At 35.8% G+C, this 144,179-nt stretch overlaps 1 protein-coding gene and 1 pseudogene across 6 annotated transcripts; both read left to right on the forward strand.

Moving 5' to 3' along the window:
• The first annotated feature begins 41,563 nt into the window (after positions 1–41,563).
• Positions 41,564–111,375, forward strand: EFEMP1 (EGF containing fibulin extracellular matrix protein 1). Of its 6 annotated transcripts, none has more exons than XM_007476803.2 (12): positions 41,564–41,945; positions 43,422–43,509; positions 44,295–44,321; positions 46,719–46,767; positions 46,941–47,213; positions 92,976–93,098; positions 96,688–96,807; positions 97,782–97,901; positions 100,238–100,357; positions 106,492–106,615; positions 106,739–106,934; positions 109,951–111,375. In XM_007476803.2, the coding sequence occupies exons 2-12, from the start codon at positions 43,429–43,431 to the stop codon at positions 110,110–110,112; spliced, it is 1,395 nt and encodes a 464-aa protein (XP_007476865.1). In that variant the 5' UTR covers positions 41,564–41,945; positions 43,422–43,428; the 3' UTR covers positions 110,113–111,375. The 6 variants fall into 6 exon arrangements, with proteins under 6 accessions (XP_007476865.1, XP_007476868.1, XP_056669971.1 ...); XM_007476805.2 differs by having other exon boundaries at positions 41,637–41,945; positions 43,428–43,509; XM_007476804.3 differs by lacking the exon at positions 41,564–41,945 and adding an exon at positions 42,473–42,691.
• Positions 111,376–131,534: 20,159 nt separating this feature from the next.
• LOC100619064 (F-box only protein 38-like) lies at positions 131,535–132,996 on the forward strand (annotated as a pseudogene).
• The last annotated feature ends 11,183 nt before the right edge of the window (positions 132,997–144,179 follow it).

Raw genomic sequence — 144,179 nt, forward strand, 5'->3', positions numbered from 1 at the left:
CAAAATAGGCAAGGAGGAGACCAAGTTATCACTCTTTGCGGATGACATGATGGTCTACTTAAAGAATCCTAGAGATTCAACCAAAAAGCTAATTGAAATAATCAACAACTTTAGCAAAGTTGCAGGATACAAAATAAACCCGCATAAGTCATTAGCATTTCTATACATCTCTAACATAGTTCAGCAGCAAAAACTAGAAAGAGAAATCCCATTCAAAATCACCTTAGACAAAATAAAATACCTAGGAATCTATCTCCAGGGACAAACACAGGAACTATATGAACACAACTACAAAACACTCTCCACACAACTAAAACTAGACTTGAGCAATTGGAAAAAACATTAACTGCTCATGGATAGGAAGAGCCAATATAGTAAAAATGACCATCCTACCCAAACTTATCTATCTATTTAGTGCCATACCCATAGAACTTCCAAAACATTTCTTTACTGATTTAGAAAAAACCATAACAAAGTTCATTTGGAATAACAAAGCATCAAGGATATCCAGGGAAATAATGAAAAAAAATACAAAGGAAGGGGGCCTTGCAGTCCCAGATCTCAAACTATATTACAAAGCAGCAGTCATCAAAACAATTTGGTACTGGCTAAGAGACAGAAAGGAGGATCAGTGGAATAGACTTGGGGCAAGTGACCTCAGCAAGACAATATATGATAAACTCAAAGATCCCAACTTTTGGGTCAAAAATCCACTATTCAATAAAAACTGCTAGGAAAACTGGAAGACAGTGTGGGAGAGATTAGGATTAGATCAACACCTCACACAAGATAAATTCAAAATGGGTGACTGACATGAACATAAAGAAGGAAACTATAAGTAAATTAGGTAAACACAGAATAGTATACATGTCAGACCTTTGGGAAGGGAAAGACTTTAAAACCAAGCAAGACATAGAAAAGGTCACAAAATGAAAAATAAATAATTTCGACTACATCAAATTAAAAGGCTTTTCTACAAACAAAACCAATATAACTAAAATCTGAAGGAAAGCAACAAATTGGGAAGCAATCTTCATAAAAACCTCTGACAAAGGTTCAATTACTCAAATTTACAAAGAGCTAAATCAATTGCACAAAAAATCAAGCCATTCTCCAATTGATAAATGGGCAAGGAACATGAACAGGCAGTTTTCAGATAAAGAAATCAAAACTATTAATAAGCATATGAAAAAGTGCTCTACATCTCTTATAATCAGAGAGATGCAAATCAAAACAACTCTGAGGTATCACCTCACATGTAGCAGATTGGCTAACATGACAGCTATGGAAAGTAATGAATGCTGGAGGGGATGCAGCAAAGTAGGGACATTAATTCATTGCTGGTGGAGTTGTGAACTGATCCAACCATTCTGGAGGGCAATTTGGAACTATGCCCAAAGGGCGATAAAAGACTGTCTGCCCTTTGATCCAACCATAGCACTGCTGGGTTTGTACCCCAAAGAGATAATAAGGAAAAAGACTTGTACAAGAATATTCATAGCTGCGCTCTTTGTGGTGGCCAAAAATTGGAAAATGAGGGGATGTCCTTCAATTGGGGAATGGCTGAACAAATTGTGGTATATGTTGGTGATGGAATACTATTGTGCTAAAAGGAATAATAAAGTGGAGGAATTCCATGGAGACTGGAACAACCTCCAGGAAGTGATGCAGAGTGAAAGGAGCAGAACCAGGAAAACATTGTACACAGAGATTGATACATTGTGGTACAATCGAAGGTGATGGACTTCTCCATTAGTATCAATGCAATGTCCCTGAACAATCTGCACGGATCTAAAAAATACTACCCACAAGCAGAGGATAAACTGTGGGAGTACAAACACCGGTGAAAAGCAACTGCTTGACTACAGGGGCTGAGAGGAAATGACTGAGGAGAGACTCTAAATGAACACTCTAGTGCAAATACCAACAACATGGAAATGGGTTCGAACCAAGAACACATGTGAAACCCAGTGGAATTGTGCGCCGGCTATGGGAGAAGTGGTGGGAGGGGGGTGGGGGGAGAAAAAGATAATGATCATTGTTTCCAATGAATAATGTTTGTAAATAACCAAATAAAATAATGTTTAAAAAGTCAAAAAATAAAAAATAAATAAAAATTTTAAAAAAGAAAGTTATAAAATTGAGTAATGGGTAAGTGATAGAAACCCTTTGCCATGCCCATACCTCTACTATAGGGTAGTGTTCATTCTGGGTTCCACATTTTAAGAAGAAAGTTGACAAATTGGAAAGCATCCATGAAAAACCATTTATTGTGTATGTTGTAGAGTGGATGATTTTTCATGTTTGGATCAGTTTAAATAGTCTCTGGAATTTCTTCTAACTCACAGGTTCTGTGATAGCATTGCAGTCCACCATCATAACCTTTATCATAACTAATTTATAGTACTTGACATATTGCCTCCATGTTTAATCAATATTATTAAACGTAATAGCAAATTTCTTACATTTTTTGAACATTGCATTTTTCATAATGATAAGCCAGATCACTTTATGAAGAGGAAAACTGAGGCCCAAGACATCAGATTTTTTTTCCAAGGCTTGAACAGCAAATTTAACCATACAAGGTACTGAAAATTTTAAAGAGAAGGAATAGCAAGGATTATCTAAACCTTTGATGTTGGACTGAAAGTCTTGGCTAAAGTAACTTGAGGAAAAAAGAAAAATAAATATCCTGCGTTTTAGAGTATATTCACTATTTAGGCAAGGAGTAAGAATAAAAGGAAAATGAAGAGTTTGTGAAATCCAGAGAAAATAAGAAAATATGCTTATGTCTAATGACTTGGGAAGTTGAAATAAAAGTAAATGGAACAATGTTCATTCTATAGACAAGAATATCTAAACTGTGAATTCTTTATATTGTATGTTTTTCAGTGTTAAATTTTAGTTTTGTACAGAGCAAGCCAAGAGAGAGTTAATATATCCACTCTAGTAATGTAACGAAAAGAAAAACAAGCAGGAGAGTAGAAAAAATTAGAAGCTTTCCCTTCTAGATCTTTGTTTGGAATTTAGCCTAAATCAGCAGTGACTGAGTCATACTACCTCCTATGTCCCAAGTTGTTTCATGGACCCCCATTCCATGGGGAAAGGATTCTTATAAAAAACTGCAGACTAAAGTTGGCACATTTTATTAGCTTCTACGCTGGGAATAAAAGAGACTAGTTGATGCTAATCTTTACCTATTCTGTGGGGGGAATAAAAGATTTTAATTCTAGAGTTCATTATTAAAGATCTAACCTTTTACTAGAGAAATTAGTCCCCTTTTTTCTACAGTGAAAATGTTCCATATATATGTCAAATCTAGAAAAATATCTCTACTGATAAAAAAAGTTTGTTCTAAAACATGCTAAAATTTAGTAGTCGTACTTTCATCGTCAGAAATTTGTTCTATCAGACCATATATATTAACATTTGCTTTCCCACCACTATGATTCTATATTCTAAATTTATAATATTCACTTGAAAATTCCAATAAATAGTAAAAAAACACATATTGGACATTTTTACATCAAATACTTTCCCAACAAATTTCAAATTTTCTTATCAGATGATGAATCACTAGCTATGCTCCAACTTGCTGATGAAATGTTGATTCAAGATAACTTTCAATGAAGCCCCTTCTGGCTCCTTTGGCCTTCTTTCAGATGTTGGATTTATAGAGTGAGACCTGTTCTCTCTGAGAGATATAACTTTGAATGATGATTGTATAATGTTAAATTTAGATGGTTGAGATCTCCAAATCTGACAACTGATTTCTATCAGTTTTAGAAATCTAAATTCCAGTGGAGTGCATCTCAAAGGTCCCAAGGGGTGTCATAAAATCTGTTCACAAATAATATCTATTCATGTTTAAATAAAGCAAACTTATTAGTCAATAGTAGGGGAGAAAATAGGCTATTTAAGAAGAAATCTATTGAGTCTTTAGTGATACAAAGAAAAATCAAACATTAAAAAGCAGTTGTGGAACTCCAGCATTGAAAGAATTATAGAAAGATGTCAGAATAGAGCAGGATATTACTTTGCTCTCCAAATTTCACCACAAATAATTAAAAATAACATCTCAGAGTGAACTCATAAGAGGCAGAAATAGTTGAGTTGGTTTGAAATAATGTTCCTACCTAAGACAACTTGGATAGACCCTAGGAAAGCTCTGATCTCATAGGGTGATGCTCTGACCTGACTGAAGTACAGATACCTCCATAAAAATGCCATCAAATCAACAAAACAAAAAAGAATCCCTGGAGACTGCTTTTTCAATGGCGTATTCAGCTCCATAGTTTTATAATCACCTACTATGTGGGGGTTACTGACCAGAGGAAATTGCCTGTGGGAAAAGAAGATTAAGGAATGAGCACCTCTGGGTGAGTGTAAGAAGCAAAAGCCCTGCTGGATGTCCTCACTCCTAGTAGAGCTGCTTTCATGTTTATAGTTCCAGGGCATAGAAGTGAGCTGAAGCTTATGGCAACCTGGGGCCACAGGAAATAAGAGAATATGCACTGATAATACTGTTGGGTGCCCTAGTCAGGACTCAGAGGTGAAAAGGGGCCCCTAAGATTACTCATAGACAACAGTGTGAACTAGGGGATCAGGGACCACACTTGACCCTAGACTGTGGAATTAAAAGAACCAAGAGATCAAAGGCCTCCAGAAAAGTTAGGAATTGATAGCATAAAAAACCTGAAGCCCAAGATATTATCCCACACACACTTGGAGCAGAGCCCCAACCTAGCACAAAGTTAATCATTAAGAAACAGGCTAGTAAAAAAAAATCTAATGAACAAACAAGAGAAAAAGAATCCAATGATAGTTGCTATAGTGATAGAGAAGCTCAGGGTTCAAATTCAGAAGAAAATGAAGTCAAAACACCCACTTCCAAAAACTTCAAAGAAAAAAGTAAAATTAAAACAGACCCCAACATTGAATTCCTGGAAGATCATAAAAAGAACTTTAAAAAACAAATGAGAGAGGTCAAAGAAAAATTAGGAGAAAAATAAGAGTATTGCAAGAATATTAAGAAAGTTATGGGAAAATGAACAAATTGAAAAAAGATTCAGAACTCACAAAAGAAAATAAATCTTTAAATATTAGAAATGGGCAAGAAGCTAATGATTTCTTAAAACAATAAGAAATAAAATAAAATAAAAAATATTAAAAAATAGAAAAGAATATGAAATAGACTCATTACCAAAACAACTGAACTATAAAATAAATCAAGAAGAGACAATGTAAGAATTGTTGGACCAACTAAAAGTTATGATCAAAAAAGTCTAGACACTAAACTTCAAAAAATTAAGGAAAATTATCCAGAACCTTTAGAACTCAAAGGTAAAATAGATATTGAAAGAATCCACTCATTACCATCTGAAAGAAAACACAAGATTTAAAACTTATAGGAATATTTTAGCTGTTTCATAATTCTCAGGTTAAGAGGAGGGGGGAAACTATAAGCAACTAGAAAGAAACAATTTAAATATTGTTGGGCTACAGTCAGGAAAGTATAAAGCTTAGAAGCTTCTACATTAAAAGATGGACATGAAATACAATATTTTGAAGAGCAAAGTAGCTGGATTTATAACCAAGAATAACCTACCTAGCAAAACTGGATATAATTATATGAAGAAAAAATGGATATTTAATAAATTAAAGTACTTTAAGATAATCCTAAAGAAAAGGCCATAACTGAATAGAAAGATTGATCTACAAAAATCAGAAGAAACACAAGAAGGTAAATACCAAAGACCAATTATAAGGGCTGCAATAAGGATGGCTTAATTGAGCATATTCTCAGAGTAACCTCAGTGTAATAATTTAACACCATTTCCCAATATTTTTTGCCTAGAAGTTAGATAAAAATAAAAAATACTATTTCTTAAGTACTAATAAAATATTTGGAATATTGTAAAGTCTTGAACTTTACCTAGCTCTTCCATGAATTCTACATATATGAATAACTATTGACAAAATTAATTTTTGTCTGTTTGCTGGTGATAAGTAATCCAGACTAATGTATTAGCCTATTAATGGAGAGTGTTCTTTTTACATGTTTTGATTATTTATTCTAGCATGACTATACTTTATTTAAATAATCTTTTTTTAATTTTCTGATGCTAAAAATCCAGAGTTTTATCTGCTGTCTTAAAATATTTCCCATAATCTTTCAAGAATAGCTTTCTCAAGCATTTTATAAAGATTTGTATCTATAGATTACTAAGGAATTTTAGTGGTGTGATGCTTTCAGGAGGAGAAAAAAAGGGCACTGAAATCAAAGAGGACAAAGGCTGGCTAAATAAAAGGGTCTGAGATGCTTTCCTAAGGAAAAAAATAATATGACCTTTAAAATCCTTCATAGTCCTAAAATTCTGTGGTTCATTATACATACATATTCTGATTAAGAACAGTAGTTGATGCCACAAAAAAAACATTAAGAGAAATAATATTACATGAGAAAATACCAAGGGAACAACATTAGAAATGAGCACTTCAATAAAACTAATTCAAGCCAATAAATCCAGCTCATAGGCTCACAGAGTCATAGCATTTAGAACTGCAAGAAACATTAGATACCATATAATCCAACCTCCTTTACAAATAAAGAAACTGAAGATCATTATGATTTGTTTAAAATCACACGGATAGCAATTGTTGTCCCTTTGGTTCCAAATCCTATGCTTTTTCCATGACACCAAACAATTGTTAAAGCTCTTACTGAAACAATGAGTTTGGGACTTGGAATCAAGAATAACTGAGTTTAAATTTTGCCTCAGACTCTTACTAGATGTCTGGCTCTTAACTTTTCTCTGCCTCGATGTCTTCGTCTATAAAATGAGAAGAGTAATAGGATCTACCTCATGGGAAAATCAAATGAGATAATGGATAGCTTTTTTAAAAATCTTTCAAGACCTAAAAGTTCTACATAGATGGTAGCTATTGTCATTATTATTGTTGTGTGTTGATCATTGTCCTAGAGGAGATAAAAAAATTGAAATAAAATATGATTCTTTTTTGTCTTCATAAATTTCAAGTGTACATAATTCAAAATTAGTAGACAATAATCAAATATATTTGAATGTGTATTCTAGTATTCTAGATTTTAAGAATTTCAAATGATGTAAAGAAAAAAGAGGTAGGATCCAGTGGACTAAAATACTATAGAGAAAGTCAAATAGAGCTTCATCTTTTATGGCTTCAAGAAGGATTCAGCATGCAGCTTGGATCTTAAAAACTTGTATAAGGGAAAACAATAATAAGGAAAAGAGAAAGATTAAAAAGAAAAGGCCATTCCTAAAGGAATATTGTTAGTTACCCTAAAGAAAAAATGGCCCAAGACAGACTCAAAGTGAATTTCTAAGCAATTACATAAAATAATGTGGACTTTTTAATAGATATGTTTGGGCAAAAGAAAGACCAGAGAAGGTCAAGGCTTATTGTTCATCATATATGAAATAATGACAACAGAAGATAATTCTCAAACCCAACTTTATTCAGTTTTCTCTTCCAAGGGGTGTCAAGAAATCACCCTTCGTGTATTATAAGCATTTGTATTTATTTTGTACTACAAAATAAAACTCATAGTATTAGTATTATTTATATTACATTGTATGATATGATAACAGTGTTACATTGGCAAAGTGGACTCACATGTGACAATGAATAAGACAAGGATCCAGGAATGCACTCATTAAAGGTTCCCAGAGAAAGAATAATTCATTCTCTCTCTCTCTCTCACTCTTTCTCTCTCTGTCTCTCTCTCTCTCCCAGATCCCTCCACACCTGCCTATGAATTCTGGATTGTCTCTGTAGCCAAAAGAAAGAATATGGTCACTTCAGGCTATTAATTGATTTCTTCTTACTGAAGTTAGCTAAGAAAGCAATGGGCAGGCTACACCATTGAAATTGGGAGTTTCTAGGAGAGTCCTTCATTTATCCCTATTAAATTTCATCATTTTAGAGTCAGCCTAAAATTCTGGTTCTGATGAATATTTTTTCAATATCATGCAGGCACAGACAACGTGTATTTAAATAAGTTCAAGGCTCCCAAGTTTCTATCTACTAAAAATACTTATGTTTTATTAGCATATAAGTTGATTGGGTATTTGGTATGTGATAGGGTAAAACTCCAGGACATAGTGAAATTATCCAGGCATTTTGTTATCAGTAATACAAAGTAGTGCTTTCACTACCAAATTTTTTATTGGATTTTCAAATTTGACTAGGTCTTTAGAGATTTTATACATATTTTAGCAGATTTTATTCTAATTAAGAAATATAGCATTACATAATTTCATGTTTATTTCTGTAGATTATTCTTCCAAGCATCATTTTTTTTTCATTCAATGCTATTCAGAGTTGGTTCCCTGGCACTAAAAGACATTACAGTGTTCATTATTTTAATTTGGAAATAACTCTTGTTAGAATGTTTCATGAACAGTGTGTGTGAGTTTATATTATGAGATTTAAAATGATTGAGTTCTTAAACTGTAGTGGTTAAAATAGTGAAGATATAAATTGTGATAGATATAAGAGAGGGTGAGTAAGTTTGACCGCAGAAATATGTTTCACTACAGTGTCTTGGGTTTAAAATCAAATATAAGGTGGTCGCCAGGGAAATATTCCCAATTATTTAAATACCCAAGTCAACTGGGTTTTATAGAGATTTTAATTAACAATACAATGAGTAATCAAAGAAAGAGAGAGAGAGTAAGAAAAGAATCAGTTTTTTAACACTCACCACAAGATCTGTCTAAGTAAGGGTTTCTAATGACATCAGGCCAGCAGCATCTCAGCTGCTTTCACCAGCTCCCTCCTCCATCTGAATGTTTCAGAATGACCTCCCAGCTCTTCCCTGAGCTCTTATTTTTAAGGGCAAAATCTTCTCTGTCACCTCCCCTAAGTCCTTACATCTACCAATCACTGTAGATGTTTCTAAAGGACCGCCCATTCTTGGTCCACACCTAAGAAGGTGTGGATTTTTTAGTAATTCACACCAGGAAAGCTCTGAGTAAGTTTTCCAGTTCTTTGTTCCTTGTAAATTCACAAGTTGCTTGACCTTTATAGATACTTAGCTTAAGAAAAGTATGGGTTTAAGTACTTTTCATTGTTCAGAAAAGAGTTTACAACTTTATCTTCCCCTAGGGCAGACCCAAATAGGTAAAGTAGAATTCTCACCTTCCTGCTTTAAGTAGGGTTCACTGCCCAAATGGGGAATGGTCTTAATCCAATCTTATAAAGTAGGGTCTGGGAAATTTTAAGGTTTACAATATACATGCATGTATATGGGGTTTTTTTATTTGCTTGTATCCCAGGTACTTACACCACTCCTGGTACTCTGAGCTAACACAAATTGCCTCTAACCTAATAATATGACCCTAAAAGGATCAGTTTCTCTCCTACCATTGATCCAATCTAGAATGGCTCCAAGAAAATATTCTAGTATATTCTTGGTACAGATCACTTTTAATTGACTCCCTTATAAACATTTGAAATAAAATAAAGGTGTTGGTTATGGGACAACCTTTATTTCATTCCAAAGAAAATACACCAAAAATGCAATGAACACCAGAGTCCATGAATAGATACAGAAACAAGTGGAATACTTGATAGAGACTATTAATAGTCAACTACCTTGAAAAGAACTAAACTAACAAATCAATACAAGTTTCCATTGAAATTTCTCTTTATCACAGGGTCATACACAGATCCTTCCAGAATCAGTACTACCCTCTGGTTTAGACTCCCCAGAAGGTAAACATTTTTGAAAGACTGCTGAACAAACAACTTCCTTTCCATTAAACCTACATAGTCCAACTTGATGGCTTTGCTCTCCAAGTAGAATACTAAAAAGAAATGTCAGGCTATCTTCTTCTTTCCCAAGGAGCACACTATCTCAAGTAATCTTCCTCTAAATGTCCCAGGGGCCTGAATGTCAAACACAGGACCTCTTGACTTTTAGATCCTCATGAAGCAATTGCCCTTTCAGGTCAAGTAGGCATACAAATGTCTGCTATTGCCATGTGCTATTGCAGAAAATTTCTCAGAAGCCCAGTTGCTACTGTATGTGGAACTGGCAAAGTCTATTCTCAGGATGTCTACTAACGGGGGTGGGAGAAAGCAGAAAGAGAAATCCCATCCCTCCTCCTTGCTGTACTTTGCAAGAAGGCACACAAAAAAAAGTGAAAAAGTACTGAAGAGACCGAGAGACTAACCACCTAGATTTTATGGACCAGAGGGGGATCTCCTATCTGAAATAGTTAGTACAGTTCCAGTTGACATGTTAATTTCCCATGAAGAGGCTGCTCTTCATTCCCATTAAACACTAGTCCATGGCGAGAATTCCTAACATTGATTGATGACTATGATAATTGTTTTCCATAAATGTGTATATATGCATGCATTTTTTAATCTTTTCCTCCACTTTATTTCACCACAATAATGACTTATTTTTTATTTAAAACTAACACCATTAAGGGTTCTGGAAATATGTATATTGGGAAGGAGAAGAACAGCCTGAGGTACTGGGGGAAGGGGAGGTGTCATGTCAGTGGATGGTCTTGACAGGGCTCTCAAAGTCTTGTAATGGGAAGGGTTTATAGTGGTCAGGGGAAGTGTTGTTAGCAAAAACAGCTTCTGTCCTGCACCTTGGATAAGCCCAAGAAATTTCATCCCAAAGTCCTGGCACATTTGTGGCAATTACTCTTCCATTTCTATGTGACTTTTTACATTTTTCCTTTCTCCACCTAAATGGGAGCTTCTCCCATTCTTGCCAGGTATGAATTCACCTTCAAGGCTCCCTCCTCAACTGGATCGATTTTTAAAGGTTACCCTACCAGTGATTGTTCAGTCATTTTAATCATATCAAACTCTTTGTGAACTCATTTGGGATTTTCTTAGCAAAAGTACTGAGGCAGATTGTCATTTCTTCCTTTACCTCTTTTTATAGATGAGGAAACTTAAGCAAACAGTTAAGTAAGGGGCTCGCCCAGGGTCACATAGTTAGTAAGTGTCTGAAGTCAGACTTGAACCCAAGAACATGAATCTTCCTGACTTCAGGCCCAGCATTATATCCCCTATGTCACCCAACTGCCCTAAAGTTTACCAAGAAGCATGATGTATCATTCTTTATCTAGTGACTTCCTTTTTTATTCACTCAATGGAGATTAACTTGTACCTGGCATCATCAATCTCATTGCACAGTTATTTTAACCCCTTGTTATCTAGACATTTTCCTGTAATTAAGTCTCTGAAAGACCAACTCCCTAGCATGTAAAATAAGAAAGATAGCACTAAATGTTCCCTAAGGTCACTTTCTAGTTCTACCATTCTGTCAGTCATGATGTATTCTGGCTGAAGTCAACACCAGCTTTCTTTATTATTATAACTGACTTTCCATTCAACATGTATTGCTTCATACTTACATTTTATCTTATTTAAGCAAATTGTGTTTTAAAGTTTAAACTTACTTTAGCAGTTAGTTTATTGCTTTTGCTCTTTCTTCTTTAATCCAAAATTCTACATTTGTATTTGTAAGCTTTTTCTCCTTTCCCTAATTCCCTATTTACCCCCATCCATATATGCTTGAGAATAATTTATAAATCTTCATTCAGATCTTTTTTCTCCATGGAAAAAAATAGTACCACTTCCTGAAAATTTTTCTAGTCAGTCATTCTTCTCTGCTCACAGTATCCTCTCACTATGGTAATCATTCAGTCTTAACTGCTAGCTGATCTTGGTTGGCGGTTGGAATAAAGCTAGAATTCAATGTGGATAGAAGAACTTCAAAAGGCCTGTCATTCACTAGATGAAACTAACCATCTGGCATAGATTCCCCAGAAGAGTCCAGTTTAGGAGTTCATTAAATCTTCCTTCCAAGGAGACCAGGCACAGATGTTAACTTTCCAGGGAAGCCAGTTAAGTCCCATAGCACCACTTGGATTCTACCTCCAAAAAGATGTTTAGTCCATTTTGATTCATTTTCCAGATTTGTCCAACTCTCTTTTATCTCATGAAGAAAGGCCTTTTATGTGATTTGCATAGTTTCCCCTTTCCTAGTAGCAAGTTACCCCAGAATCCTATGAGACTCTATAACACAAAAAAAGGAATTAGCAGTCCACAAAGCATTTGCCGTGTACTAGCTATATATGAAACAGAATACTGAAGCAAATAAGAGATACTAAAGAAATAAAAGACAATTGTCATCATTGAGAAATTTGCAATTTCATGTCGAGGCAAACATATATATAAACAACTTATAAAGTCACTAAATGAACAATCCTCTAGAATTTCAAGTCCTTGAGAGAGAAGGGTGGAAAGACAGGATTTTCAGAAAATCCTTAGGGCACCAGCTATTAGAACTAACCACATATACAAACACTCCTCTAAGACAAGAAGGGAAAACATAACCTCTTAAAATGTTGTCTGCCTTGTATCAGTTTTTAAAACACAGTATATAGAAGTAAAAATTATCATGTACAGTTCAATTCAAGTACATTTATACTTATTAAGTGCTTCCTATATACAAGGTACTGAGCTACAAGATAGAATCTTTCAAGAAAAATTTAATAGAAATTTTGCCCCCAAGAAATTTACATTCTTATGAGAGAAATAATGCAAACAAAATAAGTACAATACTTGGTAGAATATGAGGAACATAAAGGGAAAATCTAAATTCAGTATTTAACAAATTTGAGAGAGGAGATGATCTTCTTCAGCTAGAACTTAATCTAGAATCCATAGATGCCCAAAATGTCCATAGACAGATTTCAGAGGGTCTGAGAATCTGGATGAAAAAAATAACACCTTTATTTTAATATGATTGCATTCCTTTAACATCTTAGATATTTTATTTTATGCATTTAAAAACCTCATTCACAGAAAAGAACTATATGCTTTTACCAGATTGCAAAAGCAGTCCATCACACACACACACACACACACACACACACACACACACACACACACACACACACAGAGTAAAAAACTCCTAAACTTAGAGAATGGGGAAAAGATTCATCAATTTGCTGGCACCCAACCTGGGATCTAAGGTTTTGTCAATGATCAGAAGGGAGTGAATTCTAAGTATAATATGATGGAATGGGCAGAGAACAATTTGTTCCAAGAGCTATGATGGTGGCTGAAGTAGGCACTGTGGAGAGTGTAGAACTTGGTCAGATACTGAAGATACTAAAATTCTCCACTGAACCTCAATGACTCGGAAAAGTGAAACCAACAATTGTGAGAAACTCTGCCTCATCTAAATCCAACTCACATGCAAATCAAAATATCATTCCTGAGGTGTCATTGGTCTTCTTAAAAACATAGGATGAATAACAACAATAACATTTGCCATTATATTGACAATCCTGTTCTTGCTTTATCTGTCTAGTTTGCAAGATTTCATTTTACTTAAAGCAACAGGGAACAGATACAAAAATCAGGACAGTACAGGACTTTACCACTCAGCCCTTATCTCTATTAAGTTTTTAATAGTTAGGTTGTGTGTTCTTTGAGGAATAAGCCAGATCTAGATGGAAATGATGAATGCAGTGGGGGCAACTGAGGAGTAAGAAAAGCTTCATATAGGGAATGTTCTAGTTGAATCTTAAAGAAAGCCAGGGATTTTGTGGGGGAAAGGAGAAGAAATTTAAAATTCTAAGCATGGAGAACAGCTAATGTAAAAGCACAAAGAAGAAGAAAAGGAGTTATGTATAAGCAGAAAAATATAGCTGGAGTAATGTGCTTAAAAAATGAAATGAATGGCTGGAGATAGGAGGTTCTGGGTTCAAGTCTCATTTCAGACATTCCTTAGTTATGTGTCCCTGGGCAAGTCACTTAACCCCAATAGCCTAGTAATTACCATTCTTCTGCCTTGGAACTGATATTTAGTATTGATTCTAAGACAGAAGGTATAGGTTCATTTGTTGTTGTTTTTTAAGGTGAATAAAGGCGTAACTAGGTGGCTTAAAGCATCTGGTCTGGAATTGGGAGGGCTTTGGTTCAAATGCGACCTCATAAATTTCTTAGGTGTATGACCCTGGGAAAATCACTCAATCTTTTTTACTTAGCTCTTGCCATTCTGCTCCAGAATTGTTATTAAGACCAAAAAAAAAAGTTAAAAAATACAGGGAATAGAGAGCCTCTGGAGTTTTTACCTCTTAGAAAGATTACTTTAGCAGTTGAGTGAAGAATGAATTGCAAAGGAAAAGACTTGAGATAGGAAGTTCTATTGGATGGCCAATTCAATAATCTAGACAAAAGATAAGAGTCAGGGATACCAGCTCATCTGAATGGAAAGGGATATGTACAGAGGTGTTGTAGAGAGAAAAATATATATATTTGGCAAATGATTGTATATATTGAGTAAGCACAAGAGTATTATTGGGAATGACATAAAAATTGCAAATATGCATGACTAGGAAAATGGTGCAATAACAGATAAGCGTTGAAGGGTGGTAGGCTTAAGAGAAAAAATAATGAGGGACTTATTGGGGGAGGTGGAGGGCATGTAGAGCTTAAGATGCCTAAAGAATATCCAGTTTAAGATATCCAGAAGGCACTTGGGCACATAGAATAGGACCTCAAGAAATGACTGAGGTTACATAAATAGAGCTGAGACTTATCTGCATAAAGATAATTATTGAACCAATGACAACTCATTAGCTCATATAATGAAATATACAGAGAGAAAAGAGAAGAAAGCCCATGACAAGGTCTTGGAGGATATCACTAGTTAGTGGGCATGATGTGTGTGGATAAAGGTCCATCAAAAAAGACAGAAGTTCACAAAAAAACAAAGATAAGAAAGAATCTAGGAAATGGTAGTCAACAATGTTGAGTACTACAAAGAAGTAAAAAAGAATGAAGATTCAGAAGAGCAAAAACTATTAAATCTGTTAGTTCAGAGATCATTTTTAAGTTTGGACATGGCAGTTTCAGATGAATAAGATTAAAAGCTAGATTGTGCTGGATTTAGAAGAAAGTCAAAACAGGAAATGGAAACAACTAATGTGAGTGGCTTTCTCAAAGAATTTAGCTGAGGAGAGAAGAGAAATGGGGCAATAGTTGATGGGCATGGTAGAAGCTTTCCTCCATTCATGATATTCCTTTGAAATGGCATACTCCTAAAATAAAATTAGATATCCTGAGATTCTCTTAATTATCATATGCAGTTTTGGGATATTTTCACTGAAAACTGAATTTGTTAAATCACTCCATAGTGTATCTTTATTTTTTTGCTCAATTCAGTTATTATTGCCTAAACCCCTACACTTAGCCAAATTCAGCAAATCTATGTCATTGGTCACAAGGATAACCATAGAAAAGAGGATGGATAAGAACAAATTTTTCACTAAAACTGGGAAAAATTTTTCATATTTAGCATCTAACTGACATTAAGATCATTGCAACACTGCAGAAGCTTCATATAAAAGAAGCACTAAATTATCAATCATTTACAAAATGTCTACTCTCACTATTCAGCAACACTCTCTCTGGGAACAGTTCATACAAAACTATTTTTCAGAAAGATTATCTACTTGTTTGCCAGTGTTAAAAGTTATTTAGTGTTGGTAATGAATGACTATTGTGCTATAAGAAATGATATGCAAGATGGTTTAGAAAAAGCTGGAAAGATCTGCAGAAACTGATGCAGAGTAAAATAAGCAGAACTGGGAAAACATCATACACAGTAACAGCAATATCAGATGATGATTATATTTGTGAAAACTTGGCTACTTTCAGCAGTGCAATGATCTAGGACAATCCTGGAAGATGTGATGGGGAATGCTATCCACCTTCAGGGAAAAGAACTGTTGGAGTCATCTTTCACATCAGTGTATTTATCATTTTATTTTGGGGTTTTGGTATGTATGAGTGTGCTCATACAATAATGACTAATATGAGCGTGTGTTTTGCATGACAATAAAACATGAAAAATAAATTAAATGCTTTAGTCTGGTTCACCTTTAATGTGGCCATGAAATGAAATCAATCCAAGTAAAGGAAAAGGAAAAATAATGCTAGACTGGAATTCAGAGTTGTACTGAAGTCAGCTTGAACCAACTCAGGAAAGTTGACTGTTAAATTTTCATTCTAAGCATTTATTCTCAGAAATCAGAAAGTGCTACAAATTATTACTTTGTTTAGACTTGAGAAAAGTATGGACAAAATGTGTTATAATATATACTTTTTCCCCTTAAAGCTATTTGTTAAACATTTACCAATGTATTCTTAAAGTTAGGAGACATATATTCTAATGTTGGCTCTGACACTAACTAGCTATGTGTGACCTTGGACAAATCCCTGAGCTTCTCCCTCTTGGTTTTCTCATCTGTAAAATGAAGGGGTTAATTTACAAGATCTCTAAAGTTCCTTCCAGCTGTAAAATTAATAGTAACTTTAATGTGACAGGATTTCAGATTACCAGTTTTCTTTCTTTCTTTCTTTCTTTGTTTTTTCTCTCTTTATTCTTTCCTTCCTTCTTTAGTTCCTTCCTTTCTTTTTTCCTAATGGTTCAAAATCATTACCTGAAATGTGGAAAAGAAAAAGGAATGTGAAATAATTTCTAATCTAGCTCAGGGAAGACAGGAACCTAGTCCATTTTATGAGGCCCATTAAAGGCATTATTTCCTTCCAATTAACTCTGTCCTTTATTGTCAGATTCAGGGTAGTATGCTGATCAATTGCCAATTTCAGAAAATGGAGTAGAAGTGGGAAAGAGGGCAAAGTATATCTTAATTTCACACAGGCTCTGCTTTTATGCCACATAAAAGTACTGATATTAGTTTCACAAATTAATGCCATTTTTAGTAGAAATAAATGATTTCATTAGCAACTAGTAGAAAATAAGTGAGAAAGCAAATAGACTCAATTGGATAAGCATGAAAGGAGTAAAGGTAACTGAGAAGTTAATTAGGGGACAAAACCCTATCAAATACTTCAAATATAAAACTTCTTAAAGAAAAACCAAAAAGCCTTCTAACATGCTTTAAATATTCCTAAATTTGTGAGGAAAGCACAGTTCTTATCATCTTCCTTATGAGTACTGACAGCTAGCTTCAAACATTTAAACAATAATGCAACCCTCTCATTTTACATATAAGGAAACTGAGAGCCAAAGAGGTTAAGTGTCAAGGTCATGTAGGTAGTAAATAAGAAACCTAAGATTTTAACCCAGGTCCCCTGAATCCAAAACCAGTACCCTTTCCACTGAAGTGTTCTACTTGGCCCCAGAGTGCAAAAATAAGACCAAATGGGTAGAAATTATTGGAAGTTAGATGGGGGGGAGGAATTGACATCATGCAAAATTAGAAGAAGCTTCCTAATTACAGAATATTTCAAAAGGAGGCAGAAAATCTTTTTGTTAGGAATGCAATAGGTAGTATTGGAAACTTTGGCAGAAATTAGAGTTGAGTTCATTTTTAGCATTTTTTATTCATAATCCATAGATTACTATTCAATGGTCCTTTAAATGATTCCTGGTATATAAGTCATCACTGATATTGGTCTTTAGGTCTATTATGATGTGTCTCTTCATTATCATCCTCACTCTCTCAGTTATCTTCAATCTCTCCCTGTCTATTGACTTTTCCCCTACTGTCACAAATAAGCCTGTCTCCCCCATCCACAAAAATTTTCACTTGATCCCATTATTATCCCATATTTCTCCTGTCATTTGTAGCTAAACGCTTAAGGAAGGCCATATACAAGAGATGCCTCCACTTCCTCTCCTCTCACTCTCTTTTGAACTCCACAGTCTGGCTTCCTAATTCATCCATCAACTGAAACTGCCCTCTCCAAAGTTACCAGTGAGCTCTTAACTTCCAAATCCAATGGTCTTTTTTCAATCTTCATGATACTTGACCTCTCTGTGGCTACTGACAATGTCAATCACCTTCTTATCCTAACTACTCACTTCTCTCTAGGCTTTGGGGACACAACTCTCTCCAGGAGGGCTTTCCTCTTACCCACTGGATTTCCATCCAAGTCAGCCCACTAACTATGGATGTTCCATAGGGCTCTGTTCTGGTCCCCTCTTCTCTTTCCCCTCTAAACTATTTGATTTAGTGATTTCATCAACTCCCATGGATCCAATTATCATCTCTATACTGCTGATTCCCAAATCTACTTATTGGGACTTAATCTGTCTGCCTTGGAAGTAAGGTGGCTCAGTTGATAGAGCTCTGGGTCTAGAGTTAGGAAGATCTACAATACTGAGTTCAAATGTGACCTCAGACACTAGGTTTGTGACCCTGGTCAAGACACTTAACCCTACTGTTAAAGACACTGTAGAAGGAAATGGCAAACCACTCCAGTATTTCTGCCAAGAAATTCCCAAATGGGATCACAAAGAATCTGACGTATCTGAAAATGATTCAACAACAAAATCTATCTGCTGACCTCCAGTCTTGCTTCTCCAACTATCTATTAGACATTTGAAAATAGATACTCAATTAATTTCATGCAACCCAAAACTGAAGTCATGTCTTTCCTCAAAAAACCCACCTCCTATCTTCCCTATCACTGTCAAAGGTGCTTCCCCCTCTCCTAGCCAGGCTCATAGCCTAGTTGTCATCCTTGACTCCTAACTCTGTCACACACACACACACACACACACACACAAACACACACACACACACATCCAATATGTTGCCAGCACCTGTTCATTCCATCTTTGCCATATTTTTCTAATTTATTCAATAGTACCCTCTGATCCTGCCATCATCTTGGAACAGGTCTTCATCACCTCATGCCTGGACTTTTATAATAGCCTGCTGATGTGTCAGTCTGCCTCAAGTCTTCCATCACTCTAATCCATTCTCCATTCAGTCAACAAAGTGACTTTCTTAAAGTACAGTTCCACTATGTTACCTCCTTCCCACCCAATTTGATAAACTTCAGTCACTTCCAATTGTGTCCAGGATCAAATATAAAATGCTCTGAAATTCATCACCAATGAGGAAATAGTCCCATACAAATAGCCTTTGGGAGTGGAGTTACAACAGGAAACCTTTCTCAACCCTGTGTGTCTTCCCTTCACTGATTTTTCTATTTATCATCTGTCTAGCTTTTTTGTATGTAGTTATTTGCATACTATCTCCCCAATTAAATTGATAGTTTTCAAGAACAAGGATTCTTTTACCTGTTTTTGTATCCTCAGCATTTAACATAGTGCCTGACATAGTGGGCCCATAATAAATGTGACTGACTTCTGAGCCACCCTCAGTTTTAATTTCTTGGAAAATGTATTGTTCCATGATATGCTATCATGGGGAGAATGTTGGTGCTTTTTTATGTAGTTTTATATCAGGGAATAGCTAGTAATCTACAGAAGTTCTACACAATTTCCCAAGTGTAATCTAATTAAACTTCTTCCTGTTCAATTATGGGCTCAGATCATTGTTTTTATTGTCTAGGCACATCCAACTCTTCATGTTCCCATTTGGAATTTTCTCAGCTAAGATACTGAAGCAGTTTGCCATTTCTTGCACCAGCTTATTTAAAAGACGAGGAAACTGTGGCAAATAAGGTTAACTGACTTGTCACACAAGTAGTGAATGTCTAAGGTCAAATTTGAACTCTGGAAGATGAGTCTTCTTGATCCTAGACCTTGTACTCTGTTCATTGCAAAACAGTTGCCCATTGTCTATCTATAATTTCTACATTAGATAAATATGCTGATGGATTAACTCAACAGGTTCCTTAGCCATTTCTATGTATTGTCTAAATGATAGTCATACTTTTTGTTTTTCCTTTCCTATGTGGGATATTGTAAAGATTTTTTAGATTAGATATCTCATTGAAGAGATCCTTTAATAATTTTTTATATTGTTTATCACTTACATGTAATAACAAATTTCCACATAAGTTTTCTGAAGTTAGATGATCCAACTTATCTCCCTCCCTCACTTCTCTTCCCCCTCCCAGAGCTTGCAAGAGATTCAGTCTGAGTTATACATGTATTATCATGAAAAATATTTTTTCTTATTGTTCATTTTTTAAGTGGATAGTATAAAGTCAACCACCAAAACATACACCCAAATAAACAAGAGAAAAATGGCATGCTTTGTTCTGCGTTCTGACTTCAACAGTTCTTTCTCTAGATTCTTTGCCTTAAGTTCCTCAGACTTGTCCTGGGTCACTATATTACTGATAGTAGCTAAGTCTATCACAGTCTATCATTCTATAATATTACTGTTACTGTGTACAATATTTTCCTGGTTCTGCCTATTTCACTCTGCATCAATTCACGTAGGTCTTTCCAACTTTTTCCAAAATCATCCTGTTCATCATTTCTTATAACACAATAGTATTCCATCACCATCATACATCACAGTTTTGTTCAATCATTCCCCAATTGATGGACATCCCTTCAATTTCTAATTCTTACTACCACAAAAAAAAAGCAGCTATAAATATTTTTGTACAAGTAGGTCCTTTCCCTTTTTTATCAGAGACCCTTTAATAGCAGGATCAGCCTTAATGACTGTGACAAGCACATATCTAACTTTATTTTATTCCTCATTCAATATTGATAACCATGGAATCATTGAATAAAGAAACCTTTGTAGTAGCATTTATCAAGGAAACTTGCAACAATATTGCTATTGTACATTAATTAAATTAAAATGTAAGTAATATGCAATTAAATAATATATAAATAACATTGAATATTAATATATATGCTATCAAAGACAGCAGAAATCACTTCTGCCATCAGTGGATCCTTCCATCAAATTTCTGATTTGCCCACAAGTTCCAAGTTATGTGTCACCTGAACTTGATGATTGTGTCAGCCAGGGAGCATGGCCTCTGTTTGACTGTAGGCATCTGTAGTATGTCCAATGGATACTAGAAGAGATTTTACAAGGATAGATGAGAGGAAATAGAGTTTGATTTAGAAAAGCTAGTACTGGAGGAGGAATGGACGTAAAGAGAAGTAGGGTCTAGAATATAGGATTTGGATCAAGGAAGACTTCGCTTCAAAGCCTACCTCTGTTACTTATCAGCTATAGAATTCTGAGCAGGTCTGATGCGTGTGTATGTATGTAGGAAAGTGAGTGTGCTTTCCTTAGGGGGAAAGGTTTTTGTACCAACTATTCTAAGGTTGAACTAACTTTCCCCCAAGAATCCCCCAAGATATATTATAAGACAAAGCAGATGAGAGTTCATGAGTGATCATGTCAGAAACAATGGTCTACTTAGAACTATCTCCAAAAACCTGGGGAAGGGAATAGTGAACCACCTTCTGGTAATCCAATCTAACTGCCCAAGGTAGGGCTGAAAGAATGAGCTCAGAGTGAGCACTACACTATGATACCCTATGTTAAATTTTGGTCTTGATTGAGGAAGGTTCAGTGGAAATGAATATTTGTGGACATGAACTTGAGTAGAAAGTAGTCACAAAACAGGTTACAGGAAACTGAATTAGCTCAAGGAAGATACATGCTAACATAAACCTTATTGGAGGAATGTGTTAAGGCTAAAAGTAAAAAAAAAATTATAAGATAAATGATAGGATTTTATATCCTCTATACATTTCAATCAAGTCGATTAACTGTAGAAATTAATTCTATCTTAGAAAATTATTCATGAAAGTCTATTGTCCCAATTCATATTTATCTATGTTCAGATTGTTCTCTAGAAATTATATAATGATGAAAAAGTTGACATACAAGTCAATAGTTATTGATGTCCACTTTATTGCCTTTTTGGAAGTAATAACGCCATTTGTGATTTTATTCAATATCTGGGTGCCTCACCCTCTTTTAACTATCTTGAAAATCAATCTTACAATACTTTCAAAACTGTTTCACCTCCAGCATACAATTTTTCTGCTTATGTATACTCAAGAGGTAGATCAGGGCAATGGAAAAAGTACCAAATTTGGAGTTACAGGACCTATGTTTGAATCCCAGCATTGCTTTCTACTATTTCTAGGGCTGTATACATGTCACCTAATCTCTCCAGCCCTCTGTTTCCTCATCTGGAAGGATAAGATTGGATGAACCAGAAAATATCCTTCCATTTCTAGAATGATGATCTTACTTGATTTCTTCCAGTTGTTCTTCCCATTTTCTTCTTCCTTATGGCTACTTTCACTTCCCCATATAATACTGGAAGATTTGCTCTATTTTTTAACTGTTTATTATCTTTCTTATAATATATATTTTATCCTGGAGGGTTTTCAAGCAGAGAAGTGACATGGTCAGTCTCATGACTTAGGAACATCAACAGATATATGATTATAAAAAGACATATGCCAGTCATGTAACAAGGATGTAACAGTCATGTAACAAAGACTATATAGAAAATTGGAGTGTTACACTGGTACTGTAGGATGTTAAAAGACCTATAGAGATACCCATTCAAATGGGCTAGACCCTCTATATAAGATTTGAGACAAAGTAAATAGAAATTATAAAGGATGAGGAAGTATGTGTGAGCTGCAAACTACATTGTTGTAGAGAGAGACATTACAGATAGACTGAAGTTTACAAAATTATAGAGAAATCAACAAGGTAGTTCTAAAAGTTTAATGTGATTTTTTAATGTAATAGCCTAATGTAAAGAATGAACTAGGACATTATGGGCTTGCTTCACCATAAACTATGATCTTGGACCAATCTCTTAATATCTGTGTATCTCAAAAAATTACAATAATCTAGGTGAATAATGATGAGAATCCTGTATTTGGGGATTGGCAGTGCAAATAAAAAAGAAAGAATTTAAGAGATACAGGGAAAAGAAGCAACAAAATGTTAAGAGAACACTCAAGGAATTTAGGTTTTAACATACTACTAAAAACTTCCTTCCATTCTTGAATTTCTGTTCTTTTGAGGTGCTTCTCCAGAAAAATAAACAAACAAATGAATAATAAAGTATATTTAATATCTAAATAATCATTGAGTATATTTAGTATCTAATAGATGATTCAATCATTCAGGATTTTATTTTTAAATTTATTTAATTGACAAAATCTAGAATTGAAATTTTAAATAAAAATGAAGCCATATTGTATGATATATAATGCCTACATAGCTATAAAAAATATTTCCCAAAAAGTTGAGGAATTCATTCTTTGGAAGGAAATAGAAAGTAAAACCTTAAAATAATAAAACTCTTGTTCAGGCTAAGATTATGCCATACAGAATAAACTGAAGAACTGTCAGTTATCCAAAGGGTAACAGTTCATAATTTAAAATAAATTTTATTTATTCTTCTAATTTAAGCTGCTTGAGGCAATCTGCTATATGTTTTTCTTCCATTTGAACATAGATAACTTATAAACAGAGATTATATATCTTCTCTTTCCCTTATAATTCCTCCAAATATCTCACTTAATAAAGTACAGTATTCTATAAATTAGGGTTTTGCTAAATAAAGGAGGATGGAATGTAAATAAGTTAAGGACAAGAGAAAATTATAGAAATAGGTGTGTATAGAAAGTTACAGAATGGTAAAGTGGAATATGCCCTAGATTGAGAATTAGGAAACTTTCATTATCTTCAAAGGGATCTTCTACTAACTCTTTGCTTAGTGTTGACCAATCCCTTTTTCCTCTACCCCCAAGTTTCATCAGGGAGAGGTCATATGTGCTGATTCCTCTCCCCATTCCATACTAGATACTAATTAAGGAACAAAGACCTTCCTATATTCTCCCTCCATATCTACAAAAAAATCAGAGTAAGTCCTAATGCAGAGACAAATTCACCTAACTGGATGTGAGTACTCCAAACATGCTTCACCATTCTGCATCACAAATGGCCTTAGGATTCCACCAACCTCAAGCTCCCCCATCAGGCAAGACCAAGGACTGAACATGTGCTCTGCCACCAGCTTTATTTAACTGACACTCCATCTTCCAGTGCTTTCATTGGGACTGATGGTCAAATTAGCATTACTTTTGGTACTGTGAAGGATGTAAAAAGCTATTCACCTATGGATCTAGTTAGTATCCTTATGCTTCTAAGTTGTTAGATATTTCCTAAGCCAAAATTTGCTGTTCCCTCATACCCATCCTTGTCATCCCCAGCTCTCCACTATCCCTACCCCGCACTTCTCTACCACTCCATTGTGCCCTCTGGAATTCTTGGTCTATTATTAACAAATTTCCCTTGATATTAGGCCTGTGCCATATCTTCAGAAATCAGTTTGTATATATATATATATATATATATATATATATATATATACATATATATGTATGAGAGAGAGAGAGAGAGAGAGAGAGAGAGAGAGAGAGAGAGAAAGAAAGAGAAAGAGAGAGAGAGAGGAGTTTCATTCAAATATAGTGATCAGGGGCCATTTTGTTTTACATTTGGATTCCTTGTACCCTGTGGAGGTTAAACAGAAAGCCTGGCACAGTGAGTAGCATATAATATGTGTTTAATAAACGTTTGTTAAATTGAATTCGTTCAATAAGCATATTTAAGTCCTATGTGACAGATCATATGCTAGACCCTGGAGACAAAAAGGCAACTATGAAGCACTTTCTTCCTTCAAGGAACTTCAATAGTTCTGGGAGAATGGGTACTGGGGTAGGGAGGAAAAGAAGTAATGAATATCTCCTGAATATAGAGAAGCCAATATAATAGCTATCTAGAGTTAAAACTTTATGGAAAGCAGTAACAAATGGAGGTTCCAGAAGAGGTCTTGGGTAGAACATGAGGTACTTGAGCTGAGCCTTGAGGAGAGAGTGAAAGGAAGAGGGAACATGGTATGAATGACAATATGTGCAAAGGCACAGAAGTAGGAGATGGTATGCTGTGTATGGAGAAATAGCAAGTAGAACAACTTAGTCGGAACTGATCAAGGGCATGAAAGGGAGTGAAATGTCTGGAAGCCAGACTGGAGCCAGATCATGAAAGAATTTAAATGCAAAACAGGAGTTTGTGTTTTATCCTAGAAGAAATAGCAAGTTACTGAATATAAGGATTTTCAAACAGGGGAATGACATGGTCAGTGCATACTTTAGGAAAATTAATTTGGTGGCCATGTACAAGATAGTTTGGATATAGGAGAGACAAGACAAGGAGACCAAAAGGAGGCTATTGTAATAGTTCAAGGACTAGGTCATAAGAGCAGTGGTGGCCAGGTAAGTGGAGAGAAAGAGATAAATTCAAAAAATAAAATGGAGATAGAAAATAGAAGACAAGCCTCTGTGTCTAATTAGATATAATTTGATATAAAGAATAGGGACAGTGAAGAGTTGAGAGTGATTCAGTAGAATACAAACTCCTAAAGAGCAAAGATCACCTTTTTTTAAAATAATTTACATCTTCAGAACCTGAACCATGTCTGGCACATAATACATAACAAAAAATACTTGGTGACTGATTAAATGCTTGTTTGTGTCTTTAAGATTGTGAACCTGAATTAATGGAAGAAGTGAGGAATTTTGGCTAATTAATCTTCATGGTTCCTTCTAGTTCTATCATTCTATAAATTTCTCTTCTCTACTCTTTAATTTTCCTATGAAGTAAATTCAAATGTTGTCAACAATTTTTAAATAAAAAAGAAAAATGTCTTCCTGTCCCTAAAATCCTCCCAGCTGAATTCAACTATCTTAGTAATCATTGTCTCTTTAAAAATATGTAATTACAGCTGAAATATCTTAAAAACTGTTTATAAAATAGCATAAATGTAATCAATATTTATCCACAAGTGAAGGATTATAAGGAAAAACTTTCAACTTCTTACCTTAAATAGAATTTTCATATTTGTCCTGTTTAATTAATAACAAAAGTCAAAGATGCCATTTCCTATAATTACTCTTTACCAACATATTATAAATTCCAAGTCAAAGGACTTTTTTTTCAGCTTTTCTATGTTCTACAATGAAAATGAAATGAGTCAAAGCTACTTTATCAAAATAATTTATGCTTTAAAATTCCTCTAAGTGCAGAGAGAAAATAACTTCCATTCCATTTTAGGGCTTAATTTCAGCAATTCCTCTGCTATAAGAGGGAGGAATCATGTTACCATTACTAATATCATATCACCATGTTTAAAAGGTACATTGAAATATACATAAGGAACCACAGAGTTTTGTTTCTCTGCAGACACCTAATGCCTTTAAGTAAATGCAGAACAGATCTTTAGTCTTTTTATGATGGGGGTGGGGTTTCCATAACCCAGATTTCATTGGTATAGGGAAGCAATGAGAACACTATTGGTGGGGTTTGGGAAACTGTCCTCCAGCTTATAGACTTAATGATCTGAAAGGTTAAGTCACTAGTTCAGTCATTCAACCAGTTTGTGCCCCAGGCAGAACTTGTGTGCTCCTGGCTTTGTCTGATTCTTTAGCTGCTACACTACCTCCTTATAATTACTATCAAAATGGAGGTCCAAATATTCACAGAGCATGAATGGTAAACATTTTTGTTATGAATGACTCTTTATAAAATGAAGGAAGAAAAGAATTAGGACAAGATTCAAGAAATGTTCAGAACCATACCAAAAAAAAGTATAACCCTTTTGAGGAAAATAAAAATAAAACTGGTAAACCAGTTTAATGCTATACCTCAAAACTGTAAGGGGGGACACCTGGGTGGCTCAGTGGATTGAGAATCAGGTCTAGAGACAGGAGGTTCCTAGGTTCAACTCTGGTTCCTAGTTTGTGACCCTAGGAAAGTCATTGCCTGCCCCTTACCACTTGTCTGCCTTGGAGCCAATCACAGTATTGATTCTGAGACAGAAGGTCTGGGTTTTCAAAAGAACACAAGGATATGTGAGAAATAGATTTAGAGTAAGGAAAACCTGAGTTTGGATACCATGCTTGACATTTATTTAATGTGTTTCTTGCTCAAATCATTTAATTTCTCTGTGCCTTAGTTTCCTGATCTGTAAAGTGGGGGTGATAATAATACCTTCTTTACAGGTATTATATTAAGAGAATATTTGTAATATGTTAACATTGTTAAGTCATTTTTTGTTGTGTCCAACTTTCTGTGACCCCATTTGGAGTTTTATTGACAAAGATGCTGGAGTGTGGTTTGCCATTTCCTTCTCATGCTCATTTTATAGATGAGGAACTGAGGCAAACAGTGTAACTTGCCCAGGATCACAGAGCTAGTAAGTGTATTATTTATATATATAAATAATAGCCATCCTGGTCATGAGTCTCTCTGAACTGAATTTCCTTACGCTGCTTCTGGAACAACAGGCAGCCTACCCACAGCAGGGCAGTATTTGAGACTTTTCTAACTGACAGGCTTTGTGAGTTAACTATCTTAATCTTTAGTCGTCTTGTCACCATAAAATGGTAAAGTAATGGAGTAGGGATTTTGCTTTTAATGATATACTTAAATTACTTTAAATGTTGGAAGTTCCATGTTTAACCCCATAAGAAGTCCAGGATCTCAACCATTTAAAATTCAGATACAATGTCTAGAGTAGGGCAGGTGAAAAGAACTACAGAAGAAAGCAAAACATAGTGCATACAATCACAGCTATGTCCACAGTAGAAACTCGGAGATTTGGCATCATGTTGGAGGTCAGTGGTTTTTGTGTGTGTGTTTTTGTTTGTTTTTTGTAATGTGGCAAATTTGATAAACAACTTCCATCTCTCTAGTGATTCTAGTCATTCCTGATTAATTTCTTTTTTGATCATTCAAGATAGCCTCTGTCCTATGATGAAATCAAGCCTCCACTGGAATTCCAGGCATTTCAGAGTATATTTTTATGCTCCAAATGAAAGATTGCAAGTTTTCTCATGCCCATTTTGCAGACAAGAAAGAAGCACCAAGCATATTTTAAAACATGGGCTTGGTGTTCACAGAAAGGAAAGGCTTCAGGCAAATGAATTTTATGTAAATACTACTCTGCTAGAATTCCATAAGCCTGATCTGCAGCCTCTCCTGCACCCTCCCCATCTGAGACATTTCCAAAGCATAGTCCATTAATGGTTAATGTTCAGAATTCCCAGAGAAATCAAATAACCATCCTCAGGACACACAAATAATCATGAGATTATTTTCTGTAAATTCAGTTGAAATGTACAAAGTAATTTTTCCTCTTTAATCCAGGCTTCCATCTAGGTCTCCTCTAAAGTCTAGTCTCTTCTAAAGACTAAATACATAGCATCCAACAGTCTTGGAGCTGGAAAGGAGCTTTATAAACTTGCTTCCTTTTTACTTCTTCTCTGCTGAGCATTAATCTGCAGCATTGTTTCCACTTTACAGCATTGCAGACTGTTGTGGAGACTCTCTTGACGACATCAGATTTTAAGGAGTTAAAACCCTGGGACTTCTATAATGATGTTAAAGTTGAGCAGGAATCTTTTAAAACTTTATTCCTTGGAATTTATGCCCAGTGAGTTAAAAGAAAAGAACATGCTAAGAAAAATTAAGAATGTAAAATAGTAAACTGGAACAGCTAACAGGGGAACCTGTTTAGAAACTGTTCACTGGCTCCTTCCTTAAACCACATGAAAGGCAGCCAAAGCCAGATTCCTGAAGGAGTCATGCTTGTCATCATCAAGTGATTGTGAAAGCAAGAATTAATGCCTTAGAACTTTGAAGATGTGGATGTGCAAGGTCACAAAAAAAGCTCCATTAGGAGGCTGCTCCAAGCAGAAAATAGCTTCAGCCCTCAACTTGCCTCAGAATGGAAAAGCCCTTCAAACTGTCACAGCAACCACCCCCCAGTAAAAGTTCAAGGCATCCCCAATATCTCATACTCTGAGAACAGAATATGAAAAACTGGCCACGAGGCCAGGCTCCCAGATGTATATACTTACATATGTGCACATACACACATCACCTCTCCGCTTTCATAATTCATAACATTGAAGGCGTCACTATCCACACAGCTGCCTTCTAATGACAAATCCCTCAAGTTCCATAATGAAGAAAGCTTCCAGAGTTTTCTTTAGGGGATCAGAGTGGAGCACATGCTCTATTAGGCAGCTAGGTGATGCAGTAGATAAAAGGTTGGGCTTGGAGTTAGAAAGTCCTGAATTCGATTTATGGCCTCAGACACTAATTCTATGACCCTGGAGAAAAATCGCTTAATTGTTCTGTGTCTCAGCTTTTCTCATCTGAAGAGAATGGGCAACATAATAGCATCTATCTCCAAGGGTTGTTATGAGGGCAAAATAATATGTATAAAGCACTTTGCAAACCTTAAAATGCTATATAAATGTTAGTTATTTTTATTGTTGTTGTTGTTGTTATTATCCCAATTTTTACTTATGAATCAGGTCCCCAGAACTACATCAACTCAGGGTCGAAAGGAGTTCTTAAACATTGATGGATATCTTTATTAATTGCAAACCCCTACCAGTATGCCTCTTGCCATAATTGTCAATTGATTATAAATTAGTCGGGAGATTAGTTTTTAGAAAATAATATTAACTAAGGTGGTAGAGTAAGAACCAATGGCACAAAGGAATCATGCCTTATAAAAATAGCTATGATAAACTCTTCTACAAATACAGGCTCCAAGGGGAAGTGAGCTGATGCTTGGAGAATATAAATGGCAAAAGTGGAACTCAAAGCTCCTGAAATCCCTCTAGCTATAGCCTACAATTGTGTTGTTTCTTTCCTGGTGTGGAAGAGAGAAATTGGGAAGCATGCAAAAGGCAGAAGTGGAGGCTGATGACTGTCAACTGAATGAAGGTTCCATTTGGAAGGTTACCGGGAGAAGCAGTTGAAGGAAGGAACTGACCAACTGAAGGATTATGTCTTTTAACCTTGAAAGACAGAAAGGAGAGGTGGTTCTCTTGATCTTGGAGATTGAAGAAGGAAGGACAATAGTCCAGAGACATCTCTTTGACTTGCTGTGTTTATGCTTGGAGACCTGTCAATCGATGTTCTGTATGATCTTGGCTCTCAGTGCAGCTGGCCTGGGGACACTGCTAGGCAACCATAGGAAGATGGGAAGTCCTCTGGACTTTTGAAGGACACAAGGTCCTTTTCCAGTCAAGGAGGAAGAGGATTCTGCTCTTTTCCCCAGTTGATTCTCTCCCAGTAACTTAGCTGGAGTATTTTCTACTCTTCTAGATTCTCCTTGTTTCTAAACTAACTACCACATTTGATACTGATCCCATAAGACATTATCTAGTTCTTCACCTAATCTAAGTGTTCTACATGTGTAACTGACTCTATTTGACCAAGCAATTTTCCCCTACTTACTCTAAAAACTAGAACTGATTAGTTAATTGATTGAGAGCTATTCTCACCCAATTAAAGTATTATGGTATATCATTTTATGTATTACTTTAAGTGAGGCGGAATGATTTTAATGACTTATTCAATCAACCTCCAACCTTCTAATTGATCCATAGACCTAGATGTGGAAGGGACCTGAGAAGTCTCTGATTCCAACACCTTCATTTTTCATAGAAGAAAATGGGTCCAGAAAAGCTAAATAGCTTACCCAAGACTGCAAAAGGTAATAAGCAGAAAAATGGAAATTCACACTCAGGTCTTATGACTCAAAGTTTACCTTTTCTACCATACCACATGAAAAATGTGTCTCTTTTCTGTAATTGCCCATGGTTTCCTAGTTGAAGGCATTTCTTTAAATTTATACAATGCTTTTATACTTTTCAAAGCACCAAGTTAATCACAGTGGGAATTCTCCTCATGTTTCATGTATGAAAACTATAGCTCAGAGAGATAAAGGCTTTTTCCAATGTCACAACAGTGACTGTAGATAGATACAGAACTGGAATTCAAGCTGCTCAATAGCCCATTGTTTTTTCTGCAATATTCTACTTCTACCACAATCTCTTAAAGTTTTTTTGTAATTATTACTACAAAGTTAACATATCAAAGACTGAAATCATTTCTAAAATAGGATATAAATCTCTGAGACTTAGAGTTAACTGAGACTTAGAAAGATAAAGGGATTTACTAAAGTTTGCAAGCTAACTGTCAAAAGGAAATTTGGCTGACTCCAAGTCCAGTATTATTTCAGTGCTTCTATAAAATTAATAAACATTAATAAAAATAAGTACACAAAACAAGGAAAAATCATACAAAAGCAATAATTATACTATGTATGCATTTAAACAATGCAGAATGTAATAAATTAACAAACATAAAAAGGCATCTTCTGTGACCCATTTCCTACTCCACCTGTAGTCCTCCATTCAGCCAATGAGTCATCTTCCTGCTTATAAATTTGGTTTATAAAATTTATAAAATTACTACTTAAATATCCTAACTGTGTATCTCATATGCTATTATGGTAGAGATATTAAGCTTCCAGTGTCTATTTCTAAAGAAAAAGGATTCCGAAGAAAGTGAAATAGGCTATTGATAGAGCTGTGAACTGATACAACCATTCTGGAGGGCAATTTGGAACCATGTCCAAAGGGCCAGCAAACTGATCATACTCTTTGACCCAGTAATATTACTACTAGTCTATATCCTAGAGAAATGAAAGATTGAGGGTATTGGTGTATGTATACAGAAATATTTATAGCAACTCTTTTTGTGGTGGCAAAGTATTAGAAACTGAAAAGATGACTCATTCAGAAACGGCTGAACGAGTTGTGATATATGATTATAACAGAATACTATTATGCCATAAGAAACGACAACCCGGATGATCACAAACAAAACCTGGAAAGGCTATATGAAGTGGTGCAAAGTGAAGTGAACAGAACCAGAGTAGTGGTGTACACAGTGACTGCAATAATGTATGATGTGAACCACAATTATTATCAGCAGAGCAAGGATCCTCAACAGCTCCAAGGGAATCATGCAAAAAAATTATCTACCATCATAAAAAGAACTGATGGAAGCTAAAAACAGATTGAAGCATACCATTCTTCATTTTATTTCCTTCATGAATTTTTCTCTGTTATAAGTGATATGCATCTTCTTTCAGAATACAACAAATATAGAAATATGTATTGCATAACAACACAATAAGAGGAGTAGTAGTCTTTTGGGGTGTATGGGGTGCTCAGGGAGGAGTATTATCTCTGGTATGGAGGGCTTATCGTGCCCTCCTAGGGCAGCTCTCCAGCCTCTGACCCTCACCTGATACGCAGCTCTCACTTGTGGCTCCCAGTAGCTGCTAGCATGCAGCAGCGGTCACACCCCGGGCAATGGCTTCGACAGGCCAGCCAAACCTTGTGAGGGTAGCCATCGGGTCGTCGACCCCTGGTGAACCAGGGCTTTGCTCACCCAGCATGTGAAGACTGCTTCGGCAGAACAGACAGAAGAAACCAACAAGAAGGTTCAACGGCTGAGAGGGCGATGCAGCAAAGCACTGTGGAGTGCTTAGGGCTTGTTGGAGCACAAAAGACAACAGAGCAATCCAATGCAGCTGAGGAAGACTCCAGGCGTAACAATTTTTCGTGCCACTGGACCCAGGCTTCCAACGCCAAGAGAATGGGACTGTCTCTGTGCATCGACTTTTCCACTTAAATCTCCTTCACACACAGGTGTTTTTGTGCACACTCATCTACATCACAGATGAAAGAGCACAAAGACAATCGTCATCCATGTACCACCTATATCATGTTACCTACCATTTCAGGGAGAGGAGTGAAAGGAGGAAGAGAACATGGATTACAAAATGTCAGGAAAGGATTATTAAAAATTGTATCTGTGTATAATCTAGAAAAAACAAAAGAAAATGAAATATATTATTGATTCCATCTTGAGCAATTACCAGGGAGATAATGGCTAAGAAGAAACAAAAAAAAATTTTTTTAAGTTATTACTTGCTGGATTTAAGAATGGACTTTTTAAAAGTTCAAACCAAATTCAGGACTATTAAAGTGTCTAGGTAAGTTGAAAAATTCATTATTTAATTCAGTTCAACAAACATTTGCCTATCTACTTTATGTATCTTCAGGTATTGTGCTAGGTGATGGAGATACAAACATAGAAACAAAACATACCCTGCTTTTAGGGAACTTATGTTCTATTGTGGAATACAAACTGTATATAGAGAATACAAAATATGTAATAAGTAGATATGAATAATTATTTGCAGGTTGAAGCACTAACAATTGTGTGAGTGTCATGATATTCATATGCATGGGAATTAGGTTTCTAAGAGGCAATGGTAAGGAGGAAATGCTTTCCAGGAATAGGAGACAGATGCACAAGCAAAGGGACACAAAATATTATTATTATTACCTAAAATAAGCATCTGAGAAGATATTAATAATTACTAAAATGCCTACTTTCTGATCTATGCAAAGCTTTTTGAGAGTAGACTAAATATTTATACATCAACTGCATCCTTCATGAATGAGGAAGAAACACTCAGGCAAAATACACATAATTGGCTGAAAGGTATAGAGTATCTGAAATGCCACCATGGGTGATACTTTATTAACTACTTTTAAAAGGTAAACTAATGGGTTAATTTTGGAAAAATCATGGAAAAACCTACATGAAATTATGAAGAGTAAAATGAGCAGAACCAAGAGGACATTATATATAGCAACAAAAATATTATTTGAAGGATCACGTGCATATGTCTACCTCCAGAGAAAGAACAAATATATAGAAATAAGACAAAGTTTTTTTATATACATCTATCTTCTTGTTAAATAATGCCTTCTCTAATGAGGAAGAGGAGGTGGGGATGGAGTTAAATGGATATTTAAACATAGCAAACAAAATAATTAATTAAATTTTTTAAAGCATCTGAATCTGGGGGCAGCTGGGTAAATCAGTGGATTGAGAGCCAGGCCTACAGACGGGAGGTCCTAGGTTCAAATCTGGCCTCAGACACTTCCTAGCTCTGTGACCCTGGGCAAGTCACTTAGCCCCCATTGCCTAGCCCTTACCACTCTTCTGCCTTGGAACCAATACACAGTATTAATTCCAAGACAGAAAGTAAGGGTTTTAAAAAATAAAAAAATAAAATAAAATAAAAGCATCTGATTCTGTACAGCTAAATGTCATTTGTAGGATACACTCCAAAGCATGTAATCATGCATAAATATGTCAAAATCACATAACTTTATTCAATGTCCCTCTTATTGTTAATATCAAGAAAATCTAATAATACTGTATGTAGAATAGGAGAGGCAAAATTCGTCAAACTGATCCAGCTCTTTCATGTCGACATGACAGGGGAAGTCCTATCTGGTGGAGAGACTTCCGATCGCTTCAACATCTCCAATGGCGTGAAAAAAGGCTGTGTCCTCACTCTGGTACTCTTCAACCTATTCTTCACCCAAGTATTACGACATGCTGTGATGGATCTAGACCTGGGTGTCTACATCAAATACCGACTGGATGGCTCACTATTCGACCTTTGCTGCCTGACTGCAAAAACAAAGACAACAGAGAGACTCATCCTGGAATCTCTCTTTGCAGATGACTGTGCTCTCATGGCCCACCAAGAAAATCATCTCCAAACCACTGTGGACAGGTTCTCCACCGCAACAAAACTGTTTGGCCTGACTATCAGCCTCAGCAAAACAGGTGCTGTTACAACCCGCACCGGGGAGGCCAACGAACCAGCCGTGCATTACAATCGACGGCCCGCAGCTTTCTAATATCAACACTTTCAATACCTGGGCAGCACCATCGCCAACGACGGGTCCCTAGACCACGAGATTAATGCCAGGATCCAAAAGGCCAGCCAGGCACTCGGGCGGCTGCGCTGCAAAGTCCTCCAACACAGAGGTGTAAGCACTGTGACGAAGCTCAAAGTGTACAACGCAGTGGTCCTCAGCTCGCTCCTGTATGGTTGTGAGACATGGACACTGTACCAGAAGCACATGAAGCAGTTGGAGCAATTCCACCAATGCTCCCTCCAGTCAATCATGAGGATCCAATGGCAGGACTGAATCACCCACCAGGAAGTCCTCGACAGAGCCAACTCCACCAGCATCGAAGTCATGGTCCTCAAAACCCAGCTACGATGGTCTGGACACGTCATCCGCATGGACCCACAGTGAATACCAAGACAGGAATTCTATGGCAAACTGTCAGCTGGACTCAGGAAACAAGGCCGACCAAAGAAAAGATTCAAGGATCAGCTAAAGTCAAACTTGAAGTGGGCTGGCATGACACCAAAGCAACTAGAACTCGCTGCCTCTGTCAGAAGCAGCTGGAGAGCCCACAATAACCATGCTGCCACCACCTTTGAAGATGAGCGATGTGACGTCTTGCCGCTGCACGTGAACGCCGACACCAGGCCGTAACGGCACCTCCTGTAACAACTGGCGTCCCATGCCCCATGTGCCACAAACTCTGCACCTCAGCCTTTGGACTTCAAAGCCACATGAGGGTACATCAATAGATGATAATGCACAAAGACAATCGTCATTCTCGGTCACCGAGAGACTACCACTAGAATAGGAGAGGAATTTGTGAGTAAACAAGAGATGAAGAGCATTATGAAATGTGAAATGAATCATTTTGGTTACATTAAATTAAAAAGGATTTGTACAAAGAAAACCAGTGTAGCCAAGATTAGAAGGAAAGCAGAAAAATGGAGGAAAAAATTTCTAGTTTCTCAGATAAAGATCTCATATCTAAAATATAGAGAGAATTTGGTCAAACTAATAAGAATTAGAGCCATCCCCCCAATTGATAAATGGACAAAAGATATGAACACACAGTTTTTGGATAAAGATATCAAAGCCATATATTGATATATAGGAAAAAAATGTTCTAAATCACTACTGATTAGAGAAATGCAAATCAAAAAAATTCTGAGATATCACACATCCATCAGATTGACTAAAATGACAAAAGGGCAAAAAGACAAATGTTGGAAGGGATGTGGACACTAACATATTGTCGGTGAAACCGATACAACCATTTGGGAGAGCAATTTGGAATTACATCCAGAGTTATAAACTATGTATATACATTTCCCAACAGGATCCGGTGAAAATAAAAAGAACCTATTTGTTCTAAAATATTCATATCCACTCTCTATGATAGCAAAGAATGGAAATTGAGATGATGTCCATCAATTGAGGAACAGTTAAACAAATTTGGTGTATGGTTTTGATGGAATACTACTGTGCTATCAGAATAATGAGCAGGTTAATTTTTTTTTAATTTGGAAAGATCTACACAAAAATAATGAGGAGTGAAATAAAGGCAAGAGAATAGTATATGCAACTACTGTAAAAATGGAGATTTGAACCCTGGACTTCAATCCCCAGAAGTCCTTGGCCACTTCCCAGAATGCTTTGTAATCTCACTGAGATCCTCACCTGGGCGAGATCAAAAGTTCTATTTAACTGGCTGTAAAAGCCTACTGAGCTCTCTTCCTACTTCTGCTTCCAAGCAGAACGGCTCTCATGATGTAAGTGAAATTGAATGGGCCTTTTGACCCTCCTAGGCACGTGCTTTCTTACTTGTATTTTCTTAAATTCTTAATCTTTAATAAATCTCATAAAATATAATACTTATAGCAGAGAAACTAAATTTTAACTGCTACACTACAGAATTAATATTTGAAGAATGATTTTCAAATATCCACCTCCAGAAAAAGAACTAATAGAAACACAAAATCATAATTGAGATATATATATATTTCCATATATATACATATATATATATATTTATTTTTGCCAAGTGATGCCTTCTATGGTGTGAGGAGGGGAAGGAGGAGTTTCGATACCTAGGAATAAATTTAATTAAAATGGATAAAAATTTTAAATGCTATATGTAATGTGTATATATATAACATATTTAACATTTACTTATAAAGCATATATAATTAAATTATACACTGTAATACATAAATATTGTTGTTTTGTCATTTTTTTCAGTTGTTTCTGACTATTCATGAACTCATTTGGAAATTTTGTGGAAAAGATGTTGGAATGGTTTGCCACTTCTTTCTCCAGCTCATTTAATACATGAGGAACTGAGGCTAAAATTCTTAAGTGATTTGCCAGAGGTCACATAGCTTATAAGTGTCTGAGGTCAGCTTTGAACTCAGGAAGATGAGTTTTCCTGACTTCAGGCCCAGTACTCTATCCAACATGCCACCTAGATCCCTATATAAACATCTTATAATTTATAATAATTCTAATATTAAGGTTAATTATTAATAAATTTAATATTTCATCATTGTAATCATAATTATTATTGCACATTATAATTATTATTTGAGATATTTGTTATATGTTTTATAATTACATATAATCTAATACTATATTTTATAATACATATAGTATTATATAAGTATTTAACATTATGTAATAGTTAAAATTAAATTATGAGGCTGTTAGTAGCTTTAGTAGCTTCATTACATCAAAGTAGTGATAGTAAAGAGACGGAAATGTAGGATAGAGATAGCGAATTACCTAACTAAATACCCCAATTGCTATTCTGATGGTTTGAAGCTCAACACCAACAAAGGCTCCTTCAGGTCCAATCTCCAGTCAGAAGAGCAGGAGAGTCTATGTCCAGAGCCTCAGTCTCACCTTTATAAGCAGTTTTCTCCACCACTATTTCTCTCACATCATACCTCAGGAACCAATCATAGTTCCTTAATTTGCCTGGTACCACCCAGGAAGGCAGTGCTTGTGTAATCAGCTTCCCATCTCTTTAGTTTCAACTTCCTTTCTCTGAGAGCCTATCCCTGCACATCTCAATGGTAGGGAGGGGAATTCCCTTCTCACAATTAATAACTACATATTATATAATGGTTTTTATATGAAATATGTTTCTTATGTTATATAATCACATAGATCATAGTATATACTCATATGATACATAATGATTACATATTTTAAATATGTTAATAATATATAACTGTAGAATATATACTTGAAAAGTATTATATTGTTGTATATAAAATATAATGTGTAAGTATATTTATTAATACTGTGTATATACCAATAAAAATATGCAAGAAACATGCAGGTTTATGCTCATCAGAGATGTTTGCCCTTGCCACATAGAATGTTCAATACAGAATCTAATTGGAAATGAGATCCCAAATAAATAGTAAAATCTTATTCACAAATTACATTTTGCTGATTGTATCAAACTGTAGAACACTGGAGAATTTCCAAAATGAGATAAATACCTTAATCAATCAATAAACATTTAGTAAATGCCTGTATGTGCCAGGCACTTTGCTAAACACTGAGGATACAAAAAAAAAGCAAAATACATTTCCTGCCCATGATGAGCCTATAATCTAATCTCTTACTCAAAATATTTCACACTATCTACAGAGGAAAAATCAAGTGGATAAAGCATATTTATCATCCAGATCATGATATACAATTAGATGGAAAAGCCATAGAGCTAATCTATCCAATCCATTCCACTAGCAAGCATTTGTTAAATGTCTACTATTTTTAAGGCTTTACTAGGTAATGGGGATACAAACCCAAACAGAAATAAGTCCTTGCCCTCAAGAATCTTATACTACATTAAGATACAAAATGCAAATAGAAAAGTGTCTTCCTGATAATTTAAGGAGGGAGACAGCACTTACAATTAGGAAATGTTTCCCTTTGAAAATGACCTTGAGGGAAGCTAGAAATTCTAAGAGGCAAAGGTGAAAACAGAATGCATTCCAAATAAGAAATAGCCAGTGCAACTGTATAGAGCCAAGAAACAGGACGCCCAGTTCAGGGAAGAGAAAATAGGCCAGTTTGGCTGACATGTGGAGTACAGCCAGGAAATAATGCAAAATAATCTTGGAAAGGTGAATTGAAGCCAGATTATTTTTTGGAAATTGTGCAAGAAAACAATTTGGAAAGATAAAACATGGAGAAACACTAATTGCTCATGGGTAGGTCATGCCAATATAATAAAAATAACAATTTTGTTTGCTTATTCAATGTAATACTAAACTACCAATGCATTACTTTTTTAGAGCTAGAAAAAATAATAGTGAAATTCACATCTAGGGAGACAAAAGGTCAAGAAACTCAAGGGAAATCTTTTTTAAACTGAGAAAGAAAGAGAGCTAGCCATGCCATTTCTCAAAATATAGTACAAAGCAATACAAATCAAAACAATTTGATAGTGGTTAAAAAAAAATGTTGATCAATAGAACATATTAGGTAGACAACATGCAAAATACATGAGTAATAATCAGTAAACTCGTAGACCACAAATACCTAAGTAAAGATTCAGTATTCAACATAAACTGCTGGGAAACCTGGAGAACAGTTTGGCAAGAACTAGGTATAAATTAACACCTCACATTATAGTCCAATTTAAACTCCAAATAGATATGTCTTTGATATATAGGATGACATTATAAATTGAAGAAACTATCTTTTGGATCTATATATAAGAGAAGTGTCATGTCAAAGCAGGAGATAGAATCATTGAAAATAAAAAGGATGATTTTGATAGTGTAAAATTCAAATTTTATACAAATAAAACTAAAGCAGTTAAAATGAGAGGGAAAATTGGTAACTGAGTTGAGGGAGGGAATCTTGGCTGCCAGTTTCTCTGATAAAAATCTCATATGCAAGATATATAAGGATCTTATTCAAATTTACAAGAATGAGAATCATTCCTCAGGAAATAAATGGTCAGATGATAAGCACAGGCAGTTTTCAAAGGAAGAAATTTAGGCTAACAATAAATGTGAAAAATACTCCAAATCACTAATAATTAGAGAAGGCACATTGAAATAACTCTAAGGCTCTATCTTATGTTCATCAGATTGGCAAAGAAAAGAATAAAGTAAAATGATAATTTTTGGAGAGGCTTTGGAAAATAGGCACACTTGGTAGTGTCCAGCCATTCTAGAAACTATTTTGGAATATATCTTTTACATAGCAAAGTAGTATCAAGCCTATAGCCTTCACACACACACACACACACACACACACACACACACACACACACACACACACACACACACAATTAAAGAAAGAGTAAAAGGAACTTTATGCATATTTACAACAGCTCTTGTATTAGAAAAGAACTGGAATTTTAAAGCCTCATCTATTAGAGAACGTGATCTGAAAGTCCCAAGTGAAAGAGATTTTAAGCATCATAGAGGCTGAAGAGAAGGTATCTTCATGGGATTAGGAGGGGGAGAGCAAGGGCAAGATTTTCCAATTTTTTTTTACCTCATGCCACATGCCTAAGGGAAAGAAAAGAAGGAGAAAAAAGAATGGAAGGGAAAAAAGAGAGAGAAGAAAAAGGAAAAAGAGAGAAAGAAAGAAAGAAAGAAAGAAAGAAAGAAAGAAAGAAAGAAAGAAAGAAAGAAAGAAAGAAAGAAAGAAAGAAAGAAAGAAAGAAAGAAAGAAAGAAAGAAAGAAAGAAAGAAAGAAAGAAAGAAAGAAAGAAAGAAAGAAAGAAAGAAAGAAAGAAAGAAAGAAAGAAAGAAAGAAAGAAAGAAAGAAAGAAAGAAAGAAAGAAAGAAAGAAGGAGAAGGAAGGAAGGAAGGAAGGAAGGAAGGAAGGAAGGAAGGAAGGAAGGAAGGAAGGAAGGAAGGAAGGAAGGAAGGAAGGAAGGAAGGGAGGGAGGAAGGAAGGGAGGGAGGAAGGGAGGAAGGGAGGGAGGGAGTGAGGGAGGGGAAAGAGGGGAAGGGAGGGGAGGAGAGGGGAAGAGAGGAGAGCATCTTTTCTAATGAAAGAATGGACAAGCAGGGTTTCTTTAAAGTTATAAGTTAAATTATATATTTTAAAAGTAAAGCAAGTTGAACATAATAGAGACCTGAAGTTTCATATATAATCTTTTTATGCATTTCTAAACATATAGAATTGCCCATTTTGTTATTCGGTTCAGAATTAAAATGAGTATTATTAAAAAGAAATTTAGCAGGTCTTTTTGTGACCCTGAAAGTCTTTAAAATCTCTTCTTCTGATGATTGTATATACCTGCAAATCATGGAATACCAGAGTACAAGTAATTAAATTTGAGTTATCCAAAAAGGAAAAGGCTGGGATGGGCAAAAGTAGGCTAATGAAATAATGTCATCATAAAAGGATAGTCTGAAAACGAGGTAAGTTGGGTCCTATGGTGAAAGGGAAGGATCGCAAATGGAAAATATGTTACATTAATAGTCCCAAAAGAACTATAAATCTAGACGAAGACCCCCTGCACCTAGGGTAGACCCTTGTGGAAGATTAATGAGAGGTAAGCCTAAATAAGTAGGAGTTGGATGAAAAGGCATAGTGATTTGTTCTCAGAAGACATACAATCAGCCTGACTTTAACTTGAGGGCTTTGGAAATAAAGGTTACGATTTGATAGGACTGGAAGACTTCTTCACGAACATATTTTAGTTTGGGTGCCTCTCGATAATGCCCAAAATTCTACAGGAACTGAGAGAAGAAGAGAGGAAAGTGGAGAGAAGGGAGAGAACCGAAAGGGGATACGGGGGGAAGAGAGCAGGCTAAAGGCTGGGAGAAATAAATTCTTTTTTTTTTTTTAATTACAAGGAATAAGCCTCATCATTGTTACAGTGCTGTGTCCTGTGCATACCTATACTATATATGCATGTTTTTAACTGAAGGGTTGGAAAAAAATGATGTCTTATTTCAAACTCCGAGAAAACGTAGCCAACTTTGTCCCTGTCCAGCCTACATTTTACAGTTCTCTGCAAGGCAATGCCCAAAGGGAGGGAAGAAGTCGAAGGTGGACTTGTAGAAGAGGCGGGTGGCAGAGGGCGGTGGGAAGGAGTTGAGGCGCCAGGAGCAGGGTGTGGGGAGGTTGGGCGGGTGGGTGGGGAGAAACCCCAGAGGCAGAGGAGGACGCGCACTAGCCAGGGCGAGAGCGCGCGGAGAACTGAGTCGAGGTCTCCCGTAGGGGCTGCCTCACTTGCACCGGCCCTGCGCCTCCCTCAGTTCCCTCCCCCTTTCCCTCCCTTTCTCCTCTTCCTCCTCCTCCTCCTCCTGCTGCTGTTGCTGCTGCTGTAGTTGCTGTTGCTGCTGCTGCTGGTACTGCTGCTGCTCCTGCTGCTACCTGATCTCACTAGCACAAATCTATCAAGCTTCGTTCTGCATCGCACACACCTTTACTTCCCCGGGCAGTAGGGGAAAACGCACCCTAACAGGTAAGAACACCCGGTGGCGATCGTAGGACTTTTAGTACTTTAGTGCTTTTTAATTAGCTCTGGTGTGGTGACAGAGCACAATAGTCGGTGTGCACAAGTTCAGCGGTGGGTCCGCGTGAGAAACCGGGACTTGAATTTGGGGAGTGTGGGAAAGACTCTGGGGGCACACAGGTTTGCGTTCTCTCTCTTCACCAGTTAAGGCTGTAGGCATCAGGTGTGTGTGTGTGTGTGTGTGTGTGTGTGTGTGTGTGTGTGTGTGTGTGTGTCTAGGTGTAGGTGACGTTTCAGAATGAGTGGCCATACACTGGATTCTATCTTCATTCACTTATATGTGTGCAGGTAAATCAGCAAGTTTCCGTGACCGTAAATTTATTTGAGTTTGCATGTTTCCGATTATGTGTGCATGTGCTTGTAGGCATTGTATGCATTATCAGAGTAAGTGTACTCTAAGCCAAATCTCGAATCCTCCAAGTACTGATTTAATTAAAAGTGGGAGTTCAGAGTTCTGCCGCTCTGCCCTCTGGAGTTGGGTAGGCTGGTCCAAAGAGGCTGGAAAACACCTCTATGCCCGCCCAGACCTCAGCCAGCGGTGCCCCTCCACCCCCACCTCCGGTGCTACCCTGCAGCGCCTTTCTCTGTGCAGTCAACCGATACGTTAGAGCGTAGAGATTGCAAATTCCCCGGTCGGATCTGGACGTGGGACCTAAGAAAAAGGAGCCAAGCACTCTGGGCTGCTTATCTGCATGGTGTGGGGCTTGTTTAGCTATGCTGTTTGCAGGGAACCTCTGTGGAAACTCCTGTGGGAGAATTTGTGCGGGGGAGGAGGGAGCTGCCAAGAGAGGATTCTATCGAGATGGGTGGGTAACGAGTAGGAGAGGGAAGAAAATGCTTAGATCTCTACAAAAATTCCAAACTAAGGAAATGTGTGTTTTCTCAGGGACTTCGCTAGGCTTTGCAGCTGGTTATTAGAAAGATAATGAAAAGCCTTTTAAAAAATCTGAGGTTGTTAAAATTAAAAAAAAAAAAAAGCCTTCCTCTTCCCCCCCCCCCCCTCCCCTCGTCATACACACACACATACACCTCTCTCCAAAAGACTAGTGATGAATGGGCTTGGCCTCCTTTGAAATCGATTGTGGTTAATTCTCCCTCTAAATGTAATATCTAATGTGTGTGTGTGTGTGTGTATACATTTGTATGAGTAGATTTCGTATTATAGATCTGTCTGCCAGGTGATGGACTCTGCACAGTACCTCAAAGGGTTTCTACTACCTTTTTTTTTGCTGCCTTTAGTGCCTAGTTTGGCAAAGGAAAAGGGTGGAGTAGGGAGAAATGAAAAAGTAAATTCTCAGTAAGATAGGGCAGAGGCTCAGTCTCTCCTGTTCTCTGTCCTCTTTTAGAAGTTACATTATATCCTGAGTCTTGCCCTTTCAATCAGCGAAGATATTAAAAATTCATTTGTCTTGTGTTTCCTTTGAGATTCAGGATGTTGAAAATATTCTTCCTGACCATTTTGACTCTTGCTCTTGTAAGGGCACAGGAGACTGAGGAGACCATCACATATACGGTAAGGTTTGATGGAATTTGAGATAACTGCGTTTTATAGAGATTCTGTGACCCAAGGGAGAAATTACTTACCTCGGGCAGGATATGTGGGATTACTCCCAATGGTCTTTACCATGATATGTGTAATGAATTAAACAATGCTCCAGCATGTTTCCAGTTTAGTACTCCTAAATCAAGGGCAGACCTTTCAAAGGTTTATTTACATCAGGAACTTCGTGAGCTAAGAATAAAAACTTAATATGTTAGCCAAGGCAAGAAAACAATTAGAATCTAAAATCAAAGATTCATTCGACCAGAAAAAAACTTGAAGGGGTAAGTAGGAAGTCATAGACTAATTAATTAATAAGGCCAAAAACTTGGTCACAAGTTACTCCCAATTAACCACTAAGTATATAGAACATTACAGAAGTACCTTAGGTCATGTGTTCAGCTAACATGTTTCTCATAGGAAGGGACACTAGTTTATTAAATGCCTTAAGGACTATGTCTATTTAATAATACCAACAGCAAAGTCAAATGTTTTGATGCATTTGCAATTAGTGTCCCATTAGTGAGAGACTGACTTGTGTTTGACTAACTTGTTTTAATTAAAACCAAGTGTTGAGTAAAAAGTTATCTTACAATGTACTTTGTGCAAGTAGGTTATGTAAAATTTTTATTACCATATGTAAAATTTCCAATAGTTTTTTTGAGAAATTAATTGTATGGCTAAGACGAATGGTTAATATAATATTGGAAATATCTTCTCACTCCTCCCATTGCCGGGAATTGATGTGGTAAGAACAGAGGAGGGTCGGGACTGCCTCACTTCCGGTAAGTTTTTCCCCCTGCTTCTGTTTTCTGCTTTCTAATAATAAGTGTTATGAGGAGAATAATAACCATTTGCCCTGGCTTGAAATAATCAAAAAAGGTTGATCCCAATTTTCAAATTTAAATAGTTTCTACAAATACTGTGGAAATTTTTAAAATTAAGATTCTCAAAAGTAAGCTAAAGTCTTTATTACTAATAATAAACATATCATCTCAGTTTTTCAATTCCATATAATCTTCAAAATTCTCATTTTATCAGGTAAATATATCTTGGTGTGATTCAGACTAATTATAATGAAATCCAGTTTAATATGAATGGTTTGTTAATTTAATGATAAGATGATAATTTCTTCCTCTCCTGGGACTAAGCCAGGTCAGAGAAATAGTCAATTAGTGCATCTCCTTTTTTTAACCTCTAGACTTTAATGTTCACTTATTAATTCAGCCCACAGCCACTCTTTAAGAAAGCTAAAATTAAATTTGCTTCCAATTATTTAATAAAAAGCTTTCTTGCTTTAACAAAATGGGTGCCATAAACTAAAGAATTAATTAATCTCATTAGTGAATAATTATTCACTTATGTCTCACTTTACTAATCACACAAGTCTTTTTTATCCTTAGTGGTTATATCTGTGGAATTTTTAAAGTACATAATAATTTCAAGTTCTTGAGTTAGAATCCACTATTCATACATAAGCTAAGGCTTCTTAAAGGCAACACTATCCTTGTCAACTAAGCCCATACTTGTTCTGACAAAATTGTTTATGGCTCACATTAATACTAGATTTTGTCTAGAATATGCTTAATAGCAGCTCTACAGAAAAACATATTAGTGTTAAGAACCTAAAACAACTGGGAAAGCATTTTCAATTATCATATCAATTGTATAAATCAGGTTTCTCTCATTAGGAGGATATTTAACAAAAGGATTTTTCATTATCTGACAAACTTTCCTAGGTTCCTCATCCTTGCTATAATCACAATCCATTAAACAGTTACATTAGGCACCACTGGAGGATGGAAGTATAGGAGGGAATATCCTATCCATAGAAGCTTGCAATAAATACAATATCCATAGAAGCTTGCAATAAATACAATAGAATACAGTGAACATATAAATGGAAGCATTAGGGAACCTAAACTAGTACAAATAATGTAACCCAACATGCATGGCTGCTGGAGGAAATTCAAAGCAAGGAAGTAATCAATCTCAAGTTAGAGATTTGGAAGTTAATTTTCATCTGGTTCTTGAATGGAATAAATGAAAGAAATTATAGCATGGAGACATATTCATTTCAAGGAATAGGGTGAACAATAGCAAGAGAATGGGAATATACAAAATGAAGAGATCAGAATAGCTCATGAAGAGAAAAGGAGATTGACTAGGATGGAATGGGTTAGACTAAAAGGGATGGATTAAATTTTGAACTAGAGTTTATGAGTTTATGGGCAGAGGGATAATTTGGTAAACTACTGAGAACTAGCATCCTGGAAAATATATAAAGGATAATAGTTTTAAATTTTGCTATGTGTTTTACATTTTATCTTATTTGAGCCCCATAATCCTGTGAAATAGGAGATAGGGTTACCAGCAAAGTATTGGTCTATTGGCATAATCTAGAGGTCCAGGTAATAAACTCATGAGTGATATAATGATTAAAGAAATGGAATATATGATTAGGAAACAATAATGTAATAGAATTAGCAGAACTTGGTGAGAAATGAGAAATCTGAAGTCAGAGAAAGAGTTAGAATAAGTCTAAAATTCCAGGAAGAAAATCAAGTCACTGACAGTCTGGGGAAAGAAGACAATATAGTTAGTTTTCAAATTCACAAGCTAACAGTATTAGCAGGATATCCATCTGCAGGTTATCTGCTTATAGATGACTACAGATTGAATGATGTAAATGGAAAGATGGTGAAAAGGGTTTGTAGATACAAATTTAGAATTTACTTAATAAAAATTATATTTGAAGGCACAAAACTAGAGGTAAAAAATAAAATAAAACAAAATAGAAGATGAGCTCTAAGGGAATTTCCACAGTGGAACAAAGAGAGAAAGAAGGGTCAAAAAGTTAGGTGATATAAGTTATTAGTGTCATATTAGACAAATGAAAAAAAAAACTCTTAAGAAGGTGGTAAGTAGAGTTGAAACCACAGAGAATTCAAAGATTAGAACTGAGAAGAGATCATTGTTTGACTAATAAAAGGCATGCCCAGTATGTATGCTTACCTGACTTCTTCCCAAACAGTTAGATAGTATTTACAGCATACCCATCTCATCATGACAGAGAACACATAAATTATCACCATATTAGAAGGATGATATTTCATATTGTTTTCAGAGAGAGTATGTAGTAATTAACTGTTTTATGGACACTTTTGATATCTTATACACAGCAATGCACAGATGGATATGAATGGGATCCTGTAAGGCAGCAATGCAAAGGTAAGTGAACTCAGAAGCTTTATATTTTATTTGAACTTTCCATTTTTCATTTTATGAGCAGTTTTTAAAGTTTACAATTGAGAAAGTATGATACACCCATGAAAAGTGCCCTACTTTTAAGAAATACTCTTTCCACTAAAAATATTCCTGACTTGTATTATTACTGACTACAGATATTGATGAATGCGAAATTGTCCCAGATGCCTGCAAAGGAGGGATGAAATGTGTAAACCACTTTGGTGGGTACCTTTGCTTACCTAGAACAGCTCAAATTATTGTCAGTAATGAGCCATCACAACCTGAAAGAGCCCCCGAAACATCTGCAAGTCGAAATAATTTTGTCATTCGAAGGACCCCAGCTGACCCACAGCGTGTTACTTCTCAATCTCCTCATCAGATTCAGTGTGTGGCAGGTTATGAACCAAGTGAGCAGAATGTGTGCCAAGGTAAGAATGTATTCCTTTTTAAATAGTAAAGCGCCTGCTATCATCATTTTATGAAGGGACTATGTCAGTTGGGCACTGGTTTTATTCGTGGGTATCATTTGTATTCATTTGGAATTTGAAATAGTTCCATTCCACTGAGTGACACTCTTGTATTTTAAGGCCTTTAGTTTACCTTCTTTCCTTTCTGGGATTTAGAAACAAGAATCATGTTCTATGCTGCCTTTGAATGGCCTTCTCTTACTCACCCACATTTGTCACTGTCTTTTTAAAACTTTGATTTGACCACATTTCACTGGTATCACTTGAATCACTGACCCTCTTTCTGACTTTTTGTTTGTTTTTAAAAAGAGAACTCATCATTGTGTGGCAGTGGCAACCACAATAGAGTTAAACTTGCAAAGTTGGTGAGAATCTGGTGTTTTCATTGACGAGATGTAGGCTATTTCCCCAAATAGCAGGACTGGAGTGCATCCACTTTTCCCTGTCCCTTTCTAAGTACAACCTTTTAAATCATTGCCACACGCCCTATTGTTGCCTATCTGAGCGGTGCTGCTGAATACTTTTAAGCAAGTTGTTCCAACAGAACTTACCCTTATTGTATAGATGTGAAAGGAGCATGCCTGGAGTCAGGGCAAGCTAGAGAGGGTATAATTATAGGGATCATGTCATCCATCACAGTCTAGGGCTCCTTACACTGATCTGCTTATGACTTGGTGACACTGTACAATTCATTTTCATTTTCTACCAATATGGGTCCAAGAGGTCTACAACCTTCCAGTCAGTCATTATAAGAAGGGAGTGCCACTGCCCTTGTAATTTTGTTTGCATTGCCCTAAATGTGAAAAGGAGAATATAGCCATTGATTTAAGTATTCTCAAACCTATCACTCTGGAGCTACCTATCAGATTCTTTTGGTTAGAATTTGGTCATTGAAACTATTCAATTAATGTGTCTATTCTGCTCAAAAGATACTGTAATTTAGAATGTCCCATTCAGTGAGGGATCAACATCTGTGAAATCTATCATCTTCTGCCTTTTTTTTAATTCTTAAATACTCCCACATCAAGCACTGACTTAGTAACAGGATTGTGTCACTTTTCAGAGGATTCTCCATATTAGCATCTGTTTTTTGTTACTTACATGAGTCAGGATTTAAATATTGATGATGAATTCTTAAACATCTGCATGATGTCCAGGATATTTAATTCAAAGATTATGTCACATGGGATGGAAATTAAACTGATGAGCTGATTATGAACATTATAGTGAAGTCTGACAGTGTCTTGAGTTTGTTAAAAACATATCAACTTTTTATTCTATTATTTAAAGAGATAGATTGGCAAGTTTGGGGTTAGTCAAATTAAAAAAATATATAGGTTTTAGGGGACAGCTGGGTAGCTCAGTGGATTGAGAGCCAGATCTAGAGACTAGTGATCCTAGATTCAAATCTGGCCTTCCTAGCTGTGTGACCCTAGGCAAGTCACTTGACCCCCAGTATTGATTCTAAGGTGGAAGGTAAAAGTGTGTGTGTATGTGTGTATATATATATATATATATATATACATATATATGTTTTATTATCACTTTTTTCAAGACGGAGTACTCACTTTTATAAACACTGGGTTATTTTTCAGTGCCTTGAATTTTAGTTAGATTTGCATCATTATATCAAGTGGAAATTAAAAAGAAAAAAATAATCATTTCTTCATGCTGTATACAATTAATCATTTTAATTGATACAGTTAGTAAATTATCTATCTTGAGGACATAAAGACTAGAACAAGACCTAGAGTCAAAAGGTAAGTAAAGAGGCAGAAAGTAATAATTAAGTATACCTAGTATTAAAAATAATTCAGATGTTCTTTCATTGGTTACATTGTAAGGTTAACATTTGATATTATTGATAAGAATTCAACTAAATTATATTTTGTTTTCACTGAAAATTTGAGAGTACTAAAAACTTATTCTCAACTATTTAATAAGACCAAAAAATAATAATAAATCCAGCCCTCATAGGACTTAGTTTAGGAAAAACTTAATTTGCAATGTAGAATCATTAAATGCTTCAAATATAATATGAATCCAATAAATAACTGTTGATTGAGTGCACACTACTATTTCCTACCAAAAAGACACTCCCTTTCATCCACCTTACAAAAAAATATGATGGGGTTTGTATAACTTTCGACCAAAGTTAAAAGTCTTTTGGATGATTTAAGGCTTAAATTGGATTTCTTCCCACTTCATGGTTTTGCAAAGCTCCTATAAATGTGTATTTACTTAATTGTTGTTAAAAAGGGGCTTAATTTCATATGACAACAACTGTCTAATCAGTCAAGGAAATCTGACTAACCTAAGAAGAGTCACACTTAGGCTTGGCTTATTACTTAGTTAATCAAACGTGCAGTCCAGCTTCTTCTAATTGCCTACAGATGTATGACATTCTCATTCCAGTCCAGCAGCACTAAATAATATTTTATAACCAACGTGAACATGTGGGGACCTCTGTTTAAAACAATAGCGCACTCTGAGGACCTATATTCATGACATCATATTGGAGTTTGAAGAGCCTTCTGCTTTAATAAAGATGCCCACTCCCTTTTAAGTATTGCTTGGTCGTGCCTGGTAATTCAAACATATTTACCATGAACTGCTTGCCTTCAAATAAATGAATGAATGAATGCCTAAAGATGAGTCACACTGGCACTAAAAGTATCTCTCGTTTCCTCATAGATTTTTCAACAGGTGGAGTTCATTGGCACATAATATTTTAAAACTGAAAACATTTAATAATTTATTTGAAATAAGCTCATATTAGCTTTCTACTTAAAACAAATTATCCATTGTATGTTACCAATTTAAAAACAGTTAATTATATAAAATAAGGTGGTTGTATTTACATGCTTTTTGGCAAACTATCTTATAGACACTTTTCATTCAGTCATCAATTTTTTACTGACAGATCAGCTGAATGAATGCAAAACAGTCTTATAAAATCTGAACATCAAGTCAAATAAATACTATACATTTCCACTATATTTAATTTACTTTTCCAAATTTTCTTTAGTTTTCATGGCAAAACAAAAGAATTTTAACCTAGTGTAATATGTGAATAACAATTCTCAGTGACTTCTTGGGCAAACTTTTTTTTTAATTCTTACCTTCCATCTAAGAATCAATCTGCATATTGGTTCCAAGGCAGAAGAACAGTAAGGCCTAGGCAATGGCAGGGTTAAGTGACTTACCCAGGGTCACTCAGCTAGGAAATGTCTGAGGTCAGATCTGAACCCAGGACCTCCAATCTCCAGGCCTGGCTTTCTGTCTGCTTCAACACCTCACTGCCCCACTACTATACATACATTCTTGTGAAAGTTTACCCAAGGGTACAATTAGGTGGCTCAATGGATTGAGAATCAGGCCTGTAGATGGGAGGTCCTGGGTTCAAATCTGACCTCAGACACATCCTAGTTTGACTGACCCTGGGTAAGACACTTAATCCCCATTGCCTAGCCCTCAGTGCTCTTCTGTCTTGGAACCAATACGCCATATTGATTCTGAGATAAAAAGTAAGGGTTTAAAAAACAATTTCTAGGAGTATACAATAGCAACCCACAGATTTTTCAATGAAAGGAGCTTTGCACATATAAATAAAAGAAAATTCCTCATGTTATTACAAATTGAACTTTTAACATATAAATAATGTTATGCCAAATTAATTTTATATCATTATAACACTATCTAGCAAAATATATAGCACTTGAAGGTTTACCAAGCACTTTCTATTCTCATTTTATCCTCACACCCCTAGGAGGTGCTATTATTATTCCTATTTTAAGGATGATGAAACTGAGCCAAGTAGTTTAAGTTGACTTGCCCAGGATCACACAGTTTGTAAGTGTCTGAGTGTCAAGTATTCAATCCCCTGCCCCATCTAGATGTTTTAACAATGTGTTCAATTCTTTGGCAAAGATGCCAAAGAATAAGGAAAACTACCATTTATACTAGTTTTTCCCTATATTGAAGCTCTCATTTAGTTTTCCATATTTTTATAATACAGCATATCATATAATGTCTCTGTCCTCTTTCAATTTGTAAACTGAAAACACCAATTAAGACCAGGAAAGAATTAGCGTTCTCACTCTTTTTTTCAATTACTCATAACTTTCTCAAGATAAAGACTTGATTGTGAAAAATGAACAAAATCATCAAACCACTGGCCAATAAGAGAAAAATAGACTCTGGCCACTGAAGGGGATATAGACATATATGTGTGTATATATGTATCCATATACATTTGTATTTATATTTATATATATACACATATATTTGTATTTAATATACACATATATTTATGTATTTCCTTCATCTAACGATTTAATTAAAAGAAACTTATGCTTATGTAGTAGTTAATTAGGCCAATCCTAAGTTTTGTTCCTTTATAGTTTTTGAACAGAAAGACTGCTGTCCTTAGCTTCAGGAACCTAGACCTGAGCCCTGGCTCTGTCATCTAGGAGGGCAAGCATGGGTGGAGTATCACTGCCAAGGGCCTTGGGCGTGAGGCCACCTGGGGAGTGAAGAATAAATGAACTTTGAAAGGGAAAGAGGGAGAGTGCCAAAGACAAACTTTACCATAGCCACAGTTTTGCCTAAGGTTAGTCTTCCTGAAGCCTTTTCTCAAGGCTTCAAACATAAGTCACCCATCGTCAGCTCTGTGTTGCTTGAGGAGTACCCACTGGTCAGCCTGATAGGTTAGATGCTCCCTGGTTTAACTCCTCCAATTGGAAAGCCATGTGGCTAGGACCTCTTTTTGGCACCAGCCAGTCCTTGATCTGACTAACTGGTACCATTCACTGGGTGTTTTTTTCCACTACTGCCCCTATTTTTCTGGGCTTCCCTAAATCCCAGAGCCCCAGAATTAAGTAGACCACAGTAGTTTCTTCCCAATCCTGAATGCCACCCATATTTTCCCCTACTTCTCCATCAGTTACATGCCAATTTCTTGAATGTCTTGAAGATTTACTAGAAAGCACCATAGTAGTCAATGAGTAAATAAACATTTATTAAGCATTTACTGCATGCGAGGCACTGTACTAAGCACTGTAAATATAAGCAGAAAGAAAGATAAGCCTTTGCCTTCAAGGAACTTATATTTTATTTTTTCCCTTTGTATCTTGTTTTTTATTTAAATTAATTTATTTAGTCAATTTAGAACATTATTCCTTGGTTACAATAATCACATTATTTCCCTCCCTCCCCTCCGCCCACCCTTTCATTGGGTATTGATCAGAACCTATTTCCATGTTGTTGGTGTTTGCATTAGGATGTTCATTTAGAGTCTACATCCCCAGCCATATCCCCTTGACCCATGTATTCTAGCAGTTGTTTTTTTTCTGTGTTTCTACTCCCACAGTGTTTCCTCTGAATGTGGATAGTGTTCTTTCTCATAAATCCCTCCGGGTTGTTCATGATCACTGCATTGCCACTAATGGAGAAGTCCTTTACATTCAATTGTACCACAGTGTATCAGTCTCTGTGTACAATGTTCTCCTGGTTCTGCTCCTCTCACTCTGCATCAAATCCTGGAGGTTGTTAAGAGAACTTATATTTTAGTGGAAAAGACAGTACATAAAAGAGACCTGAAAGCAGAACTGAGGCACAGTAGAAAGCCCAGGGTACAGTAAGTGCTTACCAAATAAGAGGAGGGACTCTTTTCTTAGGAGGAACAATGCTACTTTCTAGGGTGATGAAGTCACCCTAAGACAGATTCTTCTCTCTTAAATTCCTCCTAGTTAGCCTTTCCATCAGATTCCTTATCCAGACAACTGTGGAGGACCCTCATCATCATCCCCCGTGTGCTTCTTACTCTGAGAGTCTCCACACTTGGGACTCCTTTGGAAGCAACTCTCATTTTGACATCCCACCTCCTTTCTCTCTCCTAATTGGTCTCCTGAAGCAAATTCAACAAGTATACTCTTCCTCATAGTCTAGTTCATCCCCTAATGGCTAGCTGTCATACCTTCCACCTATGATACTCAGTGTAAGGCTACATGGCACTGGCCCCACTGGGTCTGGTTCTCTTTGCCCATACCTTCTGACCCTTTCTCATAGGCATCCCTTTCTAGCTAGCTAGGATCTTAGAAGTCATTTAATTCATCTTCATTTTCTATGTAAGGAAAATGAGACATAGGGAGATTAAGTGATTTATAAATTCCCAATCTCATATGGCCTCACCTCTAGCATACATAGTGTTGATTGATCAAAGCTATTATTCTCAGTTAAAATATTTACTTTTTTACTCCAGTAGGATGTCATTGATCATATTTAAGATTCCTACCCCCACACCTCGCATTTTACACTAAATATTTTATAGTCTACATATGAAAATTGCATAAGCATAGAGCCATAACAACTTTTCTTATTCCCAACATCCTTGACCTCTCATAGCTGAGTGGGTCATTTCACCACTCTAGGAGTTTAGATCTGATGATGCTAGAGTTATGTACTAGAGCTCTACCTAGAAATTCCCAAGACCTTTCCATTGACTTCTGTTACTCCTGGGACAGCATGGCATTCATACTTTTATTAACTATGTTACCTTGAAGAAGTCCTTAATCACTTTCTCCCTCAGTTTCCTCAACTGAAAAATGATGAGGCTTCTAATGACCCTTCTTCTTTTAAATCGATGGTCCTATGATCCTGAAAACAGTAGCACCTCTTAGCAATCTAGTCTAAGGAAAGTTCACCCCAAATAAATACATCTGTTGTATGGTCCTACCTAACAAATTGGTCAGGGAGCAAAATGATCCTCTACTCAAAGTTTCAACCTTTGTCAAGGAATTGCTAGTTATGTAAATGCCAGATGGATCTGTTATTCCTATATACTGTTCACATAGGGTTTGAATCAAAAGAAGGAAAGCAACAGAACTCTTAAGCTACATCCTGAGTCATCTACTTTGGTGTATACCAACATGTACTCCATTATAATCCCAAAGAAGTTGCCTTGGAATAGTCTAACATTCAGGTCAATTATTCAGTAAATAAATAGACATTTATTAAGTACCTACTTTATACCGGGCACTCTAATTAATACTAATTATACAAAGACAAAAATGAAAGCCACGTAGAAATAAATGTATGGCTTATCATTCTTTTTAATTTTGTTTTACTTTTAAAATGATAAAAAAAAACAAGCATTTACACACAAGAAAAATGCCATGTTTATCTGGGAACTAAATTATGTAAGTTCTTGAAGAGTAGAGTCAAAGAGGAACATATGGAGTAGGTCAGTGGTGTCAAAATCAAAAAGAAACAGGAGCCACTCAACCATACTCAGAGATTCTTTATTTTGTTTTATTTTTATTTATTTGGTTAAATATTTCCCAATTATGTTTTAATCTAATTCCGGTGAACTCGGGCATTTTATGCCATTTCCTGGAAGAGTAGATGGTCTGGGAACCTTTTGTTTCATCAGAGTGATATGCAGACCAATAAGTTAAAGTACAACTGGGAAGACTCATCTTTGTGAATTCAAATCTGGCTTCAGACACTTACTAGCTAGGTGACCCTGGGCAAGACACTTAACCCTGTTTGCCTCAGTTTCCTCCTCTGTAAAATGAGCTAGAGAAGGAAATAGCAAAACACTCCAGGATGTTTGCCAAGAAAATCTCAAATGGGATCATAAATAAGCAACCATAGCTGAGAATGACTGAACAACAGCAACAACACAAATTATAGTGCACAATAGTAAATAATATCTCTCTATCTTATGTTACCCCGAGGGAAGTAGTTCTTTGGACTTTCCTAGGAAAAATGTAAAGACTGAAAAACTGCCTTTAGGAATTAACAGCATTCTTTCCCTGTTAACACATTCTGTTCATTCTCAAAATTAACACTTCTAATAAGAGTACTTGTTGTAACATCTTCCATGTCTCTGCCAGTGGCACATAGCCATTAATTAACAATAGGGGAAAATAATAAAACAAAGTTGCAGTCATTTCTTTTCATTAGCATCAGTGATATGAAATAGGTTTTGACACAAAATATCTGTCAATTTTTTGTTACTATAGGTCACAAATAAAAATCAATGCAATTTGACATTCACTATGTGCCTAGTATATGCCCTGCAGATAAAAAAAAAAGACAAAAATGAAATATCCCTTTCCCTCAAAATTTCTACTCCTAATTTGAGGAGGAGGAGAGAAGGACAACTAGGTGGATTAAGAAACATTTTACAGAAGGGAAGACATCAATGGGAAACTAACCTTCACATGCAGTGAATAGAGTACTGGACTTGGAATCAGGAAGACTCTTCATGAATCCAAATCCAGTCTCAGACACTTACTAGATGTTTGACCCTGAGCAAGTCACTTAACCCCATTTCCCTCAATTTCTCATGTGTAAAATGAGCTGGAAAAAAAGGAAATGTAAAACCACTCTAGTATCTTTGCTAAGAAGATCCCAAATGTGGTCATGAAGGGTCTGTTACAATTTAAATGACTAAACAACAAAACACTCAGACAACTAAATTCTTAGGGATTTTCCCCCCTAAGTTCATTTTATCTGTTGGTTTAAAAAACTGAAATAGGGTAGTGATAACTGACTATCTATACCTTATCTTATTTGACCTTCATAACCACCCTATGATTTGGTGCTACAAATATCATTATAAGGAATCTGTGGCTTAGAGAGAATAAGTGACTTGTCTAGTCAGTTATTATGGTGTCAAAGAAGAGATCTTAACCCATGTCCTATTGACTGGAAGCCCGGTACTCCATTCACCACACTACATTGCCCCCAGTCATCAAATTATCTATCTAAGTCATATAAAGATTCTTTCAAGTCCTTATTGTAATAAATTGCCAAAAGTCCTTTGTTACCACTATTTACTTTCTCTTGGTTTACTTTTCTTTCCCTGTGATGCCTACAGTCTAGAAAAAACCTTCTTAAATCTAAATCCTTGGATTCTTTTCCCAAACCAGGGAAGGCATGTCAAAATATGGCAGATTTGGCAGGGAGAGGGGGAACTTAATTTGTACTTGTTTTTTGCATCAATCTGAAAACTCATGTTAAATGTCTCCCTAGAGTATGGAACAGGGAAGAATTCCAAGCAAAAGGCACAGGATGGCTATTCTGAACAATTTTCTCTCTCTTCCTAAGTCAGTTCTTCATGTTTGGCTGAAAGTGTTATAAATTCACAGAACATCAGAAGTACTGTTTATAAATCTACATAGAGGAGATTCTGTGGCCAAAATAGAAGTAATTTTTAGCATCTATCATTTCTCATTATATTTGCCACTATTTTCCTTCTCCAGGTCACATAATCAAAAGCTGATTAAGGTTCTTTTTTTTAAAAAATGTAAACAAACTAAATATGAGAGTACAAATATAAAATACTGCCAACTTCTCAAATATAAAAGAAAGCTATGGTTATGAGAAGCTTGCCTGTTAATAAGTGAGTCAATCTGCAAGCTAATATATGATGTCCAGATGCAGGGAAAATGAAATCAGAGCTTTGATTCAAGGCTCAAATTAACAGTTTTTAAATCCTAATTAAATTCATTGAAATGAACAAAAACACTCTTCATTTTTTAAAAGTAAAGCCTGCCAACATAATTATTTAATGCCATTTTTGTTTAAAAGAAGTTAATTGTTAGTTTTTTTAACATCCTGAAATAAATTTGCCTGTACTTAAACATTTCATGCATACATATGCATACATACAGTATATCTAGGCTACTGCCTACATGTAAAACTTCATTTAGTTCTATGATTTCAGATTGTTACATCTTTTTTTTTACATGTATTTGTTTGTTATACATGAAAATTTTGCCACATCTGCCAAATCCATATTTGGATTCATTTTTTAAATACCCAATTAAATGAAATTTTTATTCCCCAAAATTCATACATAGCATTCAGTTAGCTATTCATTGATTGATGGATTTTTATCATCTATGACTAAAGAGCAATTTAAAGGCTCAAAAAGCCTAGCCTCTGGTAAAAAGTCTCTGATGTTAAGCAGATTATCCTCAGTGATTAAATATTTTATGCTCTCTGGGATCATCTATTATCTTTTGATATTTCCTTTGCAAAGACATAAAGAAAGCTAAAACATTATTTTGAAAAGGAAAGGTCTTAGCCAGCGTTCAACTATGAAAAAGAGAGAAACTTGAACTAACATGTATGGTGCTTCTTAGTAGTTGAAAAAGTCCCACTTCAACTTCTTTAATTTGCAAGTTAAGTTACCTAACAATACAGAAAAGATTTTTAAAATTACAATGTAATCAAGTAGGTTAGCATACCTGAGATTATCAATTCCAGATAGTTTTCTACTTTGCCTTGCTGTTGCTCCAAATAATGTTGGCCTAGTCTAGTTATTTTGGTTCATTTTTGTAGAGAAAATATCTAATTTTTGGTATGTGTAATTACATAGTAGAGCAAAGAGCTTTGAAATCAGAAACTACACACTAAGGGGGAACTCTCTCCCATAATTGAGTAAATTATAGTATTAAGAGGGGAAAAAGTATTGGAATATATAATATAATGAGTGTTTAGCCTACCTGAGATATTTTGTTGTTTTTTGGTTGTTAATTAAGACTTTCTGTACTTGACAATTCATTTAAGCCTTATATACTGCAAAATTTAATTTTTATGATTAATGCTATCAAATACATTAAGTTAAAAAAAGTCACAATTGTTAATTCCAAAATTTTGATGCCATGATTGAAAAGTAACTTTTTAGGATTTCTTTTATTTATAATTTCCTTTTACTTTAAAATATTCATGTTATATTTAGTGTGAAATTGATTAAGATATAATTCTGGGGGCAGCTAGGCAGCACAGTGGATAGAGCACCAGGGCTGGAGTTGGAAGCACTTGGGTTCATATCTGGCCTCAGATACTTTACTACCTCTGTAACCCTGGACAAGTCACTTAACCCTAGTTGTCTAGCCTTTGAAGTTCTTCTTTCTTAGAATTGATACCAAGACAGAAGGTAAGTGTTTATTTAAAAAAAAAAAAAAGATATGCATAGTCAGAAGCCAGTTTGGGAATAATGGACAAAAGGTTGGATGGTGGTAATTTGAAGAAAGAGGAGAGATAGTAAAGGCATGAAAAAGACAGCTCTCGTTTTTGCATAATTCTCCAAAGAACATACTATTTTCTTTCTAGCAATGGAAACTTAACTTTAGGAGTGCATACACAGCTCCAGGAAAAGGCGATCAGAGTCAAAACAAAAAACAAAATTAAAAAAAAACCCACGATCAATCAGTTTAGGAAATAGAAGGAAAAAAATATTGCCAACATCTGCTTTCTCTGTTTCTTTGCTCTGAATAGTCAGTTAGCACTGCTATTTGATTCTCTCTGGCAAAGTAGGTAGCATAATGGATGAAGCAAAAAGCCTGGAGCCAGAAAGACTCTTCTTGCTGAATTCAAATCTCGTCTCAGACACTGAATAGCTGGGTGACCTTGAGCAAGTAACTAACTTGACCCTACTTGCCCCAATTTTCTCATCTGTTTAAATGAGCTGGTTACATAGTCCAACATGATAGAGGAAACTGAGACCCACAAAGACTCAGGGATTGGCAGCAGAGCAATGATTTGATCCAGGTTCTCCGACTCCAGATCCAGAATCTTTCTATATACCATGCTGATATCTTCTCAGAAAGGCAAGTAGCCTCCAAGGGGAAGTCAAACTCAACGTTGGCCTCAATGTATTTTTCATCTTGTCAATTCTAGTATATCCAGTTTCAAAGAACAAAAGAGACATCTAGTTTAATTATGATTGACTGTTTACAATTGAGTCATCAAGCATCTGAAGAGTTTTCATTTACTGTATGATCTGTCTGGTTTTTTCAAAAGACTTATTTTCTAATAATGGGAAGAAGATTCCTGTTAAAACTAGTTAACATAATCTTAAGAATGAAGGCTCAACACATAGTACTAGCAATGAGAAATAGATTTTAGTTAAAACTTCAATCCTGAATAATCTTAGGAATGTGCCCCGGTCTTTGCTTATTAAAGGAAAAAGCCTCAATATGTTTTGTTTTCAGAAATCAACAAGTAGCCTAGCCTATAAAGATTACCCTTGCACTTGCTGAATTATTGGCACCGTTTGGTTCTTTAAAACCAAAGAGTAAACTGGATTTTCCCAACTGTATTTAGTTTTGCACTAATGTTAAAATATGTAATTTATTCTATATCTAAAACTCATCCACATGCTTTTCCAGGCAGTAACTATAAATTGCATGCTGAAAAAGAAAGTTGCTCCGAAATGAACAGAAAAACATCATGCAGTAACAAAACATTTCGCCACAATTGTAGTTTTGTCACATAACCAAAATAAATTATTGCAAACATTTAATAAAACTGAGGGTGAGAAAATTATATGAAGCAGAAGCATAGTGCACAGATACTGATCTTAGCATATTGCTATAGATTTTGTATGGCTACAAATTGTACACTGACCAGACTCAGAAGCCTTCAAATAAAAGCACATTGAAAGATGTAGGCTTCTCTTAATAGCTATTGGATATTCATTAATTGGTGATCAAGTATCTTCAAGAATAAAAAAAAATCAACAGGATTGACTGAAATCCTGACAGATTAGTATTTGTTCATTAATGCAGTATTGCAAAGACATGATTCTGTAGGTTCATTGACTGTCTCCACTCATGCAAATTAGAATGCTTCTCTGCCTTTGTATGTGATGTTCATGACACTAAGATCTCATGAATTGAGACTAAGTGGGAGCTAGAAGGAACCCAGAGGCTACCCAGTTCAACCACTTTATTTTGTAGTTCAGAATGCAAAGTATGGGAAGGTTGAATTACTTGCAAAGGTCACTTCAGGTGGTAAGAAGTAGAGGTCTAACTTGAATACAGGTCTATCTCTAAAACCAGTGAAACCAGTGCTTTTTTTTAAAAAATCCTTATCTTCTCTCTTTGAATCAACACCTAATATCAGTTGTAAGGCAGAAGAGGGCAATTGGGATTAAGTGATTTGCCCAGGGTCACGCCTCTAGGAGAAATGTCTGAGGTGAGATTTGAACCCTGTTTCAGGCTTGGCTCTCTAACCACTGGACAACCTAGCTGCTACCAGTGCTCTGTCTATTGCATAATTCTGCCTCACTGGAGTAGAATTTAAGTGGAGGAAATTAATTCAATCAAAGACAAATATTAATTGAACTTCCTCAAAAGACAGGATGCTATGCAAGGGCTTGTAGAAAATACAAAATGTACATAAAGCTCCTACTCTCAGTACAATTTCAGTCTAGTAAGGAAAATGGTATAAATGCATAAAATAATTAAACAATAATACACTAGTTAAGTAATGGTTCATTATAGCAATGCAAGAAATATGCAAGGTGGGGGCAGCTGGGTGGCTCAGTGGATTAAGAGCCAGGCCTAGAGATGGGAGGTCCTAGGTTCAAATTTGACCTCAGACACTTCCCAGCTGTGTGACCCTGGGCAAGTCACTTAACCCCATTGCCTAGCTCTTACCACTCTTCTGCCAAGACTGAAGGTAAGGGTTTAAAAAAAAGAAAGAAAAGAAATATGCAAGGTGTGACATATTTATGCTGTCTATTGGTATCTGAAACAGGCTTGTTCTTGTTAACTAAAGCATAAATTGGACCAAACAAGGAAAGCACACCCTACAAACTTAAGGTAAGACAGGAAACTGCTTTGGGCAGCCAGTTATCCTGGAGCAGGTCTGAGAAGACCACAAGACATCATGTAACAATCTTCTTTCTATTGAGTCCTGGTCTCCTATAACTCTCACCATATTGGCAGCACTAGATAGGAGAGATGGGACTTTTAGTGGAGCATATTGGTAGCAACCAACATGTAGTGCCAAAATACATATTTTGACAGCATATAGTGTGTCATTAATCAATCAACAAGAATTTATTAAATACCATTTTCAGACACTATCCTAAGAGCTTCGCATGCAAAGAAAGGCAAAAATATAGCCCCTACCTTCAAGGAGCTCATGTTCTAATGGAAGAGACAGCAGGCAAACAATTACACCCATGTAAGATGTGTACTGTATAAACATTAGATGAAATCAGAGAGAAGACATTAACATTTGGGATGGAGGGGATGGGGGGGGGGTCAAGAATGGCCTCTATGAGACAGCAAATGATGTGTTTTAAGCAGCATGAAAGCAGCCAATAGACACATAGAGAATGAAGATTAGTGAAAGGATGGGGATGATAAGGGGAAGTCTTCTGCAGAAGTCTGGATGAAATGGGATCAAGGGTACAGGGATAAGGAGTTAACCTTGGTGAAGAGAAAAACCATCTCTTCATGTGACACAGAGATGAAGGAAGAAATAGGATGTCTGATTAATGTAAGATGAGGAGAGAAGAAGGAACTCTTAGCAAATGACCTCAACTTTTTTGGTGATGCAAGAAGCAAGCACCTCAATTGAGAGTGTTGTGGGGAAATTGTGCCATGGGAGATTTTAAGAAGAACTGAAATGTTTAGAATAGCTGCCTGTGAGATGTGGGACCACAAATCTATTATGGAAGGTATAAAAGGACACAATGAAAGCCAAAAGGAAATAATATCACATGAATTTATAGTAGACCCATTCATCATATTTTTAAATCCTATAATAAGTTAAAATAAACTATGGCTATCACTTAGAAATGTCTGTCAGGGGGAAGCTGGGTAGCTCAGTGGACTGAGAGCCAGGCATAGAGACGGGAGGTCCTAGGTTCAAATCTGGCCTCAGACACTTCTCAGCTGTGTGACCCTGGGCAAGTCACTTGACCCCCATTGCCTAGCCCTTACCATTCTTCTGCCTTGGAGCCAATACACAGTATTGACTCCACGACAGAAGGTAAGGATTTAAAAAAAAAAAAAGAAATGTCTGTCAGTCTGACTGATGGGGGTTCAACCCCAAAGACAATGAGACCAGAGTGAGGTAATATAGCAAAGCTTTAATGGAGGAAATAAATGGCAAAGGGGAGTCTAATGCCAGTAGAGGTAGCTATGGAGTCCCTTCTGGGGGTGTGGGGGGGATATAGAGGAAAGAAGTGACAAGAGGGAGCCCAATGCCAAGAGAGGTGGCTGGAGAGTCCCACACAGGTGGGAGTATCAGGAGATAATATAGCATTAGGCAGTTTCAGGGGTAATACAACTTGGGTCACTTCTATTGGTTGTCTCTGGGAAAGGTGACCTACTTGGATTAACTTGGATTAATTGGATGTCCTTGAGAGGAGTGGAATGTTGTTGGCAACCATTTTGTTGGCTTTCTGTTGCCTAGTTGGTGGTTGTTTCTTGTTGCCTAGCTGGGGTCTCCAGGCTTATCAATGTCATTTTATAATTATTAAATGTTTAACTTCTAATATTCTCCATTAGTATTATTTAAAAAATATTTCCTTCCAATTAAAAATAGAATCTACTCTCCCTTTTTTTCTAATTGTAAGGTCATCAACTATAAGAACAATAGAACCTGCTAACATCACCAGCTGCCTAGCAAACAGTGGTGAATGGTGAGGTTGACATAGTGTGACACTGAAAAAGGCAAAATTAGTCAATAACATATTAAGCACCCACATGTACCAAAAGACAGTCCCTGTGTCAAGAGGCTCATATTGGATAGTTTAAAGATTTAAATTCTAATTCTCACTTTACCATTAATGAATGGATTCATGGAATGACAACTAACCTGTGTAGCATTTAGTGAGATGATCTTTGAGGTCTCTTCTAACTCTAATATGCTGTGATTCTACAAAATTTATTTGGATTCTTGAACAAAACTAGTTCTGAGATAACCAATCAACAATCATTTATTATTCATGGGTATTATACTAAGAATTGTGCTAGGTCCTGGTAATATAAATACACAAATGAAGTAGTCCTTGTCCTTGAGAGCTAACATTCTACTGGAGTATACAATGTGTTCACAAGTAGGTATATGATATATATATCCATCAACCAACTATTCAATGGAGTCTCTCATTGAAGATATGATGGCAACAGTGAAAGAGTTTCAACTCTTTTGAATCTGACATTCTAATGCTATAAAAAATGAAGACAAAAATGATAGGTGAGCAGTACAAACTGCGGGAATAAGGAAAGACCTCTTAAAAGAGGTAGCATTTGAGCTGAGTCCTGAAGACTAGGGGGTCAGAGGGGTGAAAATCAGGAAAGAAGTTATTGTAGACATGAGCAGATAGCCTGTACAAAGATATAGAGACAGGACTTGGGATGAGAACAGCAAGATGAAGCATAGACTGTGTGAGGATGAGTAATATGTACCCAACCTGCAAAAGTAGCCTGGAGACAGATGCTGAAAGACTTTAAATGTTAAATATTTTGTTCATCATTTAGCATTTTATCCTAAAAAGTGTATTTTGTTCCAAAACCACTGGGAAACCATGAAAGCTTCTTGAGCAGAGGGATGGCATGGTTGGATCATCCTTCAGAAATATCAGTTTGGCAACTGTGTGGAAAATAAACTCAAGAATGGAGGCCAATGAAGAGGCTATTGTAGTAGTCCAAATAGGAATATGGTTTAGAGCAGTTATGACATAATAGAGGGAAGTGGGCACATGCAAGAAATACCAAGAAGGTAAAAATGATAAGGCTTGGAATTTGATTGAATATGGGACAATGAGTCAGAGTTAAGAGTCAAAGATGCTCATAGTTTGCCAATGTGGGTGATGGAAAAGTGGTAGTGATCTTTACAAATACAGGAACATTAAGAAAAAAAGGTAAGTTTAAGAAGAAAGATAATGAGTTCTATTTGGACATAATGAGTTTGAGATGTCTTTCGGACTTACAGGTGGAAATATCTAGTAGGTTGGAGTTGTAGGAATGATGATTAGGTGAGATATTGGAAATGAATATATAGACTTTAGAGGTACCTGCAAAAAAAAAGAATTGAATTCATGGGTCCTGATGAAATCATTGGGAAAAATGGAAAAGGAAGAGAGAACAGCACAGAGCCCTGGGGTACACACGTGCAAAGAGGATGAGACAAGAATGATAAGAAACCGATAAGGATAAGTCTGACAGGCAGAAAGAGAACCCTATCAGGGAACTGTCACAAAAACTAGGTGAAAAGAGCATGTGCAGAAGAAGTGATAGCCAACAATATCAAATGCCATAAAGTGAAATATAATAGGTAATCTTGCTAGTTAATTCTGTTTGGGAAAATTATCTGGCTTCAACCCAAACAGTTAATTCTCTGAGAAGATTGTTCAGTATTGGGCCTTCAACAAAATTTAACTTGCCAATCTTCAAATATTCTTAATATAACTTTTCTATTCATTGTTTCAGCAAACAGGGGCTTTTCTATAGATTTTGTTGTCTCCCTAAGAATCCACAATGCCACTAAGACTGGATATATTGTGCCTATTTATGAGCAGTTAGTTCAAGACCTGATGTCAAAAGGTTTCTGATCTCAGAATCTATCCCAGAGAAATCATCATAAAACTTTAGAAAACATTTTAGAAGCCCAGTTATTCAATGAGGATTAATTTCTTGCTTCCTTGCCTAGATTTAGTCCATTCACAGCTGTATTTATATGTATCACACACATACACACACACACACACACACACACACACACACACACACACACCACAAACACACACCCTATTTATTTAGACATTTAGAACTAATATTATCTAAATTGTGCTGACTAAAACAATGTGATAAAAGGATTCATGGTAATCTACTTCAGTTTTCTCTGAATTACATTCTCTATTAAATATGAGTTTAAAGCTCCAAAGAGCTTTCTATAAGTCGATCTATCAAAGGGAAAAGGGGCACCTTGGACAGCTACCATATATAGATTTTCTCAGTCAGTTTCTCCTATTAAATGTCTCCTATTAAATGTCAAAACGGTCATTTGATATAAAAATCACCTTAAATGGGTTTATATAGAAGCAAAAATACCAGTGTTAACTCTGAAGACATAAATTTACCTCATCTCAAATAATGAGATATCAGTATCTAATTTCTAACTTCAACCCTCACAAATAAATGTGTATTTTTTCTTGCAAAATACATTTTTAAATGAGCAACTGAGTTTGTGGTAAAACTACATAATAAAATAGAAAATAATTGTCTTGTAGGAACTGATATCTTATAATCAGGGCTCTTCCATAGTTTGATCATGTAAAGGTTTTACCATCAGGAGACATTTTGGAACAGAACTCCATTCATTGAGCAAGGGTTGGAAAATCTAGTCATTCATGATGAATTAATCCTCTTGTTTAGCTGTGCACTGATCTCTTTTTCCTGTTTCAAGGTTCAAGTCAGGGAATAAGCAGTAGAATTATTCATCACAAAGTTCCATGGTGTGAAGCTATCTTTGGACATTTCCAAAGTCTCACCAGGAACTTATTTTCTCTTGCTGTTTTATGGTTTTTAACAATATCTAGATCACAGAATCATTCAAATAACTCACCTAAGCCCCAAAGCAGTTCTTGGTCCTTATTAGTTTCTCTGTCCAGCATAATCTGCTTCCTTAGTCCTGGCCAAGAAAATATATAATGGCTCATAATTTTACTGACAAAATGTCTTCAGTTGAAAACAATTTACAGTAAGCTCATAACACTTAAGTAATAAGGAGTATGTGTGCCTATTTCTTATTTTTGCTTTTTTTAAGGACAGAGGGATAGGAATAGTTTTTAAATCTTATATTAAATGTAGCATGCACGCTAACTGTGTAACCCTCCATGGATTAGCACAATGGATACTCAGAGACCCATAAGAATTTTCTAATATAGAGGTAGTCTACTATTAAGTTACTAGCCATCTTGGATAGCTGTTTCTCTGGCTGTCTAACATTGTCCCTTCTCTTCATTAGAAAAAATCAGTGAGGGGGCAACTGGGTAGTTCAGTGGAGTGAGAGCCAGGTGGGAGGTCCTAGGTTCAAATCTGGCCTCAGACATTCCCTAGCTGTGTGACCCTGGGCAAGTCATTTAACCCCCATGCCTAACCCTTACCACTCTTCTGCCTATGGAACCAATACACAGTATTGATTCCAAGATGGAAGGTAAGGATTTTCAAAAACAAATTGGTGAGATTTTTTTTTTTGCCCACTTGGGGATTAATTAGCTCAGATTTACACTAGTTTCATTGTTTAACGTCTTTTGGAATATAGTAGATTCTAAAGATTTCCTGTTCTATCGTTACTGTCCTAAAATTATTCTACTAAGTTCTTAAATTGCACCAAGACTAAACTTTATGTTGTCTTATAGGTTCCTTTTGGACATTTTCTTTCTTTAATAATTAAATGGTTGTTCAACTACTGCTGTGAGTACCTGGACAACTTTTGATTATACCTGCCCTGAGGGTGTAATATTCAGCTTAGAAGGTGGGGCAGGTTGGGAATTTGTTCAGAGTAGGAGAAGGTGGGAGGTGATATAGTGGGATAAAAGTAGGGTGTGGATGAATATGATTATCTGTTGTGTGGAGGGTGAGATGTGACCTATCTTCCTACCCTTCTATTAGACTGATCATATACCTCGTAGGGTCCTACCATAGACCCCACTTTGGAGACCATCTGATCATTTCTGGGGCAGTTGTCTCAGACAGTAAGTTAAAAAGGAGTTGTTGATCTACATTGCTATAGAGAGTCTCTATAACTTTCTAGTTACTGACATTTGCATTTGCATAAGGAACAAAACTTTAGAAGCTTATTCAATATACAGTTACCAAGACATATCATACATGATCATGAATGATTCAAGGTCAAGAAAGCAGAAAGTTTTAATGACCTGATGCTTTATTTGTAAAATAAAAGGCTGCATGATGTATCAGATAGGGTGATGGACATGGATCAAATCACATCATGAACACCTACTAGTTGTGTGACCAGAGGCAAGTTCCTTTTCTTTTTGCAAAACTGAGAGGATTAGGACTCAGTGCCTTCTGAAGTCCCTCCCAGATCTCCAGAAACCAGTACAATTTGTTTGCTAAAAGTCTGGATCATAACACAAGCTTTTAAAGAGTAGAAAATTTTCAACTTACAATCTTTCAGGACCTGAAAATTTCTTATTTAGTTCAGATCTTTAACAGATTCTTCCGGACCACACAATATTTTATAATACCTCAGAGATTACTGTAAGCTGTTTTGCTTATGATGATATGATGCTAGACTTAAGTCAAGATAGGATCAACAGCCCAGAGTAGTTCTTTCTCCATTTCCCCCAAGGATGGAGCTAATGTGTGGAAATTTCTTAGACTCTGCTTAAAAAGAAAAAAGAAGAGCAATGATCAGAAACTTCAAAGGCAAGGCAATAATATTTTTTAAGCACATACTCTTTTCCAGGCATTGTGCTAAGTGCTGGAGTATAAAAGGAGAAAGGAAGGAAGGAAGGAAGGAAGGAAGGAAGGAAGGAAGGAAGGAAGGAAGGAAGGAAGGAAGGAAGGAAGGAAGGAAGGAAGGAAGGAAGGAAGGAAAGAAGGATATATGGATCTTGGGTGGCTCAATGGATTGAGAGCCAGGTTCAGAGATGGGAGTTTCTGGGTTCAAATATGGCCTCAGATAATTCCTGGCTGTGTGACCTTGGGAAAATAACTTCTTAAACCCCATTACCCATCCCTTATCACTCTTCTGCATTGGAATCAATGCACAATGTTGATTCTAAGATGGAAGGTGTTTTTTAAAAGTGAGCAATGTTGGAGCAGCAAAGTGAATAGAGTGCCAGTTGTGGAACTGGGAGGACCTGAGTTCAAATTTCACTTCAGACACTTTCTGACTATTTGATCCCGCATTAGTTACTTAACCCCAATTGCCTAACCCTTACTGCTTTTCTGCCTTGAAACGGATACTTGGTATCTCCTCTAAAATAGAAGGTAAGGTTTAAAAAAAATAAACAAGGCCCAATGTCTTGCTTGAGATAAAAAAAAAATGATTGTCTTTCTCCATAGAATTACAAATAGAACCATAATTAATTAAGGTACTAATACTTAGTTCATTCTTATCAACATTCATTCCTATTTGTCTTGAACCAGATTTTAATTTTTTTTTCCTAAAAAAAACTAAGTAGGAGTTAAAAGCAAAGCTTATAACCTCAGAAGGGCAGGAGTCTGGATGATTCAGATTCACAGCCTGATGGGTGTGGTCAGAATAGGCAATGTAATAGCCAAAAGAAGATTTGGGCTGCTTCTCATATCTTTCTGGGAGGCTTAATAAATCTAATCTATTCTCCCATAAAAAGTGAAAATTTTTAAATGATATCAACATATTCCTAAACAACTTATTAATCATGGCTCTCTTTTTTGAGTTCCCTGTTTTGATTTTTAAAATAAAAAAATATATACTTTTATTGAATCTATGCAAAGAATACCCATAAAACAAAAAGAAAGTAGAAAAGCATTCATGCTAATTTAGTCTGTGGTATGATCCCTCACTTCCCTGGCATAAAGAAAACTCAATAACCATCATTTCTTTTTCATTTTAATTACGTTTTTGCTCAGTTTGGGAATTTGTGTTTTAAAGGTACTTAGGGCATGACAACAAATCCAGAAGTTTCTAATTTCAACACAAACTTTCCAGTGCCTTGAAGAGCAGGTACTATTAATAATCAACTGGATGGTACAGGGAATAAGAGTTTGTGCAGACCTGAAATCATTAAGACAAATTCAAATCCAGCCTCCAACTCTTAGTAACTATGTAGTCCCCGTGCAAGCCACTTAACTTCTGTCTGCCTTAGTTTCCTCATCTGTAAAATGAGTTGGAGAAGGAAATGATAGATCACTACCACATATTTGCCAAGAAAACCCCAGATAGGGTAACAAAGAGTCAGACACGACTGAACAACAAGAAGTAGAAGTAAAGAAAGGAAACATTCCAGTCATAGGGACTAAGAGAGGTTATGGAAGCAGGAAATAGAATGTTGAATTTGGGAATAATAGCACCAACCTCCAAGGGTTGTTTTGATGTTCAAATGGAATAATCCTTATGATATAATGATATAAGACTTTGCAAATTTTAAAGTTCTATATAAATTCTTGCTATTATTATTAAGGAAAACAATAGGAGAAATGATGCGAAAGAGATGAGCATGGAGAAAGATGAAAATGATCATTTCAAGATTAGAGATTTGGACAGAATCTGAGGATGCAAAGAAGGGAGGTTATTTTATCAGCCCTATTTTGAATGAGCTACAAGAGAACCAGTTGGCATCAGTGAAAAAACAGGAAAAATGCTATAGCATTTAAGATGAGAATTGACCAAAGAAGATTCTTTAGGGAAGATGGAAAGAAATCAAACATTCCTAAATGCCTTTTAATACCACATAATACAGTACAGTATGAAAGACATTAATTTTTCTCTTCTATTCACTCTTTCAAAGGAGTTTTCCCTGCTTGTTCAGTTCTTAGGTGCCAATAATAAAAAAAAAAACTCATGTAGCTCTATTAAAGTGAAATTAGGTGATGAATGGGTGCCATGCAAGCCAGGTTCATGCCAACTTCTGGCTCCAGCAAAAGAGGATTCCCAAGAGGTGAGCCTGATCCAGGGCTAAAACCAGAGATTTTGTCAGTTCCAGAGTAGTGGCCCTGGTGTGCAAATTGGAAAGAGAAGCTTTGTTTATTTTGGCTTTCTTTGTGTTCATTTTGATTGTGTGGCAAACCTATCTCTCTGTGGCTCTTTTCCTTGACACAGGTGGCCCCACTTAATTCCTTTCTCCTCACGTCACTAAATACAGACTGATAATTAAAGGATTCCTCTTTCTGTCACTTACTATGAAACACAGATCCAAACCAGTTTGTTGTGGATTTTTTTTACCTTAGCCACATAGCTGCAAAGCTAAGTGGATAATCAATCATTCTATGACTAAATCCATCTGGAACAAATTTGAAGAAGTGGCCATGTACATTTCTTTCTTTTAAAAAAATTAAACTAAAATCAGAATTGATCTTTTCAACAATTCAGAAGAAAAAATGTTTAATGTACTCTGCAAGCAAGATTTATTCCATGCCCCTCCCTTGCTACCCAATTCCCACCATCTAATTTGTATTGAGCTTAATCCAACTAAGGGCAATGTGAGAATTTTTGGGAAAGAGGGATACCTATTTAACCCCTAACCAGTGAAGACAGAATCTCTGTAGTTGATTCGGATTAAATGTGACTATGATACTGTCTACCCACTCAGCATCCAAACAGGAAGAGATCACTTTGGGAATTATGATTAGAATAGCAGTCAAAAAGGATGGGCATTTTGTTATGGAGCTACTTTCCACAGTCTTCTTCAATGTGCTATGCTCCCTTCCTCCTTAAACTCCTGGTATCCAGAGCTCCATGGTCTGCAGATTCTAAATGGGAATTTAGCAGTCTAGAACCAATTGATTTTTTTAATAGGTAACCTTGAGTTTATAGAATTACAGAATCTCTAAATTAGAAGGGCACCCAAAAGTCATTCAACCAATATCTAATTAAGAATTTAACAACATCCCCAACAAACTGTCATTCAGTCTCCAGTTGAGGAAGCAGTTCTATTATGGGAAACCCACTAACCTTCCCAAGCTATCCTCTTCCACTTTCTTCCAACTCTAATGATTAAAGGAAGCTTTTCTACATTCACCAACCTTGTACTAAAGCTCTCCGTGTAACAGATGAAAATAGTAAGATTCAGAAACATTTTCCCATGGTCATACAATTGGTAAAGAAAATTTAAATTGATGCTCTCATGACTTGAAGTTCAACATTCTATATACTATGCTGTGATAAGAGAGCAGTCGGAAATGATAATGAAAAGGTTCATTTGTAGCCAAATTACGAGAGTCTTGGAATGCCAGGACAAGGATTTTGAACATTATTCTATAGCCAATGGTGGGAAATGATGTCAGGGCCATATGGTTTAGGACAAGCTGGGTTCAAGTGTCATCTCTGACTCATTCTGGCTTTATGATCCTTAGAAAACCATTGGATCATCGATTTAGAACAGGTCATCTTGCCTAATTCCTTCCTTATACAAAAATGAAGAAGCTAATTTCTCCATGCTCCATTCAGCTTTCTGAATAATATAGATTGCACTACATTAGTGAAAGGAATTTTCACATTAGGAATTCCTTTTAGCATTAAAATTGCAGGTTTAGTTGTTTTGTTTTGTTTTTTAAGTAGAGCCAAGGAATATTTTTGAGTCAGAGTAACATAATGAACAGATTACCTCCAAATATTTTTGTGTGAAACAAAATAATTACACATATATAATTAAACTTTGCTAGTTTACCCTCACTGTAGCAGTCAGTATGACAGTAAAAAGTAAGGAAATTTCACAAAATTCGTTTTATTTCTTTCAAATATATTTACAACCTTATAGATAGACTCCAAAAGATCTTATGTTTCTATATTAAAGAACTTTATTAGAATTTTAATAAATGGTTTAAGCTATTCAGATTTGGAATGTAAATATTGTTGATAAAATAAATGCTATTTAGAAACATTACTTTCACTTGGAAGTAGGGTAAATGCTTTGCAGGTAATTGTTCAGTGATCAGATTTATTCTAGATAAAAACAAAAACAAACATTAGCTCAAAAAAATAAGTTATATATCACAAATTCTAAATTAGAGCAATCCTAATTAATATGGTTCTAACTGTGATTTTGGTTCCATGAAGTAATATGCTCCAGTCTAAATGAGCTCTTGAACAATCTTTTAAACCACTATTTTTTTCTCTCATACCTTCCTCTAGTAAATCACAGAACATTTATTAATAATTTTAACAGTAATATAGTTGAAATGGTTGGGATCAAGTTCCCTAACATAATTGGTTTATAAATAGAAAATTAATAGCAATAGTATTTTAATATTCTTTTCATATTTTCCTAGGCAATGATTTCATGGGGGCAATGAATTCGCTCTAGAGTTAGAATTACCCCTCAACTTTTAACAAGGAGCTTTGAGGCTACAGCTAATAATAGTTGGAAAGAAATTAGATGTCATATTCATATAGAAATTTTAACTTTATAAAGTACTTTGGTTAGAACAACACTTTCAGGTAGGTAGGATTGGTACAGGATAATAAAACTGAGGCCCAGAAAGATTTTTTTTGTCCCCAACAGCTAATTGATCTAACACTTCTACCAAGAAAAACTTGGGAATGGACAGAGAAGACAAATCCATTCTCTGCTTCTAGAGGAACAATTTTTTCAAATTGTTGGAAGAGAGAGTATGAGACAAGAAAAAAAAAACTAGAAAAGTTCAAAATTTCTGGTCTAATAAAATAAGAGCTTAGAGGACTTGAGAATATATTGGCTAGCTTATGGAATACTCCAAAGGAATTTAAATTATGTTTAGATCTCATTTTTATTCAGTCTTGAGTTTCCAGCTTTTCTTTGAAGATCTCACAGCCAAAATTTGGCAAAGGTGAAACAACTGGTCTATCCATTTATTAGTCTATTTAAGTTTCCATCTTGGAACACATACTTCCCAAAAGTGAAGGTCTGCTTGAAATGATCAGTATTGACTGTATAGACACCTCCTTTTTTATTTCAAATTAAATTGCAGTATCTTAAATCCTGATATGAGGAAAGGAATTTGCTTTGTTAGAAATAATGAAAGAGAATAGCACATACATAAGACTTCAGAATCCATAAAAATCACTTCATAGTACAAAATGAACTTTGTTGTAGTGCCCCCTAGAATATATTTTGTTGCTAAAATGCCCCAGATTATTTTTAAATACAAAGCTATCAAAAAGTTCCCTCTACTGTAACTGGTTACCAAATTTGAATAGGGAAATCTGGTAAACCTTTCATTCTTTCCAAAATATTATTCTTGGTCAATAAAATGCATTTTATTTTCTACTAAAGCCTATTTCTGACAAATAGGTTAAACTTATTAGACTTTTTAAATAATAAATTGGAATTTATTTTATAAGTGCTGCAATGTAAATAAAGATGCATGTCATTAAAAAGAAGATATAGTTCTATTATTATGGATTTACGTCAAAAACAAAATTATTTGGAGGAGACAAGTCTAAAAGGCTCCACAAAATGCTACTTTTATTTTTCTTTCACAAAGTACTGTGACATGCTAGATATTCATCTCTTAGGATCTCTCATATTTTGAAGTATTTAAGTACTTTTTTAAGGCTGCAACTAGATCCAAATTAGTTCAAATCCCATGAAATGGTCATAAGCATTTGAACTGTTCAAAGTTATTATTATGTAAAATATGGTAACTGATTGTAGCCTAATGGAAATATACAATTCAAAATCAAAGGATGTCACCACTGTTGGGAAGAGGAGCATTCATTAATTACACTAACAAGGATCTAGCTGTAGTTTGGAATTGAAATGGTGATGTAACTAATACTGAATCTAAATATTAGTCTAATTTAGTATTCTGTCCCATAGAATTGTGCAATAATGAAATAACTAGTTATTATTTGTACCCTATTATATCTGTATATAGTGTATAGTGTACAAATTAAACATTTGGCCCTATCCTTTAAAAAAATAAACAAAATTAAAAACAAAAAAGAAACATAGAATCAAAGGTGTTATCATAACATAAAAACATTATTTAAAAAAACATTATTCCTTCCTCTCCTTTATCTGTCCATTTTCCCCCTATATAACTTCTATTCCACATAATTTTATATTCATCCTCTAGGACAACTCTAGGCTTGGTAGTTTCCTATTCTTAAGTTCTTTATTTTCTATGTAGTTTTAAATTAACAATTGAACAGTCTTTAAAGTAAGGAAAGAGATTCAAAAATTGGGGAAAAAAACTAGGCAATTTACTAATAGCCTTCCACCCATCAAATGAATGTTGCAAAAACTGTTGATTACCCAGAATTTGATTCAGAGATTGGGATGTCCCATGATTTTTAGCCATGTAGCATTATTTGAAGAATATTAATGTTTAGTGAGTAGTTTTTTGTTTTAATAAGAAACATGAGTTGTTGAAAGTACCATTTAAATTTCCCCAAAGCAGTCTAACCTGCTTTCTTCTTTCTATTTAATTCTATATCTATTATGGGTCAATCAAAAATATCTTCATTAAATAAATACTCCTGGCTTCCATTTTTCAGGGAATTGATTTTTGTCACTTTGGGTGCTCTATCCATCCATGCAGACTACAATATCTCCATGCTTGGGCTATCTCTAAAATAATAGGCAAAAAGTACAAAATGAGACTCATATTCAAAGTCTTCCTAAAGTGATTCATCCTGCAAAAGCTTGTGTTCAGTGACATTACCTTCAGGAACTGTAGGTCTCCTTGGCACCACAGTGAAGTATTAAAAAGAATTTTTGTTGTTATTCAGTTGTTCCAGTCTCATCCAACTCTTTGAAACCCCATTTGGGGTTTTCTTGACAAAGATATTAGAGTGGTTTGCCATTTCTTTTTTCAGCTTATTTTATAGAGGAGGAAACTGAGGCAAACAGGATTAAATGACTTGACCAGGGACACACAGCTAATAAGTCACATCTTCCTGACTCCAGGCCCAATACTCTTATCTACTAGACCACCTAGCTGCCCCAAAGAAGAATTTTAGTGGAAGATAATAGAGAAATGGCCTATAAAATTAAGTAAATTGAAATCAATTAAACTTTATTATGAGAAAATGAAATCAACCCTCTATCTAAATTCAAATGTAGTGGAGTGGCCCTGGGCAAGTCATTTAACCACTGTTTACCTCAATTTCCTCTGTAAAATGAGGATAACAAAAACCCCTACCTCTCAGACTTATTGTGAGGATCAAATGAGATAATATTTGTAAAAGTGCCCATCACATAGTAAGTGCTACATAAATGTTTATTGCTTCTCTCCCCTTTTGTACATTTTTCTACATCTTTGAGTCCTAATAGACTCTTAATTTGCCTCCTATAGCAAAAGTATCTTTTTTTTTTAATTTGGATATTTGAGATTAGATTATCCTTTTAAGTAGAGAACAGAACTTTTTTTCAAATGTAATTTATCACCTTTAACATTTTTGAGTACTTGGATTAGTATTTAGTACAGCATAACTGTTTTTATTTAGCCCCAAATCATACTCATGTGGATGCTTAAATTAAATGCTTCTTCAATATATGCCTGTGAAGTTGATCAACATGCAGTTTAGGGGAGTCTTCCAGATCTGCTCATCAAAGGCCATTGGTCCAATTTTTCTATTTCTTTCATGCCCTCAATGAATCTGACTCTGAGCTTTGTTCTGTATAAACTGAATTCCTTTCCTCTTCAGTGTACTAACCTACTAGCGATCATGACATGCTCTGGAAAGTGATGAGCTAACTCCCCTCTAGAAAATAATTCTTTCTCTATAAAGAGTTGTTCTTACTCAGATAAGCCATTTATTAGATTGGTTGAATTAGATCAAGGGTTTTTTAACTTGGAATCCACAAATTTTTTTTATATATTTTGAAAACTTTATTCCAAAATAATTGGTTTCCTTTGTAATCTTATATGTTTTATTTTGTGCATATTAGAACATTATGTCTGAGAAGGGTTCTGTGACACAGAAAGTTTTAAAACCCTCTGTATTAGGTGCTCTCTTGGGACCCTTCTAGCTCTGAAGTTCTTCTGTCTATAGCATGAAAGAGAAGAATATCCCTTTTCAATATTTATGGTTTGATATTTTCAAAATAGATTTTAACCTATGTGGTGTGATAGAGTACATTCACTCTTCGTTAAGATGGCCAATTCACCATCATTTTGCCACTGCCACATTTTTCCTACCTATCTTCATCCAAAAAAAGATATTAAACTGTAACCTTCCACCTACGTCTCTTTATACCTTGACCTTTGAAGCACAAACATTACAGAAGCATCTCCCTGTTGGGAATTATAATTTCACCATTTGCCATTAGTCTGAGGTCAGAGTTAATCCCTTTTATCCAGGAGCATTGATCTTGAGGAAAATTGTCCAACAAGCTTAACACTGAGCTAGTTGAGGGGGAAACTGAGTATTCTGCAAACGAGCTCAGTCTGCAGATAGTGTGATCGGTGTCTATTTGTGGTAGTTTTTAACTTGCTAGGAGTTTGGGATGTGAAGAAAGGAACCCAATCTTAGCATTGCATTTTTTAAATGGCTGCTCTTTCTTCAAAAGAAAATGTATCGGGGGGACTGGGAGAATGGCCTTCCATACTCTAATCTCATTCGGCAAACAAAATTCGGCAAATTTTTTTCAAGTTAGTTAATATAGTAAGACTTCTTTCTCTCAATCTATATAGGATATGCTAACCTTGATGAAAATTGTATTTGAAATGAACATTTTAAAGTTCCATTGTTGAATAATAAAAATATCTTTTCATTCTTATGAAAAATTGCAGTAAATATTAACTACATGTCATTCTATTTTATTTTAGTGGTATGAAACTTCCTTTACCCAAGCAGATGGGCATCTGTTCTATAATGTGTAGGTTTTGTTGACTGAGACCCTTAAAGGCTAAATGACTTGCTTAAAGTCACATAGGAGAAGGTAATATGCATTTATACAGAACCCACTATGTAGTGTTTAGGCACTGTATGTTAAGCACTTTTTTAAATGTTATTTCATTCAATCCTCACAACAACCCTGTGAGGTAGTTGCTATTATTATCCCCATTTTGCAATTGAGAAAACAGAGGTAGACAGCGACTTGCCAAACTAGTATCTGAGGCCAGACTTGAACATCCTGACTCCAGGCTCTATCGACATTGTCAGCAGCTACTAGTAGCCAACATATGCCAAGGGTGGGGCTTGAATTCAGGTCTTCCTAACTGTTATTTGTCCTCTGTACTGTGCTACCTTTCATATTGATGGGGAAAATTGAATTTCTAGCTATAAAAGACCTCAGTGCTTATCTAGTCTAACCCTTTCATTTTATGAAAACCGAAGTATAGAGAAGTTGAAGGATTTGCCCAACATCCCACAACTATATATTTATTAAAGGCAAAAAATCCTGGATTCCTTTAACTGATTTTACATCATTTCTTTTTCTTAATTATCAACACATTTTGTTTTTACGTGACTTTTTGATTCCAATATGTTCTTTTTAGGGTAAGGAGAAAAGCTAATGTCAGAAATGTGAGTAGTTTGAAGAAAAGCAACAAAGTGTCCATTTAAAACATAATTTTATGCTATTAAGAGAACTACAGTGCTTAGCTACCTCTGGAAATCATGAAAAGAGTTTTCACAATTAAAGATCACTTGTTAGGACCCCTTGAGCCAAGTCTGACAGCTTCACAGTAAACAAAGTTAACCAAATCTGTGTGCCGTAAGCCAAAAGTCCTTATTAAAAGGTTTCCATAAATAAATCACTGTTAGTAAGAGAAAATAACTCAAAGTTAGTTTGGAGACTGGACATTTAAATTAATTCCTTTTCTTGTGAGAAAAAAAAACAGAATATGGTAGAGCCTCCTTATCCTCAATTTTGCTGTCTACAATTTCAGTTATTCCTAGTCAACCCAAAACACAGGAAGTCTGCCTAGCAAAGAGCCAGAAGTCTTCCTGCAACAGCAATCTACCCCTAGTAGCAGTCTCTTCTGCTTCCATTTTCACTTTTTTGAGGGGGAGGGAGTGAAAAGTCTTGGTGCACCCAGCTGAGGAGCAGGAGCAGGGAGAGAGAGTATATATGAGGGTCAACAAGTATTCGTTTATATCACCAGTTTTGGCCATCAGCAGTAGGTCTTGGAAGTATTCTCCCATTGATACAAAGTCTTACTGTATTACAGAAAATATGGAAGGACTTCATACAATAATCATTCTAAGGAATATATACCAAGTCCAGAAAAAGCAAAGTAGAGCAAACTTTTCAATCTATATAACTTAGTGCTAAGAAATTCACTTTAAGGACTAATTTAATTTGGCAGTCTCCCTTTCTTAAATCAAATGCATACGTGGCATAACTCTTCTTCATTTTGTGTTATTTGTGTGTACTTACTTCAAAAGCGCTTTATTATTCCTGTTTGCATTGACTTAACTTAAATGTGGAGGGAATTTTAAAAGTAGGAATCTGAAATGTGATTTTACTATAAAATTTGGGAATTCAAGAGAGCTAACTCTTCTTATGGGGACTTCAGGTAAAATGTTACAAATATATTTAAAAAGCAAGAGAATGTACCGGTTTTATGTTGCTTCTTCCTGAGAAACTTTTAGAATCAAAACACAGCTTTCTTAAGCACTTTTATTAAGCAAAGTTTTTCCTTTTCCCATTCTGCTTTTAAGCAGTTTGTCTAAATACTTAGAAATTTATTTTAATGCTACCATTTCACAAGAAGATAGCCAATCTGATAGCTATTTATTTGCTATTTTTTCTAACATGGTAAAATACAAGGAGAGCCCATAGCATTAATCAATTAGTATCTGATAGCAAAATAAATTGAAATTGATTTATAAGAAAGAGAACCTTGCTTTTAATGGTCCCAAATCTCTTTTTTAACATTAATGTTCTTTGGCTTCTAATAATAGAAATAATAGTCTTCTACATTTTGCAAAGCACTTTTCTCCCTCTGAGATGGTGCATGTATCATTATCTCTTTTGTGTATGAGAAAACTTAGGCACAAATTGGTGGCCTGACTAGGGTCAGAGGTGGGGGTCTCAACATCAGTGTGCCCACCAAAGCCCTACAATGCTATGCCAGAGAATAATGCCACACCATGAAAAATTAAAATGATCAAGAACCCAAAAAGCTATGGAAAGACACGCAGTACTTGGGATCATAGCATGGCATTAAGAATAGTGAAAAGTAGCCTCAGAGACCTCACATGGAAAAGTTGATCAGAGAGTCAACTAGCAAAAATGAGACCTAGGTAGACAGCCTCAGGGCTAAAGTAGCACTTCATACTCCAGAGGATTGAGACCCCATTGGACCAGTGATTGTGGATAAACAACCAGGCCAGTGTGGAAGAGAAAATTGTGTTAGGCTTACTATAAGGAAGTTGTTGCTGCTGTTCAGTTGTTTCAGTTGTGACCAACTCTCAGTGACCCTATCTGGTTCTTTCTTGGCAAAGATACTAAAGTAATTTGCTATATCCTTCTCCAGCTCATTTTACAGATCAGAAAACTGAGGCAAATAGGATTAAGTGACTTGTCCAGAGTCACACTGTTTATACACGTTTGAGGCCAGATTTGAACTCAGGAAGACTCATCTTCCTAACTCCAGACTTAATACTCTATCTACCTAGCTTCCAGCATCAGAAAGACCTGCTTTCAAATTCTCTTTCTCAACACTTTCTACATGACCCTGGGCAAATCCTTTAACCTTTATGTACCTTAGAAACCTCATTATAAATGACTGCAAGCTGCCTACTATCTTGAATTTTCCATACTGATCAAATCAGAAAAATCACAGCTCTTTTGTGTGCTTGGGGAATAGCCCAAGAAAGAGAACTTAAGCCCAAAAAGAAGCTGTGATTCCAGTTGTGTTCTGAGAGAATAAATAGCACATTTTGCCAAATCAAGTCAAAGTTCAAAGGGTAAACAATCCAAGGGACTGGATATTGTAAAGGAATTCCTGGCAAGAATCCAAGCCAGAGAGTTCAACAAAGAATGCCTCAAGGGAAACATATAATTATGGGAACAATAGGTGCCAGTGAAATGATCACTTTTCTCATTCCACTTATCTACTCAAAAAACCATTTAGCTATGATGTCAAAGTGGTAGATAGTAATAATATATGCAGGCACACATACCAATTCTATTACATCAATGTCGCCATTGATCTGGACACTATAATAAAAGAAAAGCCTTCAATGGATCCTCTATGAAGGGTTTATGGAAGAACACAAACAAGAAACATTGTCTGAGGAATAACGGAAAGGATGCAATCTGTAGGTAGAAGGGCTGCCCAGATGCATGACAACTTAGATCATCAAAACATAGAACTGAAGCATATGATTATATTGAACACCCTAAGGGAAATGATGACCATAATCCCAATATGGAATCAAAACAAGGAGTCATTTCCCATTTTACTGCATGATACAGAAGTATCAGGCACATGATCGTTGTTCACTTACAACATCTTGGCCAATAAATGTGACATGTCTTAAAGCATATTTAGAGTTGCAGGTTCTCCCTCATCGAAAGTCACTAAAAAGTACACTAGCCAGGGGCAGGTAGGTGGCTTAATGGATTGAGATCAATCCTAGAGACCTAGTTTCAATTTTAGCCTCAGACACTCCTAGCTGTGTGACCCTGGGCAAGTCACTTAACCCCCATTTTGTAGTCCTTACACTCTTCTGTCTTGGAACCAATATAAAGTATTGATTCTAAGACTAAAAGTAATTTATTTATAAACATTTAAATAAACAAATATACTAGATGAACATCTGTCCAGGTTAGGCTTAAGTACACATATGACTTGTGGACCCTAAGTGATGACTGAAGATCAAGTCTTTTCCAGTCACACTTTCTCTGACAAGTTAAATTTAACCAACAGGAATTTCAGGTTCATAGTGAGAAGCTGCTCAAGGCCAATAGAAAGAAGTTGAAATGAAGGGCAGAAGCCAGAATATACCATTAAAGATGGAATTTCTACAGAGGAACAACTTTAGGGAAAGGAAAAAATTTCCTCAGAGGAAAATGTTGGAGGCAATTACAATACCATCCAAGCAATTTACACGTACAAGGTAAATAAGCAAGACCTGCTCATAAGAATATACACAAGTCAACCTGATGCTTAAGTCGTTTAACCAAAGGACATCACATCAGGACCAATACAGAGAAGTTAAAGAACCAAGAATCTTATCCAGTTCCATCCCTTGCTCCTGCTTATTCATGCACTGTGCCAAAGCAAAATGACAGAGGTAATGTAGAAACATCAGTAATCCATTGTTGTTATTTTTTGCCTCAATGTATCAGATAATCATATGCTGTCTCAAAATCAGCACTTAAATCTGTTTTCTCAGCTTTAACATTCCAAGGATCTATTATTTCACCAGTATGGATTCTTTCACTATGATGCAGTTTGCAATCAATCAACAAGCATTTTATTAAGTGAATTCTATGTATCAGGTACTATGTTAAGCACTGGAGATCCAAAGGGGGAAAGGTAAAAATAAACCCTACAAGGTGCTAATATTTGAAAGTATTTGAGAATTACTATGAGCAAAAATATTAATCATTAGATTAATCAATCATTAGAATTAGCAACTAACCTAGCAAAAAACATCTGTGAATTTAGCTTGCATTGTGTCCTTGGACAGCAGAGTTCATCTGGCCCCAAGATCAAAGCTTTTCTTTTCATCTTGATACAGCCCATAAGCATTGGTATGCTGTGGGTCTAATTGCAAGGAAGAAACCAGGCAGAACACCCATACAGATTGTCACTGATATTCTTTCTACTGATGACAAAATCAAGAAAATACAAACAAAATAATAGAAAGCTCAGAAAGTAACACAATTGAGTCTGAGCTGATCTAGAAGATGTTGGAAAGCCAACAGAGATTTAGACAAAAATTACCAAGGTCAATTTTGTTTTCTATAAGTAAATTAAGTAGCATATCTCCATCTAATAGTCTGGTCAAAAGTTTCTGGAGTCTGGCACAATGATGAAAACAGGAGTGATTAATTTGGTCTGATACTAATTTTCACAAAAACAGTGGTGTTTTTGCTTCACCACGCATTCTTTTCCTCCAAATGGTTTCAAATTATTTATTTCTCCCACTATCTTCCTAAGTATCACATTTAAATCTATCATTTCTGGGGGGCATCTTTTCCTCCTTTTTTTTAAACTGAAACCCAATAGCTGAATGAGGTGGGAAGGAAACAGGAAGGCTCTGCATGGATGGATATAAAAGGTAATTTGTAAAAATCCCAGGAGATACCCCTGAAGATAACCTTTTATTATTGTTCAGTCATTTCAATCATATCTGACTCATCATGACTCCATTTGGAGTTTTCTTGGCAAAGATAGTGAAGTGATTGGTCATTTCCTTCTCCAGCTCATTTTAAAGTTAAGGAACTGAGGCAAGCAGAATTAAATGACTTGTCCAGGGTCACATAGCTAGTAAGGGTCTGAGATTACATTTGAACTCAGGCAGATGAGTCTTTCTGACTCTAGAGCTGTCACTTTATCCACTAGCTACCAGCTGCCCCAAAGAAAACCTACTTCCCTACACAGTGCTCTTGCCTATAAGTTGTGAAATGGAGTTTTCACTTTGGTAGTGTGCAGGCACCCAAAGTATGATAATTAGGGTCCTTGTTTCTACTCTCACTCTTGTAAAAATCTCTGGCTAATTGGCTCACGTGTTTAGTGAATGGTACTGAGTCATGGAATCATTTTCCACATGAGCCAGTTAACTTTTCTGTCTTCCATAAGCACAGGCCACACCTCTAACCCCCATCTGACTATTTCACAGATGTGTGCCACTAGTCACTAGGGAGACAAGTCAAGAGAGGGTTACTGGTAAAAGCAACTCAAAACACATGCAGTAGCATCATTTTTACATTTGAATGACAGCGTATTATTCCGTTATGAAATCCAGGACAGTTGACTTGGCAGTTTGTGCAAAGACTTAAGTCCCATTGTTTAAAACAAGAACACTGAAGGACTTTGGAGTACTATTTGTTGAACTTGGGGGAGATTTTTGTTTTTAATTTAGGGCACAATGAATTATTTACCATCTCTTCTGCAGAACTGATAAGCAACTAGAACTATTAACCTTTTGCTGGACATCAATAAAGATAGTTTCCTTCTCTTACTTATTATTGACATTCACTTTCCCTCCCATGACTGTTTAGTATGGATAAATTCTAGCTGATTATTTCAAAAGGTTGAAAAAGCTAACTTGGACTGGGCATGAGGCCCAGATTAATTTGATCCCAGTATTGTGAAGGAAGAAGCAAGGGGAATAAAAAGTCTTTGACAGAAATCGTTGATAATTGGCTGAGGATTGGGGAGGGAACCCAGAAAACTTGGAACAGTATGAATGTTATTCTAACGTAAAAGAAAGGAACAAGGGAGGAACCAAAAAAAAACTACAAAGTAACAACCTTTATAAGGAAAAATAGGACAAATGAGAGGAGCAAATACATTTTCTCTGAAATCCTGAAGGGGTGGGTTGCTCTGGAGGGTAGAGTTTTCCAGAGACTTCAAGCTCTAATTCCATGAAGTTTCAAAGATTATTTTATTTTCATCATTTTCTAAATGCATTTTAAATACACCCCAGTTGGCCATGCCTTCTTAAACAAAGTATATTGAACATAGTTGAAGTTTTGCTTGATGACTCAAAGTCCTCATTATGAACATTAGTGATTATTCTGTATTATTAAATTATTATGTAATATTGTTTGCCTCTACAATAAAGGGGCCCAGATTGCCATGTATTTTGTTTTTGTGTCTTCTTTTTATAGTCTTTCTTTTTTCTCTTCTTGCATTCAGCTATTATATCTTGAATGCATACCTATAGCAATTTTTATCTCCCTGTCAAATTTGTTATTCTAAATTTTTATAGGCTGTAAACTCAGATTGTCATACTCACTAAAAATAAATTGGATATTTTTAAGAGTAAGTAGTCTCTGGATAAAAGCCTAATAGATTCTCCTTTAAGTAAAGTATATCAGCTATAGGACATTTGACCTTTATTTTTGCCTCAGAGTCACTCTTATGTTTACCTAGTAGTTTCCAGATATATTCCAGTTAGATGATCTATTACTATATAATGAGAATTAATAAATTCAAACTACTGAAAGTTTGTTGAGTTTGAAATTGAAGAGTAGGCTCTTTAGAAATATTTCCTTTGGGGGGGGGGGTCAACTGGGTAGTTCAGTGGATTGAGAGCCAGACCTAGAGACAGGAGGTCCTCAGACCTTCCCAGCTGTGTGACCCTGGGCAAGTCACTTAACCCCCATTGCCTAGCCCTTACCACTCTTCTGCCTTAGAACCAATATATAGTACTGATTCTAAGACTAAAGGTAGGGGTTTTTAAAAAAGAAATATTTCCTTTCTATTCTATCAGTGCCTAGAACATTGGCACTTACATGTTTGCTGACTTGTTGATTTGATACTAAATTGTCATGGAGAGGGAATTATTTATTTAAGTTTCTTTAGAGTATTCAACTTTACTAAAGAATCATGACAATGAAGATAATATAAAAGTACATTAATAAAAGTTACTAATGTACTGTACCCAAGATTCTCCTATAGGGAAAAGAGAATAAATATGCATTCAGCACCAACTATGTGCCAGGCACTTTATGGATATTATCACATATGATCCTCATAGCAACTCTGAGACATAAGTGCTATTATTATCCCCATTTTTTACAACTGAGGTAACTAAAGAGAATATGTTCGGTGACTTGCCTAGGGTCACATAGCTAGTAAATTATCTCAGGCTGCATTTTAACTTGGATCTTCTAGCTCCAGGGCAAGTGCTCTGTCCACTGAGCAATCTAAGCTGCCACTTTTCTACAGAGTGTTTACTTATTTAACTATATCTAAAGAACTTGACTATTTAAAGGCCTATTATAGAACTGAGATAATGAAATGACTGTTGCAAAAGTCAGGTTAAGCAGTGTTCAATTAAAAAATAAAAAGTTAAAATATTTGGAATATTTGGAAACAAGCCAACACATCTGTGAAAACAAATCGAATAAACTCAGAACAGCATTAGGCGAAAAGTAGTATTTTTAAGGATAGGTAGATAAAGTCAGAACTTGTGCAAGTGAAGAAAGAAAGATTTATCAATCCAAGGAATGGAAATGTTCCCTAAACTGATTGTCTGAACATGCATATCAAGGGAGTTCTATGAACATGAGATGATATTCGGCAGCTCTGGGAACTTCCTTTCATCCAATTACTCAACAGTATTTATTTGGCATCCACTATGTTAGGGACTGGGAGGTGATACCAGAAGAGCTCCATTGTACCCATAGTCCCATTCCTCAAGAAACTTATTAAAATTTTCAGAAGATAAGAAGCTTTGTTGTCCTATCATCTGGGATTTTTTCAGTCTGTAATACTACCTCCTTTGACACAGAGCATAGCCTCCAATTCTATCTGAATTTGACACTGCTGCTCTAGATGTCAAACTAATTCAGTCCTCTCTACCCAGGAGAACTGTGCCCTAAACTATCCCAGACAGATTGGCATGGTTCCAAATCTCAAAATATTCTAAGGAAGGAATAACTAACTATAAGTGTCGTGTCTGTTACTCACTAGACAGTTGAGAATTGTTATTTATATCAAATATAAATCTTTCTTGCCCTTTTCTCTCATATGTGTCCATGTGAAAGGGCCCCATTTGGAAACCACACATAAATTGAAGTTTCTAAATACATACAAATCAAGAAACACCTGGCATTTTCCCTGCCAGAATTTTTTTAACTCTCCATTAAATAAAAAGTGTAAAATATCAGCATTGTTCCACATACTATACACCCACTCGTTTTATGCCAAAGATATGGTCTTTGTCCTACAGGAAAGTGGTGGATCTTTTTTTATCTTTCCATGATTATTATGAAAGGTCTGAGGTAGACATTATGTCCACTTTATAGATAGAGGGGACGGGGGGAAAGTGTTGGAATCCTTGCCAAGCCAGAAAGAATTCTAGTCCCCTGATTCCCAGGACTAATTTTACCTTTCTTCTATAACCTCTCAAAAAAACTATTGTGAATGACTCCATTTAATACAGATCCAGCACCGAGGATCTTCATAAATCACAAGAAGGTCCTGGGGGGAGCTTTACAGAAATGTTTTGATTGAAGTTAATTCTTGCACTGGTGAGAACTCACTGAAATGCCCATGTGCAGTGCAAAGTTATCAAGTTGTGGAAAGAACATTGCAGAGATTAAAATGTTGCATAAGACAGAGAGTAAGCAGCATGAGTCAGGGGTTTGGGAAATATGAGTCACAGAATGAGGAAAAAGTGCCAAACTCATAGTTTAGAAAATGAGAAACTAAGCAAGGACTAAAAAGACATAAATAAAGTGGGGATAAGGTTGTCCCCGTTAAGCTCTGAGAGAAATCAACATTTGTAATGCCATGAGATAGTCAGTAAACATTTATTAAGCAACTACTGTGTGCCAAGCATTTCACTAATAACCAGGGGCACCAAAAAAAAAAAAGCAAAATACAATCCCTGCTCTCAAGGACCTCATTATCTAGTTGGGGAGACAATATGAAACAAAACATACAAACAAGCTATTTAATAAACTAAGGATAAATGAGGCAGGTAGGTAGTACAATAGATGAAGGAAGATTCATCTTCCCAAGTTCAAATCTATCCTCAGATATTTACTAGTTGTGTGCTCATGGGCAATTATTAATCAATTTAGATGGCCCTAATAAATCTCTAGATGAACTGAAATGTATAGGAAGTCACTTGACCCCATTTGCCTCCGTTTCCTCAAATGTAAAATGAACCAAAGAAGAAAATGGCAAACTACTCAAGTATCTTTGCCCCAAAAAGGATGGGGAGTCGTCAAGAGTTAGAACTGAATGACTCAACAACATCAACAAATATTAGATAAATGGGAATAATCAACAGAGGCATCAGTGTTTCAAAGAATCCAAAAGGGGAAACAAAGTATAGGTCAGACAGGTTTAATTGTAGCAACCGACGGCCAAACTGAAGATTGCCTTGCTGAAGTCAGCAATAGGGACACCACATTCATCACTTCATGAAGGGTGGGAAGAAGGGCCACATTTTTGGAAAGTGAGAGAATCACCAACTATCACCATTAGCTATATTTCAGGTATTAGAATGCGGAAACATGACCCGATTTATGTTGCATCATTTTTAATGTTTTCTAGCTAATTTTAGCCTCTGTGTTATAATAATGTAAATCCAAGTCAAAGCCCTTAGCTTGGCCTTCTACCACCTGGCCTCATTTCTTCCTTACGTACAGTATTTATTTCAGCCAGCCCAACCTGATTGCCATTCTCTACTGACAGTCTATTGTTCTTGGCCCTCTGTTCTCTGTGTACCATTCCCTTTGCCTAGGAATCTCCTCCCTTCTCCTCTAGAACAAACCAAACCTTCAAAATCCAATCTAAAATTTTACTCCTGTCATTAATCCTACCCTCTTCTGATTATACTTTTATTTTGCATTTCCTCAAAATTTATGTACTTAGTTTGTATTTATATCAATTTTCAACTGTAGCTAATGCTTCCGTAGGGCTGGGGTCAATTGAGTAAAACAATCAAATTACTCTCCCCTATCTAAGATAAGTGATAAAATGTTACTCCCTATTACCTTAACCTAATGGGAACCATCTTGATAGAATCAAATCACTCACAGAAATTACAAATAAGTATGAGAAGACTTTATCAATTTAGGTAGCCCTAATAAATCACTAGATGAACTAGAATGTACAGGAAGAGTTCAAATCAACTGAGGAATTTTGGACGAACAATATAATAGCAGACCATTGCAAAATGGAGCGATAAAGATGCTACAAGAGCAAATGAATAGACCATGTTTCAGCTGAAGTCTGCGAGATGTTGCATGAGGGCAGGGTGAATAGCATGAGAGCATTTTATTTATGGTTTTATTCTCTTCCTTTTCTCACACCACTACCCACTGCTGGGCGGACAACCTCATGAACTTTAGGGGTCCAGAGAACCATCTTCCACAACTCAGAGCTATAATTGCATCAAGAGCCCAGGACAAACTGAACACAGATTCATAATTCTACCATACCCTACGTGAGAGAAATATCTTAAAAAATGCACTCCAACAGAAAGACTTCTAGGACCTGCATTACATTTTGCCACAAGTACTCTTAACTTGAGCTCACTTTCCCCAGCCTTTGTGTTGATTGATATCAGATTACATCATAGATTTGGGGGGAATGTTGTATACCAAATGTTCTTACTATTCCACTTTAGTAAATAATCCTTTTTAAAAAACTAATTGGGTCTGGCTGACTAATGATTTGCAAACACAGAAATAATGGGACACCAGAGCACAATTTTCAAAAGAATATCAACTGGGCAATTTCAGTAAACTAACAAAATTGTTTCAGAGTGTATAGTAGCCCCAGAAAAAATGAGACCACCTGAATATTCCCTTTAGTGAAAATACAGTTATCAGGAGCAAATGTCAGGATTCATGTTCTAATACGGTATCTCACCAAGTATTTATTCTTATTTTATTTTTCCCCAATTATATGTAAAATCAATGTTTTAAAACTCAAAAGAATTCTCTTCCTTCTTCCCCCCTCTTCTCCCACACTGAGATAGTAAAGAATCTATTATAGATTTTACACATGCGACTATGTAAAACATTTCCCCTATTAACATTTTTGTATAAGGAAACTCAAACAAAAAAAAATTTAAGAAAAGTGAAAAAAGTTTCAACTAGTATTTATTAAGAAACTACTATGTGCCAGGCACCATGGTAGACAGTAGAGATACAAAAATAAAAATGAAATACCTCCCTATCTTCCCAAAGTTTACATTCTAGAGGGAGAAGCAACATGTACCTCTAAGAATCATGTATTCATTTACTAAGAGATACAGCCTTGAAGTATTAGTGCTAGAAGTCATTAAGTCTAACCTTTTCATTTTCTAGATGAAGGAATTAAGGCACCGAGAACTTAAGTGACTTTTCAAAAAGGACACTGTTAGTAAGTGTCTGAGGGAGATTTTGAATTTAAGTATTCTTGATTCCAAGTTGAACACTCTATATATGTGCTGTATTTAGATGGATGGATAGATATACACAATATAGCTATACAAGACTACCAACTCTGAGAGTTATTTCATGAGTACTTCCAAGTCCAAGAATTCCTAAACTGAGGGACTGTATCTACCAAAGAGAGAGGAGCAAAGTACTCTTCAGAGAAGGAAGCCACATAGTCTAATGGAGTGCTCTGATCAGAACAGAAAGCCAGATAAAATTTCCCGCTCTTCCTAAAACAGCATCACAGTAACGTCTCCAAGAATGTCAGCTTAACCAAATGTTGGAAGCAGTGGAAACCATAGCTGAGGAGCATTTGGCAGCATCCAACAGGACAGCATCCTGCAAATATCCAGTACAGCAATGTCTGACTGCGATCAATAGAGAGGTATTTGTCAGAGATTAGAAGCCAGTATCAGCAACAAGCTGAGTTCCTCCTTTAGCAGTAGAGTTTCTATAGCATAAGAGAAAGGAGTTGTCCCTCCCCAGATACAAGCTGGCCACATGTGTGCCTTTCCGCTCCTTTATGTGCATCTATTCAATATACTCTTCCCAGGTATATTTGTGGAAGAGAGCACCCCAAGCTAATGGGAGATGTTTGTGATTTTTCTTGCCCTTCTTTTTAAACAAATACTTCTACTTTAAATGCATTGTGTCCTCTGACTATTAAAGGTAACCACGTTGTTAAGGGCTCTTGAGTTTAGCTTTCGGAATATAAACTAACAATGTATGTTGAACATGGAGTAGCTATTCTTTGAAGAATTTGTCCTGTGGATTAGGGAATATACCCAATAAAACAGATAAATATTTAAATAAGTTGTGAGAATAAGGAATGACATTTGAGCTTGGGAAAACAGCATGAGCCAAGGAAAAATGAGTAGAAGATAGAATTTGTAGAAGTGAATGATTCATTGATGCCCATCACAACTTATACCCATGGTATTTAGAAGTTAGAAGTGTCACAGGAACAATGGAACATTCTGTTCAGTTTTATCACGGAAGCGTCCCTTGACCCATGGGCCTAAGCTAGACCAAAACATAGTTCCTATAAGATTTTAATGAGTCAATACAGTAATGAAAAAGTAAATATATAAATATATATGCATGGTTTTTAAATCAATATGTGACCTCCAGGTATACTTACACGCAAATTTTTTCACCCTTATCTTCCATCTTAGAATCAATACTACATATTGGTTCCACTTTAAATCTGGCCTCAGATACTTAGTAGATGTATGAGCTTGGGCAAATCAAAAAATTAACCCTCATTGCCTAGCTCTTACAGCTCTTCTGGCTTAGAACCAATACTTAGTATTGATACTAAGATGGTCATAGAGGTAGGCTAGATTTGAACCCAGGACCTCCTATCTCCAGGACTGGCTCTCTTTCCACTGAGCTGCCTAGCTGCCCCCACCCTTATTCTTTTTAAGTTTGACACTACTGTTCTATTCCATACATCATTCTTTTAAAATGACAAAGGTTTGATTTTTTTACAATTTAGCTTTGGTGCATGAGATGTTTTGTTTTATTTTAATCTTTCTGAGAAATTACTTCACTAAAAACAAGATTTTGAACCTTAAAGCTGCTTCCTAAACCCTGGAGTAACTTCTCAGACATTGCTGCCTTTATAACGTAAGGTATAGATGACAGAGATTGAAGAATATCTGGATATCACTGTATTGGGGACACAAAGACAGAATTAAAAAACACTATCTTCAAGAATCTTACATTCCTGCTTTATTATGGGATTAAAGGGGAAGGAGGAAGGAATGAGTAGAGCCATGTGTTTAATTGAATTCTAAGTGACTTCAGTTAAAGCCAGTAGTGTTTATCTAATATCAATCCTTGGATAATGAATGTACTTCTCTAGAGATGAATGGACATGGTTTTCAAGAAGTAAAAGGCTTAGGCAGCACCAATTTTATTTATGAAATCTAATTAATTCTAAACTCATCTCACAAGAAGACTCAAAATCTCCATCAGTTTTATCAAAGAAGACATTGGAATAGAAAGTTAAGGGAAATATAGGAGAATCCCAAAATATAAAAAATGTGAATGGGGTGGAGGCATTATGAATAGAGAAGTCTTGGAAAAGTATCAGTCATTTATGAGGTTTCCTTAGAAAATGGAGAAATACAAACACAAATCCATAATTGACAGCCAGCACTTGCTAAATGGGGAACCTTGCCAAATCTGAATCTAACATTTCAGTATCTCTAAGGGCAGTTATCACTGGAAGTCTTGGCAAAGTTTCTTGACCTAAAACAACAGGAATCCTGCAATCATGTTGCATGAGAGAGTCATAAAGCATTGAAGAAGTCCCTACAGAAATGTTTTCATCAGCTGCAAACGAGGATATAATAGAAGGTCTAAAGATGTGCACAGATTTCCAAGGGGAGGCAGGCCTCCACCTCTGGCACAATCCATAGAAAGAAAATAGCTGGTAATTACTGCCTCTCAGGAAACTGTTGAGCAGCCAAGGAATTTTACAATACTTTCAGAGGAATATGTCAGTACACGTCCATATGTGTCACACCAATATATATCTGTCTGTCAAGTATACTTATCTAGCAGTATCATTTTGATTAAATTAAGAATCTGACGGGGCATTTTCCTAAGCCCAATGCAAGGTTAAAAGTTAATCTTTTGAGAGTTGATATGAAACAGGTGGATGTCTACACTTGTCTATTAGCACCTGCCCTTCCCTCATCCTCAGGGAAAAAAACCTGTCATATCATTTCAGTGTCCAGACAGTTTGAACTGATGTCTAAAAATCCTACCCTCTGCCTGAACTGAGCTTTGCCTCACTTGGAAGAATAGGGCAACTCAGGCAGACATTTATGCTTTAGTAATCTATTTCTGCACTTGATAATATAGACCTGTACAAGACAAGGCCACACAGCAAAAGCTAACCCATAATTAAATCTGTCAGATTTGGAGATAAGTTTTTAAAATATTTGTATACTATCTATATGTTCAGAGGAATGCAAGCATGAAGGATTAAATTCACATCATCAGTGGTTTAATTTCTACTGAATCTTGTGGTCAAAATTGTTTTCATTTAGTACAGAGCAGAATCCATTATTTTTTCCAAAGTACCACCTGAGGTCTGCCAATGTGATGCCCTAAAATCCACAATGCTTGTATAAACAGCCTGTTCAGCTAAGAAATTTGTCAACTAGAAAACACAAATTTTGAGGAATTTGTTCATGCAGTTTATCAACTCCAGTTGCTGAAAGATTGAATGATCCTTTCATATAATGAGGAGCATTCCAAGTAATGGTTCTATGATGTAGAAAAAGGAAAACTGAAATTAAATTGTATAAATTACTATTATTACATATAATTATACATATATGTGTGTATACATATACACACATACCTAGACACAAAGATTGCAATCAAAATTGTTCAATAAATGCATCTTGTATTAGATCTGAAGTTGTTTTTAGTCTATCATTTGGGTTTTTTTAATTTTCTTATTTGTTTGTTTGTTACATTAAATTTCCAGGTACCTCTCTCACCCACTTCCTTCTCTCCTTACACTAGAATCTATGACATCTTGCTTGTTTCTGTTTATTAGTTCTTTCTCTATAGAGATGGACATTCACAAGCCATTCTTCAAACTATTTCTGTTGCTCTATATAATGTCATTTTCTCTTGTAACAAGCCTAATGTGAGATCTTCACACATGTGCATATTAGAAAGGAAAGGGAAACTGCATAATCTGGCATGTTAAATTATTGTGTTAGAAAAATTGAGAAGCTTTGAGAAATTAAGCATTTTAGGTGATAGCACTCTGTTGTGCTCCATTAGGATATGTCAAATGCATTTCATTTCATCCTGAAATTTGCAATGGTTTTATTCTTTATAAAAAAGCAATGGTATTTGTAGGTCATGAAACAGACAAACTAAGGAAAAATTATAATGTGACCATTGATAGAGTTTAGTAGAATTTAATAACAGGGCTCCTTCCAGAAGTTAGACTGTGATAACTGGACTTCATTATTCTCATTCCCTTCATTATTTGTCCCTTTCTCTCCTTAAGTCCTTTAAGTAGGATCAGCTCAATGTGGTGAAGGTCTTTTTCCATTCCTTTTGGTAGCAATGTCTTTCTAAATAAATCTGAAACAACATTATTTCCAATGACAATTTTGAGAAAGATATAAATATCAATCTCTTTCACAAATGGCTAAAACTATTTCTTTCTATCTATTTGTTTTTGGAAGACATTGATGAATGCACAGCAGGAACTCATAACTGTAGGGCAGACCAAGTCTGTATCAATTTAAGAGGATCTTTCAGCTGCCAATGTCACCCTGGTTATCAGAAGAGAGGAGATCAGTGTGTCGGTAAGTACTCTGGTGAGATAAATAATGCTGGTTATGAATGATATTTCATTTTTAAGTGCATAGGTTCCCATGATAAGCCATCTCCTTATTCATAAAAGATGATGGCTAATAGTGGGGAAGAGGGAAAAGGAAGCAATTAAGCCTTTATTAAACACCAAAATATATACTAAATACTGTGCTAAGGGCCTGAGTACTAGGAAAAGTGGCCATTATGTGGACTCTAATCTTTGCTTTTGCTAATTAAACCTTAAGAATTAGGAAAAGATAATCTGAAAAATCAGCAGGGGTCCAATTTTTGCTCACCTCTCTCTTTGTTGAGTAACAACGGTGTATTGAACACAAAGAACATAGAAGGGTCATTATTTCTGAAGAGACAGAATGAAGATTGTGCTCATAGTCCTTCCAGAAGTTATAGTCTTCTCAAAGACACAGAACAAAACTGACTATAGAGAAAATAGAGATTCTAAACTACTTGAGAGCAGGGACTGTATTTTACCTTCTTTTATATCTATGGTACTTAGCAGTGTCTGGTCCATAGTAAATGTTTAAAAAATGCTAACATCCACTAAAAATACACAAGAACACATGGAATGGCAACACACAAACACAACTTGATAACAAATCCCAACAAAGTTAGATATTCATATTGGAAACTTCCTTTAATACTACTTACAATAGGTCAGAATTCAGAAATTGTATGTTTGTGTCAAAGATTCCATTCAGATAATGTAAGTTTATCTTGAAGATTAGTTCCTTAAAGGATCTCAGCATAAATCTTTTACCATCAGTTAGCTCCACAATATAATAGTATCAGAGACATAAAAATATGGAATAAATATAACATAATTCCAAATTAATTAGATGTTTTGCTGCAAATATTAGCCTTTTGGGGGTTTGCTTTAGTACATACTCGTATTAGGAAATGTGATCTAATACCTATTAGATCCAGGACATCTAGAGATATAATGTTTAAAGAAGGCATGTTCTCTGCTGATTGAGTATTTTGTGGTTTAGTAAGACCATATGACATACAATCAAATATCTAAAATGCAAAATAACAGATGAGAAGCATTATGGAATAGCAAAAAGTATACTGTAACAATATGGCAATGGGTTCGAATCAAGACATATATGATACCCAGCGGAATCCCGCGTCAGCTACTGGGGGTGGGGGGGGGGGTGGAGGAAAAGAAAATGATCTTTTTCTTTAATGAATAATGCTTGGAAATGATCAAATAAAATATTATAAAATTTAAAAAAAAAACAAAAAAGTATACTGTAGTTAGAATCAGAAGGCTTGGGTCAGAGCCCTTGTTCTTAATGCCTCTAGCAATCAATTGATAAATAAATAGATGGATGGATGGATGGATAGATAGATGATGAATAAATGAATAAATACATAAATGGATGAGTAAATAAGATCCTTGTGGCTCCATTAGCAAGTTACTTGGACATATTTGAAATAAGGAAGTTGAAACAGATGTCCTCTGAAATCTCTTGCATCTCTAAATCTGGGACTTTCTGAGCATATTACCTGTAGAAGCAAAGTGTTGTGAGATTTAAAAAGAAAAATGTCATTCCTGATATGGTAATAAGAGAAAAGGTTATGGAAGAGATAACACTTGTGTTAGACTTTTAAGTGACAGATAGAGTTCAAAGAAGGGTTTTCAGGTATGGGGAACAGCATTATGAAAGGCAGAGAGGTTTGAAAATGTATATGGGGAAAGTTAGTAGAGAAATTTGCCTGAAGCATTTAGTACATGAAAAAGTAAGAGAGGAGAAGACCAGATTGTGAATGACCTTAAATGCCAAACAAAAGAGCTTAAACTTTGCTCAATAGGCATTTGAGAGCAACTTTAGTGTTTGTCCAAAGAACTGATCTGACTAGACTTTTCCATGAGGAAAATTAATCTGGCAGTGATGGAAATAGATTGGTTTGAAGGAAGTTAGGAAGCTATTTCAATTGTGTAGGCAGGTAATGAGTGGATTGTATACCATTGGAAAATAGAGAGATATTGCAGAGAGAGAATCAATAGGGCTTAGATTATCGACTGGATAGGAGAGAATGAGAGGTAGAATAAAGAGAGAGTCAAAGACAATGCCTTGGGGGAGTTTATAAATACTGATTCCACTGATGAAAATAATGATTGCAGAAGAAAATGCAAATTTTGAGAGAAATCTTATAAAATTGGTTCTGGATATCTAAGTTTGATGTGCCAGAAATGCATTTGGAACTAAAACTTTGGAGTTAGACTAATCATGGCTGAAGGTCCATATTTCAGAATTTTAAGGTCAAATGAGACAGCTAAAGACACAAGGAAAGAACAATGACAGAAGAAGAACCACAGAAACCTGGTATCTCAGAAGCCAAAAGAGGAAAAAGTATCAGAAAATACCTAGGAGTTGGGGAGAGGGGACAGAGAATGGGGAGGTAAGGAGAGTTGGCTACTACACAGGTCAAAAGATGTGACTTTTTAAAGGATTATTGGCTATTATTATCAGTAACCTATGAAATGCAAAACACTTTACATGTTATTTAATTTGAACTCCATAAGAGCCTTTGGAGTATGTGCTATGATTATTCCTTTTACCAATGAGGGAACTGAAGAGAGCTTAAGTGACTTCTTCAGGGCCACAGAAGTAGTAAGTGTATGAAGGAAGATTCAAACCCAGTTCTTCTCAGGCCAAGTCCAATACTCTTTCCATTATGCCACCATGAAAAAAATTTTAGTGCCTGGCTGGGAGTGAAAGCTGAATATCAAGAAGTTTGGAGGGAAGAATGCAGGATGAAATAGCAAAGATAAGCTTATTTACCAAAGATTTTTACTATGGAAGAGGAAAGAAATAAGAAGATGGTTGGATGAAGTATAAATGTCAAAGGAAGGACTTTTTTTAGAACAGGGAAGATCTAAATATGTTTCTAAACAGACAGGAAGCTAGCTAGTTTGAAGAGTGCAAGAGGATTTCTGGACCATAGTCTTGAAAAGATGGTGAAAGATAAAGATGTCTGCATTACCTAAAGGGAGGAATGACTCTCCTCTACTAAAGTGTGATTTTTATCAGCTCCATTTTACAGGATAAGAAACTGAGGAACTTAAAGGCTTAATGACTTGCCAAAAAATTGATAATGGTTCCAAAACCTAGATTTCTGACATCTTGGATCTGTATCTTTTCCACTGTCTCACCCTGAAATTTGAATTCCAATTTATTTTACTCATGTTTTACATATTCTAGAGACATCACTCCTTAAATGGCACTCTAATATGTGAAAGTAGTCATTGTATTCTTTTGAAAACATACATATTATAAATATGTGATTTGCATAAATAACTCATCACTTCTCAGAAACATATGATGAGTGAAGGAAAAGACATCCTTCAACCTTCCTGATGTAATAGAGAAATTTAGACCAAAGGATACTCAAGGTGAAATTAACTATATTCCAAAGTACCAATTCAGAAAAATAATGTTTTTCATGTCCACTTCTTTGTGAAATATATTTGTCTTCACATTTCCAAACTGAAAGTAAAAACACAAACCACTGGGGAATATGAATAAGTAACAATATTTTTGTTCTGTAATATTCTAGACATAGATGAATGCAGCATCCCTCCCTATTGCCAGCAAAGATGTGTGAATACACCGGGTTCCTTTTATTGCCAGTGCAGTGCTGGGTTTCAGTTGGCAGCAAACAACTACACCTGTGTAGGTAAGCCTTGTTAGAAGGAACAGCACCATCATCCAGTTTAGGTCTCCCAGAAAAGCAGATTCCCCCACCAGGACATGGTTGTTTCCAGTTTGATGTTTTTGAGTGAACTGGTTTTCATCAGGATCCCTTAAGCAATCCACAAACTTAAAAAAGACAATAACCAGTCTGTTTTCCAAAACATATCAAGATGTGAATGGAAATTTTTTACTCTTGGTTTTATTTCTCCTCTGTGTATGCATTTTAAAAAAACTACAGAGTAGTTGATGTACGCACACCAATTAGTCAATAGCGTGTGAAATAAGGGTTGGAGGTGCCAAAGGGCCTGGGGGTTACTGCAAGTTCATGTACATAAACTTTCCACTGACAGCACCTCCAATTCTCACATGCTGCTTCTCTCTTTTCAGAATGCACTGTCACGGCACACAATTTTGAGATTGGCATGACATGGAAAGAATCTAGCACAGGAAAAATGCCTTTTCACAATATTTTCAGTGCCTCAGAGCATTGCAAAACTCTCTATGGGTCTCAAAGGCCCATGTTATAATTGAAATGGAATTTAACAGAACCTATTTAAAAAGTAATAAATAGCACAGATAAATCTTCACCACAGCATGCTGAGAGACCATATCAGTATGTGCTTCTTATATCAATTATTTATAGACTTGGCATTTTGTACCTGAAAAAAAGAAAGATAGTGGAATGTACAGTTTAATAGCGGCACTAAATTGTTTTTGGAAAGGTTCATCACACGTTAGAATAGCTGTCATTCCTCGAAAAATGATTCCAGGGTTTCTAAAAAGGAATGTAAAGCCCCGATTTGAAATTGTTCCAGCAGCTATGAAATCTAAATTGATGCTCTCCAATGAGCTTCTGCAGGGCAAAGGATTTAGCTCGGGAAATCATCCACTTGTCATCAGCTGATACAACTGGTATCAAGAAAGATCTGTTTAAAGATAAGAAACCTGTCCTTTCAGATATCAATGAATGTGATGCCAGCAATCAGTGTGCTCAGCAATGCTACAATATACTTGGTTCATTCATCTGTCAGTGTAACCAGGGATATGAGCTAAGCAGTGACAGACTCAACTGTGAAGGTGAGTTCTTTCTCAAATCATATGTAGTGTGAATAGTATAATAATAATATTATGATATTATGTCTAGTGTGAATCCATAGCAGTAACAGAATGGGAATAAGACCTGGATGTTTTGTAAAATTAATTTCTACTCAAGGAAATTCAATTTTTAATTCCAGGGAATATAGTGTAGCTCTAAAAGTAGATTTGGAGTATGAGTTATCAATGGAAAATGGAAGAAATCAAAATAAACAAGGTTTCATGATGGATGACCAAAAGGCCAGGTAGCTTACATCAGAGAAGTATGTGATGTAGGTTCCTGGGTGCTGGACAGCGACTCGGGATGGTCCCATCTCTGCTCCTGTTTGTTTAGTGAGGTGACTGTGATCAAGTCATTTCAACAATTGGATCTCAGGTTCCACATTTGTAAAATGAAAGAGAACACTGGATTTGGAGCATTTCTGTCTCAATTCTACCATTTACTCCCTGTGTCATAGTGCCATAGTCCATAGACTTAGAGTTGAAAATGACTTTTAGAGGTCATCTAGTCCAGTCCCCTCATTTTCATTCAGCTAAGGAAACTGAGATCCAGAGAAGTAAAGCAATTTGTCCCAGGTCACACAGTAAAATGAGTGGAATGATTCAAACTTAGCTCTTAGCACTCCAAATCCAACACACTTTCCATTTTCTCTGTGATTTAACTTCTCTATGCCTCAGTTTCCTTATTTGTAAAAGGAAGGTGTAGAACTATGTGCCTTCCAGATCTGAATCCATGATCTTGTTACTAGGTGATCTTGAAGAACGGGCTCTTTCCAAAGATAGAACCCTACATAAACCAGAGTCATAGAGGGTAATGAGCTATGTTAATTCTTTGTTATTTAGTTGTTCCAAGAAGGAAAAGTAGTTTGTTTCTTGAAGAGCATGCATGTGCAGAATCCCACAAGTATAATTCAAAAGGCATGAGATTTTCCTGAGGGTGATATCATCTACATTTCATTTCCCTTTCCACCCAAAGGATCCTCCAAGTTTCATTTGGGGCCATGAGGGTCATACCCCACCCTGCACGCCCCATATCATGACTACTGTACTTCAGACTGAAAAAGGGTTGCTCCCTGGAACTTGCTATTGCCCCTTCTGAGCAAATGAGAGGGACTTCACCACAAAGAAATGTGAAGCACTCCTTGCCTCCAGGCCTGAGCAGGCCATTTCCCAGACCCTGCCAGGCCTTCCCACCTGGCCAGAACTGGAACTTTTAAATTAAATAATCAGATCATCTTTATGGCAAATTGATACAATTTCTGCAAAGTTTGTTTGTTTTTTAAGTATGCTTTAAGACTGTCTACTCATCAACAAGGGAAACAGTTATAATTCCTTAACTAGTTCATTCATTCTGGGTCAGAAGTCTCCCCACTCCCCAAAAAAAGATTCTATCCAATTCACTTTATGCTCTGGAGTAGCTAATAATGTTAGATTTTTACTAAAACTTGACTTGGCCTCTCATTATTATTCTGTTACAGTGTCTTAAAGATTTGTGTTTGTTTTCATTCTGTTGCCCATCTTGAAATATATATATATATATATATATATATATATGTATATATATACACACACACACACACACACATATATATATATATATACATAGGTAAAATATGATAAAAATGAGCACCCAGTATAAGCTTTTAGATTTTGTCTTATTCCTCTACTAAATTGTAAGCAACATGAGGGCAGTGAATGTGTCTTATCTAAACTTTGTTTCTTTTCCAACATGTATACATCGGGCAGCTGAAAAATATTAGAATTGTATTTTTATTATATATGTTTATTTTTTAAATAAAATCATATCATCTTAGAGTTGGTACAGACTTCAGAAAACATCTAGGAGTAGCTGAGTGTCACAGTGAATAAATTGCTGAGCTTGGAATCAGAATGATTTGAGTTCAAATTTGTCCTCAGTCACTTACCTGTGTGACCTGAGGCAAGTCACATAATCTCTGTTTCCTTCAGGTTTCTCCATTTCTCCATAGCCTGCTTCCCTTATGAGAATAAAATGAAACAATACCTATAAAGCACTTGGCACAATGCCTGACATGTGTAAGCACCATATAAATATTATTATTTTATCTAGTCTAATACCTAGATGATATAAGAATCTTTTTTGACATGGTCAACAAGTTGTCTGAAGATATTCAAGTGCCAGAGAACTTTCCCCCTAACTTTCCATTAGTGTATGAGCTCCTGAGAGGAGGAATCAATTCATTCTCTATATTTATGTTCACAGTGCCTGGCACACAGTAGATGCTTTGATTGATTAGAGTTAGTTTGTTAATGGAATTAACTCTTTTCCTCCTTTATAGATATTGATGAATGCAGAACTTCAAGCTACCTTTGTCAATATCAATGCGTTAATGAACCTGGAAAATTCTCTTGTGTGTGCCCTGAGGGATACCAGGTCATTGGCAGTAGAACCTGTCAAGGTGAGTTTCCTTATCTCAGTACTTCTTAAATATTTGGCAGTAGCTGGGGATTTCAGATAAGGGAGGGTTAGATGAAAAAAAATATTCAATCTTTTACCACTGACCCTCTTCTCTCTGGACTTAGTCATGTCCCATTTCAATTTCTTTCCTCTTTCACTAAGCAAGAAATGAATCAGTTCAAAACTCCTTGCCTCGTGACACAAATGATTTGGAACCAGATTTCTTTTCTAGTTAATTTCTGAGCTTTTAAGGAATAAAATTTTTTGTGAAACATAAGTCTTAACATTACAGAATTTTGTTATATGTATAATCAATCACTTCCTATATACCAGGAAAAGAAAGTTCTGCAGTGAGATAGATTCTCTTAGTGCCCAATCTTGCTTAGGCTCTTTTGGAAGCTGCATAAGTTATTTTAAGGTTATCAAGGTTCTAAATTAGAAAGTCAGATAGGTCCTAGGAAAATAATACTTCTTTTGTCCTAGAACTTGCTACCAACCTGTAAAGTTTGAAATGTTTGGGAAAAATCCTATTAATACCAATCTCTGTGTGTCGTTTAAGAATAAGGATGTTTAAGGTTTATGTCTAGAAGCAATAGGAAGCCACCTGGATAGTAGAGCTTCAGAGATTCAGGAAAAACGTTTTGATCAAAAATATGCCTCTCTCATCTACTCTGTGAAATCTGAATTTCTATTAATGTGGGAGCCAAATTCCATTAACGTGGGAACAAGGTCATCTGAGATGAAACTCAAAGTGTGTATTCTAAATGCATATTCAAATATTAAAAGTGAAATTGGGCCCTTTCTTGAAAGCAGAGTTTGGCTCCATTCCATTAGATTATATGGCCCTAGTTATTTTCACATCATCTCTCTCATTATAGTGAGCTATTTGAGATATTTTGTCTCAAGGCTTAGCTCTGTGCTCATCACACAACAAATACTTAATAAATGCCCTTTTTGGTGAAGAGTATACATGGAGGTGAATCTAATTCCCTTCAGGGCAGAGACCATTTTTCATTTCTGTCTTTCTGTCCTCGTGTCACAGATAGAGACGCGAGGTGGCATAGTAGATATGTGCTTGGCTTGGAGTCAAGAAAATCTGAGCCTCAGATCCAAGCCTCAGATCCTTACTAGCTGGATGACCCTAAGCAAATCACTTAGTCCTATTTGCCTCAGTTTCCTCGTCTGTAAAATGATCTGGAGATGGAGGGAGCAAGGCAGCTCAAGGGATAAAGTGCTGGATTGGGGGGTCAGGAAAATTTGAGTTCAAATTTAACCTCAGATTCTTATTTGCTTTGTCACTTAATCTCTATTTGCCTCAGTTTCCTCAATTGTAAAACATGAAAAATAACATCTATCTTTTCAAGGTTACTATGAGAATCAAATGAGATAAGATTTGAATCAATATGAGATAATAAATAAGGTGGTTAAACCTGGCATTTACTAAGAACTATATAAATATTTATTTATATTTATATAAATATAATTATATATTATATATAATAAATATGAACATTTATATATTTATATAAACTACTATCATGATCTAACAAAGTACCTCTAACATATTAGGCCTTTAATAAATTTCTATTGAATTTAACTGTCCTGAATAAACATATTAACATTAAATGTAAAGGACTGAGATTTTTTATTCTGCATACTTCTGATAACCTATGACTCAAGCTCTAAAAAAGTGTAGAGATCTAGGCCAGAGCATTTTTTAAAATGAAACTTAGTTTTTCTAAGGTATAAAGGTAAAAATATATTTTCCTCTTTATTCTATAAGCCTGTCTGACTTAACTAATATTCGAAGAACCCAGACTGACTTGAGCTTAAATAGCCACCTCATCCAGAAGTGTTACTTTTACATCCACATCCTTGTTCCCAATCCTAGTAATACGTGTTCTATTTTCAAAAATTTACAGATTTGAAACTTTTTCGTTCATCATTTCTTTCCTCTATAAAATGGGTATTAAGTTTTTGATACTATTAGTTCTTGAGGCACTGCATTTCATTAAGCAGCTGTTTCTTATATGTTTTGCTATTTAGTTGCTTGTTGACCTTAAAGCAAGCCACCAAGTGTTCATAAGGAAAAAGTAAGATTTTAAAGTCCATCTAGACAGATAAAGGAGTTAAATTGGCATTCACATTACTGGAAGTAGTGAATGAAACTGCAGCATAAGGGTTCTTTTAGCAGTTGCTAGCTTTTAATTAACAAACAGCTCTTGGTTTCTGGTGCAACTGGAGAACAAATGGCACCTTTATACTTCAGGGAAAAAAAACAAACAAAATATATTAAGGGGGAAAGTCTCCTGAAATTTATTCTGGTGGAATCTAAGGTTTCTATTAATAGCTTCATTGAGTTTATAAGAAATCTCTCTTAATCACTGGATCTTGACATTTGTTTGACTTCAGGCTTTTCTAAAGATTTAGGTTAATTATAGACAAGTCAAAGGTCCAGAGCTTTCATTCTTCGCTTTTTTTAATAAAATGAAATATGGAAGACATTCATTTGGGTACCATTTATTATAATGGAAAGAATGTCAACCAGAACATAATTTGACTCCACCACTAACTCTGTGACCACAGACAAGTCATTTGACCCCTATATTTCTCTGGTTCTTCTTCTATTAGATGAGGTTAATATTTAACTCTATTCTATCCCACTGGATTGTTTAGAAGAGCAAAGAATATAATGGACATAAAAGGTAAATTAATATGCATATATGTAACATTAAAGTAGAATTATTTATTTCTAATAGTTTGTTTTAAAAAATCCTTACCTTCCATCTTAGAATCCATACAGGGTATTGGTTCCAGGGTAGAAGAGCAGTAGGGGTCAGGCAATGGAGGTTAAGTGATTTGCCCAATGCCATACATATCTAGTAAGTGTCTGAGGCCAGATTTAAACTCAGAAAGAGAGTCTTCCCAAATCTAGTCCCAGCACTCTGTACACTGTGGCACAACCTACCTGCCTGCTTTTATAAACCGTACCTTTAACACTTGAAACTAAGATTAAATGATTTACCAGAGGTCACACAGTTAAGAGTCTGAAGCTAGGGGGCAGCTGGGTAGCTCAGTGGATTGAGAGCCAGGCCTAGAGACTGGAGGTCCTAGGTTCAAATATGGCCTCAGACAATTCCCAGCTGTGTGACCCTGGGCAAGTCACTTGACCCCCATTGCCTAGCCCTTACCACTCTTCTGCCTTGGAGCCAATACACAGTATTGACTCCAAGATGGAAGGTATGGGTTTAAAAAAAAAAGAGTCTGAAGCTAGATTTAAACTCCTCTGTTCTTGATTCCAAGCCCAGATATACCTGCCTTATTATTATTACTAAGATTTGAAAAGCTTCTCAAAATGTAAAATAAAATAAACCTGGAAAAATTGTTGGAAAAATAATAGAATGAGTAAAAAATTCCAAAAGGTGACCTTAAAAGAAGTAAAAAGAATTAGAAGAAATTATCATATATAGTTATATATGAGAAAAACAGAATTCTAAAGGAATTGACATCTACAAAAATATAAAATATTCAAACTATAAAAACAGGAAATCATAAATTAAGCAATCCAATCTTAGAAGAAGAAATTGGGCAAGTCATTAAAGAATTACCAAAGGACACCAAAAGTCCCTAGACAAGATGGATTTATAAGTAAATTCTTTCAAACCTTTAAAGAGCAATTATTTCCTCTTCTACAAAAATTGTCCTCAATGCTCATAGAATCCTTTTAAGAGGCAAGAATAGTCCTAAAATCTAAACAAAAGAAGAATCAAAGTGGAGAAAGAAAAAGATAATCCAATCTCATTAATAAATATTAAAGTAAAAAATTCAAATAAAATGTAAAACAAGGAGATCATGGAAATATATCAAGAAAACACTTCATAATAACCAACTTGAATTCCAAGGAAGGCAAGAATAATTCAAAATTAGCAAATCAATTAGCATAATTAAGCATTTCAACAATAAAGATAACAAAAACATGATTATTTCAATAGAGTTTTTAAACCTTTGATAAAATACAGTATTTATTTATGTTTTTAAAATAACTAAAAAGCAGAGGAATGAATGGAAGCCATCCTATAAATTTAAGCCAGCCTGTAAATTTAAATGTTTATATTTAACATCAAGATTTTGCCTTGGTTACAATAAACACTAGAAGCTTTCCCATTACAAATGGTGTAAAGCAAAGATGCATCCTCTAACCATTATTATTTGAGGTAGTTCTCAAAATGCTAACTATAGTTATATGACACGAGAACAAAAACAAAGCTGTAAACCAACAAAGAAGAAAATGGTACTATTCCTATTTGAATATAACATGGCCACAGTTTTTAGAAAATCTTGTATCAGCAAAGAAAAAGACTAATCAATATTATTTATTGTTTTTTATGATAACTACAAAATAAATGTGCAAAATCATCAATATTTCTATACAGTGAGTGCTAGCAAAAATAAGTAGGAAAAATTCCATAAATTAACTGTGAAATGAATAAAATATATTGTAATAAAACTACAAGGCACACAAGATTTATACAACTATAGAATATTCAAAAATAAAGGGAGACAAATTATTTAAGGGATTCACTGTTCATTGGGCAATACCAATATAATAAAAATGTCAATATTATTTAAATTAATATAGATATTTAGTACTAAGCCAATCAAATTTTCAAGGAGATACTTTTTAGAATTAGATAAAAATAACAAAATCCATTTAGAAGAACAAAATGTCTAGAATCTTAAGAGAATTATGAGGAAAACTATCAATGCAAGAAGGGAATTAGCATTCTAGATCTTAAGCTTTTTATAGTAATATTAATCAAACTTCTTGATGTTGGTAAAAAAAACTAGAAAATTAGATCAGTAAAACAGACTGAATAAGCAAGAAGTGTAAATTAAAAAGCAGTAGTATAGAGAAAGAAGTCTCTTTTTGACAAAAAGTGCTGAGAATACTGCAAATTGGCAGAAATTCAGTTTAGACCAATATCATATATCATATTATCACAATAAGTTCAAAATGGATTGATAAATTAAATATAAAAGCTCACACCATTTAAAAAAATTAGAAGAGAATGAAATCAGAAACCTTTCTCAGTTGTGACTAGGGAAGGAATAGACACAAGGAATAAAAAGGTAATCATTTCTGATTACATGAAATTTTAACACTTTTATATTAATAAAATAAAAGGGCAGGATTAGAAGAGAAACAGGAATGGCAACAGTTTCCAAACAAATTGAAGACTATAAATGACCATTTCAGTACTTAACCCAAATCATTAATAATAAAATAAATGGCAATTAGAACAACTCTAAAGTTTTAACTCACACAATGGAAATTGGCAAAAATGACAAAAGGTGGGAATAATTAATGTTGAAAGGATTATGGGAAGAAAAGGCACATTGATGCACTATTCATATAGAGCTATGAAGTGGTCCAACAATTCTACTTATCATTTTTAAAATACTTGATAAAAATTACTACATTGTTTACATAATTTGATCCAGCAGTGCAACTACTAGACTTATACCTAATAAGAGAATAAGTCAAAGACAAAAATTAAACTCCAATATATTTCAGAATAATTATAGCAAGTCTTCCAGTGGTAGAAAAAATTGGAAACAAAGTATATCTAAGCCCACTAACATGGGGATGGCTAGAGTAGTAGATGAATATGAGGGAATATTCTTTTTCAGTAAGAAACTGAATTTGAGAAATTCAGAGAAATATGGGAAGATTTGTGTGAACTGATGCAGAGTAAAATGAACAGGACAAAGAATTATACTTATATAGGGACTATACCAACATAAATAAAAATTTCATTAAGAGAAAGTAGATTTATAAAAAGCTACAAAACCAGGAAGGTCTCAGAGAAGAAATAGTAAAGTCAGGAGGCTATTATATTATTGTATATGTTATCAGATAAATTTATTGTATCTAATTCTTTTGTTTAATTGTTTTTCTTTGTCTTGAGGAAAATGGTGGCAATTGCTGTGACACTAATACAAAAGGCATCTATAATTTTTTAAATTAAATCATCTCCATTCTTTGTAGAAAGTTCTTCTGAATGCAAAATCAGGATTTGATAATTTATACACCTTTATTTTTGTTTGAAAATTATTCTGACCCATCTTCTCTAGATATAAATGAGTGTGAGACAGCAAATGAATGCCGGGAAGAAGAAATGTGTTGGAATTACCATGGTGGATTCCGCTGTTATCCACGAAACCCTTGCTCAGATCCCTACATCCTAACATCAGAAAAGTAAGAAATACCATGTGTTTTTCAAAGATGGCACCATTCAGAATTCAGAAAACCAAAAAAATAAGCAGTTCAGTCAGTATATGTCCATTTTAAATGCTTGTTTTATTTTATTTTGTTTTTCAGTCGTTGTGTCTGCCCTGTGTCAAATGCAGTATGCCGAGAGCTTCCTCAATCTATAGTCTATAAGTATATGAGTATCCGATCAGATAGGTCTGTGCCATCAGATATCTTTCAAATCCAGGCCACTACTATTTATGCCAACACTATTAATACTTTCAGGATTAAATCTGGAAATGAGAATGGAGAATTCTACTTACGAGTAAGTATATTTCATTAAGTCTCAGCTACAGAGAGGAGTGGCAGTATTATTTCCTATTAGGACACAAGTGCACCACTCTGAGTCAGGCATCTCAGTAGTTTTAAAAAGTAGAAAAATAATTCTTAAGAATTTTTTGGAGTTTTTTAATATCATAAATTCTTCACTTTTCACCAAACACACACATGGTTTCTCTAAACGGGTTGGGAAATGTTCTTTCCAATTTTACCATTTCTGTCACTGAATTGTCACTAGAACCATCCTTTCAGTCATCACAAGTTAGAAACTTTAAACGCATTTTCTCTCTGTCCTTCTCCACCTCCATCTGCCATTGAGCCCTTTCATTTCTTTTTTAGAATTTCTTTCAGATTTACTCTTTCCTTACAACTGTCAGCACTCGATTTCAGGCACTTAACACATCACAACTGAATTATTGCAGTAACCTTTCATTAGAGTTGGTCTGGCTTTTTTTTCCAGTCCTGTGCCAGACTACATCATCTCAGGGAGTTTATTTTTGTTCTTATATCTATTACATTTTTCAGAGAGGATCAGCACCCTTCTTAGAGCAGTTAAAAGCTGGTAATGGCTATTTTATTCTAAAATAACCTTATTCATGAAGTTAAAACTTTCTCAAAAATCCTTTTAGGAATAGTTTATTTTTAATCAACTTTAAAAGTCAAGGTTTTATTTTAAGAAAAGGAAAAATAAACTGGAAAAACTATGTTTGTGACAGAGTTTGCACATGTTAAAATGTTTACATGTTTACACAGTTCTGTGATGTGTGTGTTTCTTTGCCAATAAGCTAAACATGATTAATTTCTTATAAATGACTTCTAAAAAGAAAAATGACCATCTATATTTTGACCTTTCAACTCTTTGCTATTCTCTTTGTTTACTTATAGGGAAGCACAGATTCATTCAATATTTAATGTTTAAAGCTTAAAATACCAGATATAAAATTGATTAGGGTGATTTTTTTTCCTCAGATAATGCTAGCTCAGTAATATTGGCTCGAATAAATAGCCATGGTAGTGCACAGTAGTTGAATAGAAGCATCTCAAAATATTCCTTTTTGAAAATTAACTTTAGAGTTTAACATATGCATAATTTAAGATCTGAAGAAAATAACCTTTGGGCAAATAACAAGCAGTTAAAAATGGGACACAGTTCAACCTAGCCTTTAAAAAAAAAAAACCTTTACCTTCATTCTTAGAATCAATACTGAGTATCATTTCTAAGGCAAAAGAGTGTTAAGGGCTAGGCAATTGGGGTTAAGTGACTTGCCCAGGGTCACACAGCTAGAAAGTGTCTGAGGCCAGATCAGTCTATCATTTTCAATGAACATAAATAGGTACCCTTTGAGAGATTAATGTAGTTTATTTTAGGATGCTCTTTAAAACTCAATTAAATACCTTAATATTTGTTATCAATATAATATATTCAAATACAAATACCACAGGTCATATATTTATAAACTAAATGCTTTCCCAAATGAAAATGATGAATCTTTCCTGCCATGAATGAGATAAAGCATTGGCAATTTGAAGTTCCTAATTTTAATCTTTTTTATTATTTTATTCAAAAAGACTTTTTAAAAACATCATTGGATGAATATGACACCTCACAATAATAGTGATAAAAAACATGGTTATTTCACATCCCAACCCAAAAGAGTAGCCAAAACAATTGCTGCAAAAGTTTCTACCAATGAATTCTCGTTGGTATAAAAGTTTAAGTGATTTGATGACATGTATTTTTCTTTGTGGGCAGAGACAATGTTTTTGTATCTCTCATAATGTCTGACAGTACTTTGTATGCAGTAGGAACTCAAGTATTTGCTGAAGGAACATTGTAAGTGAAAAGCATTCTGTGGAGCAAACATATCTCTATCACCCCATTTCTTCCAAGTTTTAGCACAAGTTGATGTGAAAAGCCATTACAAATGGTTTCCTTTAACATTCTTCTTGTTCTGTCAACAGATATTAAGTATGCATTCATACTCTTACTTCTCTAATTTTCTTGCAATAAACAGAAAGAGAGGGGGAAATGCTACAGAGTGACTCCTAGGAGTTAATAATTTGGAGATTGTGAACTTGTTTGCTTAATATTTTCATAACTGTTTCAATAGAATTCCACCCTATGAAATCCTAATTTTATGTGTTTAAAACATTCATTTGAAATGGGTTGTCTGTTGACTTCACCAGGCTGCCAATAATACAAAAAAGGTTAAGAAATCCCTAATTTAGTCCATATTCTTTTAACTTCACAAACGTGAAGAAATAGAATCAGAGAATTAACTTGGAGTGAGACTTTCCCAAAAGATTTTTAGACTTCAGTCCTCTGACTTACAAACCTTCATTAATTCCATTGTATCATGGAACATCTTATTTTCAGGCAGAAGGAAATAATTTTCAGTCCTGGCCATTTACCTAATTAATGAACTAAATTTCAATCATTATTTGTCACCTATCTTGGTTTAACATTCTTCTTCCCTACAAATATCCACCTTGCATTTTCACAGCATTGATTTCTTTAATAAGCCTTGTGATCTTACTACTGTTTTACTTTGTGTCTCTCTCAGAAACATCTGAAAATAGTTTGTTTCTGACTTTTTAAAGAGGCCAGGGCCTTTTTCTTAAACATTGTAAAAACCCATTCAACCAAACACAATGGTGTTTAAACAGATATATCCTGTGGTTTCTCCATAATATCTTTTTGACTACAGAAAAACTTGTACATTGTTCAACTCTACAAATTCATGATATTAGAAACCTAAAGGTCAAAATACTGTCAGGAAAGCAGAAATGGGGTACCTGTGAGAAGGTGATAATGGTTGGAGATAAACAGGGAAGAAGGTCAGTTTCACAAAGTATCAGGCTGTATTGGGAAAATGTAGCGTTGTGAGAAGGTGATGCCTTCCCTGCAGTTTTTTCTACAACTCTTAAAAGAGCTATAGTTCCTAGTGAGAAATATAGCAAAGAAACTTGTCTTCTTACTCTCCCTTTTTTTTCAATTTCAGCAAACCAGTGCCATAAGCGCAATGCTCGTGTTAGTGAAGTCACTATCTGGACCAAGAGAATATATTGTAGATCTCGAGATGTTGACAGTCAACAGCCTAGGAACCTTCCGGACCAGTTCATTGTTAAGATTAACAATAATAGTAGGACCATACTCTTTTTAGTCATTCATCAAAAACCACCATAGGCACTTAAATCAGCCAAAGAATATTGTTATCTTAAAGCACTTAATATTTTATTTATAGACATATCTAGTAAGCCTGCATCTGTAATCCATACACTCACCTATAATTCAAAAAATTTAGCACCCTGTTTATAAATGGGCATTGTCACATATTGTCAAGATTCAAAGTTTGCCTTTATTACTATACCTGAATTAGACATTCATCCATTAAACTGGTCTAATTCAAGAGAGTTATGTATTCACTATCCTGTGAAATTTAAAGGTTTATTTGTTTTTGTTTTGTTGTCACAATAGAACAAATAAAAGATAATCCATAGTAAACATAATGGTTTAAGAAATAATTTTAATATAGCTCCACTGACAATCACATAAAGGAAGTAAAGATTTAATATTAAGAAACATACAAGTGAAAATTATCTAAATGTTTAAATGTATTTCTTTTTTAACTGCCTTGTATGAAAGAGAAAAGGTCAATAAAAATCTATTTCTTTAGAAAATGAGGACCTATCTTATATTTGCGTTATTTTTTAATTTCTGGCAATGGAGATGGTTATTTATTACATGGCAGAGGAGAAATTGTATTGAGCTTTGATTACAATACAATGATGCTGATTTCCAATGGTCATCCTATCTTCTTTAAAAATGGGCAGTGATTATCCATTCTTTCATTCAATTCATCCAACAAACATTTCTTAAACACTTACTTTGTTCCAGGTACTATAAAATTTATCCAACAGTGCATGAAACTTTTAATAGAAAATTATAGTGTTGAAAAGCATTTTCATTGTTCTTTGTCTTTATTAAAAAATTATGACTATTTCTAGCCTTATGACACACCTGTCTTAATAAGAATCTCAAGGAACAGGAGAGCTTCTTCTGACAGCAGGATGCCATGTGGCATCAAACTAAATGACCACCATTTTTCAGAATTCTTTTCGTAAAGGTGTTTGCTTTCCTGGATAGAATATAAATTCCAAAAGTTTTCTATCTTATAAACTTAGCTTTTAATTACTATATAACATGCACCAAAAAAAGAACAAGAATGACCTGATGTACAAGGCTTAAATTTTTATTCTTTTCCAGATAAGGGAGGGACTGGGAATTGACATTCAAGTGAACATCAAATTGCTTTTCCATTTATATCTGTGAAGAAGCTTTAGTGTCCTCTTAGTTTCAAATGTAATAATTTTTACCTTGTTGTACAAATATTTTTATAAAAATAAATGTAACTCTCATAAGTGGATCATCTGGTGTCTGGCCTATGTAAGATTCTGACAACCTATTCAGTTTGGGTTTCTGAGAAAAAGATTAGATTATTCCAAATCTCTGGCCTCTATGTGAGGTTGACTAGCACATTCTGGCAGTAAAGGTGTTGTGGGGAAATGGGTTACAGCTACAGATTTAATATTTGAAGAATAAGTTGTAAGTGTTGCCTCCAGGGAATGAACTGAAAAATGTAAACATAAAAGTTATCATTTATATACACCCATATAGGGATATATATGTGTATACATATATATATAATCTTAGATGATGCCTTCTATGGTACAGGGAGAAGAGGGAGGAGCTGAGAAAAATAAATTCTATTAATTTTTTTAATCAGTCAAATCCGTCAATAGGACTGAAAGGAAAGAAATCCCCTTGAGGAATGGTCCAAGTATTGATCTAAAGAAAAGGATAAAACCAATACTGTATCAGGCAACTCCAAAGTTCATAGGTTTATCAGTGAGCCAAATCCAAAGATTTAGGCAAGAAGTAAAAGGAGTTTACAATAAAAGTCAAAACCTAGATGAGTTATGCCAGGGTTGAACAAGGAAATTTTCTGAGCTATAGGTATTGGCAAATAGTTTATCTCCTATAACTTCTTCACCCAAGACACCATTCTTTTATTGTAGTGAAATCATATCCATGGCTACTGCTTGTGCTTCATCAGTATCACTATGAGGCCAGATACCCTATTGCCCTCTAGAAAATAGACTTCAGAAGGGTAACTTGATACAATCGAGCTGAAAGACTTCTACCAGCCCTGTGATATAAACATTTTCCTCTTTCTTCTTCTCAAAGACAGAACTATTACTAGAACATGAAATATTATCGATAAAAAAGACATTAGAGGTCCTCTAGGGCAGTGACATCAACCTCATATACAAATAGGGACCACTAAACCACTCACAAGAATCCCCAAAGGGAGCATATTGACTTACTTTTAAAATGTAATATTATCTATGATTTATTATATTTTTATTTATTTTGTTAAATATTTTCCAGTTACATTTTAATCTGGTTCAAGCCACACTCGCACTACAACTAGAGTTGTAGGCTACATGTGACACCTCTGATCTGCAATGCACTTAAAATTGAGGGGCAAAAAGGGAAAATCTTCATCTCTTCCCTTCCCTTAGGCTCATGTCTCCTCCATAATTCCCCTGAACTCCAAATTGCCCCACCTCCCCTTTATCCTAGCCCTTTCTCAATGGTTTCTCTGGTCCCCTTATAGATATAATATCTATGATCCCTTTACATCCATTCCTCATTCCCCTGTACTTTGTCTTGCTTTTCTTCAATTCATAAGTCCTTCCCTGTCCATACATGAGGGAACCTATTATGAGTCACAATTCTCCTTGACTATATATTCTTATTGTCTTCTAAGATTATATGGATGGTTTAAGATTTGCGACCATGGTGAACTACTACAATAAGGACTGAGAGAATACAGGGGGTTTTGTGCCAAAGAAAATAGTCCTATCTACTAGGTACAAATGGCTCACAACCAGCATTATTTGATTATTGTATTACCTTGCCCATCAGTTGCCTAGAAAAATCTATTAGTTTAAATTTCAGAATATAATCAGATCTGATCTATTCCTATCCCCCGAGAGATGCTGTGATGGTTGAGCCTCAGTTTTGTATCATTTTTATACCAGTTGGATTTACTGCAAGTTGGCCTGGGCAGCCCCTGACTTATTCAGATGGTTCCCAGTAATGGAACTGTGAAGCACAAGATGATGAAAAGAAAAACCCTCTGGAAACCATAGTTTATGGAAGCAATATAAATATAATGGGAAAGTGTGCGATAGATATTCCAACCACATTTTTATTACATGAAAGGAAGTAAGGTGATTAACATGATTTATCTAAAAGTACACTACACTCTCATGATTCATGGGGATAAAGATGGGTGCCATGTTTCCTCAATACGGTGCCTCCATGCCTCAAAAGTAGTCTTTACTTTGAATAACAATTGTTCTCATGTAGTTCCATTTCACTACAGTCCATATAAAGGAAGGGTATGCATAGGACCATGCCATGGAAAAATGTGGTCCATAAGAAGATGACCCCTATTATGATACTGGATGCATCAGCCACAAAAGAATTACATACATGCACACATACACATACACATACCCCCATCAATGTGGCTAAATTATATAAGGGTGAAAGATTACAATGTATATTAAAATAATTTAGATAGAGACTTATCCACTTGGTCATACACTCAGTATGTGATTCATGTTCTACCTGATGTTTGATAACATGGAAAATATAGAAAGATTACCAGTCCTCATTGTGCGACCATCTCCATGACCTTGGCCAAGATGTTTGTTTTATCTTGATCCTTTGTAAAATGGAAATAATGAAAATCTTATGGTCCATTCCAGAAAAAAGAAAGTGTTATGATACCATGAGTTATGAGAATACATATGTGAAAACAAATATTTTTGCATTAGCACCTTGTCTTAAAATATCAAATATACATATTGTCCTCTAATACTGAAAAGGGACTTAAAGTACACAATGTGACCTTTGAAGTCTGCCATCTCACAGATCCTTTGAGATGCCAGGAATTGAATAATATTCTATTGCAGAATCCTAAGGTATCTGTTAGGTCCTTCACAATGTGTTAAATTGAAAACTGTAGAAAAAGAAAAAAAAGCAACAACACTACCTTTTCATCTTCTCTGCTTCTAGGGGATAAATATTTCAACAAAATGAAAATATGGAAATAGAAAGTTCGCTTAATACCCCAAGACCACCTGAACATAGGATGATGAGATTATTTTCTTTGGAAACCTTGCAAATCAAGTTTATTGTTGAATTTTTGTTTCCATGACTCCAAACAACTGCTTATGTTTTGAATAGCCATGCATGTTTCTAACTTTTTAACTATCCTGTTAAAATATAGAACAGCTGCTGGACTGGTCATGTGTTATGCATATGGAGTCCACCAGGGACAAAGCCCACTGTTAATATGTAGAATTATTTTAACACTTTCACAATTCTATACCAAATCATCATCTCAAAACTGTGGCAAGGTTCCATACTTCCAGCTGGGAGAACACCTGTAGAAAAAAAAACATAAACTATGAAAATCTGGTACCAAAAGTCAATATTGCTTCATCTGACCAGTAGACCAAGATATTAGGTTCACTGAACAAAATTGGGCAAAAACATGAACAGTGTCTCTTATTTGGTCAATAAAGATGTCTAGGTAGGGTGTTTTTAGCAGGAGACAGACCCATTTTATAAGACAGGTGTGATTTAAGAGAATTTTAAAGATATGAATGCAACAACTCAATTCAACTTTCCCTTAGAAATGTTCTCCCATATCAAAGCACTGTCATTTAACAAGGGCACCCAACACATACTAACTCCAGCAAAGCAATTTAAAATTCTCTTAAGTCATACATTAAAATATCCTGTTTCTGTTCAACGAAATTTGGGTTCATTTTAATATCTCTGAGCTTTAGTTTATTCTCTCTATAAAATGGGGGGGGGAGAGAAATACCTTGACTTTATGCTTCGCAGGTTTGTTGGAAAGAAATTGCTTCATAAACAATGAAGGTCAACATATAAGAGCCATCATGCTTCCTTTAAACTCGGCTAATTGACCTCTCACATCTACAGTCCTACTTATCAAGATTGAGAAGCCTTATCAGTCAAACTTACCTAATCCTGACCTCCTAAAATGTACCGACTTTCTCCTTATCTGAAATGCATGGACAAAATGTAGGGAAAGAATGGAAAGTTAATCACCAAATGAATGGTATTTACCATAAATGACAAGAATTCAGAAATGGAAAATAATAGAGAAAAGATTTATGTAACAGAGAACTGAGCAGGACCTTGAAGGACCCATTAGCCTTGGATAGGAGAGAAACAGGGAGAATATTCTAGACCAGGCAGATACTGAAAGTTAGGCCAGAGGGGTCCTTGCCACACTACATCATATTGTAGTAGAGAGAGGGCTGGACAATGAAGACAGCTATTCTTTCCCCCATGTAACAAGAGTAGTCCATGGGAATAAAAGACAGATTCTGGTTTCCCATTGGATTTTGAAATTCAATTCTTTTGTTTTCATATTTATCCTTTTTACCAGTCTCCCCATTTAAACTCAAGGATAAATAGAAAGTTCCCATATTTCTGAGTATTCGTGTCCAATAAGACTAACCATCCCCATGCAAGACTCATCCCTACCTCAAAAAGGACAGTGTCAATCTTCTATGATTTAAAGAAGTAATTAATAATGAAAATGCAATAGATATAGACAGATGAAAGCTTTTAAGGGGAAGTAAAAATTAAAAATTCATCGCATTTCTATAACACATTATGACTTATAAAACTATTTCCTCACATCAACCCAACTTTGGCTACTGCACAAAAACCACCTGAAATTCTCGGTTTTATCTTTGCAAAGATCCTTTGGCCAATTTCACTCACTAAAAACAATAGTCTACTAGTGCTTGTAATTTATACTCTAAGTAAAATGACTTCCCCTTACCACCAAGTGGAATTTCCCACTGATGTACCTGTCTAGCATATGCATGAAAATCCACCTAAACACCTAATCCTGAGGCTTCTTAGAGCATGGCTGAATTGCTTCCTGGAGACTTTGGGTATTGTTAACAATTATAGTGTGATCCCAAACTGAGCTGAATTATGTTATCTCTGGATATAAGAACTCCGTATGAGAACTGAGTTCTCATATCTCCAAATATGTAGCATTTTAGGATAAATTGCATAGAAAAGGTCCTCAGACCCAATGTTATTTACTTTGGTATTAGCATCTACTTTGGGTTTGCTTTCAGGTACAATAATAGTATTATTTTTAGATGAGTGGTTCTCAATGTTCCTGAGTATTAGGGTCCCACTCTTTAATAGAAAAAAATCAGATGGACCATCATGGGATAGTACTTATTCTTTTATCATCCATTTATTGACAAAATACATAGCAAAAAAAAATCCCTAGGATATCAGTAATGTTTTTAAATGAATTTTTATATGATAACCCCAATATCAACTATGCACATTTTAAAAGCAATCTATATGTGTGAAATATATCTACAAAATACCATTGTTTGATACATATGTGGATTTTCAGACCTCTTGCAGCAACCATCTGATACTGCAAGGGTCTGAGAACCATAGGCAAAAAACAGCTACTTTGGCTCTTTTTGTGATGGCAAAGACTTAAAAACCAACAGGGTGCCTATCAGGGAATGGAAGAACAAAGTGTGGCAGATGAATGTAATGGAACACAATCATGTCTTAAGAAATGACAAAAGGGACTTCCGTGTAAACATGGCAGCAATCTAGACACGAATTGCTTCCTCTCCCCTGAACCAAACGAAATAGACTACCTCAAAAGAGCATAAAAATCATATTTAGAAGATCAGAGGGACTCTCCAGCAGCCCACAGCAATGAAGGTATGTGGGGTTTGAATACTTCCACACTATAAGAGGGAGAGAAAGCTCACTGCCAAGCGTGAGCTGAGTTGAGCTGCCCTCCCCAACCCTGGAGTAGGGACCAGAGCACTCACTAGAGACAGCGAGTGAGTGAGGAACATCTCTGCAGTGAGTGGGGAGCACTCCAGGATCTTTGGGATCTAAAGAGGACTCCCAGAGAACTACCCCTCAGAGCGGTTTCACTGGAGAGTGCGCAAATGGGGGGGGGGGGGTTTCTGCAAACTGTGAATGCCGAAGAGGCTCTAGAAATGGCCTGAAGCAAAATCTCTTCCACACCTCACGGTAGTGGGGGCGGAGGGGCGGGAACGCCAGAGTCCCTGGGAACTAACAAGGACTACCAGGAAACTACCCTGTGGAGCGGTTTTACAGGGGAAGCCTGCACACATGGGAGAGAAGAAACTACTGACTGCGTGAGCGGGTTCACTAACAAACTTTGGAGGTTGGGAAGAATCAGCATGAGGGGAAAACATCAAAATCTGCCCATTTCACTCAGATTTCTGACTGAAAATGAAAGGAAAAACCACCAAAGGGATGGCTCAGAGTGCCCAAGATAAACCCTCCAAGAAGAAAGGGGGAAAAGTGACTATTGAAAACTTTTATGGAGGGAAAACCCAGGCTACAGATGAAAAAGAGGATGAAATGCAAACAAAATCAAAACACGGCCCCCAAAATGGAAACTATCCACAAGCTCTGGAAGAACTCAAAATTGAGCTTATCCAAAAGATGGAGACCTTCTGGAAAGAAAAATGGGAACAAATTCAAAAAGAAGTCTTCAGCCTGACAGACGAAATCTCACAATTGGAGAAAGAGCTGGAAGTCTCTAACAGAAGGGCAGACCAAACTGAAAAGGAAAACCAGTCCTTAAAGACCAGAATTAAGCAACTGGAAGACAGTGATCTTGCAAAACAGCAAGAATTAATAAAGCAAAGTCAAAAAATAATGAATTAGAAGAAAACATAAAATATCTCACTGACAAGGTGACAGACCAGGAAAACAGAGAAAGGAGAGACAACTTGAGAATCATTGGTCTACCTGAAAAAACATAGATTAACAAAAACCTCGATGCCATACTACAAGAAATCCTCGAGGAGAATTGCCCTGATGTTCTCAAACAAGAGGGCAAAATAGAAATCAAAAGAGTTCATAGAACATCCTCTATACTAAATCCCCAAAAGACAACCCCCAGGAATGTAATCGCCAAATTCAAGAGCTTCCAAACTAAGGAGAAAATATTACAAGAAGCTGGGAAGAGAAACTTCAGATACAGAGGCGTGTTAATAAGGATCACACATGACCTAGCAGTGAACACACTAAGAGACCATAAAGCCTGGAACACGATATACAGAAAAGCAAGAGAACTGGGTCTTCAACCAAGAATCAGCTACCTATCAAAACTGACTATATACTTTCAGGGGAAAGTATGGGCATTTGACAAAATAGAAGATTTCCAAATATTTATAAAGAAAAGACCAGAACTCAGTGGAAAGTTTGACATCCAAACACAAAGAGCAAGAGAAACATGAAAAGGTAAATATGAAAGAAAGGGAAAAGGAGAAAAGTGCTTTATTTTTTCTTTTATTTTATTTATTCTATTTATTCTTTTATTTTATTTATTATTTCTTTTATTCAATATTCTTTATTATTTCTTTTATTCTTTATTTATTCTTTTCTTCTTTATTTATTCTTTTCTTCTTTATTTATAAATATTATTTTATTTGTTATTATAATTATTCTTTTATTTATTTTATTTTATTATTTATTTCTTTTATTCTTTTATTTCTCTTATTTATTCTTATATTTCTTTTATTCTTTTATTTTTATTTTATTCTTTTATACATATATTTCTTTTATTCTCTTCTATAAGGGACATAACTAGATCAAATTTTATATATATATATATACTAACATATGGGGGAAATGTTATGTGCGACTTTCAAAAATTGTATGCATTAATAGAGGGAAAGATCGGGGCATTAACATGGTTTGGAGGGGAGGGAGAAAGAAAAGAAAGAAAAATGAAAGGGGGAATCAATGAAGGTACTAAGATAGACTTGAAGAAATAGAAGTAAATTAAATAGAACAATCTTTGTCACACAAAGCTATACACGGGAAGGGGAGGGAAAGAATTCTCTTATAAGAAGGAGAGGAAAAGAGAGCCAACTGGTAATAATACTAAAACCTTACTCTTAATGAAACCAACTCTGAGATGGAAGAGCATCTAGATCCATTGGGATCTTGAATTCTATCTTATCCAACAGGGTAAGGGAGAAGGGAAAACCAAAGGGGGAGAAGGGGGAGGGAACACAAAAAGGGAGGGGCTAGAAAGGGAAGAATAACAAGGGAGGGGACTAGGGGGGACTGATTTAAAATAAATCACAGGTTTAAAAGATAATAGCAAAAGAAGAAAGCTCAGAATTAGGGGAGGATATCAAAATGCTTGGGAACTCACAAATGACAATCATAACATTGAACATGAATGGGATGAACTCACCCATAAAACGTAGATGAATAGCAGAGTGGATTAGAATCTAAAACCGTACCATTTGTTGTCTTCAGGAAACACACGAGGCAGGTAGAAACTCACAATGTCAAAATTAAAGGTTGAAGCAAGACCTATTGGGCCTCAACTGACAGAAAGGAGGCAGGAGTTGCAATCATGATATCTGACAAAGCCAAAGCAAAAATAAACCTGATTAAAAGGGATAGGGAAGGTAAATACATCCTGATAAAAGGGAGTATAGACAACAAGGAAATATCACTAATCAACATGTATGCACCAAATGGTATAGCACCCAAATTTCTAATGGAGAAACTAGAAGAATTGAAGGAGGAAATGTAGATAATAAAACTATACTAATGGGAGATTTGAACCAACGACTATCAAATTTAGATAAATCAAATCAAAAAATAAATTAAAAAGAGGTAAAAGAGGTGAATGAAATCTTGGAAAAATTAAAGTTGATAGATATATGGAGAAAAATAAGTAGGGATAAAAAGGAATACACCTTCTTTTCAGCAGCACATGGCACATTCACAAAGATTGACCATACACTAGGTCATAAAAACATGGCATACAAATGTAGAAAAGCAGAAATAATTAATGCAACCTTTTCAGATCATAAGGCAATAAAAATAATGATCAGTAAGGGTACGTGGAGAGCAAAATCAAAAATCAATTGGAAATTAAATGATATGATACTCCAAAATTGGTTAGAGAACAAAATATAGAAACAATTAATAATTTCATTGAAGAAAATAACAATGGTGAGACATCCTTTCAAACCTTATGGGATGCAGCCAAAGCAGTACTCAGAGGAAAATTCATATCCTTGAGTACATATATTAACAAATTAGGGAGGGCAGAGATCAATGAATTGGACATGCAAATAAAAAAACTTGAAAGCAAACAAACTAAAAACCCCCAGAAGAAAACCAAATTAGAAATCCTAAAAATTAAGGGAGAAATTAATAAAATTGAAATTGATAGAACTATTAAATTAATAAATAAGACAAGAAGCTGGTACTATGAAAAAAAAACAAACAAAATAGACAAGGTACTGGTCAACCTAATTTAAAAAAGGAGGGAAGAAAAGCAAATTAACAGTATCACAGATGAAAAGGGAGACCTTACCTCCAATGAAGAGGAAATTAAGGCAATCATTAAAAACTATTTTGCCCAATTATATGACAATAAACATGCCAATCTAGGCAATATGGATGAATATTTACAAAAATATAAATTGCCTAGACTAACAAAAGAAGAAATAGAATTCTTAAATAATCCCATATCAGAAAAAGAAATCCAACAGGCCATCAAAGAACTCCCTAAGAAAAAATCCCCAGTGCCTGATGGAATCAAAAGTGAATTCTATCAAACATTCAGAGAACAGCTAATCCCAATACTATACAAACTATTTGACCTAATAAGCAAAGAGGGAGTGCTACCAAACTCCTTTTATAATACAAATATGGTACTGATTCCAAAACCAGGTAGATCAAAAATGGAGAAAGAAAACTACAGACCAATCTCCCTAATGAACATAGATGCAAAAATCTTAAACAGGATACTAGCAAAAAGACTTCAGCAAGTGATCAGGAGGGTCATTCACTATGATCAAGTATGATTCATACGAGGAATGCAGGGCTGGTTCAATATTAGGAAAACCATCCACATAATTGCAACAAGCAAACCGACAAAAATCACATGATTATTTCAATAGATGCAGAAAAAAACCTTTGATAAAATACAACACCCATTCCTTTTAAAAACACTGGAAAGCATAGGAATAGAAGGGTCTTTCCTAAAAATAATAAACAGTATATAACTAAAACCATCAGCAAACATAATCTGCAATGGGGATAAACTAGATGCATTCCCAATAAGATCAGAAATGAAATAAAGATGCCCATTATCACCTCCATTATATAACATTGTACTAGAAACACTAGCAGTAGCAATTAGAGAAGAAAAAGAAATTGAAGGCATTAAAATAGGCAATGAGGAGATCAAGTTATCACTCTTTGTGGATGATGAGAGTCTACTTAAAGAATCCTAGAGAATCAACAAAAAAGCTAATTGAAATAATCAACAACTTTAGCAAAGTTACAGGATACAAAAAAACCCCACATAAGTCATCAGAATTCCTATGTATTTCCAACACATCTAAGCAGCAAGAATTAGAAAGAGAAATACCATTCAAAATCACCTTAGACAAAATAAAATACTTAGGAATCTGTCTCCGTGACAAACACAGGAACTATATGAACACAACTACAAAACACTCTCCACACAATTAAAACTGGACTTGAGCAATTGGAAAAACATTAACTGATCATGGGTAGGATGAGCCAATATAATAAAAATGAACATCCTACCCAAACTCATCTATCTATTTAGTGCCATACCCATTGAACTTCCAAAAAAAAAATTTACTGAATTAGAAACAACCATAACAAGATTCATTTGGAAGAACAAAGGATCAGGGATATCCAGGGAAATAATGAAAAAAATGCAAAGGAAGGTGGCCTTGCAGTTCCAGATCTCAAACTATACTATAAAGCAGTGGTCATCAAAATAATTTGGTATTGCCAAAGAGACAGAACAGAACAGAGGATCAGTGGAGTAGACTTGGGGTAAGTGATCTCAGCAAGACAGCCTATGACAAACCCAAAGACCCCAGCTTTTGGGACAAAAATCCACTATTTGACAAAAACTGCTGGGAAAATTAGAAGACAATGTGGGAGAGATTAGGTCTGGATCAACACCTCACACCCTACACCAAGATAAACTCAGAATGGGTGAATGACTTGAATATAAAGAAGGAAACTATAAGTAAATTAGGTGATCACAGAATAGTATACATGACAGACCTTTGGGAAGGGAAAGACTTCTAAAACCAAGCAAGATGTAGAAAGAGTCACAAAATGTAAAATAAATAATTTTATTACATCAAACTAAAAAGCTTTTGTATAAACAAAACCAATGTAACCAAAAATAGAAGGAAAGCAACAAATTGGGAAACAATCTTCATAACAAAAACCTCTGACAAAGGTTTAATTACTCAAATCTATAAAGAGCTAAAGCAATTGTACAAAAAATTAAGCCATTCTCCAATTGATAAATGGGCAAGGGACACGAATAGGCAGTTTTCAGCCAAAGAAATCAATACTATTAATAAGCACATGAAAAAGTGCTCTACATCTCTTATAATCAGAGAGATGCAAATCAAAACAACTCTGAGGTATCACCTCACACCTAGCAGATTGACTAACATGACAGTGAAGTAAAATAATGAATGCTGGAGGGGATGTGGCAAAGTTGGGACAGTAATTCATTGCTGGTGGAGTTGTGAATTCATCCAACCATTCTGGAGGGCAATTTGGAACTATGCCCAAAGAGCGATAAAAGACTGTCTGCCCTTTGATCCAGCCATAGCACTGCTGGGTTTGAACCCCAAAGAGATAATAAGGAAAAAGACTTGTACAAAAATATTCATAGCTGCACTCTTTGTGGTGGCAAAAAATTGGAAAATGAGGGGATGCCCTTCAAATGGAGAATGGCTGAACAAATTATGGTATATGTTGGTGATGGAATACTATTGTGCTAAAAGGAATAACAAAGTGGAAGAATTCCATGGAGACTGGAACAACCTCCAGGAAGTGATGCAGAGCGAAAGGAGCAGAACCAGGAAAACATTGTACACAGAGACTGATACACTGTGGTACAATCGAAGCTAATGGACTTCTCCATTAGTGTCAATGCAATGTCCCTGAACAACCTGCAGGGACCAAGGAGAAAAAAACACTATCCACAAGCAGAGGACAAATGACGGGAAGTACAACAGCTTGGCTACAGGGGTAGAGGGGATATGATGGAGGAGAGACTCTGAATGAACACCCTAATATGGAAACCAATAGAATGGAAATGGGCTGGGGTTGAGGACCCATGTGACACCCAGAGGAATCACGCATTGCCAATGGGAGGGGTGAGGTGAGAGGGGAGAGAAAAAAAGGTGATCTTTGTTTCTAATGAATAACATTTGAAAATGACCAAATAGAGACTTCCGGTCAAGATGGCGGCTTAGAGAAAGCTAAAGTTCAGATCTCCAGAAAACCCTTCCCGACTGATCTCAAACTATAAGCTCCTAAGGCGCCAAAATTCAAAACGATCAACAGCATAGACCCTGGGAATCCTCCTCCTGGATGTGGACCTGGATCAAAAGGTACGACCCACCTCAAAAGCCAGAACCCGAGATCACTCGGACCTAAGGGGTAGGAGCTCAGAGTCCAAGGCTCCGGGAAGCTGTGGCCCCTCCCCACTCAGAGAGCAGGGTCGTCTGAAACAACAGCAACCCTCAGGGCAGGCAAGACAGCCTCACCAGCTGGATCCTGCTATCCAAGTCTCAGTGAAAGTCACTGCCCTCGGAGCTCCGGGAAGCCGCGACTCCTTCCCCCGCAGAGAGCAGGGTCCTCTGAAACAACAGCAACCCTCAGGGCCGACAAAACAGCCTCAAGGCCAGCTATTCTGAAGGCAATGTCCGGAAAGCAACCCGACCCAATCCAGTCGAGGGGGAACCTTAGCAGCAGGGAAGCAGATAGAGCCGGGGGAGAGTGTGGCCCACTGGTCCGACCCTTCCATTCCAGTTCCAGTGAAAGTCATTGCCGGAAGGCATACTCAATTTAACCCAGGGAAAGCTCATAGAACCGACAATCTGCCCAGGACTAAAGCCTCTGAACACAAGACAGAGATAAGAAAAGCTAATCCTCCCCATTCAGAGATGGCAAACTCCAGAGAAGCACAGAAGCCCCAAAATCCCAAGAAAAATAAGAAGAAAGGGGCAACTTTGGACACATTCTATGGAACCAAAATACAAAATACAGAGGAGATAGAATACGATGCACAAGAAAATGCTCCAAAACCTTCCAAAGGAAATGGAAACTCTCCACAAACACATGAAGAATTTGAATCAGAAATGACCAAAAAGATGGAAGCCTTCTGGGAGGAAAAGTGGGAAATAATGCAAAAGAAATTCACGCATCTACAAAACCAGTGTGACCAAACTGAAAAGGAAAACCAGGCTTTAAAGGCCAGAATCAGGCAGCTGGAAGACAACGATCGTGTAAAAGAGCAAGAATTAATAAAGCAAAGCCAAAATACCAAGAACTTAAAAGAGAACATAAAATATCTCACCAAAAAGGTGACAGATCTGGAAAATAGAGGGAGAAGAGATAATTTAAAAATAATTGGACTTCCAGAAAAGCCAGAAATAAACACAAAACTCGACATCGTGATACAAGATATAATCAAAGAAAATTGCCCAGAGATTCTAGAACAAGGGGGTAATACAGCCACTGACAGAGCTCACAGAACACCTTCTACACTAAGCCCCCAAAAGACAACTCCCAGGAATGTAATTGCCAAATTCCAAAGCTCTCAAACAAAAGAAAAAATCCTACAGGAAGCCAGAAAAAGACAATTTAGATATAAAGGAATGCCAATCAAGGTCACACAAGACCTTGCAAGTTCTACTCTGAATGATCGTAAGGCATGGAACATGATCTTCAGAAAGGCAAGAGAGCTGGGTCTTCAACCAAGAATAAGCTACCCAGCAAAACTGACTATATACTTCCAAGGGAAAGTATGGGCATTCAACAAAATAGAAGACTTCCAACTTTTTGCAAAGAAAAGACCAGAGCTCTGTGGAAAGTTTGATACCGAAAAGCAAAGAGCAAGGAATACCTGAAAAGGTAAATATTAAGGAAAGGGGAAAATGTTATCTTCTTCTTTTACTCAAACTCTCTTCTATAAGGACTACATCTCTATCAATCTATGTATACTAACATGTGGGGAAAATGTAATGTATAAATAGGGGGTAAAGAAAGACCAAATAGAATAATCTTTCTCACACAAAGATTTACATGGGAAGGGGAGGGGAAGAAAACTCCTATAAGAAGGAGAGGAAGAGAGGGTTTTTTACTTAAACCTTAATCTCAGGGAAATCAACTCTGAGAGGGAAAAACATCCAGATCCATTGGGATCTTGAATTCTATCTTGCCCAACAATGGTAGGGAGAAGGGAAAACCAAGGGGGGAGGGGGAAAGGGAAAACAAAAAGGGAGGGAAAGAGAGGGGGGAGGGGAGGGAAGAAAAAGGGAGAGACTAAAAAGGGAAACATCAAGGGAGGGGACAAGGGGGACTGATTCAAAGTAAATCACTGGACTAAAAGGTAGAGCCGAAGAAGAAAAGGTTAGAATTAGGTAAGACTATCAAAATGCCAGGGAGTCCACAAATGACAATCATAACTTTGAACGTGAATGGGATGAACTCACCCATAAAACTTAGACAAAGCAGAATGGATTAGAATCCAAAACCCTACCGTATGTTGTCTTCAAGAAACACACATGAGGCGGGTTGACACCCACAAGGTCAGAATTAAAGGATGGAGTAAGACCTTCTGGGCCTCAACTGACAGAAAAAGAAGACAGGAATGGTAATCATGATATCTGATAAAGCCAAAGCAAAAATAGACCTGATCAAAAGGGATAGGGAAGGTAATTATATTTTGTTAAAAGGGCCTTTAGACAATGAGGAAATATCATTAATCAACATGTATGCACCAAATAATATAGCACCCAAATTTCTAATGGAGAAACTAGGAGAATTGAAGGAAGAAATAGACAGTAAAACCATATTAGTGGGAGACTTAAACCAACCATTATCAAATTTAGATAAATCAAATCAAAAAATAAATAAGAAAAAGGTAAAAGAAGTGAATGAAATCTTAGAAAAATTAGAATTAATAGACATATGGAGAAAAATAAATAGGGATAAAAAGGAATACACCTTCTTCACAGCACCACATGGCACATTCACAAAAATTGACCATACATTAGGTCACAGAAACATAGCACACAAATGCAGAAAAGCAGAAATAATGAATTCAGCCTTCTCAGATCACAAGGCAATAAAAATAATGATTAGTAATGGTACATGGAAAACCAAATCTAAAACCAATTGGAAATTAAACAATATGATACTCCAAAACCGTTTAGTTAAAGAAGAAATCATAGAAACAATTAATAATTTCATCGAGGAAAATGACAATGGCGAGATATCCTTTCAAACCTTTTCGGATGCAGCCAAAGCAATAATCAGAGGTAAATTCATATCCCTGAATGCTTATATTAACAAACTAGGGAGAGCAGAAATCAATCAATTGGAAATGCAAATGAAAAAACTCGAAAGCGATCAAATTAAACCCCCCCCAGCAGAAAACCAAACTAGAAATCCTAAAAATTAAGGGAGAAATTAATAAAATTGAAAGTGATAGAACTATTGATTTAATAAATAAGACAAGAAGCTGGTACTTTGAAAAAACAAACAAAATAGACAAAGTACTGGTCAATCTAATTTAAAAAAGGAAGGAAGAAAAGCAAATTAACAGCATTAAAGATGAAAAGGGGGACAGCACGTCCGATGAAGAGGAAATTAAGGCAATCATTAGAAATTACTTTGCCCAATTATACAGCAATAAATACACCAATTTAGGAGATATGGATGAATATATACAAAAATACAAACTGCCTAGACTAACAGAAGAGGAAATAGAATTCTTAAATAATCCCATATCAGAAAATGAAAGCCAACAAGCCATCAAAGAACTCCCTAAGAAAAAATCCCCAGGGCCTGATGGATTCACCAGTGAATTCTATCAAACATTCAGAGAACAGTTAATCCCAATACTATACAAACTATTTGACATAATAAGCAAAGAGGGAGTTCTACCAAACTCCTTTTACGACACAAACATGGTACTGATTCCAAAACCAGGCAGGTCAAAAACAGAGAAAGAAAACTATAGACCAATCTCCCTGATGAATATAGATGCAAAAATCTTAAATAGGATACTAGCAAAAAGACTCCAGCAAGTGATCAGAAGGATCATTCACCATGATCAAGTAGGATTTATACCAGGGATGCAGGGCTGGTTCAACATTAGGAAAACCATCCACATAATTGACCACATCAACAAGCAAACCAGCAAGAACCACATGATTATCTCAATAGACGCAGAAAAAGCATTTGATAAAATACAACACCCATTCCTATTAAAAACACTAGAAAGCATAGGAATAGAAGGGTCATTCCTAAAAATAATAAACAGTATATATCTAAAACTATCAGCTAATATCATCTGCAATGGGGATAAACTAGATGCATTCCCAATAAGATCAGGAGTGAAACAAGGATGCCCATTATCACCTCTACTATTTGACATTGTACTAGAAACACTAGCAGTAGCAATTAGAGAAGAAAAAGAAATTGAAGGCATCAAAATAGGCAAGGAGGAGACCAAGTTATCACTCTTTGCGGATGACATGATGGTCTACTTAAAGAATCCTAGAGATTCAACCAAAAAGCTAATTGAAATAATCAACAACTTTAGCAAAGTTGCAGGATACAAAATAAACCCACATAAATCATCAGCTTTTCTATATATCTCCAACACAGCTCAGCAGCAAGAACTAGAAAGAGAAATCCCATTCAAAATCACCTTAGACAAAATAAAATACCTAGGAATCTACCTCCTGAAACAAACACGGGAACTATATGAATACAACTACAAAACATTCTCCACACAACTAAAACTAGACTTGAGCAATTGGAAAAACATTAACTGCTCATGGATAGGATGAGCCAATATAATAAAAATGACCATCCTACCCAAACTTATTTATCTATTTAGTGCCATACCCATTGAACTACCAAAATACTTCTTCATTGATTTAGAAAAAAAAACATAACAAAGTTCATTTGGAAGAACAAAAGATCAAGGATATCCAGGGAAATAATGAAAAAAAACACATATGATGGGGGCCTTGCAGTCCCTGACCTTAAACTATATTACAAAGCAGCAGTCATCAAAACAATTTGGTACTGGCTAAGAAACAGAAAGGAAGATCAGTGGAATAGACTGGGGGAAAGCGACCTCAGCAAGACAGTATATGATAAACCCAAAGATCCCAGCTTTTGGGACAAAAATCCATTATTCGATAAAAACTGCTGGGAACATTGGAAGACAGTGTGGGAGAGACTAGGAATAGATCAACACCTCACACCCTACACCAAGATAAATTCAAAATGGGTGAGTGACTTAAACATAAAGAAGGAAACCATAAGTAAATTGGGTAAACACAGAATAGTATACATGTCAGACCTTTGGGAGGGGAAAGGCTTTAAAACCAAGCAAGACATAGAAAGAATCACAAAATGTAAAATAAATAATTTTGACTACATCAAACTAAAAAGCTTTTGTATAAACAAAACCAATGTAACTAAAAACAGAAGGGAAACAACAAATTGGGAAAAAATCTTCATAGAAACCTCAGACAAAGGTTTAATTACTCATATTTATAAAGAGCTAAATCAATTGTACAAAAAATCAAGCCATTCTCCAATTGATAAATGGGCAAGGGACATGGATAGGCAGTTCTCAGATAAAGAAATCAAAACTATTAATAAGCACATGAAGAAGTGTTCTAAATCTCTTATAATCAGAGAGATGCAAATCAAAACAACTCTGAGGTATCACCTCACACCTAGCAGATTGGCTAACATAACAGCAAAGGAAAGTAATGAATGCTGGAGGGGATGTGGCAAAGTAGGGACATTAATTCATTGCTGGTGGAGTTGTGAACTGATCCAACCATTCTGGAGGGCAATTTGGAACTATGCCCAAAGGGCGACAAAAGAATATCTACCCTTTGATCCAGCCATAGCACTGCTGGGTCTGTACCCCAAAGAGATAACGGACAAAAAGACTTGTACAAGAATATTCATAGCTGCGCTCTTTGTGGTGGCCAAAAACTGGAAAACGAGGGGATGCCCATCAATTGGGGAATGGCTGAACAAATTGTGGTATATGTTAGTGATGGAATACTATTGTGCTAAAAGGAATAATAAAGTGAAGGAGTTCCATGGAGACTGGAACAACCTCCAGGAAGTGATGCAGAGCGAGAGGAGCAGAACCAGGAGAACATTGTACACAGAGACTAATACACTGTGGTATAATCGAACGTAATGGACTTCTCCATTAGTGGCGGTGTAATGTCCCTGAACAATTTGCAGGGATCTAGGAGAAAAAAACACTATTCATAAACAAAGGATAAACTATGGGAGTGGAAACACCGAGGAAAAGCAACTGCCTGACTACAGTGGTTGAGGGGACATGACAGAGGAGAGACTCTAAATGAACACTCTAATGCAAATATTATCAACATAGCAATGGGTTCAAATCAAGAAAACATGTAATGCCCAGTGGATTTACGCACCGGCTATGGGGGGTGGGGAGGAAGAAAAGAAAATGATCTATGTCTTTAATGAATAATGCTTGGAAATGATCAAATAAAATATAATTAAAAAAAAGAAAATGACCAAATAAAATAACATTTAAAAAAAAAGAAATGACAAAAGGAATTGGTTCAGGAAAACCTGGGAAGATTTATGAACTTATGCAGATTAAACAGGAAGAGAACAATTTGTGCAATTTTTTTAAATCATTCTAAATACAAAGTTAAGAATTCTAAATCATGCAGTGACCAACGAGGATTTCACAGGGCTGATAATGAACTACACTACTCACATCCTAATGGAAAGGATGCAGAGTGAGATGTACAGTTTTGGACATAGAAAATATAGGAATCTAGTTTGCTTGATTATGTGTATTTGTCAAAAAGATTTTTTTTAATTTTAAATAGAGTAGTAAGTAGGAAAGATAGAAAGCAAATAATTATTAATTAAAAAATAAAAAAGTCACTGCTCTAACTAGATATTTATATTTCAGTATCTAATTAACTATATTTGATTTAAAAAAAAACCTGGAGGGGCAAAAAAAAACCTTTAAAAATTACAACCTAATTTGTGCCACATGGTAAATCACTTTCCTGTTTTGGAGTGCCAGTTAGAATCCCCCCCCCAAAAAAAATACCTGACACTGTAAGTTAACAGATATGTGACCTTAATAATTCCACAAATAGTAGCAGCTAGGTGGTACAGTGGATAGAGAGTCAGGCCACTAGATCCTAGATTCAAATCTTGCCTCAGCTACTTCCTAGGTGTTTGACCCTAGACAAGTCAATAAACTCCATTTGCTTGATTGTCATTGCTCTTCTTCCTTGGAACTGATATTCGGTATCATTTCAAAGATAGTAGATAAGGTTTAAAAAATAAAGAATCCCTCAAACACTAACTAATTTTATTATGAGCATGATCTGAAAATGAATTGCCATAAAGCTTCACCTAGAACAAGGAAAGCTAAAACTTACCAAGTAGGATGATCAAATGTGAAAAAAGAAGTATGTACCAAATATAGCCAGTCTATCAGGGAAAAATATTTCCATCCAAATCCCAGCAACAGATTTTTATGCCTTCCTGAGCCATGAACCAAGAGAAAGGTTCCAAACCTGGAGCAGCCCATGATAACCAAGAGCCCAATTCTTACAGTTCTGTAACTAGCCATGACACAGTTTTGATTAATGGTTCTCAGGGAATTCTTTCCATTTTTGAAAGCATTCAAAGAAGGCTACATAAACATAGACCAGGCTCTAGCTGGGGGGAATCCAACTTCTGCCTGCATCAAAACTGGCAAGATTCAAGGGGACAAAACTAGATGTGTTTTGAGGAAATCATTTTGTAAGGCTTGCTAATTTTTAAGATGTGTAGCATCTTGGCCCCTAAAAAACAAAACAAAACGCAAAAAAAGATGGTCCATTGTTTAGCTGTAAAGAAGTCTGGGGGAGACCTAATCAGGTACCTTTGTATGATAAAAATTCTGTACTATTCCCTGGAGTCCAATAACAGTAACCTTCATTATCCTGGCTTATGTTTGCTAAGAAAACATTTCATTAAAATGCATAGCCATGACACTAAAACTTATAACCTCAGAGACACTGACAGAGATTCCTGCAGCTCTTGCCTGGGTCCAGCAGTGGCAGGCAGCTAGCTGCATCTCTGTGGAGCCCATGTCTCCTCTAGAGACTTCCTTACAGAAGCAGAGTCAGAACATGGTTTTTCTGATGGGCTTCCACTTCAGGCAACTGCAATTTTGAACTTAAGTAACAAAGTGGCAGTTGGCCATTTTCTTCTGGGGTCACCTGGAAAATGAACCCACAAAGGAAAACTATGAATGCTTTATCTCCTAGGGAAGGAAAATGCCCTGACGTGACAAAATCAGATAAAACAAAAGGTTATATGAACCAGCTCTCACATGAAGTATTCTGCCATATCTTCAGGTACCTCTTTCTGTGGCTTATGTGTACAGATGCCTCTCCCCAGAAGCTAAAAGAGGCAATGATCCTGGATCTGAGAGCAGTGAAGAACACGGATCTGTGTGAAGGACATTGAGGAATATATGCCAACTGGCTTCCTCAATTCCAGTTTTTTGACGCTGCTGAAGAAGATGCCAGACATTGAGCAGTTCTAAATCCTTCATCCTAGATACCTTGAGAGGCGATGGTCCATGATCATGAGGCCTTTAGCATTCCTGATGTGCTAGAAGTCTTGCAGGCTTACTCAAACTTACTGGGCGTGGAGACTTCACATTTGGAGTTGGTGGAAGCCATCTGGACATGTAAGCCTCAAGTTCATATTTTGGGGAAGTTTCGTAATTGTAATGGAGCTTTTCCCATCCCTCTTGAAAACAAACTGAAAATTCCCATAGGTGCCAAAATCCAAATCTTGCATCTAGTGAGGGTGAATGTTCCTGAAATTCCTTACATCTTAGTGCTAAGGCACCTTTATTTAAAGTGAGTGAGACTAACCAGACCCAGGCTTTTGAAGATTTCCTTTTTATCAACTTGTGCTCTTTCATCATGAAGAACTGTTCAGGGCCCACAAACTCTTTGAGTGTGTCTCAGTGGTAACATAATTTGCTTCTGTCTGAAACTGGAACCATTAGAAATTTGTTCACCTTCCTTTCCTGGGAAGTCTTTTTTTAAACTTTTACCTTCTGTCTTATTATGAATTTTAAGACAGAAAGGTGGCAAGGGCTATACAATTGGGATTAAGTGATTTGCCCAGGTCACCAAGCTAGGAAGTGACCACACATAGTTGAATTTAGTTGCAATGAGATGGTTTCAGAAATGCGTGCTAATTCTGTGCTAAAAATGACAGAAGTGGAGTTCCCACAGTTTGAAACCCTCTCCCTGAGATAAAAGGATAGACAGACAGACAGACAGACAGACAGACAGACAGACAGATAGATAGATAGATAGATAGATGGATAGAAGGATAGATGATAGATAGATAGAAGGATAGATAGATAGATAGATAGATAGATGGATAGAAGGATAGATAGATAGATAGATAGATAGATAGATAGATAGATAGATAGATGATAGATACTGCAATATAAAATTATAAATATTCATTTGGTAAAATTTGACTTAGTTGATGTTGAGGAAAATCCTGGCAATGTCACAGATATCAGGATTAAGACTGTGAATGAGGTTTTCTCCTATATCAAATCTCGGCTCATTGCCCTCATTTGTATAATTCAAATAATTGGATCATAAACCACTAAAGATGGACAACACTGGTTGACCTACCTGGGTGAGGTATCATGCAGTAAAATTCAAAGATTTGTCAGTTCATTGAACTGCTGCCAAACTTAGTGTTTATCTCTGAACCAGATGTTTCAAGAACTACCTAGGATTGTATACACATTGATCTGAGGGCAAGTTCAAGGAATGGTGTTTTATCAGTCCTTGTGAACAACCAAAATTCCAAAAATAAAAATGACAATCATCAAAACAACATTCTTGTACCCAGAAATAATCTCTAGCAGGTCATTGACCAAAATGAAGAGAACAAGATACACTAGAATGGACAGACTGAAGAACAACAGATTACTCTCGAGGCAATAGATGAAAGTGGAAGAAGGGGTCTCAAGAAGATAGACAGGTAATGCATGCCCACTTCATAGCCAGGCTATTTTCCCCATTTAGACTGATTTAGAATAAGCAGAACCCTATGGTCTTTAGCCTGCTATAAAAGAAACGCCAATTACCATTCATGGTTCAAGTAACAAAGATGAGGAAGAGATATATAGGAGCCCCTAAAAATTGCATTACTAAGAACAGTTCTCCAAACTACTCTGACAAAGAAGAAAAATAAGAGAACCAGTAGAATATAGACAATTCCTAGTGAGTGGAAAAGGCAAGATACCACTTCAAAAGAGATGCAATTCCTCCCATCAAATGGGCCAGTTGGAATCATCTCTATCAAGGAAAATGGGTGGGAGAAAAGTTGCCAGGTCACAAGTGAGCAGATCAAAGCAGATATGAAAGCAGCCAGAAACCTACCCAAGAAGAATACGAAAGTTGTTTATCTCAGTTGTGTTGATAGCCCAGGTAATGTGGGCAACTCCCCACATGTAATGCTACTTCTCAAAGTCCTGTCTTTGTAAGGACTGTGACTGCCAACTTTGGTGAGCCCAGCACAACAGCATTAGATGCTTCCCAAGCATGTATCTATCTCTCCTTGTAAGACTGGGGATTCAGGGATCACTGGTGAAGAAAATTAAGTTTCCTTCAAGTGTTTCTATAATAGACATTAGGTAGCAGAATTAGTAGATGTTCTGATGATGCACAACCTTTGAACAGCAGAGTCTGTATGTAAAAAAATCTGAATTTTTCTTTAGCATTTTCCCAACTTGTGGATCTCCAAGCCCAGTCAAAGACAATAATACTAATGGGAATGTCTACAGGGTCACAGTGAATAACAGGAAAGAAAGCATCTGAGAGTTTAGAAATACAGTATAATAAAAAAAACTATCTCAAGCACCTTTAATGAGAGCCAGGAGCAAATATTCCCATGTATCCCAAGTATCTGAGTCAGAGGTTGTCAAACCAAAGCTATGTCATGCAATTAAGTAGGAAAAGATAGCTGGTCCAGGAGCCCCAGAGATGATCATATGCAGGTACTTATCTTGAAATCCAAAGATCTTCTTGGGATCACAATGCACAGCTATGGAATCACAGATCTAGTGCTAAAAGAATACCCTAAGAGGATGTTCATTCATGTTACCATGGTAAATCCTGAGGCACTTGAAAGTCAAGAATGTACCAAACCAATTTGCCTATACCCAGTGCAAGAAATGGAACATGGATCAGACACAGATCAAATCCTAAGTAGTTCAGCAGAGAAAATTTGGATCATAGACCTTTTTCCCCAATGCAGCATGTTGACACTCTGACTTTGGAATGGAAACTATTCAATGGCCCTCATCCCTATCAAATTTGTGAACATTTGCAGTTGGATGGACACAATAGCAATTCAAGAACTCATTAAGGAGCAGCTAAGTGGCTCAGTAGACCAAAAGCCAGACCTGGAGATGGGAGCTCCTGGGTTCAAATCTGGCCTGAGACACTTCCTAACTATGTGACCATGGACAAGTCAATTATCCCCAATTGCCTAGCCCTTATCACCCTTTGGGGGGATCTAATACTTAGTATTGATTCTAAAATGGAAGATAAGAGTTTACAAAAAAAGAACTCATGAAGTATGGGTTCTTTCCTGAAACCACACAAAGAAAAGGAGACCTGAAAAAATTTACCAAGTTCCCTTGGGGAAGAAAGATTTCTATTTCAGAAGGTATTGTAGACAAGCAACCATATTCCATGATTACTGACTTTCAATGGCTGAGGTCACTATGGACAGCAGAGCCTAACAGTTATTCAAAATATGACCTTGAGGATGATGAAAGTACCACCATTTTTAATCCCCAGAGGAAAGGGCAGCTGTCTGCCAACATCTGTATGGCAACAATGAGGAAGAAATCTCAAAGTTATGTCAGATGAAGAAGGAAGTTTTTCAGTGAGTAATCACCATTTTTAGTCACTACTTTTGATGTCAATGGAAAGCCAGTAGAGAACAACTACATGTGAATGGGTTGAGTGTGGCCCACCAGCTGGTGATCACTCCCACTTTTCAGCTATTCCTCTGGCAGAAAACAAGTAAATATGTTAGACTGCCTTACAGCATTGCAATCTCTGCAGACCCAATTCTCAAAGCTGGTGAGGCATCCTGGCTTGATTTGGTGTAGATGATGTAGAAAATACATACAGAATTTTAACAGTGGGTACAAGATTTGTAGATAATGCAAATATGAGGGGGGAGAAGCATCATAGAATCCAGCCTTTATATACATGTTTATATAATTTGTGTATATGTTTATACAATTTCATTTTTTAACTCTTACCTTGTGTCTTGGGACTAATGCTAAGTATTAGTTCTAAGGCTGAAGAGCAGTAAGGACTAGGCAATTGGGGTTCAGTGGCTTGTCCAGGGTCCCAGACCTAGGAAGGGTCTGAGGCCACATTTGAACCCAGGACCTCCAATATCTGGGTCTGGTTCTCCATCCACCAATCCTCCTAACTGCCCCCACAATTTTATTTTAAAATCTACTTTAATGTAGGCAAATAATACAGAAGATTTGGCATAGATGTTTGTTTTTTCTTGGTTCTTTTGATTCCTAAGTGTCTCTTAATTTGCCAAGCCAAGATCTGAGTTGTTACATTCAGAAAAATCTTTGACATCTCCTTAAATCTGTGCCTTTTTCTTCCTAAGCAAGTTTAGGTAAATCTGTTAAAAAGGAAAGAAAGAAAGAAAGAAAGAAAGAAAGAAAGAAAGAAAGAAAGAAAGAAAGAAAGAAAGAAAGAAAGAAAGAAAGAAAGAAAGAAAGAAAGAAAGAAAGAAAGAAAGAAAGAAAGAAAGAAAGAAAGAAAGAAAGAAAGAAAGAAAGAAAGAAAGAAAGAAAGAAAGAAAGAAAGAAAGAAAGAAAGAAAGAAAGAAAGAAAGAAAGAAAGAAAGAAAGAAAGAAAGAAAGAAAGAAAGAAAGAAAGAAAGAAAGAAAGAAAAAAGAAGGAAGGAAGGAAGGATCTAGCTGTAGAAGACAACATGTATGTATACAGGTTTGAATATATTATATATGAATTTAAGAGGGTGGGTTAGGAATCAGGAAAAGATAAATGTGAAGCTAATTTTTGAGTGATGATTATAAGTAGAGAGGATATCATTTCAGGAATACAGAACAATCAGTAGAAACATATGAAAAGTGGGGATAAAGGGCATTACATGAAAAATAGTAAGAAGGCTAGTTTGGAACATAATGCCTCTGACGAAGAGTAATATAATGTGTAACAATAAGGGTGAAAAGGAAAAGCAGTTTGGGACATTAGGGCCAGATTATGAAGAGTTTTAAATCCCAGAGAAGTTTATATTTGCCCTAAGAGGTAAGTTAGAGCTACTGGAGATTTGTTTTGATTTTTTTAGTGGAAAGTGACATGGTCCAACCCTCATTTTAAGAAAATTGCTTGGCTGCTGTGCAGAGGATGGATTGATAGTGGAAGAGACTTGAGGTAGGGAGGCCAATTAAAATGCTAATTGAATAGATCCAATGAGAAGTGATGAGTGACTGAACAAGAGGAGTGACAATGAAAGTGGAGAAAAAAAGAATTAAACTATAAAACTTTAGATGAAGGTATGAATGGGGAAAACTTCCATAAACTTACATGAATAAAACATCCATAACAAGGAAAAAAGATACTATATTATAATTATTCAGAACTGTTGAAGAGTAAGTCAAAATTTCATTACATGTTCAAGATTTAACATCCTTTCCCTCTATGAAAGCAAGTCTAACTAGCCCTGTAGCAAGCTACTGATAACAAGTCTGGATCCATTTAGCTTTGTACCTAAAACAAATAGGAGGAGCTGTTTTCAGAGATTCATTCTTCTCTTCCCTTTGTGACTGGACCAGGGCAGAGACCCATTTAAATGAAACCTTGGAGCTTCAGCACATGTCTACCATTCTTGGTTTTCTCCTTTTCGACAGAGCTGGAGCACTCTCCTGGGGTTAGGTTTAACTTCTCCTTCACCAAAAAAAAAAAAAAAAAAAACATTTTTTTAATCTTAAGCTGATAATAGAAAAGTATTTTTGTTCAGAGACTACTTTGATTCAAAGATATTTTATTTTTCAAATTACATGTAAGAATAATTTTCAGCATATATCTTCCAAAATTCTAAGATCCAAAACAGTTTCCTTCCCTCCCCCCCCCCAACTCAGAGATGGTATGCTATTTGATTTTGGTCATACATGTATTAGGATGCAAAACACACTTCCATATTGATCATTGTTGTAAGAACACATATAGAACCCAAAATAAAACTGTAAATACACTGATGTGAAAGATAATGTGTTTTTATCTGCATCCATCTGACTCAACCAATTCTTTCTCTGGAGGTGAAAAGCATTCTCTGTCATGAGTCTGTCAGAATTGTCCCAGATCATTGCATTGCTGAGAGTAGCCAAGTTCTTAGTTGATCATCATACAATATTGCTGTGACTGTGTACAATCTTCTCCCCTCTTCTGCTTATTTTCCTCTGCATCAGTTCCTGAAAATCTTTCCAGCTTTTTCTGAAATCACCTTGCTTATCATTTCTTATAATATAACAGTATTCCATCACCAACATATACCACAATTTGTTCAGACATTTCCTGATTGATTTCCTCAATGTCCAATTCCTTGACACTACAAAAAGAGCTGCTATAAATATTTTGTATTTAAGTTCCCTTTTTTATCATCTCTTTGGGATACAGACCCAGTAGTGGTATTACAGGATCAAAGGGTATGCATGGTTTTATAGTCCTTTGCACATAATTCCAAATTGCCATCCAGAATGGTTTGGATCAGTTCACAACTCTACAAGCAATGTATTAGTGTCCAAATTTTGCCACATCTCCAAAATTTATCACTTTCCTTTACTGTGATATTGGCCAATCCGATAGGTGTGAGGTGGTACCTCAGAGTTTTTTTTATTTCATTTTCCTAATTGAAAGTAATTTTAGAACATTTTTCATAGGATTATTGATGGCTTTGATTTCCTCATCTGAAAATTGTTTGTTCATATCCTTTGACCATTTGTCAATTGTGGGATGGTTTGTATTCTTATAAATTTGAAGTCGTTCTCTATAGATTTGAGAAATTAGACTTTTATTAGAGAAATTTGTTGTAAAAAAATTTTCCCAGTTTGTTGTTTCCCATCTGATTTTTGGTAACATTAGTTTTGTTTGCACAAAAGTTTTTTATTTAATGAAATCAAAATTATTCATTTTATACCTTATAATGCTCTCTCTCTTGTTTGGTAATAAATTCTTCCCTTCTCCATAGATCTACCAGGTAAACTATTCTGTGTTCTAATTTGGTTATGGTATCACTCTATATCTCTAAATTCTATACTTAATTTGACCTTATCTTGTGTAGGGTGTGAGATATTGGTCTATACCTAGTTTCTGCCATCCTGTTTTCCAATTTTCCCAGCAGTTGTTAAATAGTGAGTTCAGAGACCACATTGAGAATAATGCAATGTCCCTTGGAAAAGCGGAGATGAATCTGAGACATTCCCAAGCTAAGACTTCAAAAATTGCCTTAATGAATTTAACATGAGGTAAATGCAACCAATTTCAGTAAAAATTATTCATTTTCTGTTGTTTTCAGAGCACTATAGTAGGCCAGTGGGGATATACCAAGTTATATAAGACTTGAATAAGTGCCCTCAAGGAGCTTGCATCATAGGTAAATTAGTGAAAAATAAAATACATTGTGATAAGGTGGAAAAGATGGTTACCAAATGGAGGAACCTTTTGAACTGGACTGATAAAAAATAGGCAGAAATTCTACATCTGAAGAACATTTTAAACATTTCTGGCACAGGAAACAGCATGAGTGCAAAAGTAGACAGGAAAGTAAAGATTATAACAGTACACTTTAATAATGACAAAGAATTGGAAACATAGTGGGTACTCATCAGCTAGGTGATCACTGAACTGGCCATGGTCAATAAAAACAATTGAATGTTATTGTGCATAATAAATTATTAATATGAGAAATTTAGAAAAACAGGGAACTGATAAACTGAACAAAGTAAAATAGAACTGGGGAAAACAATTTGCTCAGTGATTATAAGGATCTTAATGAAAAGAATTCTAAATGAAGTCAAACTATAAATAATCATTGTTACTAATCTGGATTCTTGGAAACAGAAAATAAAACATTTCTCTTCTTAGCAATGACGTAGCAAATTACAAGAGTCAGAATGTTGTATATATTATCCAATTTGACTTCACTAAACTGTTTCTCTTTATTACAAAGCAAAGTTCAATCTAGAGAAGGATTGGGGAGGAATTGAGCAGGGGAGATCCAGAAATGACTATGATATAAAGATGAAAGCATAAATCTTATTTTTACAAAGGAGAAAGAAAGAAAGAAAGAAAGAAAGAAAGAAAGAAAGAAGAAAGAAGAAAGAAAGAAAGAAAGAAAGAAAGAAAGAAAGAAAGAAAGAAAGAAAGAAAGAAAGAAAGAAAGAAAGAAAGAAAGAAAGAGAAAGAAAGAAAGAAAGAAAGAAGAAAGAAAGAAAGAAAGAAAGAAAGAAAGAAAGAAGAAAGAAAGAAAGAAAGAAAGAAAGAAAAGAAAGAAAGAAAGAAAGAAAGAAAGAAAGAAAGAAAGAAAGAAAGAAAGAAAGAAAAGAAAAGAAAGAAAGAAAGAAAGAAAGAAAGAAAGAAAGAAAGAAAAGGAAGGAGGAAGGGAGAAGAGGAGGGAGGAGGGAGGAGAGGAGGGAGGGAGGAGGAAGGAAGGAAGGAAGAAGGAGAGGAAGGAGGAAGGAAGGAAGGAAGGAAGGAAGGAAGGAAGGAAGGAAGAAGGAAGGAAGGAAGGAAGGAAGGAAGGAACTATATAGAAAACAAAGAGTAGTCCAGTTTGATTAGAGAATAAGAAGAAACAATATGAAATCAGACTAGCAAGGTTGGGTGGCACCCAACTGTGGCTGGCCTTATTCAGCAGATGAAGGAATGAATGAAAAGGAAAAGTCCTTATTTAGCATAATATATCCAGTATGGTGCTAAGCACTGAGGATTCAAATACAGAATCACTTATTTAGAATAGTAAGAGTTCTTGATTCAAGATGTTTAAATCCTAATAGGGAGAGGCAACACATAAAGGATAGTCTGTCGTCCCAGAGATGGTGACTGAAGTTAATTGAGATGCTCTTTCTTGTAGCTATGATAGTATTGATCTGATTACTGATTTTAGAGCATGAGATGAAAAGTGGGAGGTACAGAGTGGAGACAATGCCAAGAAGTAGGAGAGATGTCAAGAAGATGGTCATGGTGGACAGCTGGATTGTATGTGAAACAATAGGTCACTATCCAGGCAGTTCCAGTCCAAGGTAAGCCAAGGTTGAGTCGGCTTTGCAGCAGGCTCTCCAGAGGTCCGTGGATGCAAAGTAGGAAGTTGCAGGGGGATAGAAATAAAATGGCTGGAGTAGACATGCAAATTAGGATGTGAAGTATTCCAAAAGGTATATGAACTTTCCTTTGAACCCCAATGCTTCTATTTTGGGGCAGCAAAGTGGCAAAATGGAGAGTGTAGATCCTAGATTCAGGAAGGCCTGGGTTCAAATGCAGCCTCAGACACTAGCTGTATGACACAGGACAAGTCACTTAACCTTATTTGCCTCGGTTACTCATCTATAAATGAGCTAAAGAAGGACATGGCAAACCACTCCAGTATTTTTGCCAAGAAAACCCCCAATGGGATCATGAAGAGTCAGAAATGACTGAAACAACTGAACAACAATGACATCTCTGCTTTGGACTGACAGAGGTATGAAGGATGAGTTTGTTTGGTTTTTTTTTAATGAGAAGGAGAAGCAATGGAGAGACTTATTAGACTATTGCTATAGTGCAGGTGGGTGTTAATCCAGGACTATTGAGTAGCAACAATTGAAATAGAGGAGAGAAGCCTTGCAGATATAGAACTGATAGGACAGGGTGTGAAAGCTAAGGGAGAGGGAGGGATCAAAGACAGAGATAATAATCCACTTTAAAATCGTCTTTTAGAGTTTATAAAATATTATTGAAATGACTACCCCATAAGGCAAACAGCATCAACAGTATTATTATATTTTATCCATAAGGAAATCAAGGTTCAGAAGATTAAATGAGTTGCCTGAGAACACACAGCTAGTAATTGGCAGAATCAGGGCTCAAAATCAGGTCTCCTAACTCCTAAGGCTAGTATTATTTTCACATCACACTGCCTGTCAAAGATAACACCAAGGGTTCCAATTCTGGAGGCTGGGTGAATGGTAGGGGAAGTAATCAAATCAGAAGGAGGAGCAGGCTGGGTGTATGTAGAGAAGATAAAGGGAAACACCCGGGGTTATGAATGCCAGTTATAGAACAAAAGAAAGTCCTCTATAGGTCGTGTACCCTGAAATTCTTTTAGTGTATAAGCTGCCCACCCTTGCTTCTGAGGATGGAGAAACAAAACCATCTGCTACAAAAGCATCAAAGAAACCACTCTTTTTTTTTTTTTCAAAAGGGCCAAACCAAATCAAAGAAGATATTTCTTCTTGAGGACACTGAATGATATCGATGCACATTTTTTATTCCTACAGGACGTGCTCAGAAGAGGGTGGGACCAGTTTCAGTGTCAAATAAATCAATGGAAATGATAAATGAAAAGCAAGAGATGAAAAATGATGTAATGCAAAGCTATTTAACTCTGCCAGATGCTCCTGTTGCAAACAATGCTGAGCACAAAGCAAATTAAATCTATGACTCTTTATCTTCTCAATAGTTTCCGTAACAAGCTATTTGGTGTGGCAGCAGGATCAGTCCTAGCTCTTGACAGTTTTATAGTTCCTGGTCAAAATTTCCAACCACATTTTGGTCAGGGCTGACTAGATTTTCACATACGTAGTTTCCACTTGCACATACACAATTTCATCCTTTAGGGTATGCCAATAAGCCAGACTACATTAGGCTACAGACAAAGAGAAACTGACCAGAGCAAAATGAGAATTATGGATTCTACCCTATGGAGAACAAAAGGATCCAGAATGTTTCCATTATCCTTTCTTGCAAGTGCCATGGAAAAGCACGTCAATCATTAATACGGCTTCTGGGTTATAAGTTGAACGTGCAGGAAAGAACACAGTGAACAGAGGGTAGCATGGGATATTGGAAACAGAGCCGGACTTGGAATGAGGAAAAACAGCTTGGAATGCTCCCTTCAACACTTTCTGTGTATCTATGAGCAAATCGTTAACCAATTTTCAACCTGTTTTACTCATTTATAAAATAGTGATAAAATCTATATCACAGAATTATTGTAAGAATCAAATGAGACTTCCTGACAATTAGAGCTAATTAAAAGTGGAATGGGCTTCCAAGAGAAGTGATGGATGCCCTTTTAATACAGATATTTAATCAAAGGCTGTGTAGATCCTGCATTTCTTTATCTATAAACATGTTTGACATCCTTTGTAGAACTTTCTTCTACCTTTCTTGAGAACAGGAACTATCTCACTTTTCGATTTTGTATCCCCAGCACCTAGAACAGTACCTAGCATATAAGTATATGCATAATAAATACTTGTTTGGTTGATTGATTGTTCTCTACTTGAAGAGTGATTTGTAGTAGAGCCTTTTGGGTACAGATTAAACTAGATAACTAATAAGGTTCCTTCTAACTCCAAAATGTTGTGATTCTGGGAAGTGGTATGGAAATACCAGTTGTTTCTCTTTCTGTCCTTCTGTTTCAGATGTTCAGTGTTTCCCCTCCTCTTTTAATCACAGAGGGATCTGGCATAGTGATTGATTGCTTAATATAAAAGAGTTGCTGCCTCTGTTACCTAAGCTTATAGTATCTGTTTTAAGATGAAGGACTTTGTTTTTCAGTCATAGAGACTTTGGGCATCCACAAGAAGAAAGGAAAATATTAGAAAAAGACAAAGGGCAACTAGATAACATAATGGATAGAGCACCAGACCTGGAGTCAGAAGGACCTGGGTTCAAATGTGACCTCACAGACTTTCTAACTGTACAACTCTGGACAAGTCTCTAAACCCTGATTGCCTAGCCCCTGCCGCTCTTCTATCTTAGAACTGATACCAAGACAGAAGGTAAGGATATACACATATAACAAAAGATAAAAATAAAAGAATGTGTCTATATGTGTGTCTATAACTTTAACAAGTACTCAAAATATTCTACATGACAAAATTATAACAAAAGGATTTGGAAAGAAAGATCCATCTGTTCCTATTAACCAACTTACAGTATCCCAAATCTATTCAGGGTCAGGACTTTTGAAAGGTTTTAGCCCTTAGAGATAAAAAGATACATAAGTATATATGAAAAGGAAGAAATGGAAGGGAAGCAAGTATTAAATGTAGCGTCATGCTAACACTGTACTAAGAGCTTTACAATTATTTCATCGAATCCTCAAAGGAACCCAGGGAGGTGGATGCTCTTATTATCTCCATTTTACTGTTGAGGAAGCTTTAAATAGAGGTTGTAGCTTGTGGTTACACAGTAATGTCTAAAGCCAGATTTGAACTCAGACTCCAGTCCTAGCACTCTATCCACTACAAAATCAAGGTAGATATCCATTTTGTCCAGTAGCTTTTGGCAGGTAATGAATTCTTCCCCCAGGAACCGTGATCTTTAGGTTTATCAAACTATGTTTGTTGCTTCTATATGTTGTATACCTAATCTGTTCAACTGATTAATTTTTTTCTTTTTTTTAACAAATATCACAATGTTTTAATTAGTGCTTTGTCATAGAGTTTAACAGCTAATATTGACAGAGTATTCTTACTTTTTTTACTTCTTCCTTTTTTCATTATATCTATTTTGTTCTTGCATATAAATTATTGTTTTCTAGCTCTAACAAATATTC

This window comes from Monodelphis domestica, chromosome 1 (assembly GCF_027887165.1).
Source record: "Monodelphis domestica isolate mMonDom1 chromosome 1, mMonDom1.pri, whole genome shotgun sequence".
NCBI lineage: Eukaryota > Metazoa > Chordata > Mammalia > Didelphimorphia > Didelphidae > Monodelphis > Monodelphis domestica.

Excerpts from the sequence above, each read along its gene's own strand:
- EFEMP1 (XM_007476803.2), top strand. The coding sequence starts at position 43,429 with ATGTTGAAAATATTCTTCCTGACCATTTTGACTCTTGCTCTTGTAAGG. Across the intron at positions 96,808-97,781 it reads AAACAACTACACCTGTGTAG|ATATCAATGAATGTGATGCC; the intron begins GTAAGCCTTGTT and ends CTGTCCTTTCAG. Across the intron at positions 106,935-109,950 it reads ATGGAGAATTCTACTTACGA|CAAACCAGTGCCATAAGCGC; the intron begins GTAAGTATATTT and ends TTTCAATTTCAG.